This window comes from Muscardinus avellanarius, assembly GCF_963383645.1.
Source record: "Muscardinus avellanarius genome assembly, chromosome: 2".
Classification (NCBI taxonomy): Eukaryota; Metazoa; Chordata; class Mammalia; order Rodentia; family Gliridae; genus Muscardinus; species Muscardinus avellanarius.
Genome location: NC_137787.1, coordinates 66231954 through 66369274, shown reverse-complemented (window position 1 = coordinate 66369274; position 137321 = coordinate 66231954). Strand labels below are relative to the sequence as shown.

The 137321-nt window shown below is 41.3% G+C and overlaps 3 protein-coding genes and 1 pseudogene across 5 annotated transcripts; 2 read left to right on the top strand and 2 right to left on the bottom strand.

Annotated features, from left to right (window-relative positions):
• Positions 1–16440: 16440 nt before the first annotated feature.
• On the bottom strand, positions 16441–17310 carry LOC308258729 (small ribosomal subunit protein uS5-like; annotated as a pseudogene). The gene has a single exon. The product of its transcript is annotated as a small ribosomal subunit protein uS5-like (transcript).
• Positions 17311–40885: 23575 nt separating this feature from the next.
• On the top strand, positions 40886–76195 carry BBS5 (Bardet-Biedl syndrome 5; the record flags this gene model as incomplete). The annotated part of the gene is made up of 12 exons (XM_080719943.1): positions 40886–40944; positions 44040–44126; positions 49770–49831; positions 51250–51299; positions 51429–51556; positions 56307–56442; positions 61036–61131; positions 65042–65104; positions 68381–68515; positions 73302–73385; positions 75926–75949; positions 76094–76195. 12 exons carry the CDS (start codon positions 40886–40888, stop codon positions 76193–76195), a joined length of 1026 nt encoding a protein of 341 aa, XP_080576069.1.
• Positions 76196–81787: 5592 nt separating this feature from the next.
• Positions 81788–99715, top strand: KLHL41 (kelch like family member 41; the record flags this gene model as incomplete). The annotated part of the gene is made up of 6 exons (XM_080688938.1): positions 81788–82897; positions 87522–87679; positions 87798–87905; positions 94916–95101; positions 97996–98142; positions 99604–99715. The coding sequence occupies 6 exons, from the start codon at positions 81788–81790 to the stop codon at positions 99713–99715; spliced, it is 1821 nt and encodes a 606-aa protein (XP_080545064.1).
• Positions 99716–105425: 5710 nt separating this feature from the next.
• Positions 105426–137121, bottom strand: FASTKD1 (FAST kinase domains 1; the record flags this gene model as incomplete). 2 transcript variants are annotated; one of them, XM_080689169.1, is made up of 14 exons in its annotated part: positions 136764–137121; positions 135336–135404; positions 133612–133737; positions 131038–131436; positions 127817–127927; positions 125875–126006; positions 123276–123762; positions 121116–121230; positions 116384–116512; positions 115521–115652; positions 114594–114707; positions 108533–108671; positions 106715–106829; positions 105426–105521 (listed from the first exon to the last, which is right to left on the bottom strand). In XM_080689169.1, the coding sequence occupies exons 1-14, from the start codon at positions 137096–137098 to the stop codon at positions 105426–105428; spliced, it is 2499 nt and encodes an 832-aa protein (XP_080545295.1). In that variant the 5' UTR covers positions 137099–137121. The 2 variants fall into 2 exon arrangements, with proteins under 2 accessions (XP_080545295.1, XP_080545296.1); XM_080689170.1 differs by lacking the exon at positions 115521–115652 and having other exon boundaries at positions 136764–137104.
• Between the last annotated feature and the right edge of the window lie 200 nt (positions 137122–137321).

Genomic DNA, 137321 nt, shown 5'->3' with positions numbered 1-137321 from the left:
CTCCAAGCTATACCCCCCCAGCCCTTTTAATTTTTTTTTTTTTCCTGCAGTACTGGGGATGGAACCCAGGGGCATTCTACCTCCGAGCCACATGCCCAGCCCTATTTTTTATTCTTTATTTTGAAACCAGGTCTGAGTTGCAAAGGGCCTCACTAAGTAGCTGAGGCTGGCAGCGAACCGCGATCCTTCGGTCTCAGCCTCCTGAATGCTGGGATTACAAGCATGAGCCACCATGCATGGCTTTAATTTTTTTTTTTTTATTGGAACAGAGTCTTGCTAGGTTGCTGAGAGTCTAAATACACTGTTGAGGCTGACCTTCAACCCGAGATCCTCTTGTCTCAGTCTCCCAAGTACTGAGATTACAGGCATGTTATACCTGGCTCCTCCTTTCTTTTCTTTCTTTTTTTTTTTTTTTTTTTTTTTTTGCAGTACTGGGGATTGAACACAGGGGCATTCTACCTTCTAGCAACACTCATCCCTATTTTTTTTTTTTTTTTTTTTTTTTTTGCAGGTTTGGGGATGGAACCCAGGGGCATTTGACCTCCGAGCTACACCCCCTGCCCTATTTTTTATTCTTTATTTTGAAACCGGGTCTCACTGAGTTGCAGAGGGCCTCACTAAGTAACTGAGGCTGTCCGCGAACCATGATCCTCCAGGTCTCAGCCTCCCAAATGCTGGGATTACAAGCGTGCGCCACCACGCCCGGCTCATCCCTATTTTTTATTCTTTATTTTGAAACAGGACCCCACTAAGTAGCTGAGGCTGTCCCTGAACCATGATCCTCCAGTCTCAGCCTCCCAAATGCTGGGATTACAATTGTGTGCCACCACACCCAGCCTCCTCCTTTCTTATTAACCAAATGAAACCTGTGCTACAGAGCTACCCAGTAATGATATGAGAGAGGATGACTTGTTTGTTTGTTTGTTTTTGTGTTTGGTGGTACTGGGGATGGAACTCCTCTACCTCCGGGCTACACTCCCAGACCTATTTTTTTATATTTTATTTGGAAACAGGGTCTCTTAAGCCAGCAAAGCTGGCTTCGAACCTCCTGTCTCCGCCTCCCAAGCGCGGGGATTACAAGGGTGCACCACCATGCCCAGCGAAAGATGACTATTTGAAAAATATTAAACTGATACAGTTCTGGTCTCCTCATTCCTAGTAAGTCCTAGTTCCCTGAGGCTTCCTACCTACCCAGCCTAGAACAAAGAAGCCAACTGTTGCTTAGGAGCTGGCAGAAAAAAGTAAAAGCCAAAGGATTGCGTTTCATGTGCTTGAGAAAGTGGTGATTGTTTTGTTTTGAGTTGCAATAGTACTTGACTTAGAAACCCAGCAAAACCCGAGAGGACTAAGCACAGAGTTTTATATTTGCCATAGCAGTGGCACAATATAAAGTAAAAGCAGATTTTTACCCCTGTAAAGAAGAGAGACTTTCCTAGGTGGGGGTGGGAGGAAGAAGTTCATGTTCAAAGAAAAATCTGCTTCCCGGCTCTCTGCATCTTTAACCCTGGATGAAATTTAGGCAATTCCCTGGCCATTTTTAGATAATAAAAAGCCCATATGATCACATTTTAAGTTGCAAGCAAAGTCTCAATGTGAGAATTCAAAGTGTGCAATTTTTCTCCTCCTCCTCCTCCTTCTTCTCTTTCTTCCTCCTCCTCCTCCTCCTCCTCCTCCTTCTCCTCCTCCTCCTCCTCCTCCTCCTCCTCCTCCTCCTCCTCCTCCTTCTTCTTCTTCTTCTTCTTCTTCTTCTTCTTCTTCTTCTTCTTCTACACTCCCCCCAGCCCTTTTTATTCTTTATTTTTAAACAAGGTCTCACTAGGGTGCTAAGGGTCTCAGTAAGTTACCGGAGCTGCCTTCAAACCTGAAATCCTCGTCTCAGTCCCGGGTACTGGGGTTGTAGGCATGTGCCACCACCCTTGGCTAACTTCTACTCTCTTTTAACTAGAGTCTGTGCAGTAGGTAACCAAGGAATAGAGCAACATCCTGCTTACCCACATTAGCTTTCTAGTGTGTTCTATTACTAGCGGTGTTTTCTGCCTCCTCAGGAGTCCAAGAGGGAAAAAGAAGGGAAAAGGGAGCCAGGAAGGGGCAAGAAAGAAGGAACATTATTACCTGGCGGAGACTGCCATGAGATGGTCTTTGCTCTCTGTTCTGGCAGATGCTTAGAGTTGCCTCTTAAACTTTGGGAACCGTCCAGGAGCAGAGCCCCTTCAGAAGTTCTCACCAGGAGCACGATTGTGTTTCCAGCTGGTTGGCCCTCGGCATTCCACAGCCTGCTCTCTCTCTCAGGTGCCCATCACTGCACCCAGGCTTAGATGAGATTTAAAAGAGCCCCAGGTCTGCTGTCTCTCAAGTGGCTCATCTGGTCAAGGAAGCATGCCTGCTTCCCTTACATCCACCCTGGGTCTGATGAATAATTCATATTCCTCCATGTTACGGTTTCCAGTCAAAAGCCACTGCTGGGCGTGGTGGTGCACGTTTGTAATCCCAGCATTCGGGAGGCTGAGACCAGAGGATCACGGTTCACGGACAGCCTCAGGTGCTTAGTGAGGCCCTCCGCAACTTAGTGAGACCCTGTCTCAAAATGAAGAATAAAAATAGGGCCGGGGGTGTAGCTCGAAGGTCAAATGCCCCTGGGTTCCATCCCCAGACCCACCAAAAAAAAAGTCACTGCCTGCCCACTCCTTCCCCCTCAATTAATTGCCTAAGCACATATCAAGATTTCTGAAAAGCTGGCTGCAGCAGAAGACTTCTGTAATCCCAGTATTTGGGAGACTGAGGCAGGAGGATCTCCAGGTTTGAGGACAGCCTCAGCAACTAAGTGAGACTATTAGTAACCTAATGGGACCTGTTTCAAAATAAAAAATAAAATAAGTCTGGGGTGTAGTGTGGAGATAAAATATTGCTGGGTTCAATCCCCACTATGAAAAAAAAAAAGGATTTCTGAGGCGTTCTGCTCGCCAGGCTCGAGAGGAAAGCAAGGAACAAGGGGGCAGCGAGAGCTCTCGTGAGCCAGCCTCATGCTTTAGAATCCTGATTTGAGAAAGGCCCAGAAACTGCCCGAGAAATCTCACGACCCACTTTGGCAGCTATTGCTTGTCATCTCAGGATCTCGGCTTAAGCTTTCATCCAGGTGTTTCATATTATTAGAGAAAACAAAAACTGATGAACAATTGAGTTTCTTTGTTGCTGTGGTTTGGTTTGGTTTTTTGCTTTTGTTTTTATTTTTTTGTGCTAGGTATCGAACCCAGAGCTTTGCACAGACTAAACATGTGTTCTTCTACTTCGCAGGCAAAACAGTTTTATTTGAACATCTATATTTGGACTAAATTTGGACCTGGCTTTGTTACCCTAAGCATTACCCTAAGCATGACACATGTATATGATGGGAGAGGACCCTGAAAAACAAGGGACCTTGAAGAACCCAACAGAAAGAGAAAACAACTCTCCATCTAAGAGAGGAAAATCAACAGTGTAAGGGACAAACAAGTTGGCAATCATCAGCTCTTCCACACAAACATCAGAAAAGATTTGTGTACCTGTAGCTCTGCAGTCTGGGAAGAGAGATATTTAGTCAGTAGATGGCTGCTGCTAGGTTGGTATCTTTGATTGAAGCAAGAGGTAAAAATATTCACAACCAGTCGAGCATGGTGGTGCACACTTGTAATCCCAGCATTTGGGAGGCTGAGACAGGAGGATCGCGGTTCGAAAACACCCTCAGCTACTACTTAGTGAGGCCCTTTTAAACTCAGTGAGACCCTGTTTCAAAATAAAGAATAAAAATTAGGCTGGGGTTGACACTTGGAAGTAGAATGTCCCTGGGTTCCATCACCCGTACAAAAAAAAAAAAAAAGAAAAGAAAAAGAAAAAAGAAAATATTCACCTCCAAAAAAAGAACAAAGAAAACAGAGTCAAGAGCAACAGTGAACTTGAGCTGAAGATAACTTGAAAGAAAGTTCTGCCTTACAAGATGTGCTGCTGATTCAGGAAATGTTGGGCGCCAGAACAGCACTGCTGCGTGACTGAGTGCCCAAGGACTTAAGTCCCCACATACACGAGCAGATAAGAAGATCACTGGCTACCAAAAAGCTAAGTGGGTTGCACAGCTGGGAATCACACACAGTTCTGTGTGCAGCTAACCTTTATAATGTCTGATATGGTTCTTTTACTAATCCTCATAACATAATTTCATGTGAATTTTATAAACACTTCGTTTTAGATGTCACCAAGAGTACTGTGCTAGAAAAAGGGAAGATGCCACCATGTCTTCCCTCAAAACTGGAGGAACTTATGAAAGCCTGTACAAAATATGAGAACATTAGCCGGGTGTGGTGGTGCACGCTTATAATCCTAGTACTTGGGAGGCTGAGACAGGAAGAATCACAGGTGCTAGGCTGGCCTCTGCAACTTAGTGAGACCCTGTTTCAAAATAAAATAGGGTGGAAGTATAGCTCAGAGGTAGAATGCCCCTGGGTTCTATCCCCAGTACTACACACTCAAAAAATAAAAACTTTAATATTTCAATTATTTTGCATTTCATGGTTTTCTGTTAAGGTCAAAACAATTGTCAAAACAATTAAGACTATCACGTGGAGGCTTGCTTCTGGCCTGTGTATCAAGAAATTTTATTTCTGCTCAACATAATCATGCTCCCAAGATGGTTCCCTTTTTGGGATGCCTAGTATATCTGCTCCCATGATTCTTCCTATTTTAGTTACTATTGACATGTAGGAAATTACCCCAAAATTTATTGGCTTAAAACAACCATTTGATTCTTTTTTTTTTTTTAAAACAGGGTCTCACTAAGTTGCTGAGAGCCTCACTATGTAGCTGAGGCTGGCTTCAAACCTGTGCCATCCTCCTGTCTCAGCCTCCCAAGCGCGGGTATCACAAGTGTGCGCCACCACACCCGGCACAACCATTTGATTCTGTTTGTGGATTCTGTGGGTCAGGAACTTAAACTTGTCCATAGCATTATTGCTTGTCTCTGCTCCCCCACACAATGGGAACCTCTGGTGGGAAGACAACAGCTCAAGTGGCGCCAGCAGGGAAAGGAAGGGGGCTGGGATCATCTGCGTGTCTTCACCCACATGTCCAGCAGGGGGTGCTGGCTGCTATCTGGGACCTTAGCTGGGACTGAGCACCTCCACAGGGCCTCTTCCCGTGACCTGAATCTTCTGAGCATGGCAGTGTGGGAACTTACCTGGTGTTGTCTCAGGGTTCCAAGGGCTGAATCTACATCTGCTTCCTGACCTGGTCTCAAAAGTCCAAAGCATCACTTCTGCTACAGTCTATTGGTTTTTTGTTTTGTTTTGTTTTTGTATTTGTTTTGCAGTACTGGGGATGAAACCCAGGGGCATTCTACCTCTGAGCTATACTCCCAGTCCTATTTTTAATTCTTTTTTTTTTTTTTTTTTTTTTGGTGGTACTGGGAGTGGAACCCAGGGGCTTTCTAACTCTGGTCTATCCTCCCAGACCTATTTTATTTTTATTTTTTTTATTTTTATTTTTTATTTTTTGGTGGTACTGGGGGTGGAACCCAGAGGCTTTCTACCTCCAGGCTACACTCCCAGACCTATTTTATACTTTATTTGGAAACAGGGTCTCACTAAGTTGCTGAGAGCCTCACTAAGTAGCTGAGGCTGGCTTTGAACCCATGCGATCCTCCTGTCTCAGTCTCCCAAGTGCGGGGATTACAAGCGTGCACCACCACGCCCGGCTCTATTTTATATTTTATTTGGAAACAGGGTCTCACTAAGTTGCTGAGGGCCTCACTAAGTAGCTGAGGCTGGCTTTGAACCTGTATGATCCTCCTGTCAGCCTCCCAAGCATGGGGATTACAAGCATGCGCCACCATGCCCGGGCTAATTCTTTATTTTGAAACAGGGTCTCACTAAGTTGGAAAGGACCTCACTAAGTAGCTGAGGCTGTCCGTGAACCTGGATCCTCCTCTCTCAGCCTCCCGAATGCTGGGATTACAAGTGTGCGCCACCATGCCCACTCATTCTTTTAGTGAGTCACAGCCAGTTGAGATTCAAAGGTAAGAATCAGAGAGCCCATTTTTTTCTTTCTTTTTTCTTTCTGCATATAATATATAGATTTTCCCCTCCAAGTATTGGTGTAAAAGAAAAATGGTAGAGAGCCCAGGTTCTTTCTACCACTAAGCTATAGCGCTAGCCCTTTTTATTAGTATACGTGTGTGTGTGTGTGTGTGTGTGTGTGTGTGTGTCTGTGTTGCTAGGGATTGATAGAATTTGCATTCTGTCTCTGAGCTATACCCCCATCTCTATTTTATTTTTTATTTGGAAACAGTGTTTCACTAAGATGCTAAGAACCTAAGTTCCTGAGGCTGGCTTCAAATCTACAATTCTATTTTAGCCTCTCAAGTCCCAGGATACAGGCATTAACACCACCCCAACTTTAACAGACTTTTATTGGTACATTGTAATCACACATCATAATGTTCTGATAGGGACATTCGTGCACACAGCACTTGGTGAGCTTCCCAAGATCCGACCCCATTTCTCCCCGTACATGATATTGAGATTGACATTGATAATTTCCTTTATGTACATAGATAGAAGTGTGTGTGTGTGTGTGTGTGTGTGTGTGTGTGTGTGTGTGTGGTACTGAGGTTCGAACCCAGGGGCATTCTATGTCTGAGCTACACCCCCAGCCCTGTTTTTTTTAATTCTTTATTTTGGAACAGGGTCTCACTGAGTTACAAAAGTCCTTATAACTAAATAGCTGAGGCTGGCTGTGCACCGCGATCCTCCTGTCTCAGCCTCCCAAATGCTGGGATTACACGTTTGCGCAACCACCCCAGTCTTGCATAGCATCATTTGAAATGTTTCCTTCATCAAGCCTCCCTTCAAATCCCCCTGCCTCCCCCACACCCTCTTCACGGCTTCACTGGGCTTTCTCCTTCTTTATCTGGAGTCCTTCTTATATCCCAATTTCTCCCTAGCTTTCACACATGAAAGAAAACATATGGCCCTTCACTTTCTGTGAGTTAACTACAGCATAAAATTTTCTAGTTCCATCCATTTTCCTGCAAATGACATAATTTTTTTCTTTACAGCTGAGTAAAATCGCATTATGTGTATATCCCACAGTTTCTATTTTTATTTTTGAGATAAAGTCTTGTAATTTGCCAAGGCTGGCCTCAATCTTGTACTCCTCTTGCCTCAGCCTCCTGAGTCTCTGAGATTACAGTCATGTGCAACATCCCCCCCTTTATTGATAGGAGGTATGTCAAAGATGCATGTCTTTTTCTTTTTCTTTTTCTTTCTTTCTTCTTTCATTTTTTTGTCTTCTCTTCCCTGTTTTGAGTTATTTTCAGAGACAGGTTAGAAGAAGCTTCTCCCCACCCCACTTCCCTTCCTCCCATCACCTCACTTGGCCAAATACAGATGCAGACCATCCACATACATCCCCATAGACTATAATTTTCACAAAATTAATTAAGCTTTTTAGTTTGCTTAGGATTTAAGAAAACCATCATATTCAACCTTAATCTGAGCTGCAAACAGAGGCAAATCTTGTTCATATCAACTCCACTAACATAAGTAAAGTGGGGGGGGCTTTTTATCATTGTTTTTGTTTTTGCAGCACTAAAGATAGAACCCAGGCACTGAGCTACATCCCCAGCCCCCCCCCCCTTTTTTTGGTGGTACTGGGAATGGAACCCAGGGGCCTTCTACCTCTGGGCTATACTCCCAGACCTATTTTATATTTTATTTGGAAAGAGGGTCTCTTAAACCAGCTGAGGCTGGCTTCGAACCTGTGCGATCCTCCTGTCTCAACCTCCCAAGCACAGGGATTACAAGCATGCGCCACCACGCCCGGCATCCCAAGCCGTTTTTTAAACTTTATTTTGGCTAAGTTGCCCAGGCTGACCCTGAACTTGGGATACTCCTGACTTGGTTTCCCAAGTAGCTGGAATAAGAGGTCTGCATCACTGCACACTTAGACTCTTTTTATAACAGAAATGACTAATCACCCTGGAGGATAACTACCCTTCCCACAAGTGGAAAAAGGCTAAAAGAAAGGCCCCATAGCCTTTATTTAGCAAATTCAACAAACTATTCTCTGGTTGTTTTTACCAGGTTATGCAAGACTGGTCTAGGAATTTCAGTCTCTTGATTAGCAAGAATTACTATTCAGCATTCACAGCAAAACAGAAGGAACACAAAACGCCTCAGGGTGGTGGAGGCTGGTTTGAAGTGACTCAAACCAGCAGAACGGCCCGGTCTCTACAGAGTTTATGTGTATCAGGCTAGCGTAGATGTAACTGACAAAGGCAGAATGTGGGTGTCATGAGGGATTCAGAGCATCTGGAAGGTTAAAAGACATTTCGGAAGAGCCCATGGAAGAGGCTACGTGCTGACTTAAGACCAACCACTGAGGATTCCACTCTTACATAGAAACGAATGCTCCAGGTTTAGAAGGCATTTTTGCCAGCCAACAGCATGGAAGAGTGAGAGCAAAGGAAGCAACAATATGAAAAAAAATTTTTTTTAATCTCAAAAATTCACAAAAGAGCAAGGGGACAGGGGAAGAGACAGGGTGAAGGAAGAGAGAAAAACTCACAAAGAATAAACTCAGACTAAAGAGAGAGGGTGAGTCCTGAAAGGGAAAGGATAGTTATTATGAAAAAGATAAGCTAAGAAAAAGAAAGGAAAAAGCTGTGCATTCAGCTCAGCAAAGCCCCCGCTACCCAGGAGGCTGAGGTCGGAGGCTCATTTGAGCCCTGGACTTGGAGCCCGGCCTGAACAGCATGGAGAGTTCATATGTTTTATGCATTCAATTTTTAAAAACTTAAATAGAAAGGTTGGGAAAATAAAGTCCTCCTAGAAAGTAGAAAGCAAAAAGGTATGGGAATAGAAGATGAAAATCAGGTCCCAGGTACTTGGGAGGCTGAGACAGAAGGATTGCAGGTTCATGGCCAGACTCATCTACTTAGTTCTCACTGTTTCAAATAAAAAATAAAATAGGGCTGGAGGTGTAGCCCAGAGGTAGAATGCCCCGGGGTTCAATCCCCAGTACCACAAAAAAAAAAAAAAAAAAAAAAAAGAAAAGAAAAGAAAATCAGAAAACCAATTCTGGTTATGGAACATGTGATCACTGAGTGCCAGGAAGGGCTAAAAGATTAAGTGAAAGGAAAAAAGGTGATATTCAAGAAAGCTAGTGGAGCCAAAGGACACAGCTCTATAAACTGAAAGTGGCCGGCACAATTCATTTCAGTTGTCTCTCCCTTTCCCAGAACGGCATCATACCATTACTGTAAGGTAAAAATCTGTTAAATCTTCAGAAAGGAGAATAAAAGATCAAACACAAAGGAGCAAGAATGAGAATGTCCTTAAACTTGTCAATAATGACCTAAGATCTTGCCAGATGTGGTAGTTCATGCCTAAAATCCCAGTACATGGGAGGCTGAGAGAGGGAGAACAGATGGGAAGCCAGCCTCAGCAATTTAGCAAGACCCTCACAACTTAACAAGACTCTGTTTCAAAAATAAAAATGTAAAAGCCCGGTGTGGTAGCACATGCTTGTAATCCCAGCATTTCGGAGGCTGAGACAGAAAGATCGCAGTTTGCGGACAGCCTCAGCTACTTGGTGAGGCCCTCTGCAACTCGGTGAGACCCTGTTTCAAAATAAAGAATAAAAAATAGGGCTGGGGGTGAAGCTTGGAGGTAGAACCCCCTGAGTTCCACCCCCAATACTGCAAATAAATAAATAAAATAAAAATTTAAAAAGGAACTGAGAGTGTAGTTTAGAGGTAGGATGCCCCTGGACTCAATTCCTAGTAGTAGTAGTAGTAGTAGTAGTAGTAGTAGTAGTAGTAGTAATTAATAATAATAATAATAATAATAATTATAATAATAAAACCATAGATATAAAAAACAAAAGATGAGAAGTCGTAACATCTTTTGTAAGACAATGACTTTTTTTTTTTTTTTTTGGTGGTACTGGGGGTGGAACCCAAAGGCTTTCTACCTCCAGGCTATACTCCCAGACCCATTTTATACTTTATTTGGAAACAAGGTCTCACTAAGTTGCAAAGAGCCTCACTCAGTAGCTGAGGCTGGCTTCAAACCTGTGTGATCCTCCTGTCTCAGCCTCCCAAGCGCAGGGATTACAAGCGTGAGCCACCAAGCCCGGCTAAGACAATGACTTTCAACCTAGAATTTCATAGAATTTCAACCTCGAACTTTTTCCTCTCTTTTTTTTTTTTGGCAGAATTGGGGGTTGAACCCAGGAGCATTCTACCATCAAAATATACCATCTCCAGCCCTATTTTTTATTCTTTATTTTGAAACAGGGTATCACTAAGTTGCAGAGGGCCTCACTAAGTAGCTGAGGCTGGCCATGAACTGAAATCATCCTGTCTCAGCCTCCCAAGTACTGGGATTACAAGCATGCACCACCACACCCAGCCAACCTAGATTTTACACAACTGTCAAGCTTTGGAGTCTACTAAAAGCATCGACAGATATTCAAGGCTAAACAAATTTACTTCCTTTCTTAGAAAGCTAATATGTGTCCAGAAAAAATAAGCAAATTAATCAAGAAAAAGAGAAACAATAAGTTTCCTCAAAAGAGATTATTGAACTGAGGAATGGCGGGTGACCTAGAGAGCAACCAGTCCAGTGTGAGCCCAGAGGACTCCAGGAAGAAGTTTCCCAGAAAACTGAATGAAATTAATAGACTATTGGATGCGATTGATATTTGGAAAACTATTTAAAGGAGTTTCACAAATCTCCCAGAAAAAAAAAAAAAAGGATAAATACTGGAGAGCATGCCAATGAAACAAGTGTTATAGTCATCAACTCTGAGAAAAATAAGTGCAAAAACTGTAAAGACAGGGAAATTAAATCATAACATATGATTTGTCTCAGGGGTGAACAATATTTCTATAGTATGATGTTACCCATAACCATCAATGGAAGCAAAAATTGTGATATAGTTCTATTATGATGATGAATATTCATTCTGAATGTTCCTTTCCTGCCTCCCCATCTTCCTCCACCTAGATTGTAGCCCTCTAGGGGCCATTTCTGCCAGCCACAAGAGTTGCAGAGGGATGAGATGACATTATTTGTTTTAATTAGGTCAGTGATTATTTGGATAAAAACAAATGAGCAAGCAAGCAAACTAAACAAACTAAAACACAGAGCATAAGCTGGGTGTGGTGGTGCACACTTGTAATCCCCGCACTTGGGAGGCTGAGACAGGAGGACCGCACAGGTTTAAAGCCAGCCTCAGCTACTTACTTAGTGAGGCTCTCAGCAACTTAGTGAGACCCTGTTTCCAAATAAAGTATAAAATAGGTCTGGGAGTGTAGCCCGGGGCTATAAAGCCCCTGGGTTCCATCCCAGAACCACAAAAAAATAAAATAAAATAAAGAATTAAAGAAATAGAGCTGGGTGTGGTGGCCCACTTGTAATCCTAGGATTTGGGTGGCTGAGACTGAAGGATCACAGATTGTAGCCATCCTCAGCTATTTAGTGAGGCCCTTTGCAACTTAGTGAGACCTTGTTTCAAAATAAAGAATAGAGCCAGGCGTGGTGGCGCACGCTTGTAATCCCCACGCTTGGGAGGCTAAGACAGGAGGATCGTGCAGGTTCAAAGCCAGCCTCAGCTGGCTTAAGAGACCCTGTTTCCAAATAAAATATAACATAGGTCTGGGAGTGTCGCCCAGAGGTAGAAGGTCCCTGGGTTCCAACCCCAGTACCACCAAAAAAAAAAAAAAAAAAAAAAAAAAAAAAAAAAAAATTTAAATTAAATAAAATAAAGAATAGAAAATAGGACTGAGAAAGTAGCTCAGAGGTAGAATGTACCTGGGTTCCATCTCTAGTACTGCAAAATAAATAAATAAATAAATAAATAAATAAATAAATAAGCAAGCAAGCAAAAGGGAAGTCTGAGGTAATATAGAAACAATACCTGAAGGAAGCAGTTTAGCATACCTAAGGCTGGAGGAACAAACAACAAATAAAGCTTGGAGTCAGTGAAACAAAAACTCAGAGGAGCTTGAAGCAGCAGCACACATGTGTAATTCCAGCTCTTGGGAGGCTGAGACATGAGGTTCACAGATTCAAGGCTAGCCTCAGCAACTTAGTAAGGCCCTCTTAGTGAGACCCTATTTCAAAATAAAAAATAAAAGAGGGCTGAGTGTGTGGCCCAGAGGTAGAATGTCCCTGTGTTCAATCCCCAGTAACACACACACAAGCACACACACATACACACACCCATACACACATGCATACACTGGTGAATTTTTGATATGTGAATTGCATCTCAATTTTTAATTTTCTCTTTTTAATTTTTTTTTTTTGAGAAAAGGTTTCACTAAGTTGCCTACCCTGGCCTCAAACGTGGGCTTCTTCCTGCTTCAGCCACCTGAGTCACTGAGTTAGTTGGCTCTAATGGGAGGAGACAGAAAAGATACCGAAAATCATAGAGAAAATTAAAAAAGAACAGTTTCTTTTAACATGATAATAAAAGACCATACAAGTAAGCATGTCTCCTGTTTCTGGAATATTTTATTCAATATCATCCCAGATCTAAGTGCATTTTGACTTTGATGCTTGCGATTCAAAATCTCAGTGCTGTTCATGGATGGGCAGAATAAATATCATTAAAATGGCCATCCTCCCAAAAGTGATCTACAGATTTAATGCAATGCCCATTAAACTACCAAGATCATTCCTCACAGACATAGAAAAATCAGTCCTTAAATTTATCTGGAATAACAAAAAGCCCAGAATAGCCAAGGTAGTTCTCAGCAACAAAAACCATGCAGGAGGAATCACAATACCTGACTTTAAACTACACTACAAAGCCATTGTAATAAAAACAGCATGGTACTGGCAAAAGAACAGATATATAAACCAATGGAGCAGAATAGAAGACCCAGAAACAAGTCCACACACTTTCAGCCAATTGATTTTTGACAAAGGGGCCAAAAACATACACTGGAAAAAAGATAGCCTCTTCAACAAATGGTGTTGGCAAAACTGGTTAACCATATGCAGAAAATTGGATGTTAATCCCACTTTTTCACCCCATACAAAAGTCAACTCACAATGGATCAAAGACTTGGAAATTAAACCAGAGACCTTGAAGCTCCTTGAAGAGGGCATAGGTCCAACACTGCAACACACAGGCACAGATAAACACTTTCTCAACAAGACCTCAAAGGCACAACAAATTAAAAGGAGAATCAATACATGGGATTGCATGAAACTGAAGAGCTTCTGTTCAGCAAAGGAAACTGTCAAGAACCTCAATCGAGAGCCAACAGAATGGGAGAAGATTTTTGCCACCTACACCACCGATAGAGGACTAATATCTAGAATATACAGAGAACTCAAGAAACTCAACACTAAGAAAACAAAGCATCCAATAACAAAATGGGCAAATGAACTAAATAGACACTTCACAAAAGAAGAAATTCAAATGGCCAATAAATGCATGAAAAAATGCTCAACATCACTGGCAATCAGAGAGATGCAAATCAAAACTACCCTGAGATTTCACCTAACTCCAACTAGAATGGCAATCATTCAAAACACAAACAACAACAGATGCTGGCAAGGATATGGAGAAGTGGGAACTCTAAGACATTGTTGGTGGGATTGCAAATTAGTGAAACCACTTTGGAAAACAGTATGGAGAATCCTCAGAAGAATGGGAACAAATCTACCATTTGATCCAGCAATACCACTGTTGGGTATCTACCCAAAAGAAAAGAAACCAAACTACCAAACTAATGCATGTGTATCTATGTTCATAGCTGCACAATTCATCATAGCCAAACTATGGAACCAGCCAAGATGTCCATCAACAGATGAATGGATTACAAAACTGTGGGATATGTACACAATGGAATTTTACTCAGCCATCAAAAAAACCCCTCAATTACATCATTTTCAGGGAAATGGATGGAACTGGAGGACATTATGCTAAGTGAGATTAGTCAGTCACAAAAAAATAAGAAATCAGATGCTTTTCCTAATATGTGAGAGCTAAGGAGAAATGGGTCATAGGAGAAACTCTTGAAAGAGGAAATCCTATAGAGGAACAAACAAGACAACCTAAAGGAGGAGAAAGGAGGGGGGGAGAGGAAAATCTCTAAAGCTCACAATGTACTTAAACATATCGAAGTCAATCACTAAGCCAAGCAAGGGAGGGAAGGACGGGGAAGGAATGGGGTGGGAATTGGGTAGGGGTTAAATCAGCGATGAGTACATGTTTGTACACACAAGTTTTTTACCCCAAAATGTTGTATGAATATAATGCACCAATAAAAAAATTTAAAAGAAAAAAAACAAAATCTCAGTGACTAATCAAGCACTCAAAAGAAATACTAACACAGTATGCAGAATTCTTTATGATTAACCTCTGGTTCACCCACTTTTTCCAAGAACACAAGGAAAAATATCTATAAACATTTATGTCCTGGTGTTAGCCCCCCTGTGACCCTGGCCCCTGTCATCTGTGGCCCCTGTTAACTAGGAAGGGAACCCACCTTGTCAGCAGACTCTTCCTGCACCCTAAATGACATTTTCACACAGATCCTACTCCCCTAAAAGACTCCCATGAGCCCTAGGACGACTCCGATAGCAGATGAATTAGTAAGGTCATGGACCAAGAAACCATCTCCTTAACTGGCATCATAATCACAGCCCAATTGTGCACGGTGGTGGGGTAGGTTGTGGATAGACCAAAGAAAGTCCCTGGAATAGCACAGGGGGTATGTTTTGTTGGGGAAGCTTACAAGACAGCTCCAAGAAGAGGTCAATGGCTGCAGGCTGACATACGGCACCCCTGCCCCTCCGGTGCTTTGTCCAGTGGTGGCCTGCTAGACGAGCCACACACGCCCTTTCCACTGTGTCCTCAGTTCTGCTCCCATCCTCACTCAGAAAGGGGCTTTATAGGTTGGGCTGTAGAAGCAGAGATGTCATCAGCACCAGCTTGCTTTGCCGTATGTGCAGCGTCCCAAGGAGCAACTGCCCTGGCGCACATGCAAGAAAGTAGCTTTCTACAGATAGCACCAACTTGCCCCAGTTTCAGTGTGCAGGGGAGAAAGCCAGTGTCCTTCAAGGTAATATGTGTCAGGACTTTCTGGCCAGTGCTTGCTCTTGTTTCTTTTCACTTGGCTAGGTTCTCGGAGGCAGAAAGTGAGCGTTCAGGAACATGGGTTTTACTGTTCCCCTTTTCTTTAGGGATGACATAACTGGCCTATTTGGTGTCCACATTCTGCTACTACAGAATCCTTGTCCTGCATCCTGCCCTGCCTCAGGGAGGGCCAAAAACCTAGAGTATGTGAGAATGGGTCGGGGGTAGAGTTGGCATATTTTAGACACCATTAATGGTGAATTTTCCCCACCCATCTCTTCTTTTATTTCTGCTTTATTCCTAGTTTATGCCTGAGTTGTAATTTCCTCTAGTATTTTTTTTTATTATGGTCTCTTCCATTTCCAATCAGCTCATATACAGACATCAAATAACCTTCCTCAAACACTTTCTTCTGCCTGGCGTGGTGGTGCACGCTTGTAATCCCAGTGCTTGGGAGGCTGAGACAGGAAGATCACACTGGTTCAAAGCCAGCCTCAGCTACTTAGTGAGGCTCTCAGCAACTTAGTGAGACCCTGTTTCCAAGTAAAGTATAAAATAAGTCTGGGAGTATAGCCCAGAGGTAGAAAAGCCCTTGCGTTCCACCCCCAGTCCCACAAAATAAACAACCTACTTTCTCCTTTTCATTTCTCTGTTTGAAAAACTTGCATTCTCACTTCCAATGGAATCTTAATAAAATATAATTTTTGAATTAGGTAATAGAGCCCTCTAAAACCTAGTTCCAATCTATCCTTCAAAACTTGCGATTGGGCATGGTGGTACATGCCTATAATCCCAGTCCTTGGCAGGCTGAGACAGGAGGATCACAGGTCTGAGACTAGACTCAACAATTTAGACCCTCAACAACCTAGTGAAGCCCTATTTCAAGACAAAATAGAAAGGGCTGGGGGTGCAGCTTAGAGGAAGAATGTACGTGGGTTCAATTCCCAGCACACAAAAAAAGTTCAGATTGAAGGTTCATTCTGCACAGTGATTTTAAAACTTGCTGTTAATTGTTTAAAAATTGAGCAATTCCCTATTTTAAAAATCTAGATTTTCTGCTTTTTTTTTTTTTTTTTTGGTGGTCCTGGGGTTTCTGGAAGCCCTTCTACCTCCGGGCTACACTCCCAGACCTATTTTTACATTTTTATTTGGAAACAGGGTCTCTTAAGCCAGCGCACGCGGCTGGCTTCGAACCTGCGCGATCCTCCTGTCTCTGCCTCCCAAGCGCGGGGATTACAAGCGTGCGCCACCACGCCCGGCATGCTTTTTTTTTTAAACAAGTTCCATTCACTTTATTTTTGTGGTATGAAAATCCTATGTCATAGCCACAGCTGGAGCTTGGGTCCTCTGCACAGAGACTCTGGTATGGGTTTTTACAAGATGATCTGTGAACTCCTGATAGGGGGATTTGGTAAACACTGTCTCTTTCCAGAGGTCTGGGGTCAGGTAGCTGTAGGTCTTTGAAATGGCATCAAAGGTGGCCTTGGCAAAGTTGCCCAAAGTGGCAGTACAGCCCCTGGCAGAGGTGTAGCAGTCTTCAATCCCAGCCATCAGCAGCAGCTTCTTGGGCACAGGGGCTGACATGATGCCAGTGCCTCTGGGGACAGGATGAGGTGCACCAGCACAGAGCCACAGTGTCCTGTCACCTTGCAAGGGACAGTGTGGGGCTTGCCAATCTTGTGCCCCCAGTAGCCTTTCTGCACAGGGATGATGGAGAGCTTGGCCAAGATGATGGCCCCTCGGATAGCCGTGGCTACCTCCTTAGAGCACTTGACACCCAGGCCAACATGACTGTTGTAGTCCCCAGTAGTGACAAATGCCTTGAACCTGGTCTGCTGGCCAGCACGGGTCTACTCCTGCACAGGCATGATCTTCAAAACTTCATCCTTGAGTGATGCACCCAAGAAAAAGTTGATGATCTCAGACTCCTTGAAGGGCAGGGAGAAGAGAGATCTTCTCCAGGGACTTGCTCTTCATGTCCTTAACCAGGCGACCAAGCTTGGTGATGGGAGTCCACTCCTTGTCCTCTGCTGCACCGGCGTCATCCGCCATTTGGTGTTTTCCAGGAGAAGTTCTGCTTTTCTTAAAGATCGAAAAAGTCTTGTCCCTGGACCTGTACTCCTGCTTAGAATATGCTGAGGCCAAGAAGTGGCCACCTCCTGCATGTGGGCCTGAGTTCGCCATTAAAATTTCCCTCTTTCATATGTCCTTAAACCCTGTTCATACTCTGGTGGATCTTGGCTTTATGACTCTTGAATCTAACCCGTCTACAGAGCTAGGGGTACAGGATGATGAGGTAGATGGATGAAAGAAGGATAAATGAACAAATTAACCCAGCATGTGGCAAAATTTGCATCCTCCACATTTTCCATTGGCCTATGAGTTCAACAGCTAAATTCGCATAGCTGCCCTCTGTACCATTCTTTCTGCATGGCGTGGTAGCACACTCCTGTAATCCCAGTACTTGGGAGGCTAACACAGGAACATCACAGGTTTGAGACCAGCCTCGGTAAGTTAGGGAGATTCTCAGAAACGTAATGAGACCTGTTTCCAAATAAAAATAAAGTCAGGCATGATAGCTCACACTTGTAATCCCAGCATTTGGAGGATCACAGTTCACAGACAGCCTCAGCTTCTACTTAGTGAGGCCCTTTGCAACTCAGTGAGACCCTGTTTGAAAATAAATAATAAAAAATAGGGCTGGGGGTGTAGCTCGGAGGTAGAATATCCCTGGGTTCCATCCCCAGTACTATAATAATAGTAATAATAATAATAATAATAATAATAATAATAAATAAAGATAAAAGAGGGCTCAGATGAAGACTGTCCCTGAATTCAGTTCCTAGTATCATAAAAAGAGACTTTCCATAGTTTCTCTCAGATCATAAAGAGTGCAAGGTGACAGTCAAGTTTAAAAAACAAAAAAACCTGTTTCTCTGTGTCTGACACTGGGAAAATCAAACCTCAAGAGAGCCATGCAGGGCTTTGCTTTGATGTGCCCCTTGGTGACCACACTGTGACAACCCAGGGCCGTGGGTTCCATTGTTAGAGTAAATGTGACCTTTCCTACAAAAAGGGACCATGGTTTTGATCAATTGAAGGAACCCCATGGACAGCCAGGGATCCGCATGAAGGGTGAAAAGTGAGCAATAAACATGCCAGTGCATGAACACAATCAGGTTTATAAAAAAGGCACTGGAGCAAAGTAGAACATTGGACGTTTACAAAAGCAGCTGACGTGCTCGGTGTTTTAGAGATAGATTTATGGCCAATTAACTGTCCAGAACCATTCTAACTCCTGTACATAGGGAAACATGAGCCGAGACAAAGAGTGATTGATTTTAGTGGGAAAGTCCTACGATGTCAAATGAGAGAGAGAGGACGGCAGAGGCGATTATTTGGAAGTATTGAGTTTGCACAGCTTAGATGTGCAATCAGGACGTTGCAAGGGACTGGGTTTTGTGGCTGCTGCTATTGTGTGTGTGGCTTTAAAGTATCTGTGGTAAGGTGATAGTTATATCTGTCACAGGAGGCTGGACCCGCAAGATCTACCAGAACGCTTTCAAGTTGCACTGAAATCTGAAGGGAGAAGGTATTCATCAACGTTCATTATATAGAGATCATTGTACTGTCATTAGAAGGGAGGAAGCTTTGGGCTGTAACCGTAAATACTTTTTCCACATTTAGAATTTCACCAGAATTTCAGGGGCTGAGAAAGTACCCATGATAGGAATTGGCATTATTATGATCTAAGATGTAAGTAATTTCTGTTCTGTTCAGTTCTTTCTGTGTCCTGAAAAGAAGAAAATAAAACCTTTCTGCCAATAGCTCCAAATGCATCCACTCTCCTATATTTGAAACATTAAACCACGGATGAATATTAATTTTATTCCAAATATCAGCATTCAAAATAAGGCCTAAGCACAGCTGATAGCAAAAGGACTCACTGTGTCTGTGGTTCGCTTTACCCCACTCTTTAAGATTAATTGCTCTAACTACAGTGACCCACTTTCTCCCACTATAGGAGCTTCTAAGAGGGGCAAGTGGGGATCTAACCCGAGGAAAAGGGAGGCACTGAATGTAAAACCAGAGACGACCTGGACAATGGGAGAGAGAGGGTCTGCGAAGAGGTAAAATGTGTTGGATGAACTTGAGGTTGATAGTGGAAGATAAGTCTCCATATCTTCAGGCATACAGTAGTGAAATTTGATGGATGAATGAATAAACCTACAGATCTTCTACAACAATTTTACAGGTCTATTTTCTTAGTCTTTATTAACAATGTAATTAACAATGTAATAGCCAGGCGTGGTGGCTCACACTTGTAATCCCAGCACTTGGGAGGCAGAGGCAGGAAGATCCCGCAGGTTTGAAGCCAGCTTCGCTGGCTTAGGAGACCCTGTTTCCAAATAAAAAATATAAAATAGGTCTGGAAGTGTAGCCCGGAGGTAGAAGGGTTTCCAGGAACCCCACTACCACCAAAAAAAAAAAAAAAAAAGGTAATCAATGACTTGATTGAAAAAATAGTAAAACAGCTGGGTATGTGCAGTGGCACATGCTTGTAATCCCAGCACTTGGGAGGCTGAGATAGTAGGATCCAGGTTTGCTGCCAGTCTCAGCTACTTAGTGAGGCTCTCCAGAACTTAGTGAAACCTTGTTTCAAAATGAAGAATAGACGGGGTTCACTTATAATCCCAGCATTTGGGAGGTAGGTTCACAGTTTGAAGACAGCCTCAACTACTACTTAGTGAGTCCCCTTGCAACTCAGTGAGACCATGTTTCAAAATAAAGAATAAGAAATAGGGCTAGGGGTGTAGCTCGGAGGTAGAATGTCTCTGGATTCCATCCCCAATACCACAAAAAATAAATAAGTAAGTAAAACAAAGAATTACCAGTTATTACAACTGCACACATATTGAAATAAGGAATTCACAGATATAGGAATATAATAGATGAGTCAGATGATTACACACCTTTGATCCCAGTGACTTAGGAGGCTAAGGGAGGAGGGTCAAAGGCCCCAGACCAGCCTGGGCAACTTAGTGAGACCCTGTGTCAAAATAAAAAACAAGGGCTGGGTGTGGTGGTGCACACTTGTAATCCCAGCGCTTGGGAGGCTGAGACAGGAGGATCGCACAGGTTCAATGCCAGCCTCAGCTACTTTGTGAGGCTTTCAGCAACTTTGTGAGACCCTGTTTCCAAATAAAGTATAAAATAGGTCTGGGAGTAAAGCCCAGAGATAGAAAAGTCCTTGGGTTCCACCCCCAGTACCACAAATAAAATAAAATAAAAAACAAAAAGGACTGGTGATATAGCTCAGTAGTAGAGCACTTGCCTAGCACATATGAGGCCATGAATTCAATCCCCAGAGTTGTAAAATATTAAAAACTCCAAATGAAGGATAAAAGGACTCCCAGCTTGAAACAACTTGCTTTTTAAAAAGATATGGCAGACCGGGCGTGGTGGCGCACACTTGTAATCCCCACGCTTGGGAGGTGGCAACAGGAGGATCATGCAGGTTTGAAGCCAGCTGAGGCTAGTTTAAGAGACCCTGTTTCCAAATAAAATATAAAATAGGTCTGGGAGTGTAGCTTGGATATAGAAGGGTTCCATTGCCAGTACCACCAAAAAATAAATAATAAATAAAATAAAATGAAATGAAATAAAAAGATATGGCAGCCTGGCATGGTAGTGCACGGTTGTAATCCCAGCAATTGGGAAGCTGAGATGGAGGATTGTGGTTTGTAGCCTCAGCTACATAGTGAGACCCTTTCCAACTCAGTGAGAACCAGTTTTAAAATAAAGAATAAAAAATAGGGCTGGGTTGTAGCTCAGAGGTAAAATGCCCCTGGGTTCCACCCCCAATACCAATATATATATATATATATATATATATATATATATATATATATATATATATATGACAGCCAGGCAGGCATGGTGGTGCACACCCATAATCTCAGTACTTGGGAGGCTGAGACAGAGGGATCTCAGATTCAAGATCACCTCAGCAACTTAGTGAGACCCTGTTTCCAAATAAAAAATAAAATAGAACTGGAGGTATAGCTCAGAGGTAGAATGCCCATGGGTTCAATCCCCAATTAATAAAAAAAGATATAACAGGCTGGGGTGCACCCCATGGTAGAACATTTACCTAACGTGCGCAAGGCCCTGAATTCCATCCCCAGCAGCACAAAATATATTGACGTGCTGACCAAGACCATCGCCTGCCTGAGCAACAGAGTTATAAAGCCTAAATGGAAGGCACAGAGCACCTCCTTGAGAACACTGAAAAGCAGATGCTAGCAAGAAGGTGTGGAGGAACACCAGGGTGCAAAACACAAACCAGACCTGGGTGTGCTCTTCCCTTCCCTCCACCATCTTCAGCCTACAACTCAGAAGTGGACACCCAGGTGTGGACCAAGGCTGTTCCGGGAGAAGCCCTCCAGTTTGGGATCAAGGAGGGAAAGGAGACTTCTAACTCCCAGCCAAAAGGAGCAAGCCACCATTTTCCTCTTTTCACTGTTCATGGCGTTCCCGAACCCAGACAATCCCATGGCAACCGTGGTAGAGCAGCAGTGGTGACAACAGAGCCTAGAAGTACCTGAAACTCTTGCGTACACAGTCTTCCCCTCTGATCAGAGATGCTGTCCCCAAAATAATCTCTCTCTCTCTCTCTCTCTCTCTCTCTCTCTCTCTCTCTCTCTCTCTCATCAATCTCTACCTCTACCATCTACCATCTCTATCTCTCTCTTCCTCCTGCCACTTGACCCTGGCTGGATACACATAATCACAGGCAGTGTACAGTGTACAGTGTACAGACCAGACTGACTAAAATTTAGCTTTCTGGCTGGAGAACCAAAAAAGGGAGCTCCAGGGAACTGGGAATCCTGAGATCACAGAGAGGGAGGAGTTAGTATATGTGCTGCTGACGCGAGCACGAGAGGGAGGAGTTAGGAAACACAACAGTGAAGTAGTTTCTGGATGCCTGGGCTGATCCCTGAGTGGCACATGCATGGATCTGACCTTTAATCATATATCACAAAATAAAGAACTGAAATATGGGCTGGATTACATCCAGATCCCAGACAGGCCATGGGGCAGCACATGCACAGGACAGAGAAGCAGTGCCGCATAGGTTTTAAGAACTGAACTGAGAGCCGGGCGTGGTGGCGCACGCTTGTAATCCCAGCATTTGGGAGGCTGAGACCAGAGGATCGCAGTTCGCAGACAGCCTCAGCTACTTAGTGAGGCCCTCTGCAACTCAGTGAGACCCGGTTTCAAAATAAAGAATAAAAACTAGGGCAGGGTGTGTAGCTCGGAGGTTGAATGCCCCTGGGTTCGATCTCCAGACCCGCAAAAAAAAAAAAAAAAAAAAAAAAGAACTGAACTGAGGCCGGGCATGGTGGCATACACTTGTAATCCCAGCACTCGGGAGGCTGAGACAGGAGGATTACAGTTTGAGGACAGCCTCAGTAAGTAGTGAGATGCTCAGCAACCTAGAGACCAAGTTTTGAAATAAAAATAAAATAGGACTGGAGGTGTAGCATGGAGGTAGAATACCCCTGGGTTCAATTCCCAGTAACACACACACACACACACACACACACACACACACACACACACTGAACTGACATTGCAACCACAAGCCAAAGAATACTGCTTGCAAATTACAGCCTATACCCAACTTACTACTCAAGGTTTGTGGTGGCCGGGCGTGATGGTACATGCCTGCAATCTCAATATTTGGGAGGCTGAGACAAGAGGATTCCAAGATCAAGCCAGTGAGTAGTAACTTAGCAAGACCCTGTTTCAAAATAAGGAGCTGGGCATGGTGGCACACACTTGTAATCACAGCATTTGGGAGGGTAAGACAGGAGAATCTGGGTTTGCGGACAGCCTCAGCTACTTAGTAAGGCCCTTTGTAATTTGGTGAGACTCTGTTTCAAAATAAAGAATATAAAAATAGGGCTGGAAGCCAGGCGTGGTGGCACACGCTTGTAATCCCAGCTTTCGGAGGCTGAGACTGGAGGATCGCAATTCATGGACAGCCTCAGCTACTTAGTGAGGCCCTTTGCAACTCAGTGAGACCTGGTTTCAAAATAAAGAATAAAAAATTGGGAGGGGGGTGTAGCTTGGAGGTCAAATGCCCCTGGTTCCATCCACAAACCCGAAAAGAGAGAGAGAGAGAGAGAGAGAGAGAGAGAGAGAGAGAGAGAGAGAGAGAGAGAGAGAGAGAAAGAGAAAGGAAGGAAGAAGGAAAAGTAAAGGGCTGGGGGGGTTGCTCAGAGATAGAATGCCCTTGGGTTCCATCCCTAGTTTCACATTAAAAAAAAGCTTATGGTTCCATTCCTAGTATCACACACAAAAAAAGCTTAATGGTACGCTGTCTAGTTATTACACCAGTTATTGAGAGGAGGGAAAAGTCTCCAACTATAGCTATGAAGTTGTCTATTGCTCCTTTCTGTTTTGTAAGTTTTTGCTTTGTGTATTTTAAAGCTTTGCTGTTAGTTGTGTCCATATTTGGGATTATTGTATGTTCTTGGTGAATAGACCCCTCCGAGCTTCACCCCTCAGCTACATAGTGAGGCTTTCCGTAACTTAGTGAGATCTTGTTTCAAAAAAAAATAAAAAATAAAAGAAACAAGACAGGGGGTGTAGTTCAGAGGTCAAATGTCCCTGGGTTTCATCCCCAGACCCACACACACACACACACAAAAAAAAAAAAAAAAAAAAAAAAAAAAATACTAGTATATGCTGGATATAGCGTTGCACACCTGTAATTCCAATATTTAGGAGCCTGAGACAGGAGATTTCAGGTTCATGGCTAACCTCAGTAACTTGTGAGACCCTCTGCAACTTAGTGAGACTCTGCTTCAAAGTAAATAATAAAATAGGGCTGGGAGTGTAGCTCAGAGAGACAATGACCCTGGGTTCAATTCCCAGTGCCGGAAAAAAAAAAAAAAAAAACTCTAGCTTTCAAAGACTCAGTACAGATGAGCACACTGGCACTTACCTGTAATCCTAGCAATTTGGGAGGCTAATGAAGGGTGATTGCAAATTCAAAGACATCCTGGAAAACTCAAAAAGATTCTGTCTCAAAATAAAAAATAAAAAGGACTGGGAATGCAGCTCAGTGGTAGAGTGCTTTAGGTTCAATTCCTAGTATAGCGAACAAAATAAGTAAATAAATAAAAATTTTGAAATCTAGCTACAAATTAAAAGCTGGCAGGGAACAGGCTTAGAGGACATCGAGCCAAGGACTGGGCCAGGAGGTGGCGATGGAGACTGGTTTTGTCTGGCCGACAAGAGAGAGGCCAGTGAGTAGAGGGCTATCTGAAGTGGGAAGGGCAGTGTTCAAAGCAGTGGCTCAGCACAGTTACACAGGACTTCCTAGCAGAGGTCACATGGCACCCAAACAGAGCCACATCGCACTGCTCAAGTCCAAGGGTGCGGTGAAGCCGCTCCACGCCAGCGCCCACGCCAGCCTGGTTGGCCTCACCCTCCTGTGGAACTCTCCTTCCAAATTATTTACATCAGATACAATGCTACCCTTTTCAGAGTATTCATGAAGACATTATCAAGTCCATTTTGAATGTAAAGTCCGTTTGGTAAACAGAGGTAGTCTACATGTTAGAAGTCAGGTTACAGCTGGGCAGTCATGTACCACCATACTCAGTAAGTTTTTTATTTTAATGAAGTCCAATTTGTTAACTTTTTATTTCACAAATTGTACTTTTGGTATTGTACGTAATTCCTCATCACCATCTATTCATCCTTTGATATTACTCTCTCAGATAATCTTATTTATATCAGAGAAATAATTCTGTGGAGCCAGGTGTGGGGGCACACACCTGTAATCCCAGGGCTTGTGAGGCTGGCACAGGAAGGCTGCAGGTTCAAGACCACCTTCAGCAACTTAGACCATGTTTCAAAATTAAAACATTGGGAATACTGGTGGTATAACTCGGAGGTATAATGCCTCTGGGTTCAATCCCATATAAGAAAGAGAGAGGCAAATACAGAGAGAGAAAGGGAGAAAGAGAGGATAGAAGAAACTCAATGATATTATTTATCTCATGTTGCAGATGAGGAAACCCAAACTCAGAAATTAGCTACCCTTACTAAGCTTAGGCAAGGCAACAAGTACTGTGACAGACTTGGGATTGATTTATATTCCAGTGCTCTTTCTGCTCTGTAGCATTACAATGCTACCTAGTCCTAGCTTTCTTCTTTTTGTTTTCTTTGCCTTTTTACTTTTCTTTTGTCTTTTAAAGTTATCTTAATCTAGAATGAACATGATTTGCCAGAATTAAAGGCAACCACCAGAGGAAAAAATATCACAGGAGTTAGACCAAAGTCTCTCATAGTGGCATCATTAGAAGCAGGCTCTGAGATGCTAGGTGTATGCTTGTAACCCCAGTACTTGGGAGGCTGAGACAGGAGGTTCTCAGGTTCGCTGTCAGCCTCAGCAACTTTGTGAGGCCCTCTGCAATTTAACGAGACCCTGTTTCAAAATAAAGAATATAAAATAGGGCTGGGGGTATAGCTCGGAGGTAGAATGCTCCTGGGTTCAATATCCAGTACAAAACAAAATCAAGCACCCTTTTCCTTAGAAATATGCTTATGCACAACATTTTGCATACAAATTCAAGAGTTCCAGATGCTCAACAACATAGACACATGCAGAATTAGTTTTGCCTCTTATTATGAGGAAAAAATAAAAAGTTACATGAGAAAAGTATCTATGAAATAACCATCTCAGTTTCTATGCACAGTGGACACTCAACACATTCTCTGAATTTAATCTAAAGTCCAATTAATGTGGTTAATAGTGATTTTTGCCTTCAAGGGGGAAGAAAATCTACACCACTCTGCTTAAGATGCTGTGTTCTAAGAATTGGCCACAGGATGTCACTATTATCCTAGGGAAAAACTTAAACAGCACACCAAACACACACACACACACACACACACACACACACACCCCACTCTGCCCCTACTCCTTCAATTTGTTAGTCGTTTTTTTTTGTTTTGTTTTGTTTTGTTTTGGGTGGTTTTTTTTTTTTTTTTTTTTTTTTTTTTTTTGCAGGTTTGAGGATGGAACCCAGGGGCATTTGACCTCCGAACTACACCTGCTGCCCTATTTCTTATTCTTTATTTTGAAACAGGGTCTCACTGAGTTGCGGAGGGCCTCACTAAGTAGCTGAGGCTGTCCGTGAACCGCGATCCTCCAGTCTCAGCCTTCCGAATGCTGGGATTAAAAGCGTGCGCCACCACGCCCAGCTTGTCAGTCTTTTTTAAAGGACTAAATAATGATTATGTAGTGAAGAAGGGTATGGGGAAGGGTACTATTTTTTTTTAATCTCAAGAGATTTTTTAATTTTTTTTTTCTGTACTAAGGGTGGAACTGGCCCAGGGGTATTCTACCTCCAAGCTATATCCCTAGCCCTATTTTTTGAAACAGGTTCTCACTAATTTGCAGAGGTCTTCACTAAGTAGCTGAGGCTGGCTGAGAACCTGTGATCCTTCTGTCTCAGCTCCCAAGTGCTGGGATTACAAGCCTTCACCACCACACCCGGCTTTGTAAATATATATATATACATATATATATATATATATATATATATATATATATATATGTGTGTGTGTGTGTGTGTGTGTGTGTGTGTGTGTGTGTGTATATATGTATATATGTGTGTATATATGCATATATATGTATATATGCATATACACACACACACACACACATATATATATATATATATATATATTTTTTTTTTTTTTTTTTTTTTAGACAATTCAAAGCCAGGTGAAAGCCAGTTGTGGTGGTGCACGCTTGTAATCCCAGCATTCGGGAGCCTGAGACCAGAGGATTGTGGTTCACAGGCAGCCTCAGCTACTTAGTGAGGCCCTCTGCAACTCAGTGAGACCCGGTTTCAAAACAAAGAATAAAAAATAAGCAGGGGGTATAGCTTGGAGGTCGAACGCTCCTGGGTTCCATCCCCAGAACCACACACACACAAAAAAAAGACAAAGCCAGGTGAAGTGGCTTATACCTGAAGACCCAGCTACAGGAGGCTGCAGTGGGAGGCTGGCTGGAGCCCAGGAGTTGGAGGGCAGCCTGGGCCACACAGATGAGATGCAGTCTCAACAACCAATGAAACAAACAAAACAACATAATGAATGCTCTACAGAAAAATACTTCAAGCCAAGCATAGTGGTGCATGCCTGTAATTCCAGTTCTTGAGGAACTGAGACAGTAGGATCGCAGATTCAAAGCCAGCCTAAAAATTTACCAAGACCCTGTTTCAAAATTTAAAAAAATTTTTTTAAAGGTTCAGGATATAGCTCAGAGGTTGAATACCCTAGGTTCACCCTCTAGTACAACACAAAAAAAAAGAAAAAAGAAAGAAAGAAAGGAAGGAAGAAAGGAAGGAAGGAAGGAAGGAAGGAGAAAGGAAGGAAAGAAGGAAGGAAGGAAGGAAGGAAGGAAGGAAGGAAGGAAGGAAGGAAGGAAGGAATTTCATCAAGCCAAGCATGGTGGCACACATCTGTAATTCCAGTACTTGGAAGGCTAAGACAGGAGGATCACAGATTCGAGGCTAGTCTCAGCAACTTGGTGATATTCTATTTTAAAAGAGCTGAACGTGGTGGCTTACGCATGTAATCCCAGCATTCAGGAGGCTGAAACTGGAGGTTGAGGTTCACAAACAGCCTCACCTACTTAGTGAGGTCCTCCACAACTTAGTGAGAACCTGTTTCAACATAAAGAATAAAAAAATGGGACAGGGAGTGTAGCTCGAAGGTCAAGTGCCCTTGGGTTCCATCCCCAGTCCTGCAAAAAATAAAAAAATAAAATAGGTCTAGGAGTGTAGTTCAGATGTAGAATGCCCCTAGGTTCAATTCCTACTACCCAAAACAACCACAGAAATAAATAACAACAACAATAAAAATTTCATCAACTCATTTCTATTTCTCCTGGTACAAAAAAGGAAAAAAACTAAACTAAAAAGCACTCTGGTTCAGAGACTTAATGCAAAAAAGTCTCAGCCATTCCTTTACCCACTCACCAACACCCACTGTGTGACGAACACTGTGCAATCAATCTGCCAAGAGACTTGGGCCTATCTGGTCATCTCACAACTGTTGGGGGTAACTAGGTCCCAAATTAGGGTATCAATAGAATAGGGATTTGGTTCGGAGTCCCTGTAAAGAACCTGGCACCCCAAATAGCCTCTTGTAGTTAGTCAATGTGAAAAAAAAATGTCACAATAATCCAATCATCCTACAGTGCTGCCCGGGATTATATCAATTTGTCATTGCTAAGGTGTGTAGCAAACAGCCATCTGTAAGACACCCACCGGGCCCATGGCCTTTTCCTTGTGGACGCCATGAAGCCACAAGGAAAAAAGTCAACAACATTCACATGAACGGTGCTTTTGTTTTGTTTTGTTTTGTTTGGCGGTACTGAGGATTGAACCCAGGGATATTCTACCTCCGAGCTAAACCCCCAGGCCTATTTATTTTTCTTTATTTTGAAATAGAGTCTCACTAAGTTGCAAAGGGCCTCACTAAGTAGCTGAGGCTGCCCACAAACAGTGACCTGCCTGTCTCAGTCTCCCAAGTACTGGGATTACAAGCACGTGCCACCACACCCGATTAACAGTTTTGTTTTATAAACAGCGTTTTTGAGATTTAATTCACATGCCATAACATTCACCCTTTTCAAGTGCACATATCGGATGTGAGGGCGATCTGGCTGTGACATCTGTCACCCCATTGATCTCCAGGGTTGATTCGGCTGATCTGGCTGGCTAGGCAGGTGACCCCTTCCTCAACGCTCCATGTGCGTCCCTCCCAAAGCTGCATGCTCAGTCAAACCTTCCTCGAATAGAGGAAGACTGGTCTCCAGTCAAGGGCATATGAGTAGCCACGCTCCCCTTCTAGAACCTCCAAACAAGCTCTCAAGGTCCATCTGTAGGAGAAGGTAGGGTAGTCAAGCTTCCAAGACTCCAGACACATCCAAATGAGGCGCTGCACGTGGCAGTCTGCCTTTCTTTAAAAAATAAAAAAAAACAAGCTTGGTGGCACACACTTGTAATCCCCACTCTTGGGAGGCGGAGATAGGAGGATCACACAGGTTTGAAGCCAGCCTCGCTGGCTTAAGAGACCCTATTTCTAAATAAAAATATAAAAAATAGGTCTGGGAGTGTAGCCCGGAGGTAAAAGGGTTTCCAGGAACACCAATGCCACCAAATAAATAAATAAATAAATAAATAATAAATATGCACATATCAGTGGTTTTTAGCATATTCAGAGAGTTACACAATCATCATCATTATCTAATTCCATAACTTTTTCAGTACCCAAGAAAGAAACCTCCTACCACTGGCAGCCAACCCACTCCCCTTATTTCCTTAGACCCCATAACCACCAGCCTCTACAGATTTCCTTATTCGGGACTTGTATAAATGCAATCATGCTAACATAAACTGTTCTTTTTTTTTTTTTCTTTCTTTGCAATACTAGGGATAGAACCCAGGGGCACTCTACCTCTGAGCTACACCCCCAGCCCTATTTTTTATTCTTTAGTTTGAAACAAGATCTCACTGAGTTGCAAAGGGCCTCACTCAGTAGTAGTACCTTCATCTTTTTCACTTATGACTGGAGTAAGCAAATGATCCCATCAAATTTGAATTTGAGCAACAAAATAATGACAGTATCAGCCGGGCGTGGTGGTGCATGCAGGTAATCCCAGCATTCAGGAGGCTGAGACCGGAGGATCATGGTTCGCAGACAGCCTCAGCTACTTAGTGAGGCCCTGTTTCAAAATAAAAAATAAAAAATTGGGCAGGGGGTGTAGCTCAGAGGTCGAATGCCTCTGGGTTCCATCCCAGACCTGCAACTCAGTGAGACGCTGTTTCCAAATCAAGAATAAAAAATAGGGCTGGGTTGTAGCTCAGAGGTAGAATGCCCCTGGGTTCCATCCCCAGTACTGCAAAAAAATATATTATAAAGCCGGGTATGGCCTGGCGTGGTGGCGCACGCTTGTAATCCCCGCGTTTTGGAGGCAGAGACAGGAGGATCACACAGGTTCGAAGCCAGCCGCGCATGCTGGCTTAGGAGACCCTGTTTCCAAATAAAAATGTAAAAATAGGTCTGGGAGTGTAGCCCGGAGGTAGAAGGGCTTCCAGGAACCCCAGTACCACCAAAAAAAAAAAAAAAAAAAAGCCGGGTGTGGTGGCGCACGCCTGTAATCCCCGCACTTGGGAGGCTGAAACAGGAGGATCACACGGGTTCGAAGCCAGCCTCAGCTACTTAGTGAAGCTTTCAGCAACTTAGTGAGACCCTGTTTCCAAATAAAATATTAAAAAGGTCTGGGAGTATAGCCCAGAGGTAGAAAGCTTCTGGGTTCTACCCCCAGTACCACCAAAAAAAAAAAAATATATATATATATATATATATATATATATATATTTCATATCCCAAAGAATACATTAAATATCTGTGGGCTCATAGTGATATAAACAAATGATTGAATAAACAAATAAATGGAAGAAAAGGAGAAATCTTCCTTACAGAATTCTAAGTAATATATGCAAGTATTTCTCCCGCTCTGAAATAAAGCTTAATTCTCCTTCCTGTAAGTGTAGGTTGGACTTATTGGCTTCCAGTAATAGAGCATTGGAAGAGAAACCAACCGTAACTTCTCTGTAGAGTAACAATAGCAACCTGGGGCAGGCTCCAGGTTAACTACAGGACAAAGGTTGATATTATCAACCACCAGTCCTGTTGATATTATGCACCCTCTGATTTGTTACCTACATCTCAGAACAACATAGAGAGTCTGATCATTTCTATTTTTTTGTCCCCTAACCTCAGTGTAGGGATGTGCATGAGAGTATACTCAGGGATACACAGAAGAGATCTGAAAGAAAAATAATCAAATTGTTAATGGTGATTACTTCTGGGAGAAAACATGTTATTGGAAAGGGATAATAAAGGGTCGCTTTTATTCCATTTTTAATTATTTATTTTGATGCTAGAGATTGAACCCAGGGGTATTCTACCTACTAGTTATACTCCCAGCCCTTGATGTTTTTTGTTTTGAAACAGGGTATCGCTAAATTGGTGAGGCTAGCCTCTAATCTCTGGATCTCCTATTTTAGCCTACCAAGTACCCAGATTACAGGCATGCACTATCACACCTGGCTTCATTCTTTAATTTACACAATTATTTATTATTTTAAATTTTGTGTGATAGCCGGGCGTGGTGGCGCACGCTTGTAATCCCCGCGCTTGAGAGGCTGAGACAGGAGGATCACACAGGTTCAAAGCCAGCCTCAGCTGCTTAGTGAGGCTCTCAGCAACTTAGTGAGACCCCGTTTCCAAATAAAATATAAAAAAGGTCTGGGAATATAGCCCGGAGGTAAAAAGCCTCTGGGTTCCACCCCCATTAATTAATTAATTAATTAAATTAATTAATTTTGTGTGATAACCACTTTTATAATCTTTGTTCATTAAAAAAACAAATTACATAAAAAGGAAAAAGACTCTAGGGAGGAATTCATGACCTTATACTCCATAGCTCTGTTTTTCTCCCAAATATGAGGTTCTCTTGTAAACTGTTTTTTAAAGACCTTTCCAGGTTAGTCATTTTCTACTTTCATTCATTTTCAAGATACTTGACTCACACAAATGTAATATAATGACAGTTGTAAAGTTTGAGTTCTAATTTCTCAATTCTAAAATGAAGCCTCTTTTCCAGTAAGAATGTTAAAGCTTAGTTAGGTGGTGAGTGTCTGTGTATCTTACAACTATTCCATTGGCCTCTTCTGGCAAATTCAGGACGGAGTGTATATATATATTTCACTCATTCACATGAATTCATAGTGTCTAAGACCTAAATGATACCAAATGAAGAGTGAAATGTGACTGAAACACGTGGATATGTCATTGTCCAGCACCAGCTCTCTCAATATCTATGTGGTTAAAAGTACATCTCCCTCTTTTTTTTTTTTTTAATTCTTGTCCTAAGCTAAGAATAAATATGCATAGCTTGGACCGTTGCTGAAGATTTAAAGAAGTTTATTAGAAAGGTAGAAATACAGAAAATAGAAATACAGCCCCATGCCAAAATGGCATGAGGGGGTGACTCGAAATGAATACACCCATACATCTCCCTCTGACATCACGTAGCATGATCCTGACTGCCTCTCCTCACCAAGTGGCATGAATACTAACTGATGAAGCATACCACCGTGCGCAAGCTACAACGAGGGCAGTTACAAAAGGTGGAGTCATTCCTGGAGGCTCAAGTCCTGGTCCTTGCCCATCCCCAAATGAGGCAGGGGGCAAGGGTGTGAAGAAAAGAAAAACTGTGTTAGCTGAGTGCAGTGGTGCAGGCCCGTAATCTCAGGATTTAGGCTGAGACAGGAGGATCACAGGCTCAAGGCCAGCTTTAACAACACAGTGAGACTCTCCGCAACTTAGCAAGACCCTGTCTCAAAACAAAAAAATAAAAATGGCTAGGGGTATATGCTGTAGGGGTGTAGCTCAGAGGTAGAATGCCCCTAGCTTCAATCCATAGTATCAAAAAATAAAGAAAATGTTTGTCTTATAGACCAAAGAATCACTGGAGTTAGATTTTGAAGTTTATGAAAACATACTCATTGTCATCGACTCCCCAACATGCCATTCCTTCCTTCCTTCCTTTCTTTCTTCCTTTTTCTTCTTTTTTTTTTTTTTTTTTTTTTTGAAGTACTGGGAATAGAACCCAGAAGCACTCTACATCCGAGTTACACCCTAGCTCTATTTTTTTATTCTTTTTTTTTTTTTTTTTTTTGCGGGTTTGGGGATGGAACCCAGAGGCATTGGACCTCCGAGCTACTCCCCCTGCCCTATTTTCTATTCTTTAATTTTGAAACAGGGTCTCACTGAGTTGCAGAGGGCCTCACTAAGTAGCTGAGGCTGTCCGCGAACTACGATCCTCCTGTCTCAGCCTCCCAAATGCTGGGATTACAAGTGTGCGCCACCATGCCCCGCTTATTCTTTATTTTGAAACAGGGTCTCACTAAGTTGCAGAGGGCCTCACTAAGTAGCTGAGGCTGGCCTCGAACCATGATCCTCCCCTCTCAGCTTCCTAAATGCTGGGGTTACAAGCATGCGCCAATACACCCGCTCATTCTTTTCTTTACTATTTCTTTTTCTTTTTCTTTTTTTTAAAATTTTTTAATTTTTTTTTTTTTTTTTTTTTTGGCACTGGGGATGAAACCCAGGAGCATTCTACCTCCAAGCCACACACCCAGCCCTATTTTTTATTCTTTATTTTGAAACAGGGTCTCACTGAGTTGCAAAGGGCCTCACTAAGTAGCTGAGATTTACGGCGATCCTCCTGTCTCAGCTTCCCAAATGCTGGGATTACAATTGCATGACACCATGCCTGGCTTTGTTTTTCTTTCTTTCTCTTTCTTTCTTTCTTTCTTTCTTTCTTTCTTTCTTTCTTTCTTTCTTTCTTTCTTTCCTGCCATTGCTAGAATATACCACTAAGTTATGTCCCCAACCCTTTTTATTTTTTATTTTGACCACTGTGCTTGGCAAGATGTCATTATTTTCATATATGAAATTAGGTTTTAATCTATATGAACCACACACGTCAGCAATATCAACTTGCTTCTAAGGATGAAAAACAATTGTTTAGCCAGGCGTGGTGGCTCACATCTGTAATCCCAGTACTAGGGAGGCTGATGCAGTACCTACAGGTTCAAGGACAGCCTCAGCAATGTAGTGAGACTCTCAGCAACCTAGTAAAACCCTGTTTCAAAACAAAAACAAACAAACAAACAAACAAAAAAGGGCTGATGGTATCAGTTGGAGGTACAATGCCCCTGGGTTCAATCTCCAGTACCATGAAAAAAAAATTGGCTGGAATATCCACTTCATATTCTATACAAAGTTTGACAGTGTTCCAAAGATGTCTGATATTCCAGAAGGGTTATCCTTTCATAGTTACCTACAGTGCCAAGCTTTTACTGACTCTGAATTAGTTCAGAATTATGGATTGCGGCCGGGAGTGGGGACGCATGCTTGTAATCTCAGTACTTGGGAGGCTGAGACAAAAGGACGCAGGTTCACAGCTACTTAGTAAGGCCCTCTGCAACTTAGTGAGACCCTGTTTCAAAATAAAAAATCGGGCTGGGGTGTAACTCAGAGGTAGAATGCCCCTGGGTTCCATTCCCAGTACCCCACACACAAAGAATTATGGATTGTATCATCTTCATAGATTCCTGTTCCTCTTCTGAGTCATGAAATTTAACTCCTTTTATTTATTTCTATAGGGAGAAAAAAATATTCACATGTGTTGATACCAGAATTTACCTAAAATTTTGTTAGATGAATGAGGCTTACACCATAATCCTTATTAAAAAAAAAAATCCAGGCATGGTTGTGCACACTTGTAATCCTCCCAGTACTTGGCAGTATTTGGCAAGCTGAGACAGACAGATCATAGGTTCAAGGACAGCCTCGGCAAGTTAGTAAGACTCTCATCAATCTAGTGAGACCCCATTTAAAAATAAAAATTAAAAAAATAGGGCTGAGTGTGTAATTCAGAAGTAGAATGCCCCTGGGTTGAATCTCCAGTATAAAAAAAAATTTTTTTTTTGAAAGTTAGATGCCCATGCCATTTAAATAAGCTTTTACCATGTTTTTGTTTTGTTTTGTTTGATACTAGGAATGGAATCCCAGTCCTTTTTATTCATTTTTTTTTTAAACAGGGCCTCGCTAAGTTGCCAAGACAGGCCTTGTATTTGTGATCCTGTTGCCTTAGCCTCCAGAGTCACTGGGATTATAGGTGTATGCCATGCAGGGCTCCACCATGCTGTGTGTGTGTGTGTATGTGTGTGTGTGTGTTGTCTGTGTGTCTGTGTGTGTGTAAACTCTATTTTTTATTCTTCATTTTGAAACAGTCTCACTAAGTTGCAGAGGACCTTACTAAGTGTTGAAGCTGGCTGCAAACCTATGATCCTCCTATCTTAGCCTCCCAAGTGCTAGATTACAAGCATGCGTCACCATGCCCAGCTTCTGCAAGCATTTTTCATATTGTTCTTTTTTAGTAGAAATATTATTATAGCTTACAATTTTTATTTTCTAAATTTTACTAGTTATGTTACAATCTGCAGATATCAGAAATTCCAGCCGGGCGTGGTGGCGCACGCTTGTAATCCCCGCGCTTGGGAGGCGGAGACAGGAGGATCGCGCAGGTTCGAAGCCAGCCGCGCTGGCGTAAGAGACCCTGTTTCAAAAATATAAAATAGGTCTGGGAGTGTAGCCCGGAGGAAGAAGGGCTTCCAGGAACCCCGGTACCACCAAAAAAAAAAGAAAGAAAGAAAGAAAGAAAGAAAGAAAGAAAGAAAGAAAGAAAGAAAGAAAGAAAGAAATTCTAAGAAACAGACACTTTTTTCTTCTTTCTATAACCTCTCTAATCTTTGAAACTTAACCTGATGGTTAATGTACTGTAAAGAGTTCCAACATCATCAGATTGGTTTTGTGTTTGCATGAAAGAATAATAACAATTAAACTCATTCCATTCATAATGTGCATGTTCGATGTTGTGAGGAGTTGCATTTTTATCAGCCCATTGAGCATTAAAGCTCAATTTGAGTTTACAAATCATGTTGTAAGACAAAATAATAACTTTCTAAATGTTACTATTAGTGCTATGCTATTAAAATAGCTGGGGACCCAGGCACAGTCGCACGCATTTCTTGTCCAACTACTCAGAAAGCAGAGGTAGGTATGCCGGGCGTGGTGGCGCACGCTTGTAATCCCCGCGCTTGGGAGGCAGAAACAGGAGGATCGCGCAGGTTCGAAGCCAGCCCCGCGCGCTGGCTTAGGAGACCCTATTTCCAAATAAAAATGTAAAAATAGGTCTGGGAGTGTAGCCCGGAGGTAGAAGGGCTTCCAGGAACCCCAGTACCACCAAAAAAAAAAAAAAAGAAAAAAGAAAAAAAAAGAAAGCAGAGGTAGGAAGATCACTTGAGCTCAGGAGTTCAAATCCAGCCTAACACCATATCAGGACCCTGTCGCAAACAAAAAAATTTAAAATCTTCGTGCTATAGTATATCTACTCTGGAGATAAAAGTTGAAAATGTTTGTAAAATATTTTATTAAATGACTAATAATAAAATAGAAATAATTATAGACATTTTCCTTTTTCTGATATACAGAAGATATATAGGAGCTGTGCTATAGATCAGCTTAAATGGAGACCATGCTATGTACATAATACAATGTTACTACAACCTGGATATTAATGACTATATTTAGTTTTAGTAGGGTGGCCGCCACAGAAAATGCCTGTTATTTTTCCAGTGAGGATCAACATAGAAAGGTCTGCTCACTTTCTAAATAGAGGTTGAAATCATAGCATGAATATGAATTTAGGACTGTAACTTGGTAGTTTGACAGATTTAGATGTGGGAGAAAATATATATAGGAAGAGAAAAACATAAAGAAAAGCCCAAGATCCAGGTGTGGTGGTACAAGCCTGTATTCCCAGTACTTGGGAGGCCAAGATAGGAGAATTTCAGGTTCGAGGCCAGCCTTGGCAATTTAGCGAGGCCTTGTTTCATTATAAAATTGGGCTATAGGTGTTGTTAAAGAGGTAGGACTCCCCTGGGTTCAATCTCCAATACAAAGAAAGAAAGAAAGAAAGAAAGAAAAAAGAAAGTAAGAGAGAGAGAGAGAGAGAGAGAGAGAGAGAGAGAGAGAGAGAGAGAGAATGAAGGAAGGAAAAGAGAAAAAAAGAAAAAGCACAAGGTATATGCCCTGAGTCAGCGTTCGGGATACTTGGCCACTGGTAAGTATAGTAATGTAAGGCTACAATTCTAGGGCAAATTGGCCTGATAAGGATAAGTGTAGTTATAAAGATAATTCTGCCTTATAAAAGTTAGAGACAATACATTGAATGGAACTGGGGTGATCCATTTAGGAATCAGTAGTGTGTTCCAGCTTGGCCAGATGGGAAGTCACAGGCGCTATTCGCACTGGGAAGAAAAGAGGTGTGCTTACTCACATCATGAGTGGTGTCACAACACAGGGGCTGCAGCTACTACAAGAACAGGCATCTTGGTAGGAGGACATGAGGTGATGAGAACGTAGCTTTCCTCTCTTTCCTATCCTACCCACTGTTGTCCCCAGTATACCTGGGATTCGCCTCTACGTATTTGCTGCTAAGTTTTTATGCTACATTATTGACTCATCTGCCAGAGCAAAAGCACATCTATTGTGAATGCAACACATTTAAAAAGCGAATATTGCTGAGCATAGTGGTGCGTGCCTGTAATTCCAGTACTTGGAAGGCTGGGACAGGAGGATCACAGGTTGAAGGCCAGCCTCGGCAGTTTAGTGAGACCCTGTTTCAAAGTAAAAAATAAAATAGGGCAGGGGTGCAGCTCAGAGATATCTTCATAATATATGTTCCATAGGGAAACAGTTTAAAATATCCCAGTGTAAAGTTGAGGAACAGAAAATAATAATGAATCATGAAGCTGGGTGTGGTAGTACATGCCTGTATTTCCAGCTACTTGGGAGGCTGAGGCAGAAGGATCACTTAGCCTAGGAATTCAAGGACAGCCTGCAACATGGCTTAAAACAAAACAAAACAAAGAAACAACACAAAAAAGTCACCTTTGAATAACAATTTTGACATCTGTCTAGGCAAATGTTAGATTTTTACCAATTAAAGTTTTGTTTTGTTTTGTTTTTGTAGTACTGGAGATGGAACCCAGGAGCCTACTACTTCAGGGCAACACCCCTCGATATATTTTTTATTTTATTTTTGTTTGGAAATAGGGTCTCACTAAGTTGCTGAGGCCGGCTTTGAACCTGTAGTCCTCCTGTCTCAGCCTTCCAAGTACTGGGATCACAATACTGTGCCACCAAACCCAGCTTCAATTAAGTTTTAAAATGTGGAAACAGTCTCCTTTTGCTTTCAGTCTAAATGTTGGGCTTTTGGTTCTATCCTCTGAGTCATCATTGCTTTTTATGAAAGGTAACATGTGTTTACAGGTGAGTCACTTTATCAGCCTTCTTCCTGCAGGTAGAATTTTGCTGGGTCTGAAAACCTTCACCCACTCCTCAGTTCCAAAGCCAATCCCAACTCTATTAGTTTTCTTTGCTGCATGAGAAATTATCACAAATTTAACCGCTTAAAATAAGGTCATTTGTGTGTGTGTGTGTGTGTGTGTGTGTGTGTGTGTGTGTGTGTGTGTACTGGGGTTGGAATCCAGGGGCTTTCTACCTCTGGGCTACACTCCCAGACCTATTTTATATTTCATTTGGAAACAGAGTCTCACTAGGTTGCTGAGGCTGGCTTCGAACCTGTGCAATCCTCCTGTCTTAGCCTCCCAAGTACTGGGATTACAAGCGTGCGCCACCACGCCCGGCTACAAAACAAGATTTATTATCTAACCATTTCAGTAGGTCAGAAGCTCAGGCATAGTGCACTGCATTATCTGCTTCAGGGTCTCACCCAGCTGCAATCCATCTATTTTCTGGGATGGCAGCCTCATCAAAAGCTCAACTGGGAAAAGATCTGTTTTCAAGCTCACTCAGAGTTAGCAGGAGGTAGTTCCTGAGAACTGAGGCCTCTGGTGCCACAGTCCATTATCCTAGCCACTGGCTTCTCCCTCAGTCGCCTGGGACAGTCTCAGAGCGCACTGAGCATCATGGGAATGACACCCATCATCTGCGCACTAGTCTGTTGGCTGAAGCAATCACAGGTTCCGCGCATTCAGTGGGAGGGGCCTATCCAAGGGCATGACACTGGGGCCATCTTAGTGTGTGTCCATGACTTGTCCCTTTGTCTCCACTGCCTTCTTCACCCTGAGAAAAACTCCTCACAGTCTTCCATATTAGTATCCTCAGTACTTCCGACACACCGGATAATAGTTTAAAGCTACAGTTACCAAACTTTTGGTCTCAGAACCTCATTAAATACATTTTGGGGGAGGGGAGTACTGGGGATTGAGCCCCTTGGCATCCTACCTCCAAACTACCCCCAGTCTTTTTTCCTGGTGGTACTGGCGATGGAACCCAAGGGCATTCTACATTTGAACTATGCCCCCAGCCATAATTTTTATTCTGTGTGTGTGTGTGTGTGTGTGTGTGTGTGTGTGTGTGTGTGTGGTACTGGGGTGGAACCCAGGGGCTTTTCTACCTCCAGGCTATATCCTCAGACCAATTTTATACTTTATTTGGAAACAGGGTCTCACTAAGTTGCTGAGAGCCTCACTAAATAGCTGAGGCTGGCTTTGAACCTGTGCAATCCTCCTGTCTCAGTTTCCCAAGTGCTGGGATTACAAACCTGTGTCACCACGCCCGGCTTCCCCATTATACTCTTTAAAACATTATTGAGGACCCCAAAGAGCTTTTGTTTATATAGGTAATACCTATTCATATTTGCTGAGATATTTACATTTTTGTTAATTCATTTAAAAGTAATAGTAGGGCTAGGCATGAAGGCATAAGCCTGTAACCCAGTACCTGGGAGGCTGAGACAGGAGGATAGCAGGTTTGAAAACAAACCCAACAATTTAGTGAGACTCTTAGCAACCTAGCAAGATCCTATTTTAAAAACAAAAACTAACTAAAAGTGCTGTGAATGTATCTCAGAGGTAGAAGTCATCTGGGTTCAGTCCCTAGTACCAAAGAGAAAGAAAGAATAAGGTATTGATAGAGCTGAAGTGTGTGTGGCTCAGTGGTAGAGCCCTTGTCTAGCATACATGGGGCCCTGGGTCCAATATCCCCAGAACTACGAAAGGAAGGTAAATATAACTCGTTACATATATATATCCTTTTAAAAATAAGTATATTCTCCCAAAAATATGAGGAGAGAAAAACTGTAGTTTTGCAATTTTTTAAATGTTTGGCTTAACAAGTGACAGCTGGATCCTTATATCTGATTCCACATTCAGTTACAATACAGCCTCTGGAAAATTCCACTGTACACTATTGACTAAATAAGAATTAAAAAGGCAAATAATGTCTCAGTATTATGCATATATTTGTCCTTTTGGAACCCCTAAAAGATCTTGGACATGCCCAGAGGTCCCAAGATTAATTTTTATGAACCACTAATTTAAGGAATTGTCATTGTTAATAGAAGGAAGACACTTTGAATCACTTGAAAAGTATTTAATGGTGCCTGTGGTGTACTAAGCATGGCTGGAAGCTGCGAATATCAGCACGTGTCCTTGGTTTGCTCCAGGCAGAGGGACAGAAAGATCAGGGCCAACGGTTGTTGACATTTAAGGTTGACATTTAAGTGATAAAGGGCCAGACACACAGAGATCTGGAGAAACTGTGTTAAAGACCCTGAAAGGGGGCCCTCCATGGACTGAGCCTGTCTGGTTCAGCGGTGGGAGGGGTTAGAGACCTGAGTGCCCCAGGTAAGGAATTTGAAGTTTTAAGTCTAAATGTCTTGACGGTGTACAGAAATAGCGGGAGAGGTAGAGTGGCTAAAGAACATCGGATGAGTAAGGTCGCGCCCAGCAGTAATCACCGGTCCTGCCCCCAATCTCAAATCGGCTTAAAGAGGTGAAGGTGCAGGGGAAACCGCGCCCGCGCCGCCTCGCGGAAGCTTGGGTCTCGACGCTCGCCGTAGACATCGTGAGTGACGCGCCGTTGCTCTGGAGACGGCGAGACGCGGCTGGGCCTCCGTGGCAGAGAGTGCTGGGCGCGGGCCTCAGCCACCATGTCGGTGCTGGACGTGCTCTGGGAGGACCGGGATATCCGCTTCGACGTGTCCTTGCAGTGAGTGTCCGGGACTCCGCGGGGACTTGCGGCCTGCAGAGGGCGCCGCGGCGCGGATCCGGGACACGGGCGGGACCTGCCTCGAACCCACCGTCCTCCTGGCTCAGCCTCCCAAGTACTGGGGTTACCGGCAGGGTGCCGCTGTGCCCGGTTCTTGTTATTCATTTTCTATGAGCAGTGGACGTCTCTTTTGTCTGCATTGTAGTAAAATATACATAACGGAGGTTTGCGCTGGTGTTCGGCTCTGGGGAGACCCCGGACTGGCCAGGCCGCTGCGGGCTCCGCAGGCGGGCGCCGCTGCAGGAAAGAGGCCGGATCGCACGGGCTCGGTCCCGGCCCAGCGACCCATCGCAGTGCGCACCCCGGCCGGAGCCCACTCGACAGGGCATGGGCGGCGTGCCATGCCAAAGGGCGTGGGATTGCAGTTTCGTGTGGTGGAAGGGACGTAAAGCAGGGATTAGGATTAGGGAAAACAGGGTTCGGAAACTAGGTTTGGAATGATGACACACAGTATGGGTCCTTAGACAAACGACTTGAGCGTTCTCTCGAGTTTTCTTTATAAAACGACGGAGTAGGGAAGAGTGATCATTCTTCCAAACTCCTAAACACATAACCTTTTTGTACACCGTTAGCTTTAGTTTATCTAAATCACCAAACATCAGGAGGAGCCCTCTTTTGGAGCCTCTCAAACAGAAACCCTCTTTTTGGAAAATAGGATGCTTTAAAGATGATTAGAAATATCCTGTCCAGGAAAAACAACAACCACCACCACCCAACCGGTCAATTAAGTATTGGAGTGTTTGAATATATTAAAACTAGTGTTCCCAGATTAAAGACGTGGAACTTCTTTGCCACCTGTTGTGCCTTAACATGAACAGCACCTGCTTAGGTGGCAAAATGAAATATCTATACATTTCTCAGGCTCTATTGCGGCTGAATAAGACTAACATGGTGTTAGATCCTTTTGGAAGTTGAGAGAATACCAGCCCGCGGGGCACACTTGTAATCCCAATACTCGGGAGCCTGAAACAGGAGGATTGCATGGTCAAGGCCAACCTCAGCAATTTAGTGAGACTCTATTTCAAAAATTTTTTAATTTTTTAAAAAAGGGCTGGTACTTGAGAAGCTGAGAGAGAAGGATTGAAGGTTCAAGGCCTGTCTCAGCTATTTAGTGGGACTCTCAGCAGCTTAGCAAGACCCTGTTTCTTTTTCTCTTTCTTTTCTTTTTTCTTTCTCTTTTTTTTTTTCTTTTTGGTACTGGGATTGAACCCAAGAGCATTCTATCTCTAAGCTACACTCCCAGCCTTATATTATTTTTATTTTGAAACAGGGTCTTACTAGATTGATGAGAGTCTTACTACTTGTTGAGACTGTCCTTGAACCTGTAGTCCTCCTGTCTCAGTTTCCCAAGTACTGAGATTACACGTGTGCACCATCACACCCAACTAAGACCCTGTTTCAAATTTTTAAAAAGGACTAGGGGTGTAGCTCAGAGCTAGAATGTTCCTGGGTTCAATACCCAGTACAAAAAAAAAAAAAAAAAAAAAAAGAGGGAGTTGGGAGGAAAAGAAATTTGTAAAACTGAAAACTCTTAATTATGTATTGCATACATTCTGTGACATTTTCTCTTATTCTTGGGAAAGGCTCATATTTCAAACAAAATCCATTTCATGAGCATATCAATTTGTTAAACAGTATGCTTAGTATGTGATGATAGCTAGAGATACCAAAATGATAGGAAATGATACTCATAACCCCCTACCCCATACTAGTGCCAGAGATACACATAGACAACTACAACAAATATAGGAGGTACTATTCTGGGAAAAAAAATGAACAAAGAGCTGGGCAACAGAAACATAACCATTCACTGTGTGGGGAATGCCTCAAAGAAGAGAAAATATTTGAGTTGGACCTTGAAGGATAGGCAGAGCCTTGTCAATGTAGACAGGGAAAGAGTATTATAGGAAAGAAAGGGGGTGGGAAGAGAAGCATAGTCTTGGAGGTATACGCCTTATTAGCTAGAAGGCAGGGTATGCAGCAGGGAGAGGTTGGAGGTACGCGTAGCAGGGTTGCTTAGCTTTAGCCAAGAATTTTAGACTTCAATTTCTAAGCAGTTGGATGACATGGGAGGCTTTTAAGCAGGGAAATGCTATGATCATATCGGTATTCTCAGCAGCTAATTTAGTTACCGCCATGGCAAATTTATTAGAAAGCTCTACCTGATAGCCTGTTAGTTTATCTTTGGATTTCTGTTTATTTTTGACACTCTAGAATTCTGACAGCAAGCTGTTCTTCATTCCGTTTCTTTTTGTCTCATGTATCTATTTGCCAACTGTTGAAAATGCCTTGCATACAACTTTAACCATTCCTTCTATAACTGCCCATTGTCCTTTCCTCTACTTACAAACTTCTCAGGGTTCTCCACTGTCCACAGAATAAGCTCCATACCTCTCAGATCTGCACTTAAGGTTCTCTTTTATCTGTTTCCTCCTAAGTTACCCAACTATATTATTTCTCTCACTCTCTCTCAATACCTCTTCTTCCCCAGCCAGGCCAGTCTCTCACATGCCCTAGTCTTTCTTTATCCATGGACTGTCCTCTTTCTTTCTTTCTTTCTTTTCTTTTCTTTTTTTTTTTTTTTTTTTTTGGTACTGGGGATGGAACACCCGGGGCATTCCACCTTCGAACTATACCCCCAGCCCTAATTTTTATTCTTTATTTTGAAACAGGGTCTCATTGAGTTACAAAGGACCTCACTAAGTAGCTGAGGCTGACCGCAAACCTGCGATCCTCCAGTCTCAGCTCCTGAATGCTGGGATTACAAGCATGCGCCACCATGCCCGGCTCTCTTTCCCCTCTTAGTTCTCCAAATCTTAATCCTTTTAGTATTTGCTTACTCTAAGCGGCCCTGGTCACTCCAGGCCTCACTGATTTCTAGGTTCCTGAGGTTCTTGGAGACCTTATTTTCAAAATCATGAACATCTGTGCTATATCATTTATATTGTCAACTGTTTTATGTATATGTCTCTTCTTCCCCAAATAGATTTTAAGCAGATATAGTTATAACACTAAAACTTTTATATTTATTTTAGACAAATGAAAACAAGACCTGGAGAAGTCCTTATTGATTGCTTAGATTCAATTGAAGATACCAAAGGAAATAATGGGGACAGAGGTGAGTATATTTGCTAATACATTTTATATTTCTGGTTTAATTTTAGAATATTGATTCATATGAACTGGAGAATATATGAAACATATAAATTGAGTTGTAAATGTAATTGTAAGAATAGAAGAGCTAAATCCACAGAGTTCTCAGCAACTTAGTGAGGCTCTCAGCAACTGAGACCCCCATTTCCAAAAAATAAAATAAAATAGGTTTGGGGTATAGCCTGGAAGTAGATGACCCCTGTATTTCATCCCCAGGACCACAAACACACACACACACACACACAAAAAAAAAAAAAAAATCCACAGGGTTTTCTTGTCTTAAGTACAAGAAGGGTAAAGCCAGGCGTGGTGGTGCACACTTGTAATCCCAGCATTTGGAAGGCTGAGACTGGAGGATCGCAGTTCGCACACAGTCTCAACTACTTAGTGAGGCCCTTTGCAACTCAGTGAGACCCTGTTTCAAAATAAAGAATTAAAAAAAAAAAACAGGGCAGGGTGTGTAGCTCAGAGGTCAAATGCCTCTGGGTTCCATCCCCAGACCCGCAAAAAGTAAAAAAATAAATAAAATAAATAAATAAATACAAAAAGGGTAGTGACTAAACCTATAGCCAGGTTCAGCCTATCAGTAAGCCCTGGTTCTGACATCACCTTTATCCAGCGTAACTGTTAAAACTCTAGGACCCCTATTTAATGTCCATGGACCCTTAGATCTGTCTCCTCAAATAAAAATATGAGGTAGTACGTGAGTAGGTCATTTCTGTGGTACCTGGAGCAATGTTTCCTTTCAAGAAATTTAGGAGTAACACACAGTCACCCAAGATTGACACCGAGAGGTGGAGAGAAGATTTAGTGCTGTATTGTGAAGTCTAGTTGTAGGTCAAGTGCTGGAGAATCCTGTGAGTCTTCTGTGTCACTGAGGAACAGCTGTAGCTGGACTCTAGCGTCCCTCCTGACTCACTTTCCCTAAGGCTAGAACTTAAAGTCCAGACTGCATAGAGCAGCTGTCCATGCAGCCAATAGCCAGCAATCCGCAGAAAGATTCATTAATGCTTTTCAAGGGGAAGAAAAAGATGGGGAGTGGAGGTTCTGTATGTTTTGAAAGTATCTTTACAGGAAAAGCAGCATAGGTAGAAGAGGCACTAACCTTTTACTGAAAAGAGGAAGTGGGGAAAAGGAACACAACTCATGCACACAAAAGATCAGTGTGTCCTGGGCGATGACCCTGTGGCAGGACGAGCCACTCTAGCCTTCTGCTGGCTGTTTCCTCTCAGAGCCCTTCAGTACGACTGTCCTTCCTTTCTCCCTCACTCTCCCTTCTCCCTCTCTCTCCCTTCTCCCTTTCCCTCCCTCCCCCCTCTCATCTTTGTCTGTCTCTCTGGCTAGCTCTAGTGGGCGCTCTCTCTCTCACTTTCTCTTTCTTTTTTGTTGTACTTGCAATTTAACCCAGGGGTACTCTACCAATGCATTACATTCCCATCCCTTTTTATTTTGAGATAAGGTCTTGCTAAGTTGCCCAGGCTGGCCTTGAACATGGCAATCCTCAGTCTCAACCTCCTGAATCCCTGGAATTATCATCGTGTGCCACCACTCCTCAAACCATTCTTTTGGTGTGCATGGGGTAGTATGTGAACAGCAGGTCCTACTAAGCCCCTCTCTTTGAGGGAACCTGTTATCACCACCAGCTATAGGCAGATCCTGTCAACAGCTGGTCCTGTCTTTTTTCTTTTTCTTTTCTTTTTTTAATTTTTTTGCAGTACTATGGAACCCAGGGCCATTCTACCTCTAAGCTATACCCCCAGCCCTAATTTTTATTCTTTATTTTCAAACAGGGTCTCACTAAGTTGTGGAGAGGTTCACTAAGTAGCAGAGGCTGGCCACGAACCTACAATCCTCTTATCTCAGCCTCCCAAGTACTGGGGTTACAGGTGTGCACCACCATGTCCAGCTAAGCCCATCTTTAAAGGAATGCTTGGATCACACTTCTGAAATTTTTCTGATTCAGTTAGACCCAGGTAAGGATAAACTATGAAGGATGAAGATCTAGCAGCAAACAAAAATCTTGGCTTGTGCCTTTTTTGTTTTTTGAGGTTTTTTTGGTGGGGAGGTTACAGTACTGGGGATGGAACCCAGGGGCATTCTACAGTGTCACTTAGTTGCAAAGGGCCTCACTAAGTGGCTGAGGCTGTCCTTGAACGGTAATCCTCCTGTCTCAGCCTCCCAAATGCTCAATTATAAATGTGTGCCACCATGCCCGGCTGGTATTCTGCTTTTAAAATAATCTAATAAACCAGGCGTGGTGGTGCACGCTTCTAATCCCAGCATTTGGGAAGCTGAGACCATAGGATCGTGGTTTGCGGACAGCCTTAGCTACTCAGTGAGGCCCTCTGCAACTTAGTGAGACCCTGTTTCAAAATAAAGAATAAGCTGGGTATGGTGGCACACGCTTGTAATCCCTGTGCTTGGGAGGCTGAGACAGGAGGATCGCACAGGTTCAAAGCCAACCTCAGCTACTTAGTGAGGCTCTCAGGAACTTAGTAAGACACTGTTTCCAAATAAAATATAAAATAGGGCTGGGAGTATAGCCCAGAGGTAGAAAGCCTCTGGGTTTCACCCCCAGTACCACCAAAAATAAAATAAAATAAAATACAGCATAAAAAAAATAAGGCAGGGGATGTAGCTTGGAGGTCAAATGCCCCTGGGTTCTATCCCCAGATCTGCAAAAAATAAAAAATAAAATAATAAAATAATCTAATAAACATTTAAATAAAAATCAGAACGAGTTCCATTAATTTTGTTTGTTTTATGAGGTAGAAATGTCTAGCCAAGCCGGGCGTGGTGGCACACGCGTGTAATCCCAGCATTTGGGAGGCTGAGACCTGGAGGATCACAGTTCATGGACAGCCTCAGCTACTTAGTGAGAACTTCTGCAACTCAGTGAGACCCAGTTTCAAAATAAAGAATAAAGCCGGGATTGGTGGTACATGCTTGTAATCCCCGAGCTTGGGAGGCGGAGACAGGAGGATCGCGCTGGTTCAAAGCCAGCTGCGCTGGCTTAAGAGACCCTGTTTCAAAAAAAAAAAAAAATAGGTCTGGGAGTGTAGCCCGGAGGTAGAAGGGCTTCCAGGAACCCCAGTATCACCAAAATAAAGAATAAAAAATAGGGCAGGGGTTGTAGCTCGGAGGTCAAATGCCCCTGGGTTCCATCCCCAGACCCGCAAAAAAAAAAAAAAAAAAAAAAGAAAAAGAAATGTCTAGCCAGGTAAAAAAACGTGTTAATATAAAGCTAGCACAATCAGTTTGTGCATGCGTGCATGGGTGTGCGTGTGTGCATGAACCCAGACAAATTCTAACTCTGAGCTAGACCCCTAGCCCATTCTGTTTTTTATTTTAAAACAGTCTCACAAAGTTACCACATGCTGGCCTGAAACCCAGGATCCCTCTGTCCTAACTTCCTAAGTACTGGGATTACAGGCGTGTACCACCAATTTTTAAAAAGGAGGCAGACAATATTTAGAATTTTCTAAGATGAAAACTGATTGTAAATGAGATACATATTTCATGATAAGATTTAATAAAAAGGTACTGGGTTTATATATATATTCATACACATATATACACACACACACACACACACACACACACATATTTACTCAATCTGAAAGAAATCACATGCAAGTTTTTCTGTAGCTTATATTTAATGTATCCTTTAAAAACTGCTGTGTTGGCCAGGCAAGGTGGCACATGCTTGTAATCCCAGCATTCAGGAGGCGGAGACCAGAGGATCACGGTTTCGCAGACAGCCTCAGCTACTTAGTGAGGCTCTTTGCAACTCAGAGACCCTGTTTCAAAAAATAAAAAGACCAAAAAATAGGGCTGGGGTTGTAGCTCAGAGGTAGAATGCCCCTGGCTTCCATCCCCAGTACCAAAAAAATAATAATAGTTACTAAACATTTGAATGTTTGTTATTTTTCATTTGCCATTCTGGAGCTTTTATATAATATGCATAGTCCCTTTAATAGCAAAAATTAAAAATATGGATTCCTATTCTGTGTGTTTTTCAGATGAGGTAACTGAGGAACAGAGAGGTTAGTTAACTATTCCAATATCTCAGTAGCTAAGTGATAAACCAAACTGCCTACACTGCTTCTTAAATTGCTAGCATTACATTATTCTCTTCTCAAAAATCTTCAGTCTTCTCATTTCCAATCCTAAACTCCACTGCCTTTATTGCTAATAGATCTAACTAAATTTCTTGGTGTAGCACCAAAGAGCTTCTAGTTTGTCCAGTGTTTCTTGCCTGTGCCACTGTCTTGTGTTTGTCTTTCCAGCACTTTTCTCCACCCTTTCCCCCTTACCCTGGGAAGATGACTTACACGCCTACATCAAAGGGCTCCTGTGCACTCTGGCTTCTGTTTGGAAGGGCCATGGCAGAAGATCAAAGGGAGGCCTGAGTGCGTGGTCTCGGTATTTATTCTCTGGCTTCTTTCCCACTAAGAGGCTGCCTGCGTCTCTCCTCTCAAAGCAGTGAGCTCTATAGGACTCTTGTTCATTCCAGATTGTGTTAACTGATCCCTCTTCTTGTCCCTTTGGGTCTGGACTGGCAGCAGGTCTCCTGGATCACCTGTGGTTCCTCAAACCCCACCCTTACCCTTGTAACTAAGTCCTTTGGTAAACAAATCTGATATCCCAAAGGATAACAGAGGTTTGGATTAGTGTATACATGAGAGTTCTTTGAAAAAATTATATTATCTTGTACTTTTTTTTGGAGGGGGTACTGGAGATTGAACCCAGGGCTCTCTACCACTTAGCTATACTCCCAACCCTTTTCTTTTTCTTTTTTTTTTTTTTTTTTTTTTGGTGGTACTGGGGTTCCTGGAAGCCCTTCTACCTCCAGGCTACACTCCCAGACCTATTTTTACATTTTTATTTGGAAACAGGGTCTCCTAAGCCAGCGCGCGCGGCTGGCTTCGAACCTGCGTGATCCTCCTGTCTCTGCCTCCCAAGCGCGGGGATTACAAGCATGCGCCACCACGCCCGGCTCCTTATCATTTTTTAAATTTTGAGACAGAGTCTCAATAAGTTGCACAGGTTGTCTTCAAACCTGCAATTCTTCTGTCTCAACCTCCTGAGTGGCTGGAATTATAGGCATGTACCACCATACCTGGCCCAGAATACCTTCTATTTTATTTTATTTGTTTGGTGGTACTGGGGTTCCTGGAAGCCCTTCTACCTCCAAGGCTACACTCCCAGACCTATTTTATACTTTTTTATTTGGAAACAGGGTCTCTTAAGCCAGCACGGCTGGCTTCAAACCTGCGCGATTCTCCTGTCTCCGCCTCCCAAGTGCAGGGATTACAAGCGTGCGCCACCACACCCAGCCCAGAATACCTTCTAATGCAACAAAAAACTGTTACACAATTCTCTCCTCAGTCAATATGAGTCAAACCAAGCTATTGACAGTAAATACCTTTGTTTTTTCTATAATGCTCAGATTTGTTTCTCTGTGATTCTGAATTAAATAGCGTAATACTTTATATAGAATAGGTATGTAGGAAAAACACCCATAGATGTTGCTGCTGATACTGAGTAAGAAGTTCTATGTCTAACTCCTATTTAAGCTAATCAATTTTTATTTGTTTGCTTATAGGTAGACTCTTGGTAACAAACTTAAGAATTATCTGGCACTCCTTGGCATTACCCAGAATCAATCTTTGTAAGTATCCTTGTAAGATGAAACTCTAAGGAAAATGCTTTTGTCAGAGAACTTGGATGGTAGCTTTTGATACCAAGCCGAACAAAAAGAGCTAGACCATGGTATATGTGAGAATCTGAAATTGATAAAAACCTCAGAAATCCTGGACTGAACACAAACTACATCATCTGCAAAAGATGATCTTATTTTTCAGTCTGTCTATTCTATATCTTAGATATACAGGAGATTAGGACTTTTATAAATTTTTTTACCTTTGTTTTTTGCTTATCTTTGACAACTTGCTATATAATCTATTTCTAGAAATTCTCAAAAAAGGAAGATCTAAGCTGGGCGTGGTGGCGCATGCTTGTAGTCCCAGCTCTTGGGAGGCTGAGACAGGAGATCGCACAGGTTCAAAGCCAACCTCAGCTACTTAGTGAGGCGCTCAGCAACTTAGTGAGACCCTGTTTCCAAATAAAGTATAAAAAATAGTTCTGGGAGTATAGCCTGGAGGTAAAAAAGGCCCTGGGTTCCACCCCAGTACCACCACCAAAAAAAGGAAGATCTAAGCTCTAATAAAAACATATTTTTCATTGTTGTGTTTAATTTGCTTCATGTAAAGCCAGGCGTGTTGGCACATGCCTGTAATCCCAGCATTCAGGAGGCTGAGACAGGAGGATCGCGGTTCGCGGATGGCTTCAGCTACTACTTAGTGAGGCCCTCCACAACTTAGTGAGACCCTGTTTCAAAATAAAGAAATAGGGCAAAATAGGGCAGCGGGTGTAGCTCAGAGGTCGAATGCCCCTGGGTTCCATTCCCAGACCTGCAAAAAATAAAAAAATAAAATTTGCTTCATCTATTTTTTAAAACTATTTCAAGCTGGGTGTGGTGGCACACACCTGTAATCCTAGTCCTTGGGAGGCTAAGACAGGAGGATCAAAGATTTGAGGACAGCCTCAACAAGTAGTGAGACTCTCATCAACCTAACGAGATGCTATATCCAAATATGAAATAAATAAATAATGAGATCCTGTTTCCAAATAAAGTTGGGCTTGGGGTGTAACTTGAAGGTAGACTGCCCCTGGGTTCAATCGTCAATACCATACACACAAAAAATTATCTATTTCAGATTAGATAGCTGGACTTTTTCTTTTAATATAGTAGTGCTAAAATTTTTAGCAAATAATTTTGTATAGTTTTCCGAAAAACAGATATCTTTTTTCCCATGTTATATATGCTTTTGTTTACTCAAATAAATACATTGACTCTCTAGTTTATTATTTAATCTAAATATTTAATTTTTATAAAAATTTTAAATAGTTGTATTTCTGTTTAATTTTTAGAACTGTTTGAAGTTTCATACACATTATTTTTTCAAAAGTATTTTTTCTCAGTTTACTGTATCATAGATGCTTAAATTCTTTGGTTTTGAATTTTAGCTATCGGTTACAACTGCATATTGAATATTACAACAAGGACTGCTCACTCTGTAAGTCTAAAAATCATATTGAAATATATACATGTAGTAAAATATTACATATGAAGTTAATTTTTATTTTGACTTTAAATGAGGAATTGCTCTTCAAATCTAAACCTGTAAATGAATTTTTCCTTACAGAAATTGCGAGGCCAAACTGAAGCTCTTTATATACTAACAAAATGTAACAGTACTCGCTTTGAATTTATATTTACAAATTTGGTTCCTGGAAGTCCTAGACTTTTTACTTCTGTGATTGCAGTATACAGGTATAGTAATACTTTATGGATTGTTGAACATTTAAAAGTAATTCTGTGATACTAGGGTTTAGAGGATAGAGTTTAGAAGTATAACACTATCTTCTTCCCAACTTTATTGCAAATATACTGAAGATATTTAGAAAAACACATTTCATTGTTATTTAATAAGCACTTTGAAGAAATTTATAAAACTTGTAAGACTACTAAACTCATAAACATTTTTTTTCTTTCTTTTTTTTTGGTGGTACTGGGGGTGGAACCCAGAGGCTTTCTACCTCCGGGCTATACTCCCAGACCTATTTTTTTATACTTTATTTGGAAACAGGGTCTCACTAAGTTGCTGAGAGCCTCACTAAGTAGCTGAGGCTGGCTTCGAACCTGTGAGATCCTCCTGTCTCAGCCTCCCAAGCGCGGGGATTACAAGCGTGTGCCACCATGCCTGGCCCTAAACTCATAAACATTTATACTAAAGGTTCTATTAATTAGATACCAAGGCAGATAAAGTGAAATAGAAAATTTATTCACTGTTGATAAATTGGATAATTCAGCCTGGCGTGGTGGCGCACGCTTGTAATCCCAGCATTCAGGAGGCTGAGACCTGGAGGATCGTGGTTCGCGGACAGCCTCAGCTACTTAGTGAGGGCCTCTGCAACTCAGTGAGACCCGGTTTCAAAATAAAGAATAAAAAATGGGCAGGGGGTGCAGCTCAGAGGTCAAATGCCTCTGGGTTCCATCCCCAGACCCTCAAAAAAAAAAATAAATAGATAAATTGGATAATTCAGTTAATTAATTAAAAAGTCATTTTTATAAAAGAAATGGGCATATTTGGGTATTTTTCCTAAAGAGTGTTTTTTTGTTGTTGTTTGCTAAATCCTTTTCTTTTCACTACCCCAGTTCTTTTTTTTTTTTTTTTTTTTTTTTTTTTGGTGGTACTGGGGTTCTTGGAAGCCCTTCTACCTCCGGGCTACACTCCCAGACCTATTTTATATTTTTATTTGGAAACAGGGTCTCCTAAGCCAGTGCGCGGCTGGCTTCAAACCTGCGTGATCCTGCTGTCTCCGACTCCCAAGTGTGGGGATTACAGGTGTGCGCCTCCATGCCCTGCTACCCCAGTTCTTTTTAATTAAAAAAAAAAAAATCATCCCTATCACTGGGCGTGGTGGCACACACCTTGTAATCCCAACATTTGGGAGACTGAGACAGGGGGATCTGGGTTCATGGACAGCCTCAGCTACTTAGTGAGGCTCTTTGCAACTCAGTGAGACTTTGTTTCAAAATTAAGAATAAAAACTAGGGCTGGGGGTGTAGCTTGGAGGTAGATTGCCCCTGGGTTCTATTTCCAGTACTGCAAAAAGAAGAAGAAAAAAAATCCCTATCTGCTCTGATTTTTTTTAAATCTTGGCTAAGAAAATAGGACATATAATTGTTTAATTTGTTCTTGTTGTTTTGCAGTCCTGGGGATAGAACCCAGGGACATTCTACCTCCAAGCTACACCCCTAGCCCTATTTTATTTTATTTTTCTTGAAACAAGGTCTTGCTAGGTTGATGAGAGTCTCACTTGCTGAAAGTGGCCGTGAACCTGCGATCCTCCTGTTTCAGCCTCCCAGTCCTGGGATCCCAGGGGTGCACCACCACGCCTGGCTTTTTAGTATGTATTTTTTTCATTACTAGTAATGTTGAAAATTTTCATATATTGCATATTTTTTGACTGTTTTGTTTTTCTATTGCAAATTTCTAAACTATGCTTTTATCTGCTATATATGTTGCAAATATTTCTTAGTTTCCTAGTGTATTTTTTAATTTTGTTGATATTATGATCTATATAATAGTATAATTTTATCAGTATATAATTCACATGAAGTAAAACTTTACCTAACATAAAATTTATTATTTTAACATATAAGTTTGGTAGTTTTAGGATATTTACAGAGTTGTGCAATTATCATCATTATCCAATTCTATAATATTTGTACCACTCTAAAAAGAAACCCCATAGCCACAGCAGTCACTCCTCATTCCCTCTTCCCCAAGCCTCTGGCAACTACGAATTTCTTTACTGTCTCTATAGATTTGCCTGCACTGGACATTTCATAGAAAGGAAATCATATTAGATGTGGCCTTTTATGTCCGACTTCTTTCACTCACATAATGTTTTCAAGCTCCATGCACGCTGTACATGTGTCAATAGCACTTCAGTCCTTCGTATGACTAATATGCCATCGTATCTTTACCATTCATCAGTCGATGGACAGTTGGTTATTTCTACTTTTTAGCTGTTATGACTACTGCTGCTGTGAACATTTGTGTATGGGTTTTTATGTAAACTGTGTTTTTTTAGTTTTCTTAGGCATATACTTAAACCTTAGTCCTTTATTTCACTTTACCTAAGAAGTACTATGAAATGAAAAGCTTTAAATTGTGTATGAAGAAAACATGGAAGCTACTTTTCTTTAATAGTATAAAAAATGTTATGCATTCCCCCCAAAGTTTTTTTTGTGTGTGTGGTACTGGGTATTGAACCCAGGGACATTTTAACTGAACTATAGCTCCAGCCCTATTCTATTTTTTATTTCGGAACAGGATCTCACTAAGTTGCTGAGGCCTCCATAAATTGCTGAGGCTGGCTGCAAACCTGCAATTCTCTTCTCCTGTCTTGGCCATCTAAGTACTGGGATTATAGGCGCACACCACTGTGCCCAGCCTTCCCCAAGAATAATTTATAGCAAAAATAGCTTTCATATTTTCTACTGGTAACACACTGATGATAGCACTAAAGGAAATTAAGATTTATAGGCAGAATGCTCTAATCTCCCTCTTTCACAATTTACATATTTGAAATGCTAATTAAATTGAAAATCAGAATTTAAGAATGAATATTATGGGCTGGTAATTTAGCTCAGTGGTAGAGTACTTTCCCAAGACCTGAGATTTAATCTTCAGTATCACAAGATAAGAAAATAATTATAACAAAGTGGGTTATAGCCGGGCGTGGTGGCACAGGTTTGTAATCCCTGCACTTGGGAGGTAGAGACAGGAGGATCATGCAGGTTGAAAGCCAGCCGCACTGGCTTAAGAGACCCTGTTTCCAAATTTTAAAAAAGTATAAAAAATAGGTCTGGGAGTGTAGCCCGGAGGTAGAAGGGCTTCCAGGAACCCCAGTACCACCAAAAAAAAAAAAAAAAAAAAAAAAGAGTGGGTTATAGCTGGGCATGGTGGCACACGCTTGTAATCTCCTCGCTTGGGAGGCTGAGACAGGAGGATCGTGTAAGTTCGAAGCCAGCCTCCTCTGGCTTTTAGAGACCCTGTTTCCAAATAAAAAATATAAAATAGGTCTGGGAATGTAGCCTGGAGGTAGAAGGCCCCTGGGTTCCATCCCCAGTACCATTAAAAAAAAAAAAAAGTGGGTTATAGCTGGGTATGGTGGTGCAGGCTTGTAATCTCTGCATTTGAGAAGCAAGACAGGAGGATCGTGGTTCTCTTAAAATAAAGAATTAAAAATAGGGCTGCGCCAGGCGTGGTGGCACACACTTGTAATCCCCACACTTGGGAGTTGGAAACAGGAGGATCACGCAGGTTCAAAGCAAGCCGCTCTGGCTTAAGAGACCCTGCTTCCAAATAAAAAGTATAAAAAGGTCTGAGAGGGTAGCCCAGAGATAGAAGATTTTCCAGGAACCCCAGTACCACCAAAAAATAAATAAATAGGGCTGGGAGTGTAGCTCAGAGGTAGAATACCCCTGGGTTCCATCCCCAGTACCGTAAAAAAAAAAAAAAAAAGTGGGTTATGTACTATTAAGGCTAAGAAAGCTCTTTATTTTTGTTAACTGGGTAAATTATCCTGTTTTCATGTGGACTAAAATTAGAATTAGTGAGCCAGACATGGTGAATGCCTATAGTCACAGTACTTGGGAAACTGAGACAGGAGGATTGTAGGTTTGAAGCCAGCTTCAGCAACTTAGTGAGACCATGTTTCAAAATAAAAAATAAACTGGACTAGGGGTGTAGCTCCAAGGTAGACTGCTCCTGGGTTCAACACCCAGCACCAGAAGATAAAATAATTAGAATTAACTAATCAAAATTAGTCAGAATTTTTTTTTTTTTTTGGTGGTACTGGGGATGGAACCCTTCTACATCTGGGCTATACTCCCAGACCTATTTTATATTTTATTTGGAATCAGGGTCTATTAAGCCACAGAGGCTGGCTTCAAACCTGCGCAATCCTCCTGTCTCCGCTCACCAAGCATGGGGATTACAAGCGTGTGCCACCACACATGGCTTAATCAGAATTTCTAAGGTATTATTTGTCAATAGGGAGACATGGAAAAAAAACAGAATAATAAATATTTTATTCTTTCAGTCCGTCTTCCTCCTCTTATCTTTCTTCCTCTTCTTCCCCTCTTCCCCCAGAATCTTCTATACAACTGGTATTCAATTCTATTTTTTTGTACAAAGGTAGGTGCAAGCTAGTTTACAAGTCACAGTGAGAAAAGTAATTGGGCTTCTATTTATTCTAAAAGAACCGTGATACATTAGACTGAAATAAAGAAATGAAGAAAGGAATAGGTCACTGAAATGAAATGTGTAAATTAACAAAAAACTGTAATTACCAAGCCTTATTGACAAAACACTTAATTCACTATAATAATTAATTAATTGAGTGATGTACATAAATACTAACAACTACACATTTTAGTAGGTATATAAACATAACCTGAGAAAATCATGATTCTACCTTGGACTGGTCTTTGTTATTTTTTATAGAGCATATGAAACTTCTAAAATGTATCGTGATTTTAAATTGAGAAGTGCACTGATTCAAAACAAGCAGCTAAGATTATTACCACAAGAACATGTATATGACAAAATCAATGGAGTATGGAATTTATCCAGTGACCAGGTATTGTGCAAAGAACAATGAACCTTTGGAGACTGGGTTTTGGTAATAATTTTTCCATTCATCATTGAGTTTGTATATTCACTCAACTCTGATTGTTAAATTACATTATAGCTCTTGGTAACTTTGTAGCCCTTGATATGAAATTGTATTCTGATTTATGGTTTTGTGCTCTTTCCAGCAACTTTTGTTCTGTATAGAATGAGAGCTGGAATGGGCTTTTGAGACCATGTCGTTTATTCCCTCTTTACTCAGATGAGACAATCGAGCCCCAAGAGTTAAGTGGCCTCAGGTGTATAGTTCATCCCAGAGCCATGCCTCCCCTCTATGCTACACTAATCTCTACCCCTGGTTAACATAGGCTAATGGAAGAGAACCGTGGTGTGGACAGACACAGAAAGCTTTTAATACAGTCTTTAGGGAACTAAGCATATAACTCATTTGTTTTTTTGGTTTTTTTTTAATTTTATTTTATTGGTGCACTGTATTCATACATCATAGTGGGATACAAACTTTTGTAGACATACATGCACACATCGCCCAGTCAGCCCCCACCCGATCCCCACCCCATTCTCTCCCCATCCCCCCTTCCCATGCTTGGCTTAGTGGTTGACATCTAGTATTATAGCAATTTATCCAAAATTAAAAATGATAATCTCACATAACAGTTTCATTTGTCTGATACCAAGCGTTTGATGATTTAAAGATAGCATTTCAATATTTCTTTTTGCTTTCTTTCTTACTAGAGCATATTTTTTTCTGTTTTTTTAGGTGAAACTATCATATATTTATATATTTATTTTTCAGAAAAAAATCTATCCTAATATGGAATATGAATTCTAGATACCCAAAACGATCTTGAAAAAGAACAAAGCTAGCAGATATATATTTTCTGATTTCAAACCATATAAAGCTACAATAATTGAAACAGTGTAGTACTGTTCTAAAGGCAGATATATAGACCATTGGAGTTAAATACAAGCCTAGAGCTAAATTCTTCCCTATATTGTCAAGTTATTTTTGACAAGGTTTCCACGAACATTTGGTGGTGGAAATAATAATCTTTTAACTAAATATTGTTGAAAAATAATAATTACATGGAAAAGAATAAAATTGGACCTTTACCTAATCCCATATACAAGTATTAACTCAAAATAGATAAAAGACCTAAATATAAATCTTAAGACTATAAACTTTTAGGAGAAAATCTGGGTCATAAAACCTCACAACATTGAAATTGGCAGTGATTTCTTGGATATGATTTCAATGGCACAGGCAACAGAAGAATATACAAACTCCCTAAAAAATAAAAGAAAATATTGTATATCCAAAGACAATGTAAACAGAGTTAAAAGTTACTAATAGAATTGGATAAAATATTTCCAAATGCTATATCTGAAGGTATATTAATATTCCAACTAGAAATCCTAAAAATTAACAACAAAAAAGGCAAACAATACAACTTAGAGATAGGTAAAAGACTAACATAAATAATGAATCTCCACAGATAACCAATCTTAGTTGTCTGTTGGATGGAAACTCTTGTTTCTCTGGTTCTGGTGAGTGTTACCTATTTCTTCTTTGTAGTTAATCTCTTTGAGTATTTTCTCTAGCGCTGGTTTTGAAGACATAAATTCCTTCAGTTTCTGTTTGTCATGGAAGCTTCTTATTTCTCCATCTAATTTGATAGAAAGTTTTGCTGGATAGGAAATTTTTGGCTGGAAGTTGTTTTCTTTCAGAGTTTGGAATATGTTACTCCAAGCCCTTCTGGCTCTCATGACTTGGTTTGGGAAGTCTGGAGTGATTCTAATTGGTTTGCCTCTGAATGTCACTTGGCCCTTTGTTTTTGTTGCCTTTAAGATTCTCTGCTTGGCTTCCACATTGGTCATTTTGACAATTATATGGCGTGGGGATCCTCTTCTCCGATCCTGTCTAAAGGGAGTTCTATAAGTTTCCTGGATCTGTGTATCAACCTCTTGCTCTATATTTGGAAAATTTTCTGCTATTACTTCCTTGAAGAGATTGTTGATCCCTTTGGTATCACTTTCTTTTCCCTCCTCTATTCCAATTATTCTTAGGTTAGCTATCTTAAGATGGGCCCATATTTCTTCAATGTCAGATTCCTGCTGTTGGATATTTTTTTCTAGATTAGAAACTATGCATTCATTTTTGGATTGCTCATCTTCTAAGAGCGAGATTCTGTTCCCCATGTGGTCTAATCGGTTGTTTGTGCTTTGAATTGAGGCCTTTACTTCATTAATTGCATCCTTTATCTCTCTTTGGCTCTCTCTGAGTTCTTTTCGAAGCACCTCTATTATTTCTACAGTTATTTTCCTGATTTGATCTTCTAGAAATCTCTGATTTTCTGTTTTATCAGGTTCTGATGTTGTGGGGTTGTGCACATTCATTGCTCCAGTGTTATTCCTCTTTCCCATGATTTCAGAGGTTTGTGCCTTCTCTGGGTTCTTCCCTTGGGTCACTATGGCTTCACTTAAGGTGCTCTGGATCTCGAGTCTGTATTATCTCAGACCCCACTACTCCTTTACTGGGTTGTATCACAGAGTCTCCGACCCAGGGAGTCGATAGAGGCTGCTTTAAACTATGGGGGGTGCCAGGTTGCACGTTCTCCTATGGTGTGATATCTCTGCCACCACCACTCCCTCACTGGGTCAAGTCCCAGGAGGCCCAATACTGCGATTTCTCCTCTGTGGCCCGCAATTTGACTCACTGTTCTTGAGTACGCAGATGTAGCTGTACTGGACTCGGTGAATTCACTGCTGCTGCCGCCGCCGGTGGCAATATGGCACCTCTGCCACGCCCTCGGCCATGAGGCTGGCGTATTTTTTCTTCTCTGGTTTTGATTTCCACTCTGAATCCCTGCAGCGTGTGCTGAGCTCAGCCACTGGGAGCTTTAAATGCTCTCTGCGCTGAAAGATCCCGCCTGGCTGTTCCGCAGCGGCTCTCCTGGCTTGCTGTAGCCGTCCGCTGAGTTCGCCGCTGCCGCCGGCAGTATGGCGCTGCTGCCGCGTCCTCGGGCGCGTGTGTCTCCTCTGTGGCCCTGAGCTCTGTTCTCAGTCCACTTTCTCTCTGGAGCCTGGTGGGTTTTTTTGTTTTTCTGGTGATGGTGTTTTCTGGCTATGAAAGGCGCTCTTTTTGTGGTAATGGAGATTGGTTGTTAGCGGGACTCTTAAGCCCCTCTTTTCTCGGTCGCCATCTTCCCGGAAGTCCTCATATAACTCATTTGGTGGCTTTTTTTTCCCCCTTTTTTATTGGTACTGAGGATTGAACCCAGGAGCATTCTGCCTCTGAGATACACCCTCGGCCCTTTTAAAAAAATTTTATTTTGAAACAAGATCTCATTAAGTTGCTAAGGTTGGCCTCAAACCTGTGATCTTCCTGTCTCAACCCCCCAAGTACTAGGATTAGAGGTATGTGCCACAACACCCAGATTTTCTCAGATTGTGAATAATAACTGTAAGAAAGGAAAACAGTCTTTTCTATGGAAGTTACAAGATCACTTAGAAACTGGCAGGCTAGCACTTTGTAGTCAGTACCCTTCTGTACATGTGTCCCACTCCCAGATGTACTGGTTTCATGTTTCTCCTGTGAAGAATCTGTCCAGGGAAAGCCAGCCCACCTGCTTAGGTTGTGAAGTCTCACTCCAGCCTTAGGGACAGCGCAATGGCTTCAAGAGTCTTTTTCTTTATTTGCAGCTTCCCTAAAATCTAACAATAACATCTAATACTTGTGAAATTTGTACTGTGTGCCAGGCACTGTGCTAAGAGCTTTATTAACATGCATTATTTAATCAAATCATTTTTTATATTTGACCAAATACACCAAGAGGAAATTTACCAATGGTCAGACAACTATACTGATTTATTTCCTTCCTTCCTTCCTTCCTTTCTTTCTTTTTCCGGTACTGAGAATCGAACCCAGGGGCATTTTACCTCTAAGCTACACTCTCAGCCCTATTTTTTATTCTTTAGTTTGAATCAGGGTCTCACTGATTTGCAAAGGGCCTCACTAAGTATCTGAGGCTGTCCGCGAACTGGGATCCTCCTGTCTCAGCCTCCCAAATGCTGGTTACAAGGGTACCAAGGGTGCGCCACTTCTTTTCTTTTCTTTTCTTTTCTTTTCTTTTCTTTTCTTTTCTTTCTTTTCTTGTTTTGTACTGAGAGTGGAACTCAGGGGCTTTCTACCTCCAGGGTACACCCCCAGACCTATTTTATTTTTTATTTAGAAACAGGGTTTCACTAAGTTGCTGAGAACCTAAGGTGCTGAGGCTGGCTTCAGACCTGCAATCTTCCTCTCTTAGTCTCTCAAGTACTGGGATTACAAGCATGTGCCACCACACCCGGTTCTACTGATGTCTTGATGTTTAGACTCTGCCGGTGATTTAATGATTACTGATTCCAGATTCTAGCTCCCAGACATCTCATTATATCGCCCTCCAGTGAGTGATGGAGTCACTGATACCCCACAATACTCAGTATTGGCATTAATCCACTGAGAATTATTCTGGTGTTTAAAAAATAAAGGATAGATATTTAAACAAATTATCATTGATTTATCTCTCTATACTCTTTTTTACAGGGAAATTTGGGGACTTTTTTTATTACCAATGTGAGAATTGTATGGCATGCAAATATGAATGACAGTTTTAATGTCAGTATACCTTATCTGCAAATAGTAAGTACATGGATTTTGGTGACCTTATTCAAATATAGAATAAAAAAATTCTGTTTAACAGTTAAATAGGATAAGATGTGTTTGTTCTCTTTCCCTTTTTACATGTTTGTAGTTATTAGCTAGGAACATACTTTTTTTTTAATACAGTACTGGAGATTGAACCCAGGGGCATTCTGCCTCTGAAATACACTCCAGCCCTATTTTTTCATTATTTTTTAGTTTGAAACAGGGAGTCACTAAATTGCAGAGGGCCTTGCTAAATTGATAAGGTTGGCAACTAATCCCAAATTCTCCTGTCTTGGCTTCCCCAGGTAACTGGGATTATAAAACCTGAACCTATGGACATTTATTTTTCTCTTTCTTTCTTTTTTCTTTTTATTTTTTTGTACTGGGAATGGAACCCAGGTGCTTTCTACCTCCAGGCTACACACTCAGACCTATTTTATATTTTATTTGGAGAAAAGTTGCTGATAGCCTCACTAAGTAGGTGAGGCTGGCTTTGAACCTGTGTGATCCTCCTTCTCAGTCTCTCAAGTATTGGGATTACAAGCTGATGCGAACATACTTTTTTGTTGATAATATACAATTTAAACATAGAAAGACTCAATTGTACTTATATTCAAAGAAAACAACATCATTATCAACTGCTATTAAAATAATTATGCTTAATTCTAAAAATTTAAATAGTTACCATGTAGAGTAAGGGCTTATTTGTTCATTTGTTTTCTTTTATGGTACTGGGAATTGAACGCAGGGAAATTCTACCCCTGAGCTACATCCACACCTGGATTTCATTTTTTATTTTTAAACAGTCTTGCTAAATTGCTGAGGTTGGCCTCAAACCTGTGATCCTTCTGTCTTAGCCTCCCAAGTTCCAAGTTCTGGGATCATAGATGTGTGCCACCATACCTGGCAGAAAATAACATTTTTTAAAAAAGAATTGTTGAGTCGGGTGTGTTGGCGCACGCTTGTAATCCCAGCACTTAGGAGGCTGAGACAGTGAGGATCTCAGCAACTTAGTGAGACCCTGTTTCCAAATAAAGTATAAAATAGGTCTGGGAGTATATCCCGAAATTAGAAAAGCCCCTGGGTTCACCCCCAGTGCCACCAAAAAAAAAAAAAGAGAGAGAGAGAGAGAGAGAGAGAGAGAGAGAGAGAGAGAGAGAGAATTGTTGGCCTAAGAGAAGGACAATTCTTTGCAAAAAATATTTGCTAAAGTGTTTGATTTCTGAGTTACTTTAAAATACCTGATCATTCATTTGCCAAATATTGGGCACTTACCATGTGTTAGGTACTAGAGGTACAAGCATAAAAATCATAAACCAATATGCAAGCTGGTAATGGTGGCTCACACTTGTAATCTCAGTACTTGGGAAGCTGAGACAGGAGGATTACAGGTTCAGAGCCAGCCACAGCAACTTATTGAGGCTCCTAGCAACTTAAGGAGACCCTGTTTCCAAAACAGAAAGTAAGAGAGGGCTGGGATATAGCTTCGTAGAATGCCCCTGGGTTCAGTCCCCAGCACCACACACACACACAAAAAAAATAGAAAATAAACCTTACCTTCAAGGAGCTTTCAGTCTGGTAGAGGAAAGCAGTGCATAAACAGAAAATCAAAAAATTTGATAAGATGAAAATCATTTTATTGTTGGTTATATTGTACTTACATGTGTTGTATCTCACTCAACCTATCCTCTGTGGCCCTGAATAATCACTGAGTGGTAAACAGCCTTGTGATTTCTGCTCCTTAAGTAAGATATTTTTTGTTATTTAAGAAAAGGGTTGTCAGCTATGGCCTCTGGGATGAGTTCAGCCTGGCCCAATCAGCCTGCAATATGATCTCAGCACAGTTGGTCACTGCGTAGCCAGAGTCTAACTTCAGCTCTTTATGTATAAACTCCTCCCCCTTCTCTTTTATCAGCCTGCGCCACCTGGTTAGATTACTGGATGACAACCAGGGCGCAAGTGTTATATGGTTTGAACTGGGACTGTGTCTTCCTGTTGGGATGTAAAATCATGGTGAAAGGGCAAGTTTTCATGCGAGTTACTTTTAAAGCCAGCCAGCCTTTCTGTCTGTCTGTCTCTTTTACTCAATCTTTCACCTTCTCATCTTTCCACCAGATGGAAGCGTGACATGCCATCACCTGCCATAGAGGCTTCACCTCCGGGCTGGGGGCTGTCACAACATAAGGGCCTTCATGGTTCTCCCTTTTCCAGCCAGCAAGTACATTTTGCGTGTCTTTGTACAGGCTCCATTACTCAGTCGCCGACCTTTCCTGCTGATGACTGTCATCCTCACATCACTTACCAGCTAATGTCAGTTACACGTGATCTGTCCCAGTCTTCCTTCGTGGCTAATGATGAATGACCATAAACCTACTTTATGAAAAAAAAATGGAAAGGGTTTTTGTTTTTTTTTTTTTTTTTGCATTTAGTCACCTACAATATGAGAAACAGAGGCACATATGATTTTTGTGTGTGTGTGTGTGTGATACTGGGGATTGAACCCGGGGGCATTCTACCTCTGAGCTACACGCCTAGCCCTATTTTTTATTCTTTATTTTTGAAATAGGGCCTCACTAAGTACCTAAGGCTGACTTCAAATCTGCAATCCTCCTGACTCAGCCTTCCAAGTGCTGGGATTACAAGCATGCACCACCACACCCAGCTGCACACATGAATTTTAAACTAATCCAGCCTTAGGAATCACTAAAGTCATGGGTTCACTAGTTGGGCTCAGTGGCCCATGCCTATAATCCCAGTACTTGGGAGGCTGAGACAGGAGGATCACAGGATCAAGGCCAGCCCTGACAATTTAGTGAGACCCTGGTTCAAAATAGAAAGATCTGGGAATGTAACTCTGTGATTAGAGTGCCCCTGAGTTCAGTCCCCAACACCACTCACAAACACACACATACACACACACACACACACACACACACACACACACACAGGACATTGGTTTATCATAAGTAAAAGATTATTGGCCTTTTGTGTAAAATATTCAAGACAGTTGACTCTCTGAAGTGAGGAATATTTGAGTTAGATAATTGTGTGGTGTGTGTGTGTGTGTGTGTGTGTGTGTGTGTGTGTGTGTGTAGTACAGAGGCATCTTACCTCCAAGCTACACCCCCAGACCAATTTTATTTATTTGGAAACAGGGTCTGCTAGGTTGCTGAGGGTCTCACTACTTGCTGAGGCTGTCCTTGAACCTGTCGCGATCCTCCTGTCTCAGCCTCCCAAGCGCGGGGATTACAAGCGTGCACCACCACGCCCGGCGAGATGTCTTCTTTATACTGCCTTCTAAGTTTGCCACAAATTTTCAATATGGTCATGGTTCATTTATTTGATATCTTTCTTCTCTCTTCTCTTTTTCTCTCTCTTTCTCTTTCTCTCTCTCTCTCTCTCTCTCTCTCTCTCTCTCTCTCTCTCTCTCTCTGTGTGTGTGTGTGTGTGTGTCTCTCTCTGTCTCTCTGTCTCTCTCTCTCTTTCTCTCTCAGTCTGTCTGTCTGTCTTTCTCTCTCTGTCTCTCTCTCTCTCTCGGTATATGTTGTTGTTGTTGTTGTTTTTGTTGTTGTTGTTTGGGTTTGTTTTTTGTTTTTTTTTTTGCGGTACTGGGGATAGAACCCAGGGGCATTCTACCTCTGACTACACTCCCAGCCCTATTTTTTATTCATTAAGTAGCTGAGGCTATCCGCAAACCGCAATCCTCCAGTCTAAGCCTCCCGAATGCTGGGATTACAAGTGTTCACCACCACACCTGGTTTCACGCTCTGTTTTTAATAAAGGAAAGGAGAGAATTCTGTTTTTTAGACTATGAAAGTTGTTTTTTACAAAAACTTAAAAACTTGTATTAAAGAGTCATTACTATCATATAATAAAAACATGCATTTTTTCTTTTTTTATCTAGCGTTCAATAAAGATTAGAGATTCAAAATTTGGTTTAGCTCTTGTCATAGAAAGCTCTCAACAGGTAAGATTATTTTACATTTTTATTAACCTTTGGTAGATTTAAAAAATTATATGATGGCCTAGGTTTTTACTTTTATTTATATATAGTTAGAAGTTTACATCCAAAAAGAATATTAGCTAATGAAGATAATATGAAGGTATGGAAAGTGTCTGAATACACTTCATATTTGTTTGTTTGTTTGTTTGTTTCTTTTTTCAAAACTGGGGTTGCAACACAGAGGAATTTTACCTCTGAGATACACCCCCAGCCCTATTTTTTATTCCTTTTTTTTTTTTTTTTTTTTTTTTTGCAGGTCTAGGGATGGAATCCAGGGGCATTCGACCTCCGAGCTACACCTCCTGCCCAATTTTTATCCTTTATTTTGAAACAGGGTCTCACTGAGTTGCAGAGGGCCTCACTAAGTAGCTGAGGCTGTCCGTGAACCACGATCCTCTGGTCTCAGCCTCCCAAATGCTGGGATTACAAGTGTGCACCACCATGCCCAGCTTATTTTTTATTCTTTATTTTGAAACACAGTCTCACTAAATTGCAGAGGGCCTCATTAAGTAGCTGAGGCTGTTCATGAAACTACGATCATCCTGTGTCAGCCTCCCAAGTAGTAAGATTAAAGTGTATACCACCATGCCCAGCTTTGCCTGTGTTTTTTTTATTGGACAGATATATCATTATTATCATTGTGATTATTTTTATTTTTTGTTTGTGGTTCTGGAGATCAAACCCAGCGGTGTTCTACCAATGAGCTACATCTCCAACTTTTTTTCATTTTGAGACAAGATCTCACTAAGCTGTCCAGCTGGCCTTGAACTTGCTATTCTGTCTCAGCACACAGGTAGCTGGAATGACAGACATGTGCCATAGTACCTGACTCGCTTACTTAATTAGATCGAGTCACTGTGCTAAACACTTTCATATATTTCCTTAGTCTACAACTCTGATATAGTTACTATTTTTCTGGAGAAGTTAGGACTTTGTCTATGGTTTCTCAGCTGAAGTGCTGGGGCTGGATTTTGATTGCAGAACTGATTGATTCATAAGACTTTCAAAAACACAGATATATATAGAATCATACATGAATACTCTAAGATTTTATATTCCCAAACACTGATTATACTGTATCTAATTTTAAACTGCTACATCTCCATTAGGTCATGTTTTTTCAGAGCTACATTTATTTTTTTATTTTTTATTTGTGGTCCTGAGGATTGAACCCAGGGGCATTCTACCTCTGAACTATACCCCCAGCCCTTTTTATTTATTTATATATATAATATATATATATATATATTATATATTTATATATTTTGTGTGTGTGTGTGGTACTGGGGTTCCTGGAAACCCTTCTACCTCCGGGCTACACTCCCAGACCTATTTTATATTTTTATTTGGAAACAGAGTCTCAAGCCAGTGTGGCTGGCTTCGAACCTGCGCGATCCTCCTGTCTCTGCTTCCCAAGCGCAGGGATTACAAGTGTGCGCCACTACACCCAACTTTATTTTTTTTATTATTTTGAAATAGGTCTCTCTAAGAGGTTTCTGAAAGTCTTGCTAAGTGCTACAGCCTGGTCTTGAACTTGTGATCCTCCTGCCTCAGCCTCCCAAGTACTGGGATTATAGATCTGAGCCATCATGCTCAGCTTATAATTACTTTAATAAAATATTTTAAAATATATTTTTTAAAGTGGGTTAGATGGGCTGGGCTTGGTGGCGCACACTTGTAATCCCGGCATTTGGGAGGCTGAGACCGGAGGATCGTGGTTCGAGGACAGCGTCAGATACTTAGTGAGGCCCTCTGCAACTCAGTGAGACCCGGTTTCAAAATAAAGAATAAAAAATAGGGCAGGGGGTATAGCTCGGAGGTCAAATGCCCCTGGGTTCCATCCCCAGACCCACACACACACAAAAAAAAAAAGTGGGTTAGATGGGCTGGTCATATAGCTCAGTGCTTTCCTAGCATGCTGAGTCCCTGGGTTCTCCCTAGTACTCCCCCCACACAAAAGGAAGTTATAAAATCACTTCTAACTTTTTTTTTTTTTCTTGGTGGTACTGGGGATGGAACCTTTTTTGGTGGTACTAGGGATGGAACCCTTCTACCTCCGGGCTACACTCCCAGACCTATTTTATATTTTACTTGGAAACAGGGTCTCTTAAGCCAGAGAGGCTGGCTTTGAACCTGCGTGATCTGCTCTCTCCGCCTCCCAAGTGCAGGGATTACAAGCATGCGCCGCCACGCCTGGCAAAAAAATCACTTCTAACTTCTAAAACAACTCACCCCTTTCCCATTGCTTAGACTACCATTTATTGAGTACTTATTATGTTCCAAAAACTGTACCAAGCTATATATATATGGACATATGGACGTGTGTGTGTGTGTGTGTGTGTGTGTGTGTGTGTATTTATCTTATTTAATACAACTTGATAAGCATTTTATGGTTAGAACATCGAGGCTTAGGTAGGTTAAGGAAAACCATTCACAGTGGCACATGCATGTAATCTTGGAAGGCTGAGACAGGAGGATCTCAGGTTCCAGGGCCAGGGCAGAGTAACTTAGTGAGACTCTGTTTCAAAATAAAAAATAAAATAGGGGTGAGGGCATAGATTAGAGGTAGAATGCCCCTGGGTTCAATCCCCAGTACCACATGCAGAAAAAAAAGGGTTAAGAAAAGTAAGTCTCCCAGAATCATACTGTTAGTAAATTAGTTGTAGAATCCAGACACATGTGCTGTCAACTCAAGCATGTGTTCTTACCTATTACAGTATGCTACTTAATTTTTTGATACTCCTAACAACCTATAATAATAAAGTTTTCCTAATTCTTTAAGGAGATAGCCTCAGGCCACTTCTTCTCATGTGTAGTCTATGTTTTTTGAAGGTGTAACTCTAAAAAACTTAGTTCCCTTTGCCTTCACCATCTACAGTGTAGCTTTTTGTAATTTTGAAAGATCAGCTCATATTTATAAGTGAAATCATGTGATATTTGGGTATGCTTCAGGATAATCCTGTGTGATTGGGTGGGAGGATAGAAGTTCAGGGAAGAGAAAAGATGAAGCAGCCTCGGCCACCTGTTGCTGTTGCTTGGAGCTCCATGATGACTACATGAGGGGATCCTGTACTCTTTACTTCTATACGTGCTTTTTACTTTTGATTTTAAAGTAAGGAGTTTGTTTTTAAAAATAAACTTGCATGTTGTGCTCTAAAATAAAGATCATCAGAGCTGTAGTTTATCATATACTGTATATACACATACTCAGGCTCTTTTCTTTTTTATTTCTTCTTGTAGAGTGGAGGATATGTTCTTGGCTTTAAAATAGACCCCGTGGAAAAACTACAAGAATCAGTTAAGGAAATCAATTCACTTCACAAAGTCTATTCTGCCAGTCCTATATTTGGAGTAGATTATGAAATGGAAGAAAAGGTAATCTGTTCAATATGTGAAACCGTGTGTGTGTGTGTGTGTGTGTGTGTGTGTGTGTGTGTGTGTGTGTGTTTTACTGGGGATTGAACCCCCAGGGGCAATCTACCTCCAACTTGTACCACCAGCCCAATTTTACTTTTTATTTGGAAGCAGGGACTCACTAAGTTGTGGAGGGCATCACTAAGTTGCTGCCATGAACCTCTAATTATCCCATCCCAGCCTCCCAGGTACTGGGATTACAGACATGCACCACTGTGCCCAGTTCCAAGCCCTATATTAGTTTTTATTTGGAAACAGGGTCTCACTAAGTTGCTGGCATCCTCGCTAAGTTGCTGAGGCTGGTCACGAACCTGTAATCCTCCTGTCACGGCCTCCCACATACTGGGATTACAGGCATGCACCACTACACCTGGCTTTGCGTACCACGTAACTTGAAACTGTTAACATGATGAATATACAGACTCCTCAAGTGAGTGTGGCCCCTGGACCATCTTTAATTGGTGACTGTTGCCTGTCTTCTAACAGGCTGCTTCATCCTCATTCCTTCATACCTACCCTTAGGGGAGCAGCCTATCCAGAGAAGTCTCCACGTGCAGCTCCTCTGATGCAGACAGGCCTGAGTCTTTCACTCTGTCAGCATATACTTCCTGTGCCCCCCACCGCATGGACAAACATTATAGACCTCCTGGATGCCATTGCACCCCCGCTGCCTGCAGACCAGCACCCCCAGGAGTCGCTCCATCACTATGTCTCTGTCCTTTCCTCTTGAACAGTGCCTCTGCCATCATGGCTTTGGAAAAAGAAATTTTTTTTTTGAGATGGAATCTTACATTGCTCAAGCAGGTCTCAAACTCCTGTGCTCAACCAATCCTCCTGCCTTTGCCTCTTGAGTAGCTGGGACTCTAGGCATGTGCCACCACAACCAGCTCATTTTGAAATGTTTTGCATTCCATGCCCATACATCTGTTCTTTGCCTTCCATATGATTTCTGCTTGCCACGCCAGTCCCTGCTCTCCAACCACATCAGCCCTCGTTTGGCTCGGCTGGCCTCTCCGCTGGGATCCTGGTCTCTGGATCTGCCACTGGTGTCCGTCCACCCTCTCTGGTGCCCTCTGCCATCCACTCCATCACAGGCTCGGTCACTGTTCGTTCTGTCAGAGGCGCCATTGGCTCCTTTGGCTCACCCTGGTCCCATCCCTGACCACCGTGCCGCAGCTCCCCTGGCTCTCTGGAGCCGTGCTGGCGCCGTCACTGTGCACTAGAGGGGCGCTCAGCCTGTGGAGCCACGCCACAGCCATCTTCTCTCTCTGCCCTTGGACTCCATCTTGGGAGCAGAGGGGACCAGGAAGCAGGCAGAGAGTGGCTCCAGAGTCACACCCTCTGGCTTCAGCAAGCATCCTACCCTTCAGGCTCTTCGTGGATTCCTCAGTAACAGCACCTGCTCCTCCAGCTTCCGGATCTTGAACCGTTACAGATGGCTAACAAATCATCTTTCTGATCCTGACATACTCAGCTCATTTTGGTTCCAGATCCTTGTGAATATTGTCACATAGATGAGGATTCTAAATAATGTAAACTGAATTTCTTATTTCAGAGTTTACCTTTGTAATTTAGGTAAGCAAGTAACTATCCAGGTAAGTAAGATGCACCAGGCCTAAAATGAGCATCTCAAACTTGGCATGCCTAAAAGTGGCCTCATCTTTTTTTTTTTTTTTTTCCCTCACAAAGCAGTATCCTGGCTGGGCATGATGACACATGCTGTAGTCCCAGAACTTGGAAGGCTGAGACAGGAGGATCACAGATACAAAGTCAACCTCAACAACTCAGCAAGGTTCTCAGCAAATTAGCAAGACCCTATCTCCAAATAAAAAAATAGCCAGGCGTGGTGGCACACGCTTGTAATCCCAGCATTTAGGAAGCTGAGACAGGAGGATCGCAGGTCAAGGACAGCCTCCGCTACTTAGTGAGGCCCTTTGCAACTCAGTGAGACCCTGTTTCAAAATAAAGAATAAAAAAGAGGGCTGGGATGTAGTTCGGAGCCCCTGTATTCCATCCCCAGACCCACAAAAAATAAAAATAAAATAAAATAGGTCTGGGACATAGCTTGGAAGCAGAATGTCTCGGTTTACATCCCAACGCTACTGGGGGGAAAAAAAATCCTGCTGACTTATCCTTTTTTTCCAGCATTGTTAAAGTTAGTTGTGCTCAAAACCTTGGAATTTGCCTCCATCCCCCCCACCATCATTATTTAAACATTGCATCAGTAATGCCAGTCTCTTCTCTGTTTCTATTTCTTTCCATTCTAACTGCAGTTACTACTGTTATTATTGCTTAGGGAATGATGTTATGGAAGAAGGATGGTTCTTGAAACCTGATTTCTAATCCTAGTTTCCCCTTTTGTTTGTGGTCCTAGGCACATCTGAGCTTCAACTTCATTATAAAATGAAGAAACCCTCTCTCCCAAAATTATGCTCGATAGGCTACTTCCCCTGCCATTCTCTCTACCTGTCGGTTCTCCTCTTCTCCCCTCTAGTACATGCTGATATCTAGCCACGTAGCTCTTTCCCTCATGGCAGGCCCGTCTCTCTGCCATCTGAAGTCTTCAGAGAGGTCTTCCTGACCATTTTTTTTTTTTGGTGGTACTGGGGTTCCTGGAAACCCTTCTTTCTACTTCCAGGCTACACTCCGAGACCCATTTTTATAATTTTTTATTTGGAAACAGGGTCTCTCAAGCCAGCGTGGCTGGTTTTGAACCTGCACAATCCGTCTCTGCCTCTCAAGCACCGGGGATTACAAGCGTGCTCCACCACACCCGGCGTCTGCCCTTTTAAAATAGCAACCCTTCCCCATCACCCCCTACTTCCTTTATGATTATGATAACACTGATCTGTGTCCTCCACTGTAATGACCTCCACGAAGCCACTGGCCTTGTCTATTGGTAGAATGACTGTATTTACAGCAGTCAAGTCGCACTTGCTAGGCTCTTCTGAATAGCCACAGTTTGGGGCTGTGGATTACCTGTGGACATCCACAGTGCTGGCCAGTCACTGCTCTGAGAGCTTCATGTGCATCATGTCCCTTAATCCTCTCCACGGTGCCCATCTCACAGTCAAGAAAACTGCGGCTTCCATATGTCAGTTTACCTGTACAGTCATAGGGCTGTGAATATGGGTGAAGCACTGAGGCTATCCTCAGATTAGGGGATTAGATCACTTCCTGGCAAGCAATGTACTTCTCCACAAACATCACTTCCCCTCTTTAAAAAGTTCAAATTGGCCGGGCATGGTGGCACACGCTTGAAATCCCAGCTTTTGGGAGGCTGAGACAGGAGGATCGCAGTTTGCAGCCAGCCTCAGCTACTTAGGCCCTTTGCAACTCAGTGAGACCCTGTTTCAAAATAAAGAATAAAAAATAGGGCTGGGGGTGTAGCTTGGAGGTCGAATGACCCTGGGTTCCATCCCAGACCTGCAAAAAAAAAAAAAAAGTTCAGATTATTTGGGCTGCCTTTAAGGAATCTCGGTAGACCCTAATCTGCGTTTCCCACCTTATCTACGAAGCCACTGTCTCTCATTGTTCAGCCCATGCACATTGTTCACCTTGACTTTGGTGTGTTGCTCCCTGGGGTTGTTCAGGACGGAAGCCCTGCTCCTCTTCCTCCTGAGCACGCTCTCCTCGTCCTTCAGCCACAGCCTGTCATTTCCCTCCTTTGCTGATGCTGCCAGGAGAACCCTCTCCCCTAACCCTGCCTCACGGAGACCACCCTCTTCTTCTTAAAGGCTCAGATCATATGCCAGCCTTTTTTTTTTTCTTTTTTTTTTTTTTTTTTTTTGGTGGTACTGGGGTTCCTGGAAGCCCTTTTACCTCCGGGCTACACTCCCAGACCTATTTTTATATTTTTTAAACAGGGTCTCTTATGTCAGTGCAGCTGGCTTCGAACCTGCGCGATCCTCCTGTCTCCGCCTCCCAAGCGCGGGGATTACAAGCATGCGCCACCACGCCCGGCCATATGCCAGCCTTTTCTTCATGAAAATTTCACAAGGCCAGAGTCCTGCTACTGCTAAACTCTTATAATAAATACTGCATTTGTTACAGCCAGTTTACGTACACTGAACCATATGATAGTTAATATTTGGCCATTTCTTACGAGTGGCAATTTCATATGATTCAATCTAATAATTTTATTTTCTCTCAACTCTCAGAAGATTGTAAACCTTTTGTGGGTAAGAGCAGGGATTTTATGCCTTTGGTAGTACTGTCATAGTACCTAGTATTATAAAGATACCCAAATGTTTGAAAACTAAACACAGTAAATATCGGCACTATATTTTGTTTGGCTTCACCTTTAGAATATTCCATATGCCGGGTGTGGTGGCGCACGCTTGTAATCCCCACAGTTGGGAGGCAGAAACAGGAGGATCACGCAGGTTCGAAGCCAGCCGCGCTGGCTTAAGAGACCCTGTTTCCAAATAAAAATATAAAAAATAGGTCTGGGAGTGTAACCCAGAGGTAGTAGGGCTTCCAGGAACCCCAGTACCACAAAATAAATAAATATGTAAATTTTTCATTATAATTTTTATATTAACCTCAGATTTAACAGCTTAAAGTTTAACCAACTAATTGAATTACTGAAGTTAGTTTTAATAGAAGATAAATTATACAGTGACTTTTTTATAAGAGTTGAGTGGTTATAATTGTGTTGTCCTTTTATAAGTTTACAGCTCTGACAATACATTTTCTAAAATTGTTTTGTCTCTGATACATTTTGACATTTGTTGTCTTTTTTTAGCCACAGCCCCTTGAAGCTCTGACAGTTGAACAAGTTCAAGATGATGTAGAAATAGACTCTGATGATCACACGGATGCTTTTGTGGTGAGCAACCCAAAGGAGGACTACTAAGTTTCTTATGTTTTGTATCTGAGTCATGCTTACTTAAATAATAGTGTGTGTAAAACACTGTAGAACATGAGACCTTGTTTTGGTTTTGGTTTTTTGTGGTACTGGGCATTGAACCCAGAGGGGTTTTACCTCCAAGATGCATCCCCAGCCTTTTTTTTTTAAACAGGGTCTCTTAAGCCAGCGCGGCTGGCTTCAAACCTGCACAATCCTCCTGGCTCCGCCTCCCAAGCACAGGGATTACAAGAGTGCGCCACCACACCCGGCCCCCAGCCTTTTTTATTTTTTGTTTTGAGACAGGGTCTTACTAGGTTACTGAGAGTCTCACCAAGTTGATGAAGCTGTCCTTGAACCTGTGACCCTCCTGTGTTAGCCTTCCAAGCACTAGAATTAAGATGGGCTCCTCCATCCCTAGTGAACTCAGAGACTTTTTTGACGTGAATTTGAGGATTATTTATTTTGTCCTGGAAATTGAACCCAGGGGATTTCTACCTCCAAGGTACTCCCTATCCCTTTTTCTTTTTTATATTGAAACAGGGTCTTGCTAAGTTGCCAAGGATGGCCCTGAACCTGTGATCCATTATCTCAGCCTCCCAAGTACTGGGATCAGACACATGCCACCATGTGTGGATCGAGGGTTTTTTGGTTGTTTTTTTTTTTTTTTTTTTTCAGTACTGGGGATGGAACCCATGGGCATTCTACTTCTGAGCCACACCCCCAGCCCTATTTTTTATTCTTTATTTTGATACAGGGTCTCACTGAGTAGCAAAGGGCCTCACTAAGTAGCTGAGACTGGCTACGAACCGCGATCCTCCCGTCTCAGCCTCCCAAATGCTGGGATTATCAATATGGGCCACCACGCCTGACTTGGGGATAATTTTTTCTTAAGTGGGGAATTTCTTTTGTGACAATACTTTTTTATTTTGGTACTGGAGAATGAATCCAGGGACAATCTACGTCTGAGATACATATCAGCCCTTTTTATTTTTTATTTTGAAAAAGAGTCTTACTAGGTTGCTGAGAGTCTCGCTAAGTTATTGCTGAGGCTGTCCTCAAACCTGCTTGGGAGGCTGAGACAGGAGGATCGCACGGGTTCAAAGCCAGCCTCAGCTACTTAGTGAGGCTTTTAGCAACTTAGTGAGAACCTGTTTCCAAATAAAATATAAAAAAGGTCTCGGAGTATAGCCCGGAGTTAGAGAGCCTCACCCCCAGTACCACAAAAAAAAAAAAAAAAAAAAAAAAATCTATACTTTCAAGCCAGGCGTCGTGGTGGCACACACTCCTAATCCCAGCATTTGGGAGGCTGAAACTCGAGGATAGCGGTTAGCAGACTGCCTCAGCTACTTAGTGAGGCCCTCTGCAACTCAGTGAGACCTGGTTTCAAAATAAAGAATAAAAAATAGGGCAGGGGGTATAGGTTGGAGATCGAATATCCTTGGGTTCCATCCCCAGTCCCATAAAAAATAAATAAATAAAATAAAATAAAATCTATACTTTCGCCAGGCGTGGTGGCCCACGCTTGTAATCGCAGTGCTTGGGATTCTAAGCCAGCCTCAGCTACTGAGTGAGGCTCTCAGCAACTTAGTGAGACCCTGTTTTCAAATAAAGTATAAAATAAGTCTGGGAGTATAGCCCAGAGGTAGAAAAGCCCTTGGGTTCTACCCCCAGTACCACCAATAAATAAATAAAATATATACTTTCCATAATTAATCTTTATAATTTTAATTTATGTATTTTAAAGGGATATATATATATATATATTTGAATGAGAAACTCCCTTTCCAAATTGGTATTATTAATTAATAACCAATATAACAGTAATGCTTTCTTTGTTTTTTGTGTTTTGTTTTGTTGCAATATTGGGGATGGAACCCAGGGGCATTCTACCTCTAAGCTACATCTCCCAGCCCTATTTTTTCATTCTTTATTTTGAAACAAGGTCTCACTAATTTGCCAAAGGCCTCACCAAGTACCTGAGGCTGGCCGTGAACCATGATTCCCCTGTCTCAGCCTCTCAAATGCTGGGATTATAAACGTGTGTCACCACACCCAGCATAGTAATACTTTCTTTATGCTGTGGCCGATGAATGTGACCAGAATACCTCTCTGGTAACAGATGCTTTCAAATGTGTGGAATCAGTGTAAAATGTTTAATTATAAACTACAACTACTTCCCACTCTATGCATTTGCTGACACATTGAAGTACTGATTGCTTTGTTTTGTTTTGCCAGCATCACTCTTTTTATTTCCTTTCAAGTTAACAAAGCTAATCCTACATTAATTTTAAGGCACATTAGTAGAGCTTAACGCATAACTCTTATAGACATTAATACTAATTGACAGAAGAAATAAATTTTATGCCAGCATTATAGAAATAGATGGGAAAATCATTCAACATACAATAAGAGAATATGAAATAGTTGCAACATCATTTCTGCAAATTAATTACCTGTTCCTTAGCCCACTGATCTATTTCATGTCAAATACATAAAATATAATTTTCTTTGTCTTATAGGCTTATTTTGCTGATGGCAATAAGGTAAGGAAATTTTACATAGAGTATACTTTTTAAACTTTCTATTTTCCAACATTTAGCATTCACAAACTTATGTGAAACCTATTTTTTTTCCCTTTCCTTGCCTACCTTCTCTATTCCCATCTCATCCTCTTACCTCCCAAAAAGCAACAAGATCGTGAACCTGTATTTTCAGAAGAACTGGGGCTTGCAATAGAGAAATTGAAGGATGGATTCACACTGCAGGGACTTTGGGAAGTAATTAGTTGATCTTGAGTTGAGCTGGATTCTATTTAAAGATATCTCAAGATTAAAGACAATAGTTCCCTGCTATAAATCATTGAATAGGTTTTATATTTACAGCTTTTATATTTAAACCTTTTAAGAAAAAAAAGTTTGTTAGTGATTAAGGAAAAACATTTTTAGAAAACTGCCAGTTTTCTAAAAGTTATACTTTAAATTGTAATCGAAATGTATCTGGTTTATAAATGTTTATTTTGTATGTAATAATTGTAAAATATTAGTTGTCAAATATTAAATGATTGTATCATGTTGGGTTTAATAAAGAATTTGTGCAGCACTATTTATTGTTTTGAAGGTATTATTTTAAAAATAAGGCTATTCTTTTGGAATAATCAAAGAATTTCTTTCTTAACAAAAATATGATTTAAATATATTATCAGATAACTAAATGTAAGCTAAAATACAAATTACATTCCTTAAATGCCATTTTTAGGGTATCATTTTTATAAAAACTAAAAAGTATAACTGTATAAAAGTATCGACCTCTGTAGCATCCAAACTAGTCATTTTGGATACTAGTTTGTAGATAATTTTGATATGTTTTGGGCAAGAATGCATTTATTTCATAAGAAAGTAGATTCTTTCAATTATTTACTTTCTCCCTGTTTGTATTCATTGAAACATTTTTTGAAGTTTTCAAAAATAGTACATTATTTTTCTGATTTTTTTAGCTATATAAAATTTGGTGAGCCGGGCATGGTGGTAAACGCTTGTAATCCCAGCATTTGGAGACTGAGACAGAAGGATCGCAGTTTATGGACAGCCTCAGCTACTTAGTGAGGTCCTTTGCAATTCAGTGAGACTCTGTTTCAAAATTTAAAAAAAAAAAAAAATTGGGCTGGGGTGTAACTCAGAGGTAGAATACCCTTGGATTCCATTCCCATTACCGCAAAAAAATAAAAATAAAAACAAAATGGCGACCTCTTTAGCATTATTCAGTATTTTTGTCTATTGCTTCAGTAAAAAGCTTTGTACAGAATAATTGGAATTAGCCAAAGGAACCCTCTTTCTCTAGTGGGAAAGGAATGAATGTGTAAAAACACTTAAATATGAGTCATCTAAAAAATCACTCACACACCCCCTACCAGCTTCTCCCAACCCATGCTGATGAGATGTACAAGTAGTAAAACAAAGCCAACCAAAACATATGCAACTATGCACACAACCATAGACAGACGCTGTACATACAACCTAGTGTACCCTGAGTGTATTAAAAATCAATGAACAGCCGGGCGTGGTGGCGCACGCTTGTAATCCCCGCACTTGGGAGGCGGAGACAGAAGGATCATGCAGGTTTGAAGACAGCAGTGCTGGCTTAAGAGACCCTGTTTCCAAATTTAAAAAAGTATAAAAATAGGTCTGGGAGTGTAGCCCAGAGGTAGAAGGGTTTCCAGGAACCCCAGTACCACCAAAAAAAAAAAAAAAAAAATCAATTAACAGCTGGGCATGGTGGCGCACGCTGTAATACCCACACTTGAGAGGCTGAGACAGGAGGATCACACAGGTACGAAGCCAGCCTCAGCTCCTTAGGCTTTCAGCAACTTAGTGAGACCCTGTTTCCAAATAAAATATAAAACAAGTCTAGGAGTATAGCCCGGAGGTAGGAAGCCCCTGGGTTCCACCCTCAGTACCACCAAAAAAAAAAAAAAAAAAAAAAATCAATGAACAGAGCCAGGCGTGGTGGCGCACACTTTTGTAATTCCTGAGCTTGGGAGGCGGAGACAGGAGGATCGCGCTGGTGCGAAGCCAGCCGCACTGGCTTAAGAGACCCTGTTTCCAAATAAAAATATAAAAAATAGGTGTCTGGGAGTGTAGTCCAGAGGTAGAAGGGCTTCCAGGAACCCCAGTACCACCAAAAAAAAAAAGTCTGAAATGGGCTTCTTAAAGTGGAAAAGGATTTCCATGCTTTAAGAGATGAAGTTATTGTAACCTATAATAAGGAGTCACAAATAAAAAGCTGTCATAAATATTGTTTAAATACAACTTCTCAGGCCGGGCGTAGTGGTGCACGCTTGTAATCCCCGCGCTTGGGAGGCAGAGACAGGAGGATCTTGCAGGTTCGAAGCCAGCCCCGCGCGCTGGCTTAGGAGACCCTGTTTCCAAATAAAAATGTAAAAATAGGTCTGGGAGTGTAGACCGGAGGTAGAAGGGCTTCCAGGAACCCCAGTACCACCAAATAAATAAATAAATACAACTTCTCAAGCAAAAAGGCTTTATAAAATTGCCAGCTACTAAGGAATCATCTTAAATGTCAAATCGTGGTGTCTGCATCTGACTCACTCAGTAATCTTTTCAAATGTTACATGTTACGTGTAAAGAGAAATGAGTCATTTATTGTTTTAACAAGGGAGCAGCTGTTCATTTTTCTAGTGTGTTAAAACCTTTAGTGACATTTATAAATGGAAAAAGAATTAATGAGCTCTTCTTTCAGCTGTCTTAGCAGCTGACAGTGCCATTGACTTCACTGTGATGTAAAATTTAAAAAAAAAAAAAGCCTTTACTCAGGAATAGAAACGTTGAGGTTTGACAATATGTAATTCCCTGATCTGGAAGCATTCATTCATTCAACAAATATTTATAGAGCACTTACAAATTTACAAGGCCTAGGGACTGTAACACTGAATAGAACAAACTGAAAAACACTGTCCTCATAGAGTTTGTTTTAGGGGCATATTTTAGAGGTGTGTGTGTGTGTGTGTGTGTGTGTGTGTGTGTGTGTGTGTTACTGCAGATTGAACTCAGGGGTATTCTACCTCCAAGGTACACCCCTAGCCCTATTTTCTTTTCCTTTATTTTTTCGTGTGTGTGTGTGTGTGTGTGTGTGTGTGTGTGTTACCGGAGATGGAACCCAGGGGCAATATACCTCCGAGCTACACCCTCAGCCCTATTTATTATTCTTTATTTTGAAACAGAGTCTCACTGAGTTGCAAAGGGCCTCACTAAGTATTAGCTGAGGCTGACTTCGAACCTACATGATCCTCCTGTCTCAGCCTCCCAAATACTAGTAGTAGTATAAGCATATGCCACCACACCCAGCTCTATTTTATTTTCTAATTTTGAAACAGCATCTTATTAAGTTGCAGAGGGCCTTCTTAAGGTGAGAAGGATGGCTGAGAATCTACAATCTTCCTGTCTCAGCCTCCCAATTTATAGGTGTGTGCCACATTTGGCTAGAGTGCTGTGGGGGGATGGGGTACTGAGGATGGAAGCCAAGGGCATTCTACCTCTGATCTACACTCCCAGCCATATTATTTATTCTTTATTTTGAAACAGGGTCTTACTGAGTTTTTTTGTTTTGTTTTGTTTTTGTTTTTTTTTGTGGGAGTTTTGTGGGGGTTTTTTTGTGTGTGTGGTACTGGGGGTAGAACCCAGAGGCTTTCTACCTCTGGGCTATACTCCCAGACCTATTTTTTTTGGGGGGGTGGTACTGGGGTTCCTGGAAGCCCTTCTACCTCGGGGCTACACTCCCAGACCTATTTTTACATTTTCATTTTGGAAACAGGGTCTCCTAAGCCAGCGCACGGCTGGCTTCGAACCTGCGCGATCCTCCTGTCTCCGCCTCCCAAGCGCGGGGATTACAAGCGTGCGCCACCACGCCCGGCCTATTTTATATTTTATTTGGAAACAGGGTCACTAAGTTGCTGAGAGCCTCACTAAGTAGCTGAGGCTGGCTTCGAACCTGTGTGATCCTCCTGTCTCAGCCTCCCAAGCGCGGGGATTACAAGCGTGCACCACCACGCCCGGCTCACTGAGTTGCAGAGGGCCTCACTAAGTAGCTGAGGCTGGCTTCGAACCTGCACAATCCTTCCTGTCTCAACCTCCCAAATGCTGGGATTACAAGTGTGCGCCACCACGCCCGGCTTGAGTAGTAACCTTTTCATTTACAGTATTTCTGATCCCTACTGAGTTTAGGATATGATTAAGTAATAAGTGTTTCATGAAGTATGTGATACCATCTATATAAAAGGATCAATCCGCCGGGTGTGGTGGTGCACGCTTGTAATCCCCGCGCTTGGGAGGCGGAGACAGGAGGATCGCGCAGGTTGGAAGCCAGCCTCGTTGGCGTAAGAGACCCTGTTTCAAAAATATATAAAATAGGTCTGGGAGTGTAGCCCAGAGGTAGAAGGGCTTCCAGGAACCCCAGTACCACCAAAAATTAAAATAAATAAAAAATAAAAATAAATAAATGGATCAATCCTTTCACATCTAGACTTCCATATTCCATAATTAACAGTGTTCTATTATAAACAATATATTGGGTTCTAGTATTATTACATATATACATATATGTAATTTTTAACGTCTTTTCTAAGTCACATGGCTGATAAACATTTCATCCTGACTGGCTGATGTAGCACCTCATCCTGATTTTGCTGTGTTTGATTGATAACCAACTTTTGCATTTATTCTATTTTCTAACTTTTGTTGTGTGTGTGTGGTACTGGGGATGTAACCCAGGGGCCTTCTACCTCCGGGCTACACTCCCAGACCTATTTGATATTTTATTTGGAAACAGGGTCTCTTAAGACAGACAGCTGGCTTTGAACCTGCGCGATCCTCCTGTCTCAGCCTCCTAAGTGCAGGGATTACAAGCTTGCGCCACCACGCCCGGCTTTCTAACTTTTTATTTAATAAAATAATAGTCAACACCTAAAATTACAAAAGATCTTTAATGATAATATTTGTCTTTATTGATCTTTTCTTTCCCTTGTGTTGATTTTTAACTGTTTTTCTTTGATCTTGATGATTTCTTTTAATCTTTTGCTTTTATTTTTACAATTATTATTGTTTGCCATGTCCAATCCTTTGCATAGCAAGGCAGAGTGTAACTAAATTTTATAATTTAATTCAGTATTAATTATAGTTTTCCAACATTAGAACGGAGGTAATTTGGAATGTCTTAGAAAATTAGCAATTTTCCTACATTATTTCAGTTATGATGGAGTTATCATTTCAAAGGTTTTATGAAACTATAATTATAGTACATAAGTAAACATCTTTTAAGTTTCCTACTTCTACCAGAAAAACCTATATCCCACTGTTTCAAGTAGAAAATGAAAATGTGTGTGTAATAATTATTGGAAAAGGGATCTTGCTTATGAGAAGTCAAGTGAACTCACCTCATATTCTTGACCTTTGCATCATTAACTCAGCCAAAGAACTTGCCACTACACCATTTTTAGAGGAGTGACTCATTTTTATGATTCATTTTTCTTTTAGGTCAATAAACATGTTCATGTAGTAGCCTTTAGCAGTATATCTTCTAATGCTTTAATGTATTTCAAAGCATTCTACTTAAATATCTTGTTTCTTAGGTGTCTCCTAGTGTTAAAAGTTACAGTTGTTACTTTCAATCTATAACAGCTGCAAGAACAACACTTTCCAAAGTAGCTCTCCTAAATTCCCGTTGTTAGAGTTGGTATCTATATTTAGCTGGTGGGATTAAATTGCAAAGGCTTCAAGCTGGGGCACACTGATCTGCCTTTTTACAGCTAGACCTGTGTGCTGCGAGGAGCTAAAGCCTTCAGTGTCCCCTTCCTCACCCAGGTTACTTACAAAATGGATTCCCAACGGGAACTAGCAGAGGAACTGCGGCTTTACCAGTCCACCCTTCTGCAGGATGGTCTAAAAGATCTACTGGATGAGAACAAATTCATCGATTGTACCCTAAAGGCAGGGGACAAGAGTCTCCCTTGCCACCGATTGATTTTGTCAGCGTGTAGTCCTTACTTCCGTGAGTATTTTTTATCTGAAACTGAAGAGGAGAAGAAAAAGGAGGTTGTACTAGATAATGTGGACCCTGCCGTACTTGATTTGATCATCAAGTACCTGTACTCGGCCAGTATCGATCTCAACGATGGAAACGTGCAAGATATTTTTGCCTTGGCCAGCCGCTTTCAGATCCCCTCGGTGTTCACTGTCTGTGTCTCTTATCTTCAGAAAAGACTTGCTCCTGGTAACTGTCTAGCCATCCTAAGATTAGGACTTCTTCTTGACTGCCCGAGGCTCGCCATTTCCGCCCGGGAATTTGTGTCTGACCGCTTTGTACAGATTTGTAAGGAAGAGGACTTTATGCAACTGTCTCCACAGGAACTGATCTCGGTCATTTCCAATGACAGTCTAAATGTAGAAAAAGAAGAAGTAGTATTTGAGGCAGTGATGAAATGGGTGCGAACAGACAAAGAAAACAGGGTGAAAAATCTTAGTGAAGTGTTTGATTGTATTCGTTTTCGCCTTATGCCAGAAAAATATTTTAAAGATCATGTGGAAAAAGATGATATAATCAAAAGCAACCCGGAACTCCAGAAAAAAATCAAAGTTCTAAAAGATGCGTTCGCGGGCAAACTCCCAGAACCTAGCAAAAACGCAGAGAAGGCTGGGGCCGGCGAGGTTAATGGCGATGTTGGTGATGAAGATTTGCTTCCCGGCTACCTGAACGATATTCCGAGGCATGGAATGTTTGTCAAAGACCTCATCCTCTTGGTCAATGATACAGCCGCGGTGGCTTACGACCCCACAGAAAATGAGTGCTACCTTACTGCCCTGGCTGAGCAGATCCCCAGAAACCATTCCAGCATCGTTACCCAACAAAATCAGGTCTATGTGGTAGGAGGACTCTATGTGGATGAAGAAAATAAGGATCAACCACTGCAGTCTTACTTTTTCCAGGTAAGAAAGACTATGTTTATATAAACAGAAGTTTAGAGGAAAGGCTGTTAGCACCCAGTTAGCCATTTTGTGACGTATTCAGACAGCTTGTGTTTTATTCTAAATGGTGTCCTATTGTAGTCTTTTGCACTTTTGATACTTACAGCATTGGCAGAAAATATCTAATTTGCTTATTAGTATGTAATAAAAGGTTTGGTAATGAATGAGGTTCTACGTAACATTTAACTCATGAGTCAAGATTTCCTTTATACTCTTTTATCTAACATATCATGTTTACAGTGATGGTGATTATAATCAAAACCAGTATTTTGGTAAAAACTGAATTTAATCTTGTATACTCTCACCTGAAAAATAGATTGATTTCATTACCTAAGAATCCTTTCCCTACATTAAAGTGCTTTACATATTATAAAGAAGTGATAATTGTTCAGATTTTCAATTTTTCCAGTTTCCTTTTTTCTTGTAACTTAAAGTTCTTAAATCCATCATTTCATCTCTTATATTGTGGTTACTGCCTAAAATGTAATTTGTTGAAAAGGAAAAGAACTTATATACAGATTCTGCACATTTTGGGTTATCTTTCTGAAAAAAAAATGCACATGTATTCCTAATTTGAATTAATTATATTTAGAAGTTTTTTCTATTACCACGTTTATTTGGATCAGAGTTATAGTTAGACATTATTACAACTTAATAGCCTGTTTTATGTATCCACAGAAGTTTCCAGAAGAACTGATCCTACAAAATTAATGAACTTCTTATAGTTTATTTGAAAGGAGTCTATTTCATATTATTGAAGCATTTTCAGTTTATGAAGGAATAAGTAGGTTAACCTTTACCTTAAATAATGCCAATACCAATACTTTGTTTATGACTTGCTTGAAAGAGCTTGTTTAGGTCATAGCTAATCATGGCCTGGGGCTTATGTGCTCTTGAGTTGGAAAGGCCAAAGATAAGCAAGTATAGATTGTCCTACCACAGTCACAAATATGCTTTCAAAGTATGACGGACTGTGCATTCACAAAATACTACCTTTAATCAGTTTTTTAAGCTTGAAAAATGTACTCATAATAATACACTTTAATGTTTCTCAATTTTCAAAATTCCAGTGGAAAATATTATCATAAGTATGTGAACATAGTCCAGAAAATCCCTAAGCCCTGTTTTTAAATCCAGATAAACTTCAAAGGGGAAATTCAGTGAAAAAGACTACAAATATATTCAAGGAGCAAAGAAACACAGACAATAAATGTATGTGTATATACACACATACACACAAAACACACTCACAAACATACAGATATATGTATATATGTAAGGGGGGAGAAGTCATAGATCCAAGGAATAATTAGAGCCATAGAATAATTCCTCAGAACTCCTAGAGCTTTTATTCTGTTTCAAATCTAATTTATGGAATATACCTATAACCTAGTTCCTTTACTTTCAAGTATTCCGTTTAATCTTTATTCTCTTCTATTAGTACTGTTATTATTGCTAACATGGCTTCTTATTTCTGACTCAGAAGAAACCTGCTTCATGTTCTTCAAAGCCAATAAAACAGATATACAAAGTTAGAAAGTCAACCCTGTCTCTACCCCTGCTTTGCCATTTTTAAAAGGCATAAATGGTGGAACAGGATGCCAGGATAAAAACACTTGACCATAGAAGAGAATTGTAACTCACAAGAAAGCATTTGTAATGAGACTTTCAGGTTTCATTTTTTGCTTCATCACATGTTTTTAAATATATTACTTTAATAGTAATTTGATCTTTGATTGTATGATTCAAGTAGATTATGAGAATGTTTTTGCCTTAGTAAGAGAGTCCCCCCCCCAAGAATTACTAGATTCATAAAATTTCTAAGCAACACCAGGTCCAATCCCTAATTTTAACAGTAAGGAGAGTGGAACCTGGAGAGTTTAAATCACTTGACAGCTCATCTATAAAGAGGCTGGCAGGACTCGCAGCCTGCTCGTCCATCTGCTATAGAAAGTGTCCCCTAGCCGGGTTTGGTGAAACACGCCTGGCAATCCTAGTACTTGGGAGGCAGAAACAGGAGGTCACAGGTTCAAAGCCAACCTCAGCAACCCAGCAAGATGTTTAGCAACGTACTGAGATCCTGTTTCAAAATAAAAAGAGCTGTGGGTATAGCTCAGAGATAGAACACACTGGGTTCAATCCCCAGTACCACAAAAGAAAAGAGAGGAGAGGAGAGGAGAGGAGAGGAGAGGAGAGGAGAGGAGAGGAGAGGAGAGGAGGAAGGCAGGCAGGCAAAAAAGAGTTTTTTTTTAATGGGAAGGCAGACAATACCATGTAATGTGCGAATATATCCCTCAGGTTGGCATTATGGTGGCTGCTGTTCCATTATGTGTGTGTGTGGGGGGGGGGGGTTTACTGGAGATTGAACCCAGGGGCACTCTTACCTTTGAGCTATATCCCCTGCCCTATTTTTTATACTTTATTTTGAAACAGGGTCTCACTAAGTTGTAGAGGGTCTCACTAAGTAGCTAAGGCTGGCCATGAACCTACAATGCTAAGGCTGGCCATGAACCTATAATCCTTCTATCTAAGCCTTCCAAATACTGAGAGGCCATAGCCAGCTTGCTGTTTTATTTTTTTTTAAAGCAAATTATAAGTAGGGCATGGTGGTACACACCTGTAATCCCAGTACTTGGGAGTCTGAGGCAGGAGGATTACTGGTTCAAGGCCAGCCTCAGCAATTTAGCAAGGCTCTCAGCAACATAGCAAGGCCCTGTTTCTAAATAAAAATAAAATAAAACAGGGCTGGGGGAGGTAGAATGCCCTTGGCTTCTACTCCTAGCATTAAACAAACAAACAACCTATAATTTTAGATAACTTGGATTCTAATCTTTCTGTGATTCAGTTTCCTCATCTGTGAAATGGGGATGATAAAAGTGTGCAAGTGTGGTAGTGCATGCCTTTAATCCCAGTACTTGGGAGGCTGAAACAGGAGGATCACAGGATCAAGAACAGCCTCAGGAGTATAGCCAGGCTCAGCAACCTAGTAAGACCCTGTTTTAAAACTAAAAATTAAAAGGGCTGGGATATAACTCAGAAGTCAAATGCTCCTGGATTCTATCTGTAGTTCCACAAAAACAAAAAGTTCCTATCTTGAAAGATTAAATGAGATTACCTGTGTAAAGCATTTAATAGGAAACTGATGACAGTCAAAGCTCCATGTTTATCATTAGTTCTGTTATATTACATGCCATCATATTTTGTACGTTAGGCAAGTCTTCTCTCACTACACCCCAGCCTCAGACCACCTTCCTGATCAAAGAATTATTTTTCAAAAGTGAAAACATTAAGAATTACAACCTAGCGAGGCGTGGTGGCACATGCTTGTAATCCCAGCATTCAGGAGGCTGAGACCGGAGGATCGCAATTCGCGGACAGCCTCAGCTACTAGTGAGCCCCTTTGCAACTTAGTCAGACCCTGTTTCAAAGTAAAGAATAAAAAATAGGTCAGTTGGTGTAGCTCAGAGGTTGAATGTCCCTGTGTTCCATCTCCAGACCCGCAAAAAACAAAAACAAAATAAAGAATTACAACCTAAATATTGAAATGAGGGAATGCAAAGCTAGTAGTGCACACACAGGGATTAAAGCCTTTCTGTCATCCAGTCTTAGCTAAGCAAAGCTGAGGTTACTAGACCAGATAGAGAGAGGCTTCCAAGATAGCCTTCCCTACCCCACACACAACCTTTCCATGCCATGGTTCTTGGGGTCCAGTGAGTCTCGTTTTCTATATTTTCCTTCTGCCACCTAGAAGTGGTACCAGAGAGAACACCATGTCTGCAGTTGCAGACCTCAGAACAGTCTTCTTGTCCCTTGCTGTCCTAAACTGCGAAGCAGAAAAGCTTAAAATGACAAGTAGTAAGAGTTGATGGGTACCACGAACATGAGGATCACCCACCCCAAAGCCTGGGCACCGGCAGGGCCACTGTAGGCTGACGGAAGTGGTAGCAGCAAAAACTAGCCACGTTACTTCTTAATAGAAATCAAAATAAGAGAGAAGGCTACTTCAAAGGACTCCTCCCAAAGATAAGGAAATTCACATTAATGCTCGCCTGTATCAAAAATGAGAAAGCAAAATACAGGGAACTCAAAAATGTTCAAAAGAGTAAACAAAGATAGGGCCTAACATCCCAGTTGTCTGGGCTGAGTGACAGGTCCATCTGTCGGGGGTGCGGGCTTAGGGAGCAGGCTAAATATAGCATTCAGGGGTCATTCACATACCGTGACCCTCCCTTTTGTGACAACCTGTCTCTCCTTGGTGTCCTAAAAGGATTAGGATTCCTTGTTGTGGGAAGAAAATTTGACAAGAAATGTCGTTCTCACTAATCTCTGGTGATTCTGTTTTATTGTTCTTTTCTCGAATCTTGAAGATTCGGGTACTTTATTTTGGCAGGCCAAGTTTATTTTCTCATTTTTCTTGGTAAGCCCGAGTGAAAATAGGATACTTTGGGATTGTAGTTTTATTTGACATGTAAGATCTTTGTCTGTCTGGATGAATTTTAAACAATACATGCAGCATAGCATACTCTTTGGTTTGCCTGTAATTTTTTTCCTACCGAGATCCACAGTTCCTCCTGTTTATTTTCAGCTTGATAACATAGCATCGGAGTGGGTTGGACTTCCACCTCTGCCTTCAGCCAGGTGTCTCTTTGGTCTGGGAGAGGTGGATGACAAAATCTACGTGGTTGCAGGCAAAGACCTTCAGACAGAGGCTTCGCTGGACTCGGTATTGTGCTATGATCCTGTGTAAGTCAGCACGCCATTCCTGTTTCCTAAGCATTCAAATGTATAAAATCTACAACACATTTCACATTTTCAGAACTTGTAATTTACTAAAAATATAAATTCTATCATCTAATTTTAGGGCGGCAAAATGGAATGAAGTAAAAGGTCTTCCTATCAAAGTCTATGGCCACAATGTGATTTCACATAATGGAATGATATATTGTCTAGGTGGAAAGACAGATGACAAGTAAGTACTCTGACATCTCCTCAGGATTTATATACAAATAATTATTTTTTCTTTTTTTTGGTATCAGGGATGGAAACCAGGAGCTTTCTACTCTAGTCTACCCTCCCAGACCTATTTTATATTTTATTTAGAAACATGGTCTCAATAATTTGCTAAGAGCCTCACTAAGTAGTGAAGGCTAGCTTTGAACCTGCACGATACCTCCTGTCTCAGCCTCCCAAGTACTGGGATTACAAGCATGTACCACCACACCTGGCTTATTTTTTTATTTATTTAGTATGTATGTATGTATGTATTTATATCTCCGGCCTTATTTTTAATTCTTTATTCTGAAACAGGGTCTCACTAAGTTGCAAAGGGCCTCACTAAGTAGCTGAGGCTGGACGCAAACCTGCCATTTTCCTGTCTTAGCCTCCCAACGACTGGGATATACCCACATGCACCACCATGCCTGGCCAAATTAATTTTATTACAGAATTTTTTTCATCTTTTTATTTGAGTCTAATACTAAAGTAGGACTTGGTTCTTACCCAACATACCTTGGAAGGAAAAAATTAAAATAAAATTTTCAAAGTTATTGAAGGACATTACACATGATTTCCAAAGGAAAACTTACAAATTGCTAAAATAATACTATAAATAAGGCATTGTAGGTGCATGCCTTTAATCCTAATACCTGGAAGGCTGAGACAGGAAGATAACAGGTTCTAGGCCAGTCTGAGCAGTTTAGATGAGACCCTCAGTAATTTAGGGAGACATTGTTTCAAGATTAAAAAAAAAATTAAAAAGACTACAGCTTGGCGGTGGGAATGAGCATTACAGCTCAATCACAAGCATTCTGGCCATGTGTGGTGGCACATGCCTATAATCTCAGTACTTTGAAGGCTGAGACCAGAGGGTCACAGGCTAGAGGATAGCCTCAACAAACAGTGAGACTCTCATCAACCTAGTAAGACCTTATTTCAAAAAATAAAATAAAATAGGGCTGGGGGATAGAATGCCCCTGGGTTCAATCCCTAGTACCAAATTTTAAAATTATGGTTTTCTACACACCTGTAATCCCAGTACTTTGGAGGTCAAGATAGGAGGATCATAGGTTTGGACCAACCTCAGCAACTTAGCAAGACCTTGTTTCAAAATAAAACAATAAAATAAGGCTGCAGGTGTAACTCAGAGGTAGAATGCCCCAGGGTTCAATCCCCAGTACAATAGAAATAAATAAATATAAAATAAATAAAGCAACAGTTTTTATACAATATACCCATATTTTTTTGTTTTGGTTTTTGGTTTTGGGGATGGAACCCAGGTTTGTTCTACCTCTGAGCTACACCCCCAGCCCTATTTTATTTATTTATTTATTTATTTATTTATTTATTTATTTTTAGTTTGGGATATGACCTTTATTGAACTTATCCACCAGAGTGGAAATAATGTCTAAAAAATATGGAACGCTTCACGAATTTGCGTGTCATCCTTGCACAGGGGTCATGCTAATCTTCTCTGTATCGTTCCAATTTTAGTATATGTGCTGCCAAAGCGAGCACTATTTTTTGTTTTGAAACAGTTTCACTAAGTTGCTGAGGGTTTTGCTAAATTGCTGAGGCTGGCCTCAAACCCGCAATCCTGCTGTCTAAGCCTCCCAAGTACTAGGACTATAGAGGTGTGTGTCACCATGCCCTGTTCTACCCATATTCAAAGATAATATACTCTTAACTTTTTATATGTTTCTTAATCCTTGCTATTTCTATCATATGGATATTTAGAGGAAGGTGTTTTATAAACTCACACAGAGCCGAATCTTATTTGGAGCATTTTTCCTAAGTAAATAAAAAAAATTCTCTATGAAGCAGTATTCTGACTTTGGAAACATTGGGACTACTCCAAATTCCTTAAATTGTTTCCTTCAAGTAGCATTAGTAGCTAGGAAATTGATATGTCAATGAAGCATACAGGTCTTGTCAGTAAGAACATATTAGTCTTGAGGATATGATGAATGCAGCATTGCTTGACAAATGTCAAAGGAATTTTTAAATGATTCATTATCTAAAAGTAAGGGCTGGGAGGTGAAGACATTCTGGTGCAGTGCTTGTCCTGATGGGCTGGACTTGTCAGAACTTGCTGGTCATGACTCACTGGTGGGGTGTTCAGTGCCCACATCAGTGCCCAGACAGAAGCATGCCCTACCCCTCCTACAAAGTGTCGGTGTGCCAGCTTCCCTCCTCATGCCCACTGAGGAGTTTGTACTGCCATTGTATGTTGTAAATCCTTTTTTCTTGTTCTAAAATAAAACTTTTTAAAAAGAAAATAAGCAGAGCATGTTGGCACACACCTGTAATCCCAGTACTTGGGAGGCTGAGGCATGAGGATCACAGGTTCGAGGCTAACCTCAGCAATTTAGCAAGACCCTCAGTGACTGAGTAAGATTCTGTTTCATAATAAAAAAAAATTAATTGCTGAGTAGAATTCTACTCCAAAATAAAGAACAAAATTATGTCATTTGCAAGAAGATGGAAAGACCTGGAGAACATTATGTTAAGTGAGATCAGCCAAGCACAGAAAGAGAAGGGACATATGTTTTCTCTAATATGCCCAAACCAGGGAGCATTAGGGATACCAGAGGGACTCCTGATAATGGAGGGGAAACCTCAGCAAAGCTAGAATGGAAGGATAGGAGAGGAAGAAGGCTGAGGTTGATTAATGGAGGAGCTACATCCAAATATGTATAAAAGAATATAGCATGGTTAACCTGGACACTCATTGTTGGGAAGGGGTAGCGGGGGGGGGGCACCAAGCACTGTCTGAATGTATGCCATTTTCAATATGATCCACATAAAAATAAAAAATAAAAAAAATTTTAATAATAAAAATATTTAAAAGGGTCTGGGGATGTAGGTCAGAGATAGAATACCCCTGGGTTCCATCCAAGGAAGGGAGGGAAGGAGGAAGACTGGGGCTGAGGTTGTAGCTACTGGTAGGGTACTTGTGGAGACGATATGTTCTATCCTCAGTACTCCAGTACTGCTAAATTTGGGGGGGGGGGTAATGAAACCCAGGAGCATTCTACCTCTGAGCTACACCCTCAGCCCTATTTTTTTTTTTTATTCTTTATTTTGAAAGAGCATCTCACTGAGTTGCAAAGGGCCTAAGTAGCTGAGGCTGTCCATGAACTGCGATCCTCCTGTCTCAGCCTCCGGATGCTGGGATTACAAGTGTCTACCACGCCCAGCTCAAAACATGACTTTATATCATACTCTTATCATGAAGTTTTTCAGTAATACCAGTAGTCAGATATTAGAGGAAGCACTTCTACTCCAGATAGCTGGTTTTTTTTAATGAGATTAAGAAAAAATTATCACTGGGCACAGTGGTGCACACAACCTGAAAATCCCAGTACTTTGAAGGCTGAGACAGGAGCATCACAGGTTCAAGGCTAATATTTCAAAATAAAAAATAAACTCCCATCACTGAATTATAATTTAAGGAATCATAAACAAGGCATGGTAGTTTACGCCTGTAATTCTAATACTTGGGAAGCTTGAGACAGGAGGATCGCAAGTTTAAGGGCAGCCTCAGCAACATAGATTCTCAGCAACCTAGGGAGACCCTGTTTCAAAACAAAAAATAATAAGAGCTGTGGTATAGCTCAGAGATAAAATACCTTTGGGTCCAATCCCAATACCAATAAATTAAATAAATAAATAAATAACCATAAAAAACTTACTGAGAATAATTTAGATTACTCTAGAATTTCTCCTAGCATTTAGCATGTAAGACTATTTTTATCGCTTTTCAACCTAGACAACTAATTTATAGTCTGAGATTTTTTTCAAAGTAATACATGCTCCATATGAGAAACAAAGTCAAATTATTCACAGAATTGCTTTTAAAAATGTTAAGTTTTCTCAGTACTTGGGAGGCTGAGACAGGAGGATTGCAGGTTCAAAGCCAGCCTTAGTAACTCGTAAGGCTCTCAGCAGCTTAGCAAGATCCTGTTTCCAAATAAAAAATAAAATAGGCAGCCAGGTGTGGTGACTCACACTTATAATCCCAGCATTCGGGAGGCTGAGACTGGAAGATCGCGGTTCGCGGACAGCCTCAACTACTTAGTGAGGCCCTCTGCAACTTAGTGAGACCCTGTTTCAAAATAAATGAATAAAAAATAGGGTAGGGGGTGTAGCTTGGAGGTCAAATGCCCCTGGGTTCCATCCCCAAACCCACAAAAATAAATAAATAAATAAATAAATAAATAAAAATAAAATAGGTCTGGGGATGTGGCTCAGAGGTAGAAAGCCCCTGGGTACCATTTACCATCCCCAGTACCATGAGGAAAGAAAGAAAGAAAGAAAGAAAGAAAGAAAGAAAGAAAGAAAGAAAGAAAGAAAGAAAGAAAGAAAGAAAGAAAGAAAGAAAGAAAGAAAACCAGGCATGGTGGTTCCTACCTGTAATCCCATTACTTGGAAAACCGAGACAGGAGGATCACGGATTCACGGTTAGTCTCAGAAACATAGTGAGACTCTTAGCAACCTAGCAAGACTCTATTTCAAAACAAAAACTTAAAAGAGCTAGAGATTTAGCTAAGAGGTAGAGTGCCTCAGGGTTCAATCCCCAGTACCCTCCCCCACACACACACACGCACAAAAGAAGGTTCTAAACTGGTCATGGTGGTACACACCTGCAACCCTAGTACTTGGGAGACTGGGGCAGAAGGATCACAGGTTCAAGGTCAGCCTCAGTAACTTAATGAGATCCTGTTTTAAAATCAAATAGGGCTTGGAGTAAAGCTCAGAGGCATACTGTCTCTGGGTTAAATCCCCAGTCCCAAAAAAGAAAAAAAAAAAAAAAGAAGAGGAAGATTCTAAGCCAGGTGTAGTGATACTTGACAGGCTGAGACAGAAGGACCACAGGTTCGAAGCCAGCCTTAGCAATTAAGGCCCTCAGCAACTTTGCAAGATCTTATTTCAAAATAAAATAAAATAGTCTTGAGTATAGGTCAGAGGTAAATGCTCCAAGTTTAAATAGCCCACCCAAAAAAAGGCTGCGGCTGTATCTCAGATTTAGAATGCCCCTAGGTTCAATTCCCAGTACCAAAAGAAGCTTCTAGCTAGGCATAGTGGCACATGCCTGTAATCCCAGTACTTGGGAGACTGAGAAAGAAGGATTAAAGGTTGGAGGCCAGTTTAGCAAGGTCCTTAGTAGCTTAGTGAGACCTCTTTGAAAATAAAAAATGTAATAAGGCTAGGGATATACCTCAGGTAGAATGCCCCTAAATTCAACCTCTAATCCTTAGTACCACAAATAAATAAAAATAATAGAGCTGGGCATGGTGGCGCATGCTTGTAATCCATGTATTTGGCTTTTTTTTTTCCCTAGTACTGGGGTGGAACCCAGGGGATTTTCTATCTCCAGGCTATACTCACAGACCTATTTTATACTTTATTTGGAAACAGGGTCTCACTAAGTTGCCAAGAGCCTCACTAAGTAGCTGAGACTGGCTTTGAACCTGTGTGGTCCTCCTGTATCAGCCTCCCAAGTGCAGGGATTACAAGTGTGCTCCACCACACCCGGCTGTCACCCCTGTATTTGGGGGGATGACACAGGAGGATTGTAGATGAGTCCCTCAATAACTTAATGAGACCCTGTTTCAAAATAAAGAATAAAAAATAGGGCTGAGAATATAGCACAAAGGTAGAATGTCTGTGGGTTTGATTCCCAGTACCACATACACACAACACTCTTGGTGGGAATGCAAACTGTTATGGAGATTAGTGTGGAGATGTCTTAGAAAACTGGGAATGGATCCACTATATGATCCTGCCACCCCACTCCTGGGTCTCTTTCCAAAGGGGATGAAATCAGAGAACTTCAGTAACATATGCACACCCATGTCCATAGCAGCACAATTCACAAAGCCCAACTATGGAACTAACCTAGGTGTCCATCAACAGATGAATGGATTACAAAATTGTGGAAAATATATGCAATGGAATTTTACTCAGCAATAAAAAAGAACAAAAGTATGTCATTCATAAGAAGATGGAAAGACCTGGAGAACATCATGTTAAGAGAGATTAGCCAAGCACAGAAAGAGAAGGGACAGCCAGGCGTGGTAGCGCACGCTTGTAATCCCAGCACCTGGGAGGCTGAGACAGGAGGATCACACAGGTTTGAAGCCAGCCTCGGTTTCTTAGTGAGGCTCTCAGCAACTTAGTGAGACCCTGTTTCCAAATAAAATATAAAATAGGTCTGGGAATATAGCCCGGATGTAGAAAAGCCACTGGGTTCTGCCTCCAGTACTACAAAAAAAAAAAAAAAAAAAAAAAAGGAAGGAAGGAAGGAAGGAGAAAAGAAGGAGAAGGGACATATTTTTTCTAATATGCTCAAGCTAGGGAGTATTAGGGTTACCAGAAGGACTCTAGATAATAGAGAGGAAACCTCAGTGAAGCCAGGAAGGAAGGGTAGAGGAGGAAGAAGGCTGAGGTTTATTAATAGAAAAACTACATGCAACTATATGATGTGAATATAACATTGGACACTCAGTATCAGGAAGGGCAAAGCAGGGTGGGGGAGGGCACCAAGTACTGTGTGAATATATGCCACTGTCAACATGATCCACACTATGATATGAGACTACAGTGCACCAATAAAAATAAATATAAATAAATAAATAAATGGGCTTGGAGTCTAGCTCAGTTGTAGAATGCTCCTGGGTTTACTCGCCATTACCACAACAAAACAAAACAGGTTCTTTTTTTTTTTTTTTTTGCGGGTCTGGGGATGGAACCCAGGGGCATTCGACCTCCGAGCTACACCCCCTGCCCTATTTTTTATTCTTTATTTTGAAACAGGGTCTCACTGAGTTGCAGAGGACCTCACTAAGTAGCTGAGGCTGTCCTCGAACCGTGATTCTCCGGTCTCAGCCTCCCGAATGCTGGGATTACAAGCGTGCGCCACTACGCCCGGCTTACAAAACAGGTTCTAAAAGAAGCATTTGTTGACTTTTATATTCACAGAAAGTGTACAAACAGGATGTTTATCTATAACCCCAAGAAAGGAGACTGGAAAGATCTGGCTCCAATGAAAACCCCTCGTTCCATGTTCGGAGTGGCAGTCCATAAAGGCAAAATTGTGGTTGCAGGAGGTGTCACTGAAGATGGCCTTTCAGCCTCTGTTGAAGCTTTTGACCTCAAAACCAATAAGTAAGTTGCCTTGTTATAGAACATGAATCACTGAGCGTGTGTGTGTGTGTGTGTGTGTGTGTGTGTGTGTGTGTGTGTGTGTGTTACTGGAACCCAGGGTCATTGTATCTCTGATCTACATCCAGCCTTTTTTTTTTTTTAACAGGGTCTCACTGAGTTGCAAAGGGCCTCACTAAGTAGTGGCTGAGGCTGTCCTTGAATCTCCATGCTCCTGTCTCCGCCTGCCAAATGCTGGGATTACAGACATGCGCCACCACACCCGGCTATCACTGTGCATTTTAAGTGACATTTAGATAGAAGTTTAGCCTCCTAATTAAGACATGAAGAGGCGGAGGGGCACAGATTAAAGAACAAGCACTTTCACCTCTTTTCTTCTGATTTTAATGGGTATTAAGCTCTCTGTCTTTCATACATTCCATTGTTTGTAATTTGGAGCACATGACCTTCCAGTTATCATTGGCAGGCTTTCTTTGCCATTTCTTGAGCTCACACATCTGGATTAGTACACTTTTTATACTCCTATTTCAGCCGGGCATGGTGGCGCACGCCTGTAATCCCCGTGCTTGGGAGGCTGAGACTGGAGGATCTCACGGGTTTGAAGCCAGCCTCAGCTACTTAGTGAGGCTTTCAGCAACTTAGTGAGACCCTGTTTCCAAATAAAATATAAAAAAGGTCTGGGGGTATAGCCCGGAGGTAGAAAGCCTCAGGGTTCCACCCCCAGTACCACCAAAAAATAAATAAATAAAAATATACTCTGATTTCGCAATGAAGAAAACATTAGAGCACTATTACTACTTTTTTAGGAACCATGTAGGCCTGGTTATAAAATAGACTTTGATATCTGAAAATCACAAAGAACTTTTATGGAATACGATTTAAATGATCATTAAAAAGGATGTTCTTGAAAAGCATGGTGGTACACACCTGTATCCCAGTACTTGAGATGCTATCAGGTGGATCACAGGTTCATGGTCAGCCTCAGAAACTTAGCAAGGCCCTCCACAACTTAGACCCTGTTTAAAAAAATTTTTTTTCTTTTTTTCTTTTTCTTTTTCTTTTCTTTCTTTTCTTTCTTTCTTTTTTTTTTTTTTGTGGTGGTGGTACTGGGTTCCTGAAAACCCTTCTACCTCTGGGCTACACTCCCAGACCTAGTTTATATTTTTGTTTGGAAACAGAGTGTCTTAAGCCAGCACGGCTGGCTTCGAACCTGTGCGATCCTCCTGTCTCTGCCTCCCAAGCACGGGGATTACAAGCATGCGTCATCACGCCCGGCTCAAAGTTTAAAAAAATAAAAGTAATAAAATAGAGCTGAGAGTATAGCTCAGAGGTAGATTGCCCCTGGGTTCAATCCCCAGTACCACTGGGGTGGGGAGAGATGTTCTTGAAGACTATGTAGTATGGGTAAATACTCAGGATGTAAGGAGTTAAAAGAATCAGCACAGCCGGGCTTGGTGACACAAACTTGTAATCCCAGCATTAGGGAGGCTGAGACTGGAGGATGGTGGTTCGCAGACAGCCTCAACTACTTAGGCCCTCGCAAGTTAGTGAGACCCTGTTTCAAAATAAATAATAAAAATTAGGACAGGGGGTATAGCTTGGAGGTCGAATACCACTGGGTTCCATCCCCAGACACACACACACACACACACACACACACTAAAAAATTCAGCACAAGCCAGGTAAGGCAACACATACCTGTAATCTAAGTAATTGAAAAGCTGAGACAGGAGAATCACAGTTCAGCTTCAAATAAATTAGAAAGGGCTGGGATATAGCCCAATGGTAGAACAGCTCTGGATTCAATTCCTACACACACACACACACACACACACACACACACACACACACAAATCAGCACACAAGACTGTAAACCCTCTGCTGATTTTATTCATATCTATGATACTTATATTGAAGTGGGTTTTTTTTACTTATTTATTTTGTGGTACTTGGGATTGAACACGGAGACATTCTATCTCCAAGATACACTCTCAGCCCTATTTTATTCTTTATTCTTTTTTTTTTTTTTTTGGTCTTTTTTGGAACTGGGAATATACCCAGAGTACCACACCTGCAAAGCAGGCTCTTTGCCACTGAGCTACATCCCAGCCCCTTATTCTTTATTTTAAACAAGGTCTCACTAAGTTGCAGAGGGCCTCCATTAAGTAGTTGAGGCTGGCCACAAACCTGTGATCCTCCTGTCTCGGCCTCCCAAGTATTGGGATTACAAATGTGCACCACCACACTCAACTAAGTGATTTTTGTTTTTTTGTTTTGGTGGTACTGGGGATGGAACCCAGGGGCATTCTACCTCCGAGCTATACCCCCAGCTGTGTTTTTTATTCTTTATTTTGAAACAGGGTCTCACTAAGTTACAGAGGACCTCACTAAGTAGCTGAGGCTGGCCGTGAACCCTGATCCTCCTGTCTCAGCCTCCCAAATGCTGGAATTACAAGTGTGCACCATCGTGCCCAGCTAACCAGTGGTTGTTTTTTGTTTGTTTGTTTGTTTGTTTGTTTGTTTGTTGGTGGTACTGGGGTGGAACCCAGAGGCTTTCTACCTCCGGGCTATACTCCCAGACCTGTTTTTTATACTTTATTTAGAAATAAGGTCTCACTAAGATGCTGAGAGCCTCACTAAGTAGCTGAGGCTGGCTTCGAACCTGTGCGATCCTCCTGTCTCAGCCTCCCAAGCGTGGGAATTACAAGCGTGCACCACCACGCCCGGCTAGCCAGCGATTTTTTAAATGACAAAATCATACCCAAATGTTGCTTCTGAATATGTCTAATTTTTCACTACTTGAATTACTAAATTACAATTTTCTATAATTGCTCAGTAAATACATTTGGCACTTCTTTAAGTTCTTACATTGACTGTATTTTCAATTAAATACCTAGATGGGAAGTGATGACTGAATTCCCCCAAGAAAGAAGCTCCATCAGTTTGGTCAGTCTGGCTGGATCCCTCTATGCTATTGGGGGTTTTGCTATGATTCAACTGGAGTCCAAAGAGTTTGCACCCACTGAAGTCAATGACATATGGAAGTAAGTTCTCATTCCAGTTTTTAGAACCCAATCTTAAATCAAGTAACTGCCAAACTGATCAAGTTTTGTAGTATATAAGTTGGACTCTTTTTAAAGATGCAAGCTGCTCTTGGTAGTAATAGACTAAACACTTCAAGCCTAATTGAACTTTTACACATGCTACTTCACTTGATCAAGTACCAGGTCTTATTATAGGTGTGAGCTTAGGAAAGAATTTATCTTGATCTGTTTCTTAATCTGTAAAATGAGAATTGAACCAAGCAAGGTAGCACAGGCCTACAATCCCAGTATTTGGGAGGTTGAGACAGAAGCATCACAGGGTTTGAGCTCAGTCTCAGCAATGTAGAGAGACTCTTAGCAACTTAGTGAGACCCTATTTCATAAAACAAAGGATAAAAAGATATGGGGGTGTAGCTTGGAGACAGAATGCCCCAACACACACACACACACACACACACACACACACACACACACACACACACACACACTTAATGAACTGTTTAGCCCTTTTAGCTCCAAAAGTGTAATGCTTCAGGCATACAACTGAGCAAAAGCTACTCTACTACCTTTCTCCCAGAGAGTAGTTTATTTCCTAAGAAAACACAGCTCTGAAGAAACATTTAACCTCTTGAGTTTGTCATGAATTCATCACATCTATTTTGAATTTAATTTATTCTTCCAATTGTTTGATGATTTAGTTAACAAAAGCTTTTTTTTTCAGTACTGGGAGTGGAACCCAGGGGCACTCTACCTCCGAGCTACACCCCCAGCCTTATTTTTTATTCTTTATTTTGAAACAGGGTCTCACTGAGTTGCAAAGGACCTCATTAAGTAGCTGAGGCTGTCCGCAAACCGTGATCCTCCTGTCTCAGCCTCCCGAATGCCGGGATTACAAGCATGGGTCACCACACCTGGCTTTAACAAAAGCTTTTTTAAAAAGAAAAAAGTGAAGCTGGGCGTGGTGGCACACACGTTTGTAATGCCAGTACTGGGGAGTCTGAGACAAGATGATGGCAGGTTCAGGGCCAGCCTCAGCTACTTAGTGAGGCCTTCTGTAACAGTGAGATCCTGTTTCAAAAATGAAAAAATAAAGCTGGGGTATAGCTCAGAGGCGGAATGCCCCTGGGTTCAATCCTCAGTACCACACATACACAACACACACCACTTGTCTACCCAGTGGCCCCTGCTGCCTTCAGTCAAGTGTAAAGTCTGAGGACTCCTCAGAGAGGAAGGGGAACACTTTTCCATGGAGTGACCATTATATATCAGGTGGCATGCTGGGCATGGGAACAACTCAAAGCATAAGGCTACTACCAGTCCTTGCTTTTCCCCAGTTCTCACTCTTCCAGAAGAGTGCGTACAGTGGCCCATAGGCCAGCCACGCTCGTACAGCGAGCATACGGGAACCTAGAGAGCGATCTACTTCAGAGTGCCTTACTGTTTTCTTCCCCTCTCCACCAGGTATGAAGATGATAAGAAAGAATGGGCTGGGATGCTGAAGGAGATACGCTATGCTTCGGGAGCTAGTTGCCTAGCAACACGTTTAAATCTCTTCAAACTGTCCAAACTATAAGCAAGGTGATAAAACATAAATAGATTGGAAAGTGGTGTGTTTGGATAATAGGGCTTCAATTTATTCTGTTTTCTAAAGGCTTGTACAGAGATTCATGCAGAAATTACTCAATAAGTTATTGTCGAAGAGGTGAACAGTTTATCAAAACCTCAAGCCGTTGGACTCTTCAATGTAGTAATCAGAGCTTAGAAACATTTTCTAATAAGAGATTAAATGTTCAGTTGAACAAATTATCTTTTGTTAATTTATCTCATTCGATGAATTATAAAGGAAGTTCCTAAATTTGAGTTGTTTACTAAGCTTTTGTATTGGTAGGATACCTTTATACTTGTTTTCTATTACAAATGAAATATATACATCCACATTTTTTAAATGTTTAAAATGTCAAAACCTTTCCTGATCTTCCACCTATGACAGGAATCCTATGCATCCTATTAAAGATTACATTCTACAAGATTATTTGAAACTGCTATTTAAAAAATATAATAAATGAGTCTCATTTGAAGGAGAAACATCTTAAGTAAAAGTAGTCAAACCCAAATTGCCTTTTTCCTCCATTCTTTTGATGACACTGGCATATTGTGATGTACAAATCAAATTTTAAAACTTTTAAACTTAAAACCAATAAATTATAGTCTTCACATCTACACCGTGTGTGACAGGAGAGTTAGGGAGAACCTTTAGGAAATAGACTGATTTTTTAACTTCTGGGGCAGAGAATGGAGAAAGGCACATAGTCATTGGTTAAAATTTTAGCTATAGCCAGGCATAGTGGTGCACGCTTGTAATCCCAGCATTCGGGAGGCTGAGACCGGAGGATCACGGTTCGAGGACAGCCTCAGCTACTTAGTGAGGTCCTCTGCAACTCAGTGAGACCCTGTTTCAAAATAAAGAATAAAAAATAGGGCAGGGGGTGTAGCTTGGAGGTTGAATGCCCCAGGGTTCCATCCCCAGACCCACAAAAAAAAAAAAAGCTTTTTTTTAACAAAAGGAATACCTATTTGCTAAATTTCTGATAGTAAGAAAGAGGACTATCAGCTACTTAGTGAGGCCCTCAGCAACTTAGTGAGACCCTGTTTCCAAATAAAGTATAAAAAAATAGGTCTGGGAGTATAGCCCAGAGGTAGAAAAGACCCTGGGTTCAACCCCAGTACCACCAAAAAAAAAAAAAAAAAAAAGAAAAGAAAGAGGACTATATGATCCCATTTTCTAGGATGTAAGGCCTTACACCAGTTTCTTCTTAGTGTGTAAAATAAATTGACTCCTCAGTCTGTCTGTAATCATCAAATTCAGCTGTATGCAAAGTCACCAACTAATCATTCTACCTCTGAGGGACACCCCCAACCCTATTTTTTTTTCTTTCTTTCTTTATTTTTGTGGTACTGGGGAGTGGAACCTAGGGGCTTTCTACCTCTGGGCTACACCCCCAGCCCTATTTTATCATTTATTTGGAAGTAGGGTCTCACTACGTTGCTGAGTGCCTCACTAAGTAGCTGAGGCTGGCTTCAAACCTGTGCGATCCTCCTGTCTCAGCCTCCCAAGTACAGAAATTACAAGTGTGCACCACCATGCCTGGCTTGTTCTTTGTTTTCTTTCTATCTTTCTTTCTTTCTTTCTTTCTTTCTTTCTTTCTCTCTTTCTTTCTTTCCTTCCTTCCTTCCTTCCTTCTCTTGGTGGTACTGGGTGGAACCCAGAGGCTTTCTACCTCTGGGCTACACTCCCAGACCTATTTTATATTTTTTTGGAAACAGGGTCTCACTAAGTGGCTGAGAGCCTCACTGAGTAGCTGAGGCTTGCTTTAAACCTGTGTAATCCTCCTGTCTCAGCCTCCCAAGCGTAGGGATTATAAGTGTGTGCCACCACACCTGGATTTTATTCTTTATTTTTTAACCTAGGTCTCAAGTTTCTGAGGCTGGCCACAAACCTGTGATTCTCCTTTCTCAGCTTCCAAAATACTGGAATTATGAATGAGCCACCACGTCCAGCTCAGTCGCAGTTTTTTGTTTTGTTTTGTTTTGTTTTGTGGGTCTGGGGATGGAACCCAGGGGCATTTGACCTCCAAGCTACACCCCCTGCCCTATTTTTATTCTTTATTTGGAAACAGGTTTTCATTGAGTTGCGGAGGACCTCACTAGGTAGCTGAGTCTGTCCGCGAACCGCGATCCTCCAGTTTCAGCCTCCCGAATGCTGGGATTACTACCTCTTGGCTATACTCCCAGACTTTTTTTTTTTGGTGGTACTGGGGTTCCTGGAAGCCCTTCTACCTCCAGGCTACACTCCCAGACCTATTTTTACAATTTTATTTGGAAACAGGGTCTCCTAAGCCAGCACGTGCGGCTGACTTTGAACCTGCGTGATCCTCCTGTCTCTGCCTCCCAAGCGCGGGGATTACAAGTGTGCACCACCACGCCTGGCCTCCCAGACCTTTTTAATATTCTATTTGGAAACAGGGTCTCACTAAGTTGCTGAAAGCTTCACTAAGTAGCTGAGGCTGGCTTTGAACCCGTGCAATCCTTGTCTCAGCTTCCCAAGTGCGGGGATTGCGGGGATTACAAGCATGCACCACCATGCCCGGCTTCAGTAGCTGTTTTTTTAAGACAGAAAAAAAGTAAAAAAGAAATGAAAGGAAGCCAGGCTCATGCTTGTAATCCCAGCATTTGGGAGGCTGAGACCAGAGGATTATGGTTCACAGATAGCCTCAGCAACTTAGTAAGGCCCTCTGCAAATTATTGAGATCCTGTTTCAAAATAAAGAATAAAAAATAGGGCAGGGGGCATAGCTTGGAGGTCGAATGCCCCTGAGTTCCATCCCCAAACCCGCAAAAAAAAAAAGAGCCAGGCGTGGTGGCGCACGCTTATAATCCCTACGCTTGGGAGGCTGAAACAGGAGGATCACACAGGTTCAAAGCCAGCCTCAGCTACTCAGTGAGGCTTCCAGCAACTTAGTGAGACCTTGTTTCCAAATAAAATATAAAAAAGGGCTGGGAGTATAGCCCGGAGATAGAAAGCCTCTGGGTTTCACCCCCAATACTACAAAAAAAAAAAAAAAAGAAAGAAATGAAAGGAATATATATCTTTGTGTGTGTGTGTGTGTGTGTGTGTGTGTGTGTGTGTGTGTGTATATATATATATATTTTTTTTTTTTTTTTATTCAGGCAGCCTAGAAAAAGGACAGTAAAATTTTTATGGTACATATGAAGAGTATTTGTGATGGTAAGTGAAAGTTACATCAGAGTCACTTAACCAAGATTTCTATGTAGCTCAAATATATGATAGCCAGATGTGGTGGTTGAGACAGGAGTAATTGCAGGTTGGAGGACAGCCTCAACAAGGTAGTGAGACTCAGCAACCTAGCAAGACCTTGTTTCAAAATAAAAACTAAAAAGAGCTGCGGGTGTAGCTCAGAAATAGAATGTCCTTGGGCTCAATCCCTAGTACCCCTCTACACACACACACACACACACACACACACACACACACAACATAAAATAACTAGATTTTCAACCATTTATATCAAAGGAAACAATTTATAACTCTTATCAGCTTAATCATTTTATTTTAAAAGATGCATAGTAAAAACTTATTTGAAATTTAGTTCTTGTCATTTGAGAAATAGAACATAGTCATGTAAATGGATAACACCTGGAATTTAACACTATAAGTATCCTAATATAAATGAACATCATGAGGAAATTCAGGAGGAAGAATGGTTAGGAGATACCTTCCACTTCTTACATTTCTGATTCTGCCCCCCCCAAAAAAAAAGTCACGAAGTTCACTCTGCCAAGATCTTTTAAGTATTGGGGCTCAAGTCATACAAAACCATGGGATATTTTAAACACGCATTTTAAATAAACCTAAGCCAAATATCATTGAAGCAAATTACATGCAAGACACATATTTCGAAGCTGTGTTAGTGATAGAAAGCACTCTGGCTTCCAGCTGTGGGGCGGGGGCAGTGAATCTAAAGGGTCCTGGAGTCAAGAGTCTAGTTTCAGATGGCCAGACCCCTTCTTCACCTCACACCTCCACTCCAGTGGGCTGAGTGGCCACACTACGGCTTCCTGTTGAGCACAGATATATCACTCTTGAAGGAAAGGCTGGGAATTATAGAACATGGTAGGTCTTGAGTAACTAATTTAAGTGTGTTACAAAACAGAGAGCAAATCATCATTCCCTCAGCATGTGAAGGATCAGACCAGGTCAAGACAGGTCCACTGGAGCTACCGCTCCATTCCTTCCATTTAGAAGGGAGCTCATGTGTCTTCCCAGTCGGGCTTTCACACTCCCACTTCACCAAACTATTGTCAAAGTTATTGTTACTCGTGTGTGTGTGTGTGTGTGTGTGTGTGTGTGTGTGTGAGAGAGAGAGAGAGAGAGAGAGAGAGAGAGAGAGAGAGAGAGAGAGAGGGAGAGAGGGAGGGAAACATGAACGTGCAGGCGTGCGTGCGCTATCTGCTGCGCAGAACCCAGGGCCTCTCCTGTGTTAGCTAAATCACATTGCTAAATTAAAGGGCATTTCGCAGTGATCAACTTTCCTAACCTATTAGCGGAATTTGATATAACGGCTTGCTTCCTTCTTGAAATGAAATGCTCCTCCCTGGCTTCTAGGAAGTATGATCATCTCCTCTGACTTTTCCTCCTATCTTGTTGGCCACCTCTACCCAGTATCTGTTGCTGGTTCCTCTTTTTACCCTCTTAATGATGGAGAGCCTGAGCTCGGTTATCAAACTCTCCTCCATTCACTCTTTTCTAATCACATCTTCAGTGTTTCATCTAGTCTCATGGCATTAAATACCAATGACAACTTTCCATTGTCTATATGGAGCCTGGGCCTCAAACCTGAACTCCAAACTCATTTATCTCCACTTAGATATTTTAAAACCATCATAAACTCACAATGTCTAAAATTCATGATCCCCCACCCCCACCTTGCTCTTCCTGTAGACTTCCCCATCTCAGTAAATGCCAGTGGTATCTTTTTGGTTGCTCAGAACAAAAATTTAGAATTATTCTTGGACTCTTGTTTCTCTTACGTCATATCCACCAGTGAGCAATTTCTGTTGCCTTTACCTTCCAAATCCATTCTAAAAGTCTTCTCATTACCTCCACTGCTACGACTCTATCAGAGCCACCATCCATTTCTTGCCTGGTCTATTGAAAAGTCCTTTAAGTGGCCACTGTACATTTCTGGCTTACTTTCACATTTGCCTCACTGCAATTTTCTTATCTCCACAGAGTGATGTAGTTGAAACGTGAGTGCTTATCATTCCTTGAGACTCTCCCGGGGCTTCTCATCTCACTCATAGTTGTGAGGTTGCACACACTTGACTCTGCTCTCTCTTTTCCCTTATTATATCCCACTCCAGCCACCAGGGCTCCCTCATTATTCTCAAACATGCCAGAAATGTTACCATCTCAGGATATTTACACCCAGTATTCTTTGAGTTAGGCCACTTAATTAAAATAAATACAAATATGACACACCAAAGTAATTTTTTTTCTTTCTTTTTTTGACATGGGGGATTGAACCAGGGGCATTGTACCTCTGGAACACACCCCCAGTCCTATATTAAGTTTGAAACAGGGACTTGCTAAGTTGCTGAGGCTGGTCTTGAACCCATGATCCTCTTGTCCTTGCCTCCCAGGTACTAGAATTACAGGTGTGCACCATTTGCCTGGCAATAACTAATTTTAAATAAAAACTACAATCATGATTTTCCTTCTCCAAATATATGTTCTCTCAGGTAGTCCATCCGAGCATCCTTTGTTGACAGTGTCATGGAGTTCCATTCAAAATAAGGGACCTGTAAAATAAGTAATGTCATTTGAATGAAAGTCTTAAAGCAGCTACAATAACACCAAGGAAGATTTATCAGCACCAACTGGGCAAATATGGAAAACCTATACAATTAGTATATGTAGATAGAGCCTTTGAGCCCCTTTTAGAAGCTCAGTGGGTACTTCTTCCTGACATTGCCTAGAACACCTTTCTCAACCTTACTATCAGGTCCTTTCATCCTCCGGTACCTACAGTACCAGCAATGGATATTTTCCCTACGTGCATATACTAGCTTTCCTCTTAAAACTCTATCCATCTCCATTTTGACTCTCTCCCTTGTAAGCTTGTACACAAATCAACAGATCTTCTAAAGATAAAAAAAGTAGCGCTGGGTGTGGTGGCGCACGCTTGTAATCCCAGCATTCGGGAGGCTGAGACAGGAGGATCGTGGTTCACCGGCAGCCTCAGCTACTTAGTGAGGCCCTCTGCAACTCAGTGAGACCTGGTTTCAAAATAAAGAATAAAAAATAGGGCAGCGGGTATAGCTTGGAGGTTGAATACCCCTGGGGTTCCATCCCAGACCCACAAATAAATAAGTAAATAAATAAATAAATAAATAATCTCTTATTCAACAACAACAAAAAGATGTTATATCTCAGAGATATATATATATTTTTTTGGTGGTGGTGTTGGGGATTGAACCCAGAGGCATTCTACCTCCAAGCTACACCCCCAGCCCTATTTTTTTTTTTTTTTTTTTTTTGCGGGTCTGAGGATGGAACCCAGGGACATTTGACCTCTGAGCTATATCCCCTCCCTATTTTTTATTGTTTATTTTGAAACCAGGTCTTACTGAGTTGCAGAGGGCCTAAGTAGCTGAGGCTGTCCGCGAACTGCTATCCGCCGATCTCAGCCTCCCGAATGCTGGAATTACAAGTGTGCACCACCACGCCTGGCTATATTCTTTCTTTTTGAAATAGGGTCTCACTAAGTTGCAGAGGGCCTCACTAAGTAGCTGAGGCTGTCCACGAACCACCATCCTCCTGTCTCAGCCTCCCAAGCACTGGGATTACAAGCATGTGCCACCACACCTAGCCTCAGAGATATTCTTATATAACCTTTTTTAATATTAAAAGGTAATTCTGGAACTTTTATATTAAAAGGAAACACACGGACAACCAAGCTTTATGAAGGCTGAATTACCTGGATATTTCATACCTGAATTACACGATAGCCCAAAATTTCCAAATGGCGTTTTTTCATAGCAGATTTTCCTTTTAAGTGAGGGATATTTGTACAAAAAGCTTTTGAATCCAAAAACTCAAAAGCAATCCTACATAAGATAAAAATAAATATTTACTTCCAAATAAAACGAGAAACAATAATTACAGGTCTTTCAGGAACAAGAATATATTTTTATAAACTCACAAAACAAGGTGAATATGAATGAGAATCGTTATTTTTCTACCTAGGGAATTAGTAACCAAAAACAAGTAAGGCTATTCACGTAATTGAATTATAGTATAATATCTCCCAGCTTTCATCCACTTGGTTCTTTGTCCAATACATACTTATGACATGCCCATTATATATCCATAAGGAAGTTACACAGAAAGATAAAGCAACATAGTTTTAATAGTTTACCAGAGAAGAAGTAAGGTACAGTAACAAATATAAAGCAGGAAGTGGCTAAGCGCTATAAGAAAAGTAGAGCAGTAACACTGGGCACGGTGACGCACACCTGTGATCCTGGCATTTGGGAGGCTGAGACAAGAGGATGGAGGCTGACAGCCTCAGCTCCTCAGTGAGGCCTTTTGCAAGTCAGTAAGACCCTGTATCGAAATAAAGAACAAAGCCGGGCGGTGGTGGCGCACGCTTGTAATTCCAGCATTCGGGAGGCTGAGACCAGAGGATTGCCTCAGCTACTTAGTGAGGCCCTCTGCAACTCAGTAAGACCTGGTTTCAAAATAAAAATACAAAAATAGGGCAGGGGGTGTAGCTCGGAGGTCGAATGCCCCTGGGTTCCATACCCAGTACCAAAAAAAAAAAAAAAAAAAAAGAGTACAGAGGTGTGGAAGCAAAAAAAATACTATTCCAGATGATGACAACTATGTTAGAACTTTAGAGAAATTCCTAGACTTTGGACTTCCTAGGTGAAGTTAGGGCATTAGGACGGAATGTAAAGGTACAGAGGCAAATGCATGGGATACAGGAGGAGCAGATGCTACTGCAATCGATCAATCCTTGATAACTAAGGCCATAATATAATGCAAAAGTTAACATTTTTTTCTTTTCTTTTCTCTCTCTTTTTTTTTTTTTCCCCCTGTAGTGTAAGGGATTGAACCCAGGGACACTCTACTGAGCTACACCCCCAGCCCTTTTATCTTTTATTTTGAGGCAAGTTCTCAGTTATTTGGCTGTTCTCAAACTTGGGATCCTCCTGCCTCAGCCTCCTGAGTTCCTGGGACTATAGGTATACATCACTGTGCCTGGCCAAATTTAAGATTTAGATAAAATTTAGTTGGGCGTGGTGGCGCACACTTGTAATCCCCAGGCTTAGGAAACTGAGACAGGAGGATCGCACAGGTTTGAAGCCAGCCTCAGCTTCTTAGTGAGGTTCTCAGCATCTTAGTGAGATCTTATTTCTAAATAAAGTATAAAATAGGTTTGGGAGTATAGCCTAAAGGTAGAAAAGCCCCTGGGTTCCACGACCCCAGTGCCACCAAAAAAAAAAAAAAAAAGATTTAGATAAAAATCTAAGAAATACAGCCGGGCATGGTGGCACACACTTGTAATCCCAGCATTCGGGAGGCTGAGACAGGAAGGTCGCAGTTCTCAGACAGCCTCAGCTACTTAGTGAGGTCCTTTGCAACTCAGTGAGACCCTGTTTGAAAATAAAGAATAAAAAATAGGGCTGGGGCTTGGAGTGTAGCTCGGAAGTAGAATGCCCCTAGGTTCCAACCCCAGTACCACAAAATAAATAAATATATAAATAAATAAAATAAATAAAGATAAAAAATCTAAGAAATAAATTACCTTTCAGTTCCCGGTGGAAGCCTTGATTCAAATGTTTGGTTATTTGATTCCCAATATAGTCTTGGTAGTTTTCCTAAAGTTATATTATGGCTTTCATAAGGAAGAGGTCTTTTTCTTTTATCCAAGATACATTCAAAATCTTAAAGAAATAGAGGATCAACAGTATAAACTGGTCAGTTCTTAAAGGGAAAAGTTTAAGATACATTTAAAATATATACAAACATTTATATGGATATACACAAAATGATGAAAGTCACTAATTATCCAATTTATTGTATAAGATCTGGTCCTATGGCACCTCTTTGAAAATCAAACAGTAAAAATCAACCAGCAAGTATTAATGTCATAGCACAGGGCTATATTTAGCACTGGACTAGATGAAATCATATTAAAGAGTTACTGAGCCAGGCATGTTAGCACACGCTTGTAATCCCAGCACTTGGGAGTTGAGACAGAAGGATCGCAGGTTCACAGCCAACCTCAGCTACTTAATGAAGCCCTCTGAAACTTACTGAGACCCTGTTTCAAAATAAAGAATAAAAAAATAAAGCTGGGGGGGATGTAGCTCAGAGGTAGAATGCTCCTGGGTTCCACCCCTAGTACCAAAAAAAAAAAAAAAGGTTTAGTTTTAATCTCCATAAGGCTCTTGGGCACATCTGGAGGAAGCTCAATAAGTCATCTGAAAACTAGTAAAGATTCAAGCACTTATTCTGTCTTTCTCATATGAATTGTATTTAAAGTTAACTAAATGAGTTGATATGGAGAAGTTCTTTTTAGACAAATTTCAGCTAATAAATGTAGGAGAAAAACTTTGCCACTACTCATGAATAGCAGATGCAATGAGTTATCACTAATGGTAGCTAAAATTGAAACACCCTGGGAGAAGTGTCTACCTGATGAATCAGCTGAGGACATACACAGGCACTGGTGAGTGCTAATAAGGCAGAGATACAATGCAGTGAGAAGAACACACAGCCTATGAAGCCGTCTGCCAAAAGCAAAACAGCCCTAACTTAAAATGTCACCAAGGCTCTAGTCTATATACAAAACACAAGAGAAACATAAGCATTTTTTTTTTCCTTTTTTTGTGTGTATGTGTGTTAGGTAGGCAGGTAGATAGGTAGGTACTGGGGACAGAATGCAACCCTTGCTCCCAGCCCTTTTGTAATCTATCTATCTATCTTCCTTCCTTTCTTTCTTTCTTTTTTTTTTTTTTTTTTTTTTTTGCAGTACTGGAGATGGAACCCAGGGACATTGTACCTCTGAGTTACACCCCAGCCCTACTTTTTAGTGTATTTATTTATCTATTTATTTATTTATTGGTGATACTGGGGTTCCTGGAAGCCCTTCTACCTCCGAGCTACACTCCCAGACCTATTTTATATTTATGAAACAGGGTCTCTTACGCCAGCGCGGCTGGCTTCGAACCTGCGCAATCCTCCTGTCTTCTCTGTCTCCCAAGCACAGGGATTACAAGCGTGTGCCACCACGCCTGGCTAGTGTTTTTATTCTTGAAACAGGGTCTCACTGAGTTGCAAAGAGCCTCACTAAGTAGCTGAGGCTGTCCGCAAACCGCCATCCTCCGGTCTCAGCCTTCTGAATGCTGGGATTACAAGCGTGTGGCACCACACCCAGCTCATTTTTAATTTTGATACAGGGTCTTAATAAATTACCTTGTTCTGGCTTGAACCTGCAAATGGCCTGTCTCAGCCTCTCAAGTATGGTATAATGGGCATCTGGCTTATGGGCATGCTAAGTGACACCACAGGGTTGCAAAACCAAAAGTCTAGATTATAAAAAAATTGCTTTAAATAAATTACAAAGAAAAAAAAGAAAAGAATATCTTAAGTCAAAAGAAATCTTACTGGGAGTGGTGACACATGCTTGTCATCCTAGTACTTGGGAGGCTGAGACAGGATATGGGTTCACAGCCAGCCTCAGCTACTTAGTGAAGCCCTCTGCAACTTAGTGAGACCCTGTTTCAAAATAAAGAATTAAAAATCGCTGAGCGTGGTGGAGCATGCTTGTAATGCCCGCGCTTGGGAGGCTGAGACAGGAGGATCACACAGATTCGAAGCCAGCCTCAGCTACTGAGTGAGACCCTGTTTCCAAATAAAAAAAAATATATATATATTTTTAAAAAATAGGTTAGCCGGGCGTGGTGGCACACGCTTGTAATCCCCGCGCTTGGGAGGCAGAGACAGGAGGATCTCGCAGGTTTGAAGCCAGGCACGTGTGCTGGCTTAAGAGACCCTGTTTCCAAATAAAAATACAAAATAGGTGTCTGGGAGTGTAGCCCGGAGGTAGAAGGGCTTCCAGGAACCCCAGTACCACAAAAAAAAAAAAAAAAAAAAAAAAAAAAAAAAAAAAAGGTTAGCCAGGTGTGGTGGTACACACTTGTAATCCCAGCATTTGGGAGGCTGAGACCTGGAGGATCACAGTTCGCGGACAGCCTCAGCTACTTAGTGAGGCCCTCTGCAACTCAGTGAGACCCGGTTTCAAAATAAAGAATTAAAAAAAAAGGGCAGGGGGTGTAGCTCAGAGGTCAAATGCCCCTGGTTTCCATCCCCAGACCCGAAAAAAAAAAAATAGGTCTGGGAGTGTAGCTCAGAGGTAGAAAGCCCCTGGGTTCCACCCCCAGTACCACACAAAAAAAAGAAAAAAAAATAGGAAGCCAGGCGTGGTGGTGCACGCTTGTAATCCCTGCGCTTGGGAGGCGGAGACAAGAGGATCACGCAGGTTCGAAGCCAGCCACACTGGCTTAAGAGACCCTGTTTCCAAATAAAATATTAAAAATAGGTCTGGGAGTGTAGCCCAGAGGTAGAAGGGCTTCCAGGAACCCCAGTACCACAAAAATAAATAAATAAATAAAAATAAAAGATAAAAATCGGGCCGAGGGTGTAGTTCAGAGGTAGAATGCCCCTGGGGTCAATCTGTAGCACCTAAAATAAAAAATAAAAAAGACAAATCTGAGCCAGGTGTGGTGGTACACACTTGTATTCCCAGTACTGGGGAGACTGAGATAGAAGGATGGCAGGTTCACTGTCAGCCTCAGCTACTCAGTAAGGCCCTCTGCAACTTAGTGAGACCCTGTTTCAAAATAAAAAATAAAAAACAGAAGTGGAAGTATAGCTCGGAGGTAGAATGCCCCTGGGTTCAATTCCCAGGACCACAAAAATAAAACAAACAAAAAAGACAAATCAGAGCCGGGCGTGGTGGCGCATGCTTGTAATACCCGCGCATGGGAAGCGGAGGCAGGAGGATTGCACAGGTTCGAAGCCAGCCATACTGGCTTAAGAGACCCTGTTTCCAAATAAAAAAAGTATAAAAAAAATAGGTCTGGGAGTGTAGCCCGGAGGTAGAAGGGTTTCCAGGAACCCCAGTACCACCAAAAAAAAAAAAAAAAAAAAAAAGAAAAATCAGGGTTAGGGATGTAGCTCAGTGCTAAGAGTACTTGCTTAATATGCCCAAGCCCTGCATTCCAGCCACAAAGCACCAAAAAGAAACGGCAGATAAACTACATGTAAGGTTTGGATCCTAATTTGAACAAATAAATTATAAAACAAAACAAATAGAAGCCAGGTGTGGTGGCACACACCAGTGATCTCAATACTTAGGAGGCTGAGACAAAAGGATCACGGGTTTAAGGCCAGCCACAGCAACTTAGCAAGTTCTTATTTCAAACTTAAAAATAAAATAGGGCTGGGGTATAGCTTAGAGGTAAAATGCCCCTGAGCTCAACCCCCAGTACTAAAAAGAAAAGAAAAAAAATTCAGGTGAACTCTGGTGACTAATGTTGATAACAATGACCCTGGATAGAAATTCACTCATTATGTTACTCTACATTTTGCTTTGTTTTGTTTTGTTTTGTTTTGTTTTGTTTTGTGACAATGTCTTGCTATGTTGCCCAAGCTAGCCTCAAACTGCAGGGTCACTATCCTGCAATCCTCCCATCTCAGCCTTCCAAGTACTGGGAGTATATGTATAATTTAAAAAGTACTTGAAAGCTGGGTGTGGTGGACTTGTAATCCTAGCATTTGGGAGGCTGAGAAAGGAGGAGTGCAGATAGGCCTTTTGCAACTCAGTGAGACCCTGTTAAAAAATAAAGGATAAATCCGGGCGTGGTGGTGCACGCTTATAATCCCTGCACTTGGGAGGCGGAGACAGAAGGATCTCGCAGGTTCTAAGCCAGTCTCAGTGGTTTAAGAGACCCTGTTTCCAAATAAAAATATAAAAAAAAATACGTCTGGGAGTGTAGCCCAGAGGTAGAAGGGTTTCCAGGAACCCCAGTACCACCAAAAACTAACTAAATAAATAAAGGATAATAATTCCAGCATTCGGGAGGCTGAGACCTGGAGGATCGCGGTTCACGGACAGCCTCAGCTACTTAGTGAGACTCTCTGCAATTCAATGAGACCCGGTTTCAAAATAAATAATAAAAAATAGGGCAGAGGGTATAGTTTGGAGGTAGAATTCCCTCTGGGTTCCATAAAAAAAAAAAAAAAAAAAACCTTGATATTTGGCAACCATTTACATTAAGCAGATATTTTCTAACCTAATAGTAGAAAGCTTATGTTAATCCTCTTAAAATGATCTTTTTCATTTAAGCCCACCACTTGAACTTATTATCTTTTTGAACCTTCTACAGTACTGCCCTCCAGCATCAGTTAGCAAAGCAGCTTTATGTCAGTTAAATCAAAATGCCTTCTACATCTTGACTACCTACAAAACAGCTCAGGGACAAGCACAATATCTCTGTAAACCTTTATCCAGATTGGTAGTCCAATTTAGTTTTTGTGATAGGCTTAAAATAATGAATAAATCTTTGTCCTAACTTAAGGACATTAAGATTTTTTTTTTTTCTTTTGTAGTACTGGGGTTCCTGGAAACCCTTCTACCTCCAGGCTACACTCCCAGACCTATTTTTATACTTTTTTTAAATTTGGAAACAGGGTCTCTCAAGCCAGCACAGCTGGCTTCAAACCTGTGCGATCCTCCTGTCTTAGCCTCCCGAATGCTGGGATTACAAGCGTGTGCCACCACGCCTGGCTACCTAGCTTTTTTTTTTTTTAACAGAAAAATGCTGATGATTATCATATCTGGGCCATGGGAACATGAGGATTCATTGAGTTGTTGTTTCTACTTTTATCTGTTCAGAATTTTTTTTTTCTTCTCTGTGGCACAAGGCATTCTACCACTGAGTTACACCCTTTTATTTTTTATTTTGAGACACAGTCTTGCTAAGTTGCCCAGGCTGGCCCAGCTTGTGTGGAAATTTTCATAACAACACCTTGAAAAAATATATATTTTTTGTTTTTCTTTTTGTAGCACTGGGGATTGAACCCACAGGCATTCTACCTCCAAGCTATACCCCCAGCCCTATTTTATTTTTATTTATAAACAAGGTCTCACTAGGTTAATGAGAGTCTCACTTACTGAAACTGGCTTCCAACCCACGATCCTCTTGTTTCAGCCTCCCAAGTACTAGGATTACAAGTGTGTGCCACCACGCTCAGCTTTATTTTTTATATATTTATTTTTATGGTACTGGGGATAGAACCCAGAGGCATTTTACATTTGAGCTACACCCCCAGCCCTATTTTTTATTCTTTATTTTTTGAAACAGCGTTTCACGGAGTTGCAAAGGGCCTCACTAAGTAGAAGCTGAAGTTGTCTTCAAACTGTGATCCTCCTGTCTCAGACTCTCAAATGCTGGGATTACAAGCGCAGTGCACCACCACGCCCAGCTCTAGCTTTAACTTTATTTTATTTTATTTTTTGGTGGTACTGGGGGTGGAACCCAGAGGCTTTCTACCTCCGGGCTATACTCCCAGACCTTTTTTATATTTGGAAACAGGGTCTCACTAAGTTGCTGAGAGCCTCACTAAGTAGCTGAGGCTGGCTTCGAACCCATGTGATCCTCCTGTCTCAGCCTCCCAAGCGTGGGGATTACAAGCGTGCGCCACCACGCCCGGCTAGATTTAACTTTAAAATGCTAACTGGTAATTCTATTCCAATTAGTTGGTCCTCTGAAAGTAGTAAATTCTTCTCAATGACTTACCCACTGTGTGATAATAAGGTGAGAGAACTGAGGCTTTTACAAAATTGATTCCTCCCAGCACCTCTGCTAACATTTTATAAATCTGCTGTTGTGCTCCATTCATGCTGCCAATATCTTTATGGAAATAAAAACAGTTAGTCCACTTCAGTTAGTTTTTGATGAAAATCATTCCCGTTTCATAAACTGAAAAATAAAGATATATTTCCGATGAGAGCTTTAATGTAATACTGTATGTACTGACAGTAAATACAAATTCCTGATTTTTTTTTCTTTTTTTGCGGTACTGAGGATGAAACCCAGGGGCATTCTACCTTCATGCTACACCCCAGCCTATTTTTTATTCTTTTTTTTGAAACAGGGTCTCACTGAGTTGCAAAGAGCCTCACTAAGTAGCTGAGGCTGGCCATGAACCCAGATCCTCCTGTCTCAGCCTCCCAAATGCTGGGATTACAAGTGTGCACCACCACGCCCGGCTACAAATTCCTGATCTTGAACAAGAGGTTTAGTGTCCTGATTAAAAAATTTATATGGGAGGCTGAGGCAGGAGGATCCTGGTTCGCAGTCAGCCTCAGCTACGTAATGAGGCCCTCCGCAACTTAGTGAGACCCTGTTTCAAAATAAAGGATAAAAAAATGAGGCTGGGGGTGTAGCTCAAAGGTAGAATATCCATGGGTTCAATCCCCAGTATTATAAAACAAAGTCTGGCTTTGTTATATAAATTTGCTGTATTTGCCGTTGTAAATACAGTAAGTACAATGTGCTTGCTGTTGTTAATATTTAATAGTAAGTTTAATATTTTATATTACACATTTTACATATTATATTTTACATATTTATATAACATATTTAATGTAATATTTAATATTTCTAAGGTAATAATTTACCTTAGAATTAAACTTTGCTATCCCACCAAAAGAAAACTCATACCTTTATTATACTGCTGCTGACACATGCGGTCATGAAACCATGGAATTTGAAACTCAGGGCACTCTAGGCAGACTGCTCTATTTAACTCCATTAGACGAACCTGGACCCTCGTACATAGAGATGAAGGTATAACTGAAATTAAAAATAAAATACAAATAGATTTTGATCATTTAAACCTAGCAAAAACATTTTTTTCACATAATTTATCCCACTATTGGGTGACACTTTATTCATATTATCCAATCACTTCATGTATACACAAGTGATTTACATATTAAAATTATTACATTCAGTAGCTTGACTAGGACAAACTTCTGTTTTCATTGACTGTGAATTTTAAAACTACATTTTAAAACACATTACCAAGGGCTGGGAATGAAGCTCAGTGTCAGAGCACTTGCATAGCATGTAGAAGGCCCTGGGTTCAAGCCCCAGGACCAAAAATGAAAAGTAAGTTTGTAAATAATCCAAACTTTAAAAAAAATACACATATATACATGAACATATACATATGAGCAGGAGAAAGACTGATAAGAAACACCCCAAGGAGAAAAGGGAGGGAAGGAGGAAGGGGAATGGGGAAAGAGAGAGGGAGGGAAGGAGAGAGGAGGGAGGAAACCACTCCAAAATATTGAGTAGCAGTTGGTGGTAAATCATGGGTAATTTTAAATTTTCTGTATTATATTTTTTGTAGATCTGGTGATAGGCAAGCACTCTACCACTGAGTATATCCCCCAGCCAATAAGGTACCACTTTTATTCATAGAAAAAGTGATATTTAACATTAAACACTTCAGTATAGAGTTAAAACTTGGATAAAAAAAATACAAGTGATAGTTTTTAAAATTAAATGTAGATACATACTTTCAAGTTGAGAATCTAGTCTGGCTAAGAATTTGATGTTAAAAATTGTCTTTAGCAAATCTTCTGGAAAATATTCAAGCGTGGCCAAGTAGAAACCAAGAAACACTAACATAAGAGGATCCAATATACCTGAAAAAAATTTGATTTAAAAAAAATGTATAATGCATAGCATCTCATATATACATAAATATATAAATGATTCAGATAAAGGCACTTTTTTGGGTTTTGGTACTGGGTATCCAACCCAGAGGCATTCTACAGCTCCAAGCTATACTCACAGCCTGATTTTATTTATCAGGAAACAGAGTCTCACTAAGTTGCTGAGAGTCTTGCTAAGTTGCTGAGGCTGGCTTTGAACCTGCAATCTGGCTGCCTCAGCCTCCCAAGTATTGGGGTTACATGCATATACCACCACGACCAGCTTAAAGGCACATTTTAAAAAATGATATAAACACAGCATTGACAAAACAAATCTATACTATTTTAAGTCAAGATAGTGGCTAAGTGGTTATCTGGGTGGGAGAGTAGGGGAAGAAAGGGCAGACAACAGAAGACAGGTACTGTGGTAAGAGTCTGTTTCTTGATCTGGGTGCTGATTCCTTAGAAGATTGAATATAGGTAAATTCAAACTATTACACTAAGGTTTTATGATTACTACTGTTATTATACTTTTATTAAATTCTTAAAACTGCCTTGAAAGGAGAAAGAATTCAAAACAAAAAAAGAGTGGTGTATATAAAAGAAGTGACCTGGGGAGTGGTGAGTTGGCCCGGGCCATCCTCCCCACTCATGCCATTTGGCATGGGGCTGTAACTATTTTCTGTATTTCTATTTTCTGTATTTCTATATTTTTAATAAACTTCTTTAAATCTTAAAAAAATTTAAAAATAAATAAATAAATAAAAGAAGTGACCCAGGTGTGGTGGTACACGTTCATTATCCTGAGACAGGAGAATCACAGGTTTGAGACCAGCCTCAGCAACTTAGAGATATTCTCAACAACCCACAAAACCCTGTTTCAAGTAAAAAAAAAATTTTTTTTAAAGGGCTGGGAGTGTGTAGCTAAATGTGCTTCTGGGTTCAATCCCCAATACTGTTAAAAAAAAAAAAAAAGGAATCCTAGTCCCTCTTTTTTTTTTTTTTTGTGGTACTGGGGTTCTTGGAAGCCCTTCTACCTCTGGGCTACACTCCCAGACCCATTTTTATATTTTTATTTGGAAACAGGGTCTCTTAAGCCAGGCTGGCTTTGAACCAGCGCGATCCTCCTGTCTCCGCCTCCCAAGCGCAGGGATTACAAGCGCGCGCCACCACGCCCGGCAGAACTAGTCTTCTTAAGCTGGGTGTGAATGTGCATGTTTGTAATCCCAGTACTTGGGAGGCCGAGATGGGAGGATCACAGGTTCGCAACCAGCCTCAGCTACTTAGGCCCTGTTTCAAAATAAAGAATAAAAAATAGAGCTAGAGGTATAGTTCAGAGATAGAATGCTCCAGGGTTCAGAGTTCAATCCCTAGTAAGCTAGGTGTACTGGTATGTACTTATAATCTCAGTACTTGGGAAGCCAAGACAGGAGGATCACAGGTTCACACACAGGATTATAAACATGGGTAGCATGTATACATTCATATGCATACATGCATATATGTATTCGAGTCCCTTGCTATTTTTCTATTAGCAGACACAGTAGTATCAGTCATGATTAGAGACTATTTTAACATTAACAATTAGTATTGCTAGTGTAGTATTTATACATTAATTTCACATCAGCTTAACCAAAGGTCTATACGTCTATATAAATGTACCCTAACGCGTGCTACAAGACCTGGCTGCAATAATGCTCTTGAGAGTGCTTGTCACTATATGACCTTAAGGATTTATTGTTTATGTCGATATCTCCCCTCAGAAAGTAAACGCAATAATGGTAGCTACCTGTTTTTTCTCTCTCCTTTATCTCCACTGCCTAGCGAGTGCCCGACAACAGTACATGGTGAAGCCAGGTGCCGTGGTGCACATCTGTAATCCCAGCTACTCAGGATGCTGAGGGAGAAGGTTGGGGAGATAGCTCTTGGTGGAGTGCTTGCCCAGGAGGTACAGGCCTTGGTTTCAATCCCAGGTAACTTTCTCTACCCGCTCAAAAAAAAGTAGATGGCGAGTCAGTACTTGGGAGGCTGAGACAGAAGGATAACAGGTTCAAGGCCAGCCTCAGCAACATAGCAAGGCCCTGAGCAACCAGAGATCCTGTTTCAAAAAAAAAAGAAAGAAAGAAAGAAAGCCTGGTATTGTGGTGTACCCCTGTAACCAGCAACTTAGTAAGACCCTGTTTCAAAATAAAAAGGGCTGGGGCTCAGAGGTAGAGGTACTTGGTACCAGTACCAAAAGAGAAAGAGAGAAATATCAAGAAAAAGCCGGGCATGGTGGTGCACTCCTAGAATTCCAGTTCTTGAAGGCTGAGACGGTAGAATCATAAGTTCGAAGCCAGCTTTCAAACCTTACCAAGGCTTTCAGTAACTTAGCAAGACCTTATTTCAAATAAAAAATGAAGTCGGTGGTCTGGGGGGTGTAACTTGGAGGTAGACCCCCTACCCGAGTTTGATCCTCAGTAGGAAAATAAAAAGAAATATCAAGGAAAAAAAAAAAGGCAGGAGAAAAGAAATATAACCACTCCATGCTGGTTATTTTTTTAATTAATTAATTAATTTATTTATTTATTTGCAGATCTGGGGATGGAACCCAGGAGCATTCGACCTCTGAGCTACAGCCCCTGCCCTATTTTTTACTCTTTATTTTGAAATCGGGTCTCACTGAGTTGCAGAGGGCCTCACTAAGTAGCTGAGGCTGTCCGCAAACCGCGATCCTCTGGTCTCAGCCTCCCGAATGCTGGGATTACAAGCATGTGCCACCATGCCCAGCTTCATGCTGGTTATTTTTAAAATGTTAGAAAAAACAGAAGCCGGGCGTGGTGGCGCACGCTTGTAATCCCAGCTCTTGGGAGGCTGAGACAGGAGGATCGCACAGGTTTGAAGCCAGCCTCAGCTACTGAGTGAGGCTCTCAGCTACTTAGTGAGACCCTGTTTCCAAATAAAATATAAAATGGGTCTGGGAATATAGCCCGGAGGTAGAAAGCCTCTGGGTTCCACCCCTAGTACCACCAAAAAAAAAAGAAAAAAAAAAAAAAAAAAAAAAGAAAAAACGATTTGATGACTATTGGGAAAATGTGACTGTGGCCTGGGTAGTAGATGGTACTTTTTCATACCAGGTGTAGTACTGGTATGGCAGTTATACTGGAAAATATCCTTATATCTGTAAGTATACAGAGCTGACAATTCAAAGGTTCATCAGACACACACAAGTACACACTCAAAGCAAATGTGGCAAATGTGAATCAGTATTCAAGCTAGACTGTAATATATAGATGTTTGTTATATTGTTCTCTCAATTTTTCTGTATATTTAAAAATCTTAATTACAAAGTTAGGAAAAAGCCAAAACCTCAAACATCAATGCCCCCACCAAAAAAAGACAATAGGCTATGAGAGATAAAAGAGATATCAACTGAAAGCAATGAGATTTGATGAGATCCTGGGTCCAAAATAACCACTCTGAAATGTATTTTTAGAATAACTTATGGAGATTTAAACATGGACTAAATTAGATAATTGGGGACCATTAATAAGTATGCTAACAGTATGTGGTGATAAGAGTGTCCCTCCCTCCCTTCCTTCCTTCCTTCCTTTCTTCTTTTCTTTCTTTTTGTGTGTGTGTGGTACTGGGGATTATACTTAGAGGCATTCTACCTCCAAGCTATACCCCCAGCCTTTTTTATTTTTTACTTTGAAACAGAGTCTCACTAAGTTACTAAGAGTCACACTAAATGGCTGAGGCTAGCCTTGAACCTCTTGATCCTCCTGTCTCTGCCCCCCAAGTACTGAGATTACAGATGTGCACTACCACACCCAGCTGAGAGTGTCATTATTCTTAGCAAAGGTATTTTTGCTACAGTAATTAGGGAGGAAGAGTCACAATACCTAACAAGGTACCTTTTTTGCGGTACTAGGGGTTGAACGCAGGGACATTCAACCTCTGAGCTAAACCCCCAACCCTATTTTTTATTCTTTCTTTGAAACAGGATCTCAATAAGTTGTGGAGGGCCTCACTAAGTAGCTAAGGCTGGCCATGAACCTGCGATCCTCCTATCTCAGCCTCCCAAGTACTGGGATTACAAGCGAGCGCCACCATGCCCGGCACCTAACAAGGTACTTTGAAATGGCTCAGAAAAAAGTAAACAGTAGAGCCAGGCATGGCTCAGTACTTGGGAGCCTGGGCCAGGGGATCACAGGTTCGAGGACAGCCTCAGCAATGTAGAGGGAAACTCTCAGCAACTTAGTGAGACTCTGTTTCAAGGGGAAAAAAAGCTTGGGGTATTGCGAAGAGGTATAATGCCCCTGGATTCCATCCCTACTACCACATATACAAAAAAAGTAAACAATAGAGAAAAACAGATAAACCATATATGATAATACAGTACCATTACTAAATTTACACAGTGATAGTCAGGTTTTATATAAATTTGACACTTTTCAAAATAAAGTAATTCAATGACAGATACAAAATATGTGTAGGTACAGAATTCATGGCCACTATGGCTACCCTAAAATGAGGACCACTGCTAAGCTCATACTTATCTGAAGTGCCCGCTGACCTATTCACTCACTGCACTACCAAACAATGTGCTTACCTAAGTAAGGATGAAGGCGTTGCATGCACACTCCAAAAAATTCATCCTTTTGAGGTGGATCATAGTTCAAGATGCTGAATGGAAGAATAATAGCAAGGACTGAAAAAGGATGGATCTGTATAAAGAGAACAGAAATGTTATATTCACATTTCAGTGACAGGAAACAAAACTTTAGTCTAATTATTACTTTAGGTGAAATCTTTCTCTAATATACCTATAGTTAAATGATAAGTCTATCACACTGCTCATTTTTTATTTAACCCCACAAGTGCTAATAGAGAAAAATCAGACAATCTACAAATTAGTTTGTTAGGTATAAAATCACCAATTAAATAGAAAATAGCACCATGAAATCAGTGCATTTTGTAGAATTATTATATAACATAAAGAAGTTTCTGCTGAGACAGAAGGATCGCAGGTATGAGGCCAGTCTCAGCTATTTAGTGAGGCTCTCAGCAACTTAGTGAGACCCTGTTTCCAAATAAAATATAAAATAGGTCTGGGAGTAGAGCCCAGACATAGAAAGCCTCTGGGTTCCACCAAAGGAAAAAAAAAAAAGAAGTTTCTTTTTTTATTTTTTTGCAGTACTGGGGATGGAACCAAGAGCATTCTACTTCCAAACTACACCTTCAGCCTATTTTTTATTCTTTATCTTAAATCAGTTGATACCTTAAAATTTTTCAATTTTTCACACTTAATTTGCACCTTTGAATGCAAATATCTTTATTTTTAATTTTTTGCAGTACTAGGGATGGAACCCAGGGGCATTCCACCTCTGAGTTGTACCCCCAGGCCTATTTTTTATTCTTTATTTTAAAACAGAGTCTCACTGAGTTGCCGAGGGCTTCACTAAGTAGCTGAGCTTGCTGTGAAGCCGATCCTCCTGTCTCAGCCTCCCCAGTAATGGGATTACAAACATGCACCACCATGCCCGGCTATATCATTTTAAGTATTTCTTTCTAGTCAAAGAATTTTAGCCAGGTGTAGTGGCACATGCTTCTAATCTCTGTATTTGAGAGGCTGAAACAGGAGTATTACAGGTTCGCAGTCAACCTCAGCAGTTTAGTGAGCTACTCAGCAAATTAGTAAGACCCAATTTCAAAATAAAAAATAAAATAGAGCTGAGGTTGTAGCTCAGAAGTACAATGCCCCTGGGTTAAATCCCTAGTATTACACACACACACACACACACACACACACACACACACACACACACACACATTCTGATTATTGGTCTTAACAATATCGTAAAAAACAAAGAATAATTGCTGTCTTCTCCAAATCTGCAATACTAGAGGAAGAAAGTAGCTTTAAGGGAAGAACAAACTGTTGAGTTAGAAATCAAAATTTAAAGCCCGGGCATGGTGGTGCTTCTAATTCCCTCTTCTAATCCCTGCGCTTGGGAGGCGGAGACAGGAGGATCGCGCAGGTTCCAAGCTAGTCGCGCTGGCTTAAGAGACCCTGTTTCAAAATATAAAATAGGTCTGGGAGTGTAGCCCGGAGGTAGAAGGGCTTCCAGGAACCCTAGTACCACCAAAAAAAAAAAAAAAGAAAGAAAGAAAAAGAAATCAGAGTTTAAGGCCGGGCGTGGTGGCGCACACTTGTAATCCCTGCGCTTGGGAGGCGGAGACAAGAGGATTGCGCAGGTTTGAAGCCAGCCTCGCTGGTTTAAGAGACCCTGTTTCCAAATAAAATATAAAATAGGTCTGGGAGTGTAGCCCAGAGGTAGAAGTTCCCCGAGTTCCATCCCCAGCACCACCAAAATATAAAAAAATAAAAATAAGAAATCAGAGTTTAATTTTTAAACTTCAAGTTTTAGATGAAGTTGTTAAAATACTTATGATAGAAAACTATAGCAGGGCGTGGTGGCGCACTTTTGTAATCCCTGTACTTAGAGGCTGAGAAAGGAGGATCCAGGTTTGTGGCCAGCCTCAACTACTTAGTGAGGTCCTCTGAAACTTACTAAGACTGTTTCGAAGTAAAGAATAAAAAATCAGCTGGGGGTGTAGCTTGGAGGTAGAATGCCCCTGGGTTCAATCCCCAGTACCACCAAAAAAAAAAAAAAAAGAAAGAAAGAAAGAAAAAGAAAAACAAAATTATAAATTATGCTTCTACAAGCTGACAACAACAGAAAACTAATATGTAACATTTAAATTTCACCTTTTCAATCTGCTGAACCACCACTGAAGCAATCCTATCAAGCAGCAAAGTACTGAGGTAGTTAGTTCTAGAAATAAAAGATGCAATTCCTGCAACATTTATGTAATTAATTTCATCCTTGAAATGCTGCAAAGTAGCAATTGTTTCTTCAAGAAGGGATTCATCAAACCAGTCCCCTTTTAAGGATTTAAGTTCCAGCCACAGTCCATCCAAATTGTGGATCTGCTGTAATCTCTGATGACCGTAGCGATCTAATTTTTGAAGTAGTTTCAGCTGTCTCCCAGTGCTGCTACTCAAATACACGTGGTCATACTGAATACATCTTAAGACAGATGTGGCGAAGCCATTCAGGTCGCTGAGGCTGCACTGTGGTAGAACTGCTTCAATCTGGGACATCCCCGCTTCACCGAGCCGAGGAGACGGGAGCAAGGAGAGCGCAGAGACCAGGATGGAGATCTCGGTCGGCACCACACTGTCTTTCAAATAGCTGCCACGGAGGGGGGTAAATGAAGAGAACGAAATTAATACATCGGCAACAGGTAGATAGAAGTGTACTTGAATATACATGTGGCATTAATATTAACAAATGAAAGTAAGTTGAAAATACAAGTTAATTTTAAGAGATGGAAGCCTAGGATGTCCTAAAGCATGTCCCCCCCAATTTTTTTTTTTTTTTTTTTTTTTTTTTTTTTTGGTGGTACTGGGGATGGAACCCTTTCTACCTTTCTACCTCCGGGCTACACTCCCAGACCTATTTTTTTTTTTTTATATTTTATTTGGAAACAGGGTCTCTCTCTCTCTTTTTTTTGGTGGTACTGGGGGTGGAACCCAGAGGCTTTCTACCTCTGGGCTATACTCCCAGACCTATTTTATAATTTATTTGGAAACAGGGTCTCACTAAGTTGCTGAGAACCTCACTAAGTAGTTGAGGCTGGCTTCGAACCAGTGCGATCCTCCTGTCTCAGCTTCCTGATTACAAGTGTGCGCCATCACGCCCAACCTTTTCTATTCTTGTTTTTTTTTTTTTTTTTTTTTTTTTTTTTTTTTTTTTTTTGCAGGTCTGGAGATGGAACCCAGAGGCATCTGACCTCCGAGCTACATCCCCTGCCATATTTATTCTTAATTTTGAGTCAGGGTCTCACTAAGTTGCAGAGAGCCTCACTAAGTAGCTGAGGCTGTCTGCAAACCATGATCCTCCACTCTCAGCCACCTGAATGTTGGGATTACAAGTGTGCGCCACCATGCCCGGCTTCTATTCTTTATTTGAAACAGGGTCTCACTAAGTTACAGAGGGTCTCACTGAGAAGCTGAGGCTGCCCGTGAATATGCGATCCTCCTCCTGTCTCAGCCTCCTGAATGCTGGGATTACAAGCATGCACCACCACTCCCAGCTAATAAAATTAATTTTCAGCTATACATCAATGTTTTTATTATGGCACACAGTCCCATGCCTGGTCTCTCAGAAATCATGTTAAGAAACCAACTAGAGCTGGGCATGTTGGCGCACGCTTGTATTCCCAGCATTCGGGAGGCTGAGACCAGAGGATCACGGTATGCGGACAGACTCAGCTACTTAGTGAGGCCCTCCGCAACTCAGTGAGACCCTGTTTCAAAATAAAGAATAAAAAAATAGGGCAGGGGATGTAGCTCAGAGGTCGAATGCCCCTGGGTTCCATCCCCAGACACTCAAAAAAGAAAGGAAGGAAGGAAGGAAAGAAGGAAAGAAAGAAAGAGAGAAAGAAAGAAATCAAACTAGGAGCTGGGTGTAGTGGCCCCTGCTTATAATCCCAGTACCTGGGAGGATGAGCTAGGAGGATCACAGGTTCAAAGCCAGCCTCAGTTACTCAGTGAGGCTCTCAGCAACTTAGCAAGACCCTTTTTCTATTTCCAAATAAGAAATAAAATCAGGCTGGGGGTGCAGCTTGGAGGTAGAATACCTCTGGGTTCAATCTCTAGTATGGGAGGTGGGGAGTGGGGTGGGGGCAAAGGCGCAAGGGCTATAAATAGGACTGTTTCCAAAGGGAGTTTTGCCTTTTCAGCAGCTCAACATTTTCACGGTTATTATATTCCTAAATGAAAGTAAAATGGCCTGCTCTTCATGACTTTACTGCCCTTCTTCTAATTAATCCAATCAACGCTACTGGCCTCATTTGCATTTGGCAATCACAGGCACAGGCAAAGTGCACACGGAGGACACAAGTGTCTTAGCTTCTGTGTGTGTGGTACCTGGATTAAATCTGGACCTCCTGAATGCTAAGCACTCATTCTGCCACTGAGCTAAACCTCCAGCCCCAACACTGGTACTAAGGACTGAACCCATAGCTACATCCCTAGCCTATGTCTTAATAATTTCTGTGTGTGTGTGTGTGTGTGTGTGTGTGTGTGTGTGTGTTTGCTGGGGATTGAACCCAAAGCCTTACACATGCTAGGCAAGTGTTCTACCACTGAGCTATAACCCCAGACCTTAATATTTTTAATAAGCTACCCAATTTTCCTTCAAAAAAAAAAATCTCAATTACTCTGTATAGTTAAAAGCAAAACATATTGCAGTTAGGTTATAAAACAAAACAATAAATAAATACTTCTTTTTTTATCTTACCTAAGCAGCAATTCTCTGAGTTTCACAAAAAGCTCTTTACTTTGAAAATGTAGAAAAATCAATGCTTGCGTGATCTTCAGTAACTCTACTGGTTTATAGTTATCCAAATGTTTATGCAGAACTGAAACAATTCTTTAAAAAAGGATAAAACTTAATTATTTCACTTTTGAGGGGGCACTGCAAATTAAACTCAAGAGCATTTTACTTCCAAGCTATATCCCTAATCTCTCCCCCCTTTTTTTAAATTTTGAAACAAGCTCTCCCTAGGTTGCTGGGAGTCCCACTACATTGCTGAGACTGGTCTTGAAACTGCAATCCTCTTGTCTCAGCCTCCCAAGAACTGGGTTTACAGACATGTGCCACTATGCCCAGCTTCACTTATGTTCTGTCTCAAGATAGCAACAGAAATGTAAACAATTAAAATTAAATAAGAGCAATCAATGAAGTATGAGTGAAAAAATATTATCAACAGTATGAAACTAGAAAAGCATCTTTTCTCTTCCTAAACCACAAATCAATCATCCTAGAGTGGATGTCAAAATAAAGAACAAAAAATTGGGCTGGGGTGCTGCTCAGAGGTAGAATGCCCCTGGATTCCATCTCTAGCACCACCAAAAAAAGAAAGAAAGAAAGAAAGGAAGAAAGAAAGAAAGAAAGAAAGAAAGAAAGAAAGAAAGAAGGAAGGAAGGAAGGAAGGAAAGAAAGAGAAAAAAGAAAAAAGCCAAGAAGCCGAGCATGGTGGCACACCCTTGTAATCCCAGCATGTAGGAGGTTGAGACAGGAGGATCGCGGATCACGGACAGCCTCAGCTACTTAGTGAAGCCCTCTGCAACTCGGTGAGATCCTCTTTCAAAATAATAAAAATAAGGCTGGGGAGTAGCTCGGAGCTAGAATGTGGGTTCCTTCCCCAGCACCAAAAAATAAATAAATAAAAATAAATAAAAAAGGAAAAGAAAAGGAAAAAAATGCTAAGAGTAAGTTAAAGGAAATGGGACAGAAGGAATATTAAAATAACAGAATAGCCGGGCATAGTGGCGCACGCTTGTAACCCCAGCATTTGGGAGGCTGAGATAGGAGGATCGCAGTTCATGGACAGCCTCAGCTACTTAGTGAGGCCCTCTGCAACTTAGTGAGAGACCCTGTTTCAAAATAAAAATATTTTTTAAATGGGTCTAGGAGTGTAGCCCGGAGGTAGAAGGATTTCCAGGAACCCCAGTACCACAAAAAAGAAAAGAAAAAGAATAAAAAATAGGGCTGGGGTGTAGCTCGGAGGTAGAATGCCCCTGTGTTCCATCCCCAGCACCACAAAAACAAAACAAAACAAACAAACAAACAAACAAACAAAAACTCGTTACAAAAAAGCCCATATAAAGTCAGGTGTGATGGCATACACTTATAATCCCCATGCTTAGGAGGCTGAGACAGGAGGATAGCACAGGTTCGAAGCCAGCCTCAGCTACTTAGTGAGGCTCTCAGCAACTTAGTGAGACCCTGTTTCAAAATAAAATATAAAATACGTCTGGGAGTAAAAAAAGCCCCTGGGTTCTACCCCCAGTACCACACACACACATAAAGCCCATATATTCAATTATGGTTTTAAGGTAACACTGTGCTATGAGACAATTCAAGCTGAGATAGATATTAACTGTTCTGCAGAAACTGTCCCTTTGAAAAGTAGGTTTCTTGCTCTATGTCCCCCTGTGTGGATTCGGAGGCCCTGTTTGATTGGAACAAAAGCAGCAGTAAGTGAAAGATGCTAGAAACGATTTTGCCAGCTCTACTTTGAAAAAGAAACTAGAACAAAATCAATGCTCTATGTGTTGATTCCTTATTTCTTCAAATCAACGATTAGATTACAAAAAAAAAATTCTTTACTCAGAAAAAAAATGGCTACTTCTGAATGATGACTAAACTTCCCACCGTGAATTTCAGGAAACAGTACTTTTTAATCAAGTGTGAATTTCTGCTTTCCATGCTTTCCATTGCTCCCAACAGTGCCAGGGCTTGCTGGCTGGTCAGCTCCTCTGACATCATTAATATGGTTGATTTAAGTCTAAAAGCAAAAGAAAATATTTTTAGGCCAAAAGACAGAATTTTTTAAAAATGAGAATTAACTTTCAATTTTCTAAAAAGAACAGTTGTTGGGTAACAAACAGAAAAGAAATAATAGAGTTTGAATTCCGTATCTAATTCTAACTTTCTCCTCACATACTTGGGAATAGTATAAAATATTATTAAATAAAGAAAACTACAGTACCTTCTTCAAAGCAATTAATGCCTCATATAATCCGATATTAAACTGTTTCCTAATAAAAATACAGAAAAGCCAAGCACAGTGTAATACCAATATTTGGGAGGCTGAGACAGAAGGATAGAAAAAAAAAAAAAACAGATTAAAAGACTTCTAATGAATTTCAAATGTGATAAGGTTGAGCCAGGCATGGTGATGCACACTTCTAATGCCACTACTTGGGAGGCTGAAGCAGGAGGATAGCCGGTTTGAGGCCGCCCTCAGCAGTTTGCGAGGCCTTTCACGACTTAGTAAGACCCTATTTCAAAATAAAGACTAAAATAGGGGTGGGGATATAGTTTGGAGGTACAATGCCCATGGGTTCAATTCCCAGTACCCCCCAAAAAAGATAAGGTATCGCTAGGACTGGTGGCCCACACTTGTAATCCGGGAGGCTGAGACAGGAGGATCGCGCAGGTTCAAAGCCATCCTCAGCTGGTTTAAGAGACCCTGTTTCCAAATAAAATATGAAATAGGTCTGGGAGTGTAGCCCGGAGGTAGAAGGCCCCTGGGTTCCCCAGTACCACCAAAAAAAAACAAACAAAAAAGTATTAGAAAGTATTCGTATTAGTATCAGTATTAGAAACCTAAGGAACTAACAATTGATAGTCTAACAACAAGAATTAAATTTGATGGGGTTTTGGCGGGGTACTGGCAATTGAACCTAAGGGGATTCTACTTCTGAGCTACACTCCCAGCCCTTTTTAATTTTTAGTTTGAAAAAGTCTTAATAAGCCAGGCGTGGTGGCGCACGCTTGTAATCCCCGCGCTTCGGAGGCAGAGACAGGAGGATCGCGCAGGTTCGAAGTAGGCGCGCTGGTTTAAGAGAACCTGTTTCCAGATATAAATTAAAAAATAGGTCTGGGAGTGTAGCCTGGAGGTAGAAGGGCTTCCAGGAACCTCAGTACCACACACACACAAAAAAGTCTTAATAAATTGCTAAGGTTGGCCTCAAACTTGTATTGCTCCTGTCTCAGCCTCCCAAATACTGGGACTTTATGCATAAACCGCTGTGTCTGGATTTTTAATCTGATTAGATTTTTTGTTGTTATTGTTTTTGGTGGTACTAGGGATGGAACCCAGGGGCATTCTACTTTCAAGCTACACTTCCAGCCCTATTTTTGATTCTTTATTTTGAAACAGGGCCTCACTAATTTGGAGGACCTCAATAAGTTGCTGAAGCTGTCTGCGAACCACACACACACACACACACACCGTCTCAACCTGCCAAATGCGGGGATTACAGCGTGTGCCACCATGTCTGGGTCCTGGATTTTTTTTTTTTTTTTTTTTTGGTACTGAGGGTGAAACCTAGGGGCTTTTCTACCTCTGGGTTATACTCCCAGACCTATTTTATACTTTATTTGGAAACAAGGTCTCACTAAGTTGCTGAGAGCCTTACTAAGTAGCTGAGGCTGGCTTCGAACCTGTGCGATTATCCTGTCGCAGCCTCCCAAGCGCTGGGATTACAAGCATGCACCACCATGCCTGGCTAGGATGAGATTTTAACAATTCTAAGTGACATTTTTTTTTTTTTTGGTGGTACTGGGAATTGAAACCAGGGGCATTCTACCTCCGAGCTACACCCTCAGCCCTATTTTTTCTTTATTTTGAAACAAGGTCTCACTAAGTTGTGGAGGGCCTTACCAAGTAGCTGAGGCTGGCTATGAACCTGCAATCCTCCTGTCTCAGCCTCCCAAGTACTAGGATTACAAATCTGTGCCATCACACATGGCTCAAAGAGTATTTTATCTTATTTTATTTTAATTAATTAATTTATTTATTTATTTATTTTTGCGGGTTTGGGGATGGAACCCAGGGGCATTCGACCTCCGAGCTACACCCCCTGCCCTATTTTTTATTCTTTATTTTGAAACCAGGTCTCACTGAGTTGCGGAAGGCCTAAGTAGCTGAAGCTGTCCACGAACCCTGATCTTCCGGTCTCAGCCTCCCGAATGCTGGGATTACAAGCTTGCGCCACCACGCCCGGCTTATTTATTTTTTTAATTGGTGCATTGTAGTCATATATCAATCACATTGGAGTACAAAACTTGAGAGGATATACAAGTACACATCATCCAATTAGCCCTCATCCAGTCCCCATCCCATTCCCTCCCCCTCCCTCGATCCCATGCTTGTTTGGTGTTTGTTTATGTACCTCCTGCGTTTTATTTATTTATTATTATTATTTTTTTTTTTTTGGTGGTACTGGGGGTGGAACCCAGAGGTTTTCTACCTCCAGGCTATACTCCCAGAACTTTTTTATATTTTATTTAGAAACAGGGTCTCACTAAGTTGCTGAAAGCCTCACTAAGTAGCTGAGGCTGGCTTCGAACCTGTGCGATTCTCCTGTCTCAGCCTCCCAAGCGCAGGGATTACAAGGGTGCGCCACCACGCCCGGCTACCTCCTGCGTTTTAAAGAGGCTCCATCCTCCCCTATTCCATACCCTCTGATTGGTCACCTTAGTTGCTTCACTATAGGGCCCTTTCTATAGCGCGACCTCTTCCTGTTGCCCCTTTCCTCCTAGTTATTGCTGATTAGGGGAAGCATCTGATTTATATTTTCTGCGATATTTCTCTGTGCATGCCGCGTTTCAAGTACCGATCCCACTCTTGACGGCCCCAGTAGTGGCCTGGCTACCTGGTGGACTGATCCAGACCTCGCTGGCTCAAGCAGCAGCCTTGCCTCATGGGAGACCCCGATTCTGGTTTTGCTGGCCCCGACACCAGCCTAACCCCTCAGCTGGCTCTGATCCCGGCCTTGGAGGCCCCAGTAGTGGCCATGCCTCACGGCAGGCTCCAATGCCAGCCATTGGCCCCGGCACCAGCCTAACCCCTCGGCAGGCTCAAAGAGCATTTTAAATTGAACTCACCGTTTTTTTTCTGCTGGTCCTGCTATTGGTCCCAATGTGACAAACAATTTGACAAAGCTTGCAGGGTGGTTAAACAGAGGAATCATCTCCGTTAGTCTCTTCCTCGCCATTGCAATAAATTCAAAATTATGGAACTGTAGAAGCTGGTATAGATCAAGTATTCTACTGATGGAATCCAAATCAAGATGGTCCGCATTGCTTAAAAATACTTTATTGCACCTTTCTAATAGTGGGTAATGGCTATACTTAATACTTTGAAGAAATTGTATTATTCTTCTTGCAACGTTGGCCTCAGAAGAATCTAAATTGTCAAAAAGAAGTTCTGTTTTATTCACTAATTGTTCTTGAAAATGTTTTGATATTAAAGACGATATGTTGACCATCAAGACAGACAAGGGCCTGCAGGAGAAAAAAGAAACAATGATTTTTACATTACTGAAGAAAAATGATTCTAAAACTAAATGACTAAATATAAAAAGAAACTGGTAAAAGTATTGTTTACCATAAAATTTTTCTTCTTTCTTTCTTTCTCATGGTAAGAGGGGTTGAACCTAGGGGCATTCCATCTCTGAGCTATACTCCCAGCCCTATATCATTTTTTCATTTGGAAACAGGGTCTCACTAAGTTGCTAAGGCTGGCTTTGAACCTATGATCATCCCGTCTTAGCCTCCCAAGTACTGGTATTATAAAGTCATGCCACCCTACTCTGCAAAAGCAGAAACTTAAAAGTTCTATATGAGCCAGGCGTAGTGGCGCATACTTGTAATCCCCGTGCTTGGGAGGCAGAGCAAGGAAGAACTTCCAAAAAGTAAATTAACCTTAAATCAAACATGCGTCTGCATCCAAGGCCCGCTATCTTTTTCTTCTGGGAGGAAGGAGTTCTAGGGAAAGAACCCAGGGGTATTCTACCTCTGAGCTATATCCTCAGTTCTATTTATTTTTTATTTTGAAACAGGGCCTCACTAAGTTGCTCATACCATGAGACTATGATTCAACCTGTGATAGAACCTGTTTCCAAATTAAAAAAAATAAAATAGGTCTGAAAGCGTAGCCCGAAGGTAGAAGGGTTCCATCCCCAGTACCACCCAAAACACAAAATAATAATAAAAATTTTTTTTAAAAAGTTCTATATAGCCAGACGTGGTGGCGCACGCTTGTAATCCCCGCGCTTGGGAGGCTGAGACAGGAGGATCACACAGGTTCGAAGCCAGCCTCAGCTACTTAGTGAGGCTCTCAGCAACTTAGTGAGACCCTGTTTCCAAATAAAAAATATAAAATAGGTCTGGGAGTATAGCCCGTAGGTAGAAAGCCTCTGGGTTCCACTCCCAGTACCACCAAAAAAAAAAAAAAAAAGTTTGGACATGGTGGTGCACACTTGTAATCCCAGCATTTGCCAGTACCACCAAAAAAAAAAAAAAAAAAGTTTGGACATGGTGGTGCACACTTGTAATCCCAGCATTTGAGAGGCTGAGACCAGAGGATCACAGTTCGCCAACAGCCTCAGCTACTTAGTGAGGCCCTCTGCAACTTAGTGAGACTGTGTTTCAAAATAAAGAATAAAAAATAAGGCAGGGGATGTGGCTCAGAGGTCAAATGCCCCTGAGTTCCATCCCCAGACCCATAAAGGAAAAAATAAATAAATAAAGGTTCTGTATGTTTGGGTCAGGTGTGTGGCTCAGTGGTAGAATGAACATGAGATGCTCGATTTGATCCCCAGCACCACCAAAACAGAAAAAGAAAATGTGGCAGACAAACTTGTTCATTTGCAAGTAAGATAAAAAAATTTTAGACCCTTCACAGATCTCAACAATACTGTGTTACATTTCAAATATCTTAACTCAGCCAGGCATGGTGGCACACACCTATAATCCCAGTACTTGGGAGGCTGAGACAGGAAGATCGTAGGTTCTGGCCAGTCTCAGCTACTTAGGCCTTCCACAACTTAGTGAGACCCTGTTTCAAAATAGAGAATAAAAATAAGGCTGGGGTAGCCAGGTGTGGTGGCACACACTTGTAATCCCCGCGCTTGGGAGGCAGAGACAGATCACGCAGGTTCGAAGCCAACCTCTCTGGCTTAAGAGACCCTGTTTCAAAATATAAAAAATAGATCTGGGAGTGTAGCCCGGAGGTAGAAGGGTTTCCAGGAACCCCAGTACCACCAAAAAGAAAAGAAAAAAAAAAGGCTGGGGTGTAGCCCAGAGGTAGACTGACTCTGGGTTCAATTTTCAGTACCACAAAAATAAATGAACAAACATCTCTAATCCCCACAAAAACATTGAAAAATAGAATTAACCTTAAGTCAAATATGCATCCAAGGCCTGCTATCTTTTTCTTATGGGGAGAAGGAGTTCTAGGGATAGAACCCAGGGGTATTCTACCTCTGAGCTATATCTTCAGCTCTATTTACTTTTTATTTTGAAACAGGGCCTCACTAAGTTGCTCATACCGTGATACTGTGATCCAACCTGTGATACTCCTGTCTCAGCCTTCTAAGTATTGGATTATAGGTGTGCACCAACAGACCCAGCTTATGATCTTTACAGCACAACATAAGGCCCCTAAAAATAATTTACCTTAAGTCCTGTATGGTTTCCAAGTTCCTATTTACAACACCGGCTATTTTTCCCATTAATGGACTAAAGTACAAGTGCTGATCTGCTAGGCAAGTGGAAAATGTTGACAGCACAGTAATATCGAACCTATTAGAAATACATAAAGAAGATCATTAGTATTTGCTTTTAATTAAAACAGGCAATGCAGTTACAAAATAAAAAGCAATAAAAATACTAACATATTACTGAGATGAATTTTTTTTCTAAAATGTTATTATCAAAAAAGTAACAAGCCGGGCATGGTGGTGCACGCTTGTAATCCCCGCGCTTGGGAGGCTGAGACAGGAGGATCGCACGGGTTCGAAGCCAGCCTCAGCTATTTAGTGAGGCTCTCAGCAACTTAGTGAGACCCTGTTTCCAAATAAAATATTTAAAAAATAGGTCTGGGAGTATAGCCTGGAGGTTGAACGCCTCTGGGTTCCACCCCCATTACCACCAAAAAAAAAAAAAAAGTAACAAAGTCCCAGCATTTGGGAGGCTGAAACCGGAGGATCACGGTTCACGGACAGCCTCAGCTACTTAGTGAGGCCCTCTGCAACTCAGTGAGACCCAATTTCAAAATAAAGACTAAAAAATAGGGCAGGGGGTGTAGCTCAGAGGTCAAAAGCCCCTGGGTTAAATCCCCAGACCCGCAAAAAAGAAAAAAAAGTAACAAAGTAAGAATTGAAATGTCTGATGGGGCATGATAATGCATGCCTGTAATCCTAGTACTTGTATGTGTGTGTATGTGTGTGTGTGTGGTACTGGGGGTAGAACCCAGGGGCTTTTCTACCTCGGGGCTATACTCCCAGACCTATTTTATATTTTATTTGGAAACAGGGTCTCCCTAAGTTGCTGAGAGCCTCACTAAGTAGATGAGGCTGGCTTTGAACCTGTGTGATCCTCCTATCTCAGCCTCCCAAGCCCGGGGATTACAAGCGTGCGCCACCACACTGGGCTCTAATCCCAGTACTTTGGAGGGTGAGAGGTGAGAATCACAGGTTGGAGGACAGCCATGGCACGTAGTAGACTCTCATCAACCTAGCAAGACCTTGTTTCAAAATAAAAATAAAATAGAGCTGGGTGTATCTCAGAGGTAGAATCCCCGGGTACAATCTCCAGTATCAAACAAAAAAAGTTGTTACACAATCAAAAACCCTGAAACTAAATTGAGTTTAACCTATTAAGTCTCGAGTTTTCAATTCTGCAAATATTTTAGCAAAATTGATGCAGGCACATTAAAATAGGTTAGAAATAACAATTTACAGTTCATTATATTAATATTATTACATTATTATACTATATATCATATAGTTATATTTTTTTAGTTTTCCTGAGTGTTCCACATCTGAGATGATGAGTCAAAATGGGCTAAGTAGCCAGGCACGATGGTGCATGCTTGTAATCCCAATATTTGGGAGGCTAGGAGAGGAGGATTGCAAGTTCGAAGCAAACCTCAGCAACTTAGTGAGTGAGGCTATCAGCAAGTCAGTAAGACTATTTTGAAGTAAAAAATAAAATAGGACTGGGAGTGTAGCTCAGAGGTAGAATGCCTCTGGTTTCAATCCCTAGTACCACAAACAAATAGAAAAAGGGCTAAATACAATTTTTTCCAAAAGCTTGACAGGCAGGCAGCAGCTCCCATTCTTTTTCCGAAAGATTTTCGCTGTGCTAACTCTGATCATAGATGATGAACCCATACTTGCCTTTCCAGCCTTTCCCAAGCTTCTGTAACTAGTGCTTGAATTAGCGGGTCATGATGCTCAACAGCAAACCTCAATGAAAACAAGAGAAAATAACTTTCAATACATACACATTTTTAAGTCATTAAAAACATATGTAGGGATGCCGGGCGTGGTGGCGCACTCTTGTAATCCCCACGCTTGGGAGGCGGAGACAGGAGGATCGTGCAGGTTCGAAGGCAGCCGCGCTGGCTTAAGACACCCTATTTCTAAATAAAAATATAAAAAATAGGTCTGGGAGCGTAGCCCGGAGGTAGAAGGGCTTCCAGGAACCCCAGTACCACCAAAAAAAAAAAACATATGTAGGAGCCGGGTGTGGTGGCATACACTTGTAATCCCAGCACTTGGGAGGCTGAGACAGGAGGATCACACAGGTTCAAAGCTAGCCTCAGCTACTTAGCGAGGCTCTCAGCAACTTAGTGAGACCCTGTTTCCAAATAAAATATTTTAAAAAATGGGTCTGGGAGTATAGCCCAGAGGTAGAAAGCCTCTGGGTTCCACCCCCAGTACCACCAAAAAAAAAAAAAGAACACAACATATTATGCCAATAGCTCTTAAAATATATCTGCTATCAATTTAATTATGGGAAGTAAGATTACAAACAGATCAACAAAGATACAATTTACTAACTGCTGATTTATTATTAAGCATTAATCTACAACTTGTTACTTATTATATCCTTCATTTATTTATTTATTTATTTATTTATTTATTGTGATACAAAGGCATTCTGCCTTTGAGTTACATCCTCAGCCCTATTTTATTTTTTATTTGGAAATTGGGTCTCGCTAAGATGCTGAGAGCTTCACTAAGATGCTGACAGCCTCACTAAGTTGCAGAGGCTGGCTGCAAACCTGTGATCCTCCTGTCTCAACCTCTCAAGTACTGGTATTACCAGCATGCACCACCACACCCATCTCTACTTACCTTTTTTTTTGCAGGTATGGTATGGAACCCAGAGCCATTCGACCTCTGAGCTACACCCCCTGCCCAATTGTTTATTCTTTTTATTTTGAAACAGGCCCTCACTAAGTAGCTGAGGCTGTCTGCGAACTGCAATCTTCCAGTCTCGGCCTCCCAAATGCTGGGATTACAAGCGTGCGCCACCACGCCTGGCTAGACCTACTTATCTTTAGCCCATACTTCTACAAATATCCAGTTTTATAAATTCAAAGCCAATTCTTTCTACTGCCATGATTGGATTATATGCTAATTTTTAAAACTGTCATCCCAGTAATAGGTGTCAAAGAATATCATCCAAACATCTCTAGAAACTATTAATTTATTAAGAAAACTATCTTCAGAGGAAAAACATATTTTCACTTGAAAATAATTTTTAGAAAATTAAAATGTGAACTATAATAATTTCCACAAAAGGCAAAAGCAACTTACTGTTGTGTGATGTATAATACATTCACCAGGGTCTTGTCATTCATTAATTTTATTTTATTTGTAGCTAAATTATGAAGAGTAAGAAACTGGGGATGGTGTCTGACATCCTTCACGGTTTTTAATAAGCTGGTGTTCTCTTTTCCAAGCCGCCAAAGTACATTAAATGCACATCCCACTTGCTTTTCTGAAAGTGTGGCTTTGTTTCTTTCAATAAGATCAAATATTTGCTCTATATCTGTACACTTATTTATCTGAACGGTTAATGATTCATAATTGACGGGTCGAAACTGAAACACTCTCCAGGTGAATGCACAAATAGCTCTTAGACGAATCATGTTTATAACCAGTAAGTCTAGAAGAAAAGGTATCTTTTAATTTACATCACAAATTTTCTTGGGTAAAGAAAGCCATCTGCAAAGAGTAGTCAGATGCAATATGCTCCAGAAATAACTGTTTTTCTTTCCTATGTTTTGTTTCCATTATGATGACTCTAAATCCATTTGAATATGCAGCTTCTGTAAGAGAATTGGTTTAGTATACTTATTCTTAACTCATTAA